The sequence below is a fragment of the Salvia hispanica genome, chromosome 5 (genome assembly GCF_029641045.1).
Source record: "Salvia hispanica isolate PSC_SH4W2 chromosome 5, Shi_PSC_v1, whole genome shotgun sequence".
NCBI classification, from domain to species: domain Eukaryota; kingdom Viridiplantae; phylum Streptophyta; class Magnoliopsida; order Lamiales; family Lamiaceae; genus Salvia; species Salvia hispanica.
In genome coordinates, this window is record NC_142696.1 from 36694225 (window position 1) to 36835904 (window position 141680).

At 35.9% G+C, this 141680-nt stretch overlaps 18 protein-coding genes, 1 long non-coding RNA gene and 2 pseudogenes across 21 annotated transcripts; 7 read left to right on the plus strand and 14 right to left on the minus strand.

Annotated features, from left to right (window-relative positions):
- Positions 1–12446: 12446 nt before the first annotated feature.
- Positions 12447–14786, plus strand: LOC125189430 (cytokinin dehydrogenase 6-like). Its single transcript, XM_048086710.2, has 5 exons — positions 12447–13129; positions 13204–13331; positions 13406–13669; positions 13744–14006; positions 14086–14786. Exons 1-5 carry the CDS (start codon positions 12490–12492, stop codon positions 14411–14413), a joined length of 1623 nt encoding a protein of 540 aa, XP_047942667.2. The 5' UTR covers positions 12447–12489; the 3' UTR covers positions 14414–14786.
- Positions 14787–16873: 2087 nt separating this feature from the next.
- LOC148926743 (alpha carbonic anhydrase 4-like) lies at positions 16874–19249 on the plus strand. Its single transcript, XM_089059236.1, has 7 exons — positions 16874–16976; positions 17259–17476; positions 17566–17672; positions 17750–17852; positions 18048–18212; positions 18763–18816; positions 19172–19249. The coding sequence occupies exons 1-7, from the start codon at positions 16874–16876 to the stop codon at positions 19247–19249; spliced, it is 828 nt and encodes a 275-aa protein (XP_088915362.1).
- A 1408-nt stretch (positions 19250–20657) lies between these two features.
- Positions 20658–22070, minus strand: LOC125186013 (uncharacterized). The gene is made up of 3 exons (XR_007170347.2): positions 21832–22070; positions 21616–21738; positions 20658–20823 (listed from the first exon to the last, which is right to left on the minus strand). It is a non-coding gene; the product is annotated as an uncharacterized LOC125186013 (long non-coding RNA).
- A 4542-nt stretch (positions 22071–26612) lies between these two features.
- Positions 26613–28252, plus strand: LOC148926744 (alpha carbonic anhydrase 7-like). Its single transcript, XM_089058015.1, has 7 exons — positions 26613–26811; positions 26921–27138; positions 27227–27324; positions 27398–27500; positions 27672–27836; positions 27993–28046; positions 28175–28252. Exons 1-7 carry the CDS (start codon positions 26613–26615, stop codon positions 28250–28252), a joined length of 915 nt encoding a protein of 304 aa, XP_088914141.1.
- A 3252-nt stretch (positions 28253–31504) lies between these two features.
- On the minus strand, positions 31505–32293 carry LOC148926745 (secreted RxLR effector protein 161 pseudogene; annotated as a pseudogene).
- A 2287-nt stretch (positions 32294–34580) lies between these two features.
- LOC148926746 (uncharacterized) lies at positions 34581–35176 on the minus strand. Its single transcript, XM_089058135.1, has 2 exons — positions 34717–35176; positions 34581–34609 (listed from the first exon to the last, which is right to left on the minus strand). Exons 1-2 carry the CDS (start codon positions 35159–35161, stop codon positions 34581–34583), a joined length of 474 nt encoding a protein of 157 aa, XP_088914261.1. The 5' UTR covers positions 35162–35176.
- A 501-nt stretch (positions 35177–35677) lies between these two features.
- On the minus strand, positions 35678–36273 carry LOC148926747 (uncharacterized). The gene is made up of 2 exons (XM_089058134.1): positions 35814–36273; positions 35678–35706 (listed from the first exon to the last, which is right to left on the minus strand). Exons 1-2 carry the CDS (start codon positions 36256–36258, stop codon positions 35678–35680), a joined length of 474 nt encoding a protein of 157 aa, XP_088914260.1. The 5' UTR covers positions 36259–36273.
- A 501-nt stretch (positions 36274–36774) lies between these two features.
- Positions 36775–37370, minus strand: LOC148926748 (uncharacterized). The gene is made up of 2 exons (XM_089058133.1): positions 36911–37370; positions 36775–36803 (listed from the first exon to the last, which is right to left on the minus strand). The coding sequence occupies exons 1-2, from the start codon at positions 37353–37355 to the stop codon at positions 36775–36777; spliced, it is 474 nt and encodes a 157-aa protein (XP_088914259.1). The 5' UTR covers positions 37356–37370.
- Positions 37371–37871: 501 nt separating this feature from the next.
- LOC148926749 (uncharacterized) lies at positions 37872–38467 on the minus strand. The gene is made up of 2 exons (XM_089058132.1): positions 38008–38467; positions 37872–37900 (listed from the first exon to the last, which is right to left on the minus strand). The coding sequence occupies exons 1-2, from the start codon at positions 38450–38452 to the stop codon at positions 37872–37874; spliced, it is 474 nt and encodes a 157-aa protein (XP_088914258.1). The 5' UTR covers positions 38453–38467.
- A 501-nt stretch (positions 38468–38968) lies between these two features.
- Positions 38969–39564, minus strand: LOC148926750 (uncharacterized). The gene is made up of 2 exons (XM_089058131.1): positions 39105–39564; positions 38969–38997 (listed from the first exon to the last, which is right to left on the minus strand). The coding sequence occupies exons 1-2, from the start codon at positions 39547–39549 to the stop codon at positions 38969–38971; spliced, it is 474 nt and encodes a 157-aa protein (XP_088914257.1). The 5' UTR covers positions 39550–39564.
- Positions 39565–40065: 501 nt separating this feature from the next.
- LOC148926751 (uncharacterized) lies at positions 40066–40661 on the minus strand. The gene is made up of 2 exons (XM_089058130.1): positions 40202–40661; positions 40066–40094 (listed from the first exon to the last, which is right to left on the minus strand). Exons 1-2 carry the CDS (start codon positions 40644–40646, stop codon positions 40066–40068), a joined length of 474 nt encoding a protein of 157 aa, XP_088914256.1. The 5' UTR covers positions 40647–40661.
- A 501-nt stretch (positions 40662–41162) lies between these two features.
- Positions 41163–41939, minus strand: LOC148926752 (uncharacterized). Its single transcript, XM_089058378.1, has 2 exons — positions 41299–41939; positions 41163–41191 (listed from the first exon to the last, which is right to left on the minus strand). Exons 1-2 carry the CDS (start codon positions 41741–41743, stop codon positions 41163–41165), a joined length of 474 nt encoding a protein of 157 aa, XP_088914504.1. The 5' UTR covers positions 41744–41939.
- Positions 41774–45376, minus strand: LOC148926753 (uncharacterized). The gene is made up of 3 exons (XM_089059237.1): positions 45332–45376; positions 45114–45219; positions 41774–42093 (listed from the first exon to the last, which is right to left on the minus strand). Exons 1-3 carry the CDS (start codon positions 45374–45376, stop codon positions 41774–41776), a joined length of 471 nt encoding a protein of 156 aa, XP_088915363.1.
- Positions 45377–46148: 772 nt separating this feature from the next.
- Positions 46149–57473, plus strand: LOC125187981 (chromatin-remodeling ATPase INO80). 3 transcript variants are annotated; one of them, XM_048084686.2, is made up of 23 exons: positions 46149–46508; positions 46784–46871; positions 47107–47488; positions 48280–48715; positions 48813–49013; positions 49119–49229; positions 49472–49890; positions 50013–50121; positions 50190–50270; positions 50336–50508; positions 51321–51446; positions 51791–51952; positions 52037–52094; positions 52429–52659; positions 52856–53002; positions 53531–54082; positions 54197–54454; positions 54543–54650; positions 55047–55141; positions 55213–55369; positions 55813–56010; positions 56098–56250; positions 56903–57473. In XM_048084686.2, exons 1-23 carry the CDS (start codon positions 46461–46463, stop codon positions 57137–57139), a joined length of 4530 nt encoding a protein of 1509 aa, XP_047940643.1. In that variant the 5' UTR covers positions 46149–46460; the 3' UTR covers positions 57140–57473. The 3 variants fall into 3 exon arrangements, with proteins under 3 accessions (XP_047940643.1, XP_047940644.1, XP_088914740.1); XM_048084687.2 differs by lacking the exon at positions 46784–46871; XM_089058614.1 differs by lacking the exons at positions 46149–46508; positions 46784–46871 and having other exon boundaries at positions 47360–47488; positions 48312–48715.
- Positions 57474–57538: 65 nt separating this feature from the next.
- LOC125187982 (putative calcium-transporting ATPase 11, plasma membrane-type) lies at positions 57539–64283 on the minus strand. The gene is made up of 7 exons (XM_048084688.2): positions 63993–64283; positions 61078–61132; positions 58991–60987; positions 58758–58916; positions 58505–58676; positions 58096–58394; positions 57539–58016 (listed from the first exon to the last, which is right to left on the minus strand). Exons 1-7 carry the CDS (start codon positions 64170–64172, stop codon positions 57711–57713), a joined length of 3168 nt encoding a protein of 1055 aa, XP_047940645.1. The 5' UTR covers positions 64173–64283; the 3' UTR covers positions 57539–57710.
- Positions 64284–69357: 5074 nt separating this feature from the next.
- LOC148926754 (uncharacterized) lies at positions 69358–71694 on the plus strand. The gene is made up of 3 exons (XM_089059238.1): positions 69358–69406; positions 70535–71313; positions 71530–71694. Exons 1-3 carry the CDS (start codon positions 69358–69360, stop codon positions 71692–71694), a joined length of 993 nt encoding a protein of 330 aa, XP_088915364.1.
- A 3377-nt stretch (positions 71695–75071) lies between these two features.
- On the minus strand, positions 75072–76737 carry LOC125189429 (protein FAR1-RELATED SEQUENCE 5-like). The gene is made up of 3 exons (XM_089059239.1): positions 76562–76737; positions 75722–76450; positions 75072–75618 (listed from the first exon to the last, which is right to left on the minus strand). The coding sequence occupies exons 1-3, from the start codon at positions 76735–76737 to the stop codon at positions 75072–75074; spliced, it is 1452 nt and encodes a 483-aa protein (XP_088915365.1).
- A 50-nt stretch (positions 76738–76787) lies between these two features.
- On the minus strand, positions 76788–77904 carry LOC148926755 (protein FAR1-RELATED SEQUENCE 5-like). Its single transcript, XM_089059240.1, has 3 exons — positions 77847–77904; positions 77098–77323; positions 76788–77040 (listed from the first exon to the last, which is right to left on the minus strand). Exons 1-3 carry the CDS (start codon positions 77902–77904, stop codon positions 76788–76790), a joined length of 537 nt encoding a protein of 178 aa, XP_088915366.1.
- An 11755-nt stretch (positions 77905–89659) lies between these two features.
- On the plus strand, positions 89660–91390 carry LOC125189428 (zeatin O-xylosyltransferase-like). The gene has a single exon (XM_048086708.2). The coding sequence runs from the start codon at positions 89830–89832 to the stop codon at positions 91207–91209; it is 1380 nt and encodes a 459-aa protein (XP_047942665.2). The 5' UTR covers positions 89660–89829; the 3' UTR covers positions 91210–91390.
- A 2812-nt stretch (positions 91391–94202) lies between these two features.
- Positions 94203–97257, minus strand: LOC125189051 (transcription initiation factor IIB-2-like). The gene is made up of 7 exons (XM_048086221.2): positions 96764–97257; positions 96234–96258; positions 95953–96082; positions 95738–95868; positions 95521–95609; positions 94743–94819; positions 94203–94593 (listed from the first exon to the last, which is right to left on the minus strand). The coding sequence occupies exons 1-7, from the start codon at positions 97111–97113 to the stop codon at positions 94454–94456; spliced, it is 942 nt and encodes a 313-aa protein (XP_047942178.1). The 5' UTR covers positions 97114–97257; the 3' UTR covers positions 94203–94453.
- A 4306-nt stretch (positions 97258–101563) lies between these two features.
- LOC125190636 (protein MIZU-KUSSEI 1 pseudogene) lies at positions 101564–102805 on the plus strand (annotated as a pseudogene).
- The last annotated feature ends 38875 nt before the right edge of the window (positions 102806–141680 follow it).

Sequence of the window (141680 nt, forward strand, 5' to 3'; positions counted from 1 at the left end):
CATAACTGAACAAACCTGATCAACAATTTTTCTAATCTGAGGCTCAAAACCCATGTCTAACATCCGATCTACCTCATCCAACACAAGATAAGTCACCCTTCGCAAATTTGTACGGTGAGATTCCAACATATTCCAACATATCAATTAGCCTTCCAGTTCCAGTTCCAATTCCAGATATAGCAACGACAACTTCAACACCTATAAGTACATTAAGCCAGTAATAGAGACACTGATTATGGAATTTCATACTATAGTTTGAATAAAAAGGAAGAAGCAGAAGGGAATACCCGATCCATGAACATCACGATACAGTAGTAAAGTCACCTTGCCCCACTAATTTGTAACTGCCCCACTAATTTTAGTTTATAGTTTTTGTTTTAAATATGACAAATGATCTCAATAACTTAATTTTGATTCCCACGTTTACACTTCGTTGTAAAACCTCCACTCACTCCACTCTTATAAATTTCCCAAAAACACTCCAAAACTTCCCTTATATTGTATAAATATCTTTATTTAAATTATTAAATACAGCTTTCTTAAATATGTTCGCGTGTGTGGGAGAGGAATAGATATTAGAGAATTGAAGTAGTATGATTGATTAAAAGCCAAATTTATTGGTAGGCGGCTTTATTAAGCATGTGTCGAATGTGTAGAGAGCGAGGGGCCTCCCGCGTGGTATTCACGTGAAGCGCACAAGTGAAACAGAGTATAATTCATTTTACTTGAAAATGACCATAACAAACCTCTGCTCATTTTATTCACATGCTAATACATTACCATTTCTTACACACTTTGGAATTTTCTGCACCATCAAAACTCACACCCTCTTATAGATTTTCCATTAATTAGGAAATCAATCAAATCTTCAACAACCCGATTTCCTTGCAACTTGACATCATAGTTGTCATAAAATTTTCATAAATTAGCATTTAAGATATATTGCAATGTTTCATGAAGAAGCTTTTTACAAAAATAAAATTAGAAACATCAAATTATTAATACTGTGTGTGGGCCAAAAGCCACATGGGATGTAAATTTGATGGCTCAAAGCAAAAAATAAGTGATCCTCAACACCCAAAGCGTCTTCACAAGTTGTTAAATTATACTACTATGAGTAATTAATTAATTAATGTTATTAGGTATATTACATTTTCAGTTTTTAAAAATTGTTAGTATATTGCATTGTAGATTTATGATTGAATTGGAAATCCAGATCTGGCATCCTTGATTGAGTTTATCATAACCACAATAAAGGAAAATATATATAATTGGACAAAAATTTGAATCATAATTAGAAACATGTGATCATGAATCATTATTAATTTGTGAGGACGTACTATGTAGACATAGAAGATCCCTGTTAATTCCTTAATCATGTTACATCTTTTTTCATTTTTTCTTGAAACTTTTGTCGCGGACTAAAATCAGGAAACATAATCATACTATATTTTACCACTATATTTAGTAATAATGACTATCACAATCACCATCAAAATAACGGTGGCAACAAAATTTCTTTGGCCTCATCATAGTTATAGACAAACAATGACACATTTACTTTAAGTTTAACCGTTGAAGGATTACAAATTTATTCTAATTTTACTGAAATTATCATGTATAAGCCCCCACCAATGAATCAAATCTCTTGAATATGTATATAGTTTCAAACTTGAGATGATGATTTACTAGGTCATCCCCAAAGTCCAAAGATACATTAATTATTTAATTCCATATAGTATGAATAGTAGATTTAATCTTATTTAGTACTAGTACTGTTCTGTAACAAGAAAAATGAAAGCTTTCAAAACACTCCTTTCGTCCTATAAAATATGTATATTTTTCCGATTTTGTATGTCCCATAAAAATACGGACATTTCCATTTATCCATATACTATATCAAATGATTTTTTGATTCAATGACAGGTAAGGGTTTTGCATGGTTTTTTGTTGTCTTTTTTTTGCTTTGTTCGTTTGTTAATTATCGACTACTTTGCTCCCTGCGCCTTCAGCTTGAGCATTTCTCTTGTATCAAAAAAAGAAAATGACCATCATTACAACTTATTAAACACCAATAATAATGCGGGAGTCACCATCCACTAACTCTATTTTAATCACCCTTCTCTTGCTTTTTTTTTTACTTTACCAATTATGTATTAATTCTTGTATCATTTCAAATACATATAGTAGTATTTTTTAGGACGGAGAGAGTACGTGATATCAATAAACAAGAGTGAGTGAAAAGTAGCAGTCCACAACCAGACTCATTGGCTAAGAGTCAAGAAAATGACATGAGGGGCATGATAAGAACTTAAGAATAGACTCTTATTGGTATTTCGGGAACATTGTTAATTAATTGAAATATTATTCAATTTAAAATAAAGTATGGTTGGCAAAGTCTTGCAACAGGTAGTTAGAAAAATTATCCAATTTAAAATAAAAATGAAAATCGAATCGGTTTTCAGATCGGTTTTGTCAAACCGAATCGAATATAAAAATTGAAATTTTGAATTATCCAAAAGAGTGAACCAGAAAAACTGAAATCCAAACTATAAACATCGATCTTTATAGAAAAGCCGAAATTTCATAAATATATCCCAAATAATCCTAAAAACTGAAATTCAAACTACGAAACTAAAATCCAAACTAAAAAAACCAAACCCAAAAAATCGAAATTGCACAGTATATCCATAAAAAAAAATTCTAAATTAAATCTAACATAAAAACTATATTATATAGGCCAATTAACATATTCAAATAGAATTAGTTTTTAGGTATTACTAATACTAATCATCACAAATATAAATTTTTAGGTATAACATATATTATTTTAATCATATAGAAATAAACTGAATTTCTTTTTTCACGAGTCCCATAGAAATAGTTCTACCGAAGTATGAAAATATTTTTCATTCTCTTTTACTATACTTTACTTTATGGGCCCACCTCTAAATAATGTTAATTTAATTGGTAGTATTATAACCATATTTAAGGTGTACACATTACAGATTTAAATGATATTATTAGCAAATAAATAAGACGAGTAAATATTTAAAGAACATGCAGCAAATGAAAATAAAATGAATGAACCGTATTATCTGTCATCAAAATCTATGCTAGATTCCACACCATTATGAATATTCCGACTTCAATGGACTACATATGATTCATAAATATCAATTAGCTCAATCACATCTTAATTTATATTGTGCAAAGAGTAGTTTCATATAATTCGTCTCCAATTTCAATTTTTTCCCTTTGTTGTATTATGAGATTTTGTGGTGTCATAGATCTGTATTTTCTGATCACGGATAGATCATGTTCGTCTTTTATGTGTGGCTACAACAAATTAAAGATAGATTCGAATAACGAGCTTGGTAATTGTGGTTTGTGGAGAATGTTCCACAATTGAGCGATAACTTAATTAGTAGGAGATTATGTACGTTATTTTTTATTTTATTTAGAATATCGCCCACACTGGCGCGGGTGAGGGGAGTTGCGAGTATCGCCCACACTGGCACGGACGCTCTGTGATGGCAGAGACGCGATGGGGTGGGGATAGGGGGGCGAATTCTTGACTTCGAAAAAAAAAATTCAAAATCTTTAAATCTCAATTTTCATTTGTTTCGTCAACAATCTCTTACAAAAATTATCTTCCTAAAATAATTAAATTCGAGTCCGGATGAGAAAACCCTCCGCAAACAATTTTAAAAAATGTTCACATATGTCACCTCATCTAAGAAGTTTGGTCGGACTATCGTATTCTAGCATTGACTCACCTATTCTATAAAATCACATTTAGGATTTTTAAATTTTAATTTTTAGAATTTTTAATGATTTGGTATTTTAATTTTTTTAGTAATTAATGAATGGATTTGATGTTACATATTTATGTATATAGATCAATTTTAGTAATAAAATTAGTGAATAGCGTAAATTAATGTGAGAGGCGTGTGGAGGGGCATGGCAGGAGGGGCCCTACTGTGGGAGTTGTGATGTGGCGCAGAAAATGAGGGGAATAATCATGTGGTGAGAGGCATGAGTTGTGAATGCTCATTTATATAGTTATGCCTGATTTTTTATAGAGTGAACTTCAAAAATGGTCTCTGGATTATGAGTTTATCTCGAAAATGGTCCCTGGACTTTAAAAATATCACCAGTAGTCCCTGGACTAAGGGTTAATATCAAAAATGATATTTTGAGACGAAAATGCCCTTTTGAGGGGTTTTGGGGTTTTGGGCAATTTGGTCTTTTTACACTTTTAACATTTTAAATCTGATATTATTTTAGTTATGTACTAAATCTGATATTATTTCAAAATTATCATTCTTCTTCCCTTTTGTCATCCTTCACTTAGTTTCTTTATTTCAATATTAGATTTAATTTTATAAAATTAAATTTTAAATTTCAGTTTTTAAATATCAATAAATTTTTTTAATTATAAAAAATATTAAATAACAAAAATTATTAGTCATAATCAATATTTGATAGTGTCTAATATTTAATCAATAAGATATAACAACGTCTTAGTTTTAATCAATATTTAATAGCTTTAATCATAAATAGACAATATAACACGATTTATTCTGAAATAAATATGCATCTAATGTAAGACTAATATAATTTTCGTTTATTAATTTGAAAACAATCAATCAAAATGACTAGAAATTTTCAACAAAAATACTCCTATACAAAATTTTTAGTCGACTTCATAATATTCAATCACAAGCAATTATAACAACCGAACGAAGGCTAAATAGAATAGCTCTTATTTTTCCATCACGATTAATATTATTTTTCTGTACTTCTTCAATTCAGCTTAATATTATATTAAATAATAAAAATTAATAGTTTTAATCAATATTTATAGTTTCCATGAATTAATAGTTTTAATTAAAAAAATTTATTGATATTTAAAAATTGAAATTTAAAATTTAATTTTGTAAAATTAAATCTAATATTGAAATAAAGAAACAAAGTGAAGGATGACAAAAGGGAAGAAAAATGATAATTTTGAAATAATATCAGATTCAGTACATAACTAAAATAATATCAGATTTAAAATGTTAAAAGTGTAAAAAGACCAAATTGCCCAAACCCCTCAAAACCCCTCAAAAGGGCATTTTCGTCTCAAAATACCGTTTTTGATATTAACCCTTAGTCCAGGGACTACTGGTGATATTTTTAAAGTCCAGGAACCATTTTCGAGATAAACCCATAGTCCAGGGACCATTTTTGAAGTTCACTCTTTTTTATATGTACAGTACGAGTAGTGATTTAAGGAAACCACTACATAAATGCATAATTAGAGAACACGAAATTAGTTCACTGTAAGAGCGATTTAATTTACTATAAGAGTTATTTACTACACGAATGAGGGAACCAAAACGCCATTACAGTGAACTAAACCCTTGACGGAGTACTTCACTATAAAGGTATTTTGGTTCACTCCTTGTTTTTAAATTCATATTGTGAACTAAAACGCCCATATAATGAAATATTCCCTCCGTTCCATAGTAATATAATCATTTTGTCATTTTGGTACGTTCCATAGTAATATAGTTATTTCATTTTTTAGTAAAAGTCAACACATATTTTCACACCTACTTTACTCTCTCATACTTTTTTTCTCTCTTTATCTCTCTACCTTTTTCATTTTTCACTTTATTTTCTCTTTACTTAACTCACCTAACACACTTTTTCTTAATCTTTATGCCGAAAAAAAACACATTCATTACTATGGCACAGAGAAAGTAGATCGTTTTGATATAATGACTGAGATTTGTTATCTAATTATTTACTTAACACTAGTTATACTTTGATCTATCTATTTGTACAATACATCACCAATTAAATCTATGTACAAGAATTAGTGGACGTTACTATATTTCCAACAACGGGAAGTGGCACAAGAAATTGTGATGTGCAATCAAATCATTCCCCTAAACTAGAAACATATTGAGATTAAGGAATGACAAAACTACCTCAAATTTGACATAACTCCCATTTATTGCAACCAATAAAGGAACTTTGTTTGTTATTCTACAATTTTAAGATAAATTTAGCATTTCACAATTGGCTTCTCTTTTCCTAAAATGGGTCTTTGCATAAGATTGAGATTGATTAGATGGTTTCCAAAATTTGAAAAGGATTTGATGCAGTGACAACCACATATACATGCTTTTGCCTCTTAACAGCTAGATATTGCTAACCAATATTTCTTCCATTTAAATTTTTATGTATTTCGTTATTAATGTGGTCATGTAATGTTCAATCCACATAAAACTAATATAAAATTATTATCATTATAAATGGTTCTTTAAAAATTTTATCAAATTATTATTATAAATATATAAACCTAGCTAGCTAGTTCAAATTTATTCTAGCTAATACTATAAATAAATACTACAAAACTCTAGCACTCTTGGCCTCTTGGGAAAGAAATTAAGTAAATCAAAAGCAACAAACTATAAGATCTATTTATTTATATCTTTTTCATGAGAGAGAACCACGCTATTTCGGCTGCACTTGGTTCATTCATTTCTACCGATTCCCACAAAAGAAGTTGTCAGCTTACGTGACAAAAAATTGCTCGTCAAGACACATACTTGAAGGGAAATGAATTAACCAAAGTTACATTTATCTTTTTTTTTATGAAAAAGACATAATTAACCCTTATAGTATGGAGGTATTTTGGCCCCAAATATGCAAAAGACATGTCTAGGTGATTTTTTAAATAATAATGATCACAAATAATATTAATTTAATGTCTAGGGACTAAAAATGTAATTGTCTCTAATAAACATACTGCACCACCAAGGATGCCCCTCATTTAGGATAGGTTTAGTAATCTTTAGTTTGATTTCATATAAACAATGATAAATATTAAAAAAACAATTCCAATTTCATGGTATATGAAATTTCTCAGTATTTAAAACATCTTACTTTTTTCAATGTAAACAAATTTCAATTTTACTATGGTTGATTACTTTTTTCATTGTAAAAGGTTTGTGAACTAAAAATATAATACTACCAACCACGAAAGCGTTAGAGGCTTGGAGCAATAACATTTCCAGAATTACAATTCACACGCATGTACACATTTTATTAATTAAGTTGCTTTTCGTAGTGATTCAAGCTTACTCAATCTCCAATCATTTACACCAAACTCAAACTCATTTTTGAGTATATGTCATATCAAAAAATAATTTTACTCCAATCATTTACACCAAATTTAAAATTCACACCATTTTTAGGATTTTGTCTCACAAAACTTTTGCAATAACACAAATATGGTGTTGTTTAAAAAAAAACACCAAAAATGAGTTTGAGTTTGGTCTATTGTTGGATAAGATTTCTACACCAAAACTCATTTTTGGTGCATAATTGGAGATGGTGTAAGAGGAGTACTTAATCTATTAAACTACTCCTAATAATAGTAATAATAATAATAATGTCGATCAATAGAATTACTACAATAATGAAACATCGTAGTACCACTACCCTTGTATTATTATTGCCAGACAAACTCACTTTACGGAGTCTTATTTTAATTAATCATCATCGTTATCATTATACATGAAACATGGCCTAATTTTACTAGTATATTTTCAAATTAATTTATCTCGGAATCAAATTGTCAATTAATAATTTAAATAACTTGTCGACCACTTACTTGGTATCTTTGGTCAATTATTGTACTCCGATCCTCTCATCAATTTGACCTCATAGAATAATCTAAAATTCAAGTGCACTTCACTACACAAATCTTAGTTATAACTTTTAATCAACTACTATATTTTAATTATACGTATTTTCTCACAACACTGGGGTAGATTATAAACATTTAATGATTAAAATTTCTCAAAGACAAATGACAATTAATTCTTATGTTTTCTTAAAAGTTTGGATTCATGGTGCCACTTTCCAGCTTTTTCTTCGTTTTAATCAATAGAAACTATCCTTGTTCACTTCCAAAAAGGAAAAACAGAGTGTATTATATAGATTAACGGCTTTATGCAGAACTCAATGTGGATGAAAATCTAATATCTCTAATATCAGGATTAAAATTAATACTATATGATAAAGAATTTTATTCATTTTTTAAATATTAACTCCTATTTTAATAATTTCTTATTTGAAATACAAATATATATGACGACAAATTCACCCTTTGATTCCAACTACATATATGAGCACATGATGTTCGGATAATGTCTAACTGCAGGAAACAATATGTATCTACAGACTTATCTTCAACTTTTTTACCTAGTTATATATATGTAATTTAAAAAAGAAAAAAAAAAGTAGCTAGGGCACATCATATCATATCACAAAGAGTTATGCTATCAAATATCAATTCCAACTTAGGAAGATTTTACTTCACCTTTTTCTTATCTCTGTAGCTAGCACTCTTGTATGAATCATTTTGATGTGTAAAGTAGAGGCGATTATGCTTTTCTCCAACTAACTTGTCGATCACCCAGGGAGCCACGATTTCTATTGTCTTATATTTTATTTTTATATTTTTTCTTCTACAAGAATCGTGTCGACACATAGGGGGTCATGTGATAAGTGGGGAGTAATATATAATATATATATATATATATATATATATATATATATATATAGGGTTTTGATCTATGAAGACCAGATTTAAATACAGAAACGCAGAACACGGTCATTAGTAGGACATTTTTAGGTCATAGTTAGTTTATTTTTAGGTAATGCTAACAAAGCATGACCTAAAATGATTTTAACATGACATAAACCCAAATCTTATAATATGACCTAAAACTACTTAATTATGACATTCCGTGTTTTGGGTTAATTATTGACCATTAGATCATCTAATCCTAGGGCCAAGATTTGGGCTGCATTTTTGGATTTCAATGCATTCTTATTTTGATCATCTCCCTATATATATATATATATTTTGAGAAAAAGAAAATGGATTAAATATATAAGTATTATGTGGTTCTACATATATGCAATGATATTGGTTTAATTTCATATTTTTAACTTGGTTTGCATAATATTTTCTATTCTTTGTTTTTTATTCTATTATTTATACTTTATAGATTAAAGTCTGTATCGTTTCGATTTCTCATTAGGATAATGAGTTGTTTTGTTTGGAGATTTTTGGTGACGTCATGCGACGTATTCCAATAATTTGAGAATAGGAGATACCGTGTATTTTAAGGGGTGCACTTTCATGAATAAAAGTAGTAAAATTAAAACATAAAGATTCTTAGAATTAGATAAATTTAAGGAAGATGCTAGGTGTTTAGCACAACATTAAAGGGCTGAACCTCAAAAATACAAAAGTTCAATAAACCAAGTGCATTAAATAAATGTGGAAACATGCTATGTTTCGTCACATTTAATTTTGATCAAATCAAAATCAAAAGTGATTGTCAAACATAAAAATTGTAGTTTTATAGCAAGTTGTTGTCCGTGTCAATTGAAGTGGCCTTAGGAGTACTAATTTTTTCATTTATCCCTCTTTCAAAAATAACAACTTTTAAAATAATATAATTTTAATGTATAATTGATAAAAAGAGAACTATATAAAAAAGTAATTGAATAATTATTAGTGTAAATAAGTCCCGCCTCATTAGAGAGTGAAAAAAAATTATAAAATAGAAACTACACAATTTTAAGGGACATCTCAAATTAAAAGTAAAAGTAATTGCTATTTTTAAAGAAAAATGTAGTAACTTTTCATTGCAGATTCAATCGTGTACCTTCGATTAGGCAAGTGCAATTCTAAATGTAACATATAAATTTTTCAGTGTGAATTTTAGGGTATAAAATATAAGCTTACATAACTACAATCAAATGGAGTAGTAATTAAAAATATTCCACTTTCTTCGTTCCTTGTTAAATGAGTTATTTTTTTCGTTTCAGGATGCTTAAAGATAATTGAATCGTTTTAGTTTTCAGTAAAAAAATTAAAAAATCATGTTAGGGATGTTGGGTCCAGTCAACAGACTGCTGGGTTGGTTGGACCAACTAAGCGGCCCACTGGGAGCATTATGACTTCACTGGTACTTGCTAGCAAAAGTGAATGCGGTGGCTCGCTCACTTTGCATCGGTGAAATTTTCTTAAAATGCCATAACTTTTTTTACCGTATTCCAATTAAGGCGATTAGATACCTATGCAGAGCTATTTCAAATATGAAGATAGTGATGGTCTTAGAAGAGTATTTGGAAATATTTCATTTTAGCTTTGGTCGATTACTGTAAACACTTAGAAGTACATATATAATATTTAGGGGGAAAAATCGTGCAAATGTGATTTAAATCACACCCTCAAAACTAAGACTTGTTCGCTCTAGAGCAAGGTAATCAATCAAACACAAAGGCTGAGACTCAGAAACCATTATCAGGCCACAACTCACAAACACAATCCCCACAAGTACGTGAAATAATTAAATTTTGAAAAATGAGTTGAAATTTTCATATGGGGTTGATTTTACATAATTTAAGTAGAACTTAGATAATATTTTGTTAATAGTGATGTATAAAGATGATCTAGCTAGGCATTAGGACTAAATTAAAGTTTCATAGCCAATTTGTTACATGTCCGACCATGCATAAACCCCTGAACCTTAAAGTCTAATTTATTAGTTGAGAACTTTAAAGTTAGCCTGTATGGAGTATATCCTTTTGATAACCGTTCTTTGCACAAAGATTGAGGTGGTGCTATTCTATATACACATGTGATATAAATTTTGAAAGAGTGAAATATATATGCTTGAAATTATCAGGCCACATAAGAAAATAAATATAACTATCTTTCACAGTCTCAAACTCAAAATTAGAAGAAAAAATTAGCCCGCTGAGATTTGTTTTGTATCTCCGACTCTATTGTTTAGACCGAGAAATTTTATTCATGACAGCAAGATACTTCAGTCGAAGATCCGAGTGAATAAAATCAATATCTTTTTATCCCTACAAAAGTTACGTCATTTAGTTTGTTGGTAAATAAAAATTGTTAATGAGAAAGATATGACCGGAGCGGCCGTTTTGACAGAGTCATCGAATTTTATATCAATCCAATTAATGCAGATAAGATTCTTTTTTTGGCCATATGATCCGATTAATTATTCGACGACTGCTCAGCTACGTTGATATAGGCCTAGCCTCAAATAATTCAGAAAACCCAAATCTTGACAATGTTGATGTCATTATCCAAATTCCAAATCAATTAACAACACCAAAATGGGACTAACAGTTTTTGAGAGACAGAAATTAGGGCTCGCCACAAATATATAAATTGACAACTAATTATAAGACACTATTTAATCATATAGTATGTGTGAATTGTATCGTTACTCAACCCTTACAAAAGAAAGGAGATTCAATATATGCCTTACAATGTGTGGATTGGAATTATCATGACTCAGACCCACTCTCATACTATATTAAGTCTAATTAAATCAGTAAATCACCAATTTATGGATTGCGGGACAAAAAGACTATCAAGTATAAGAGAGTTAAAAAACTTCATGGTGTGCTCATAAATTGTAATCTTATGTTTCATCTCCACATCAGCTCGAAAAAGTAAATTTTTTTAATAGGAAAAGAACAAATATGGGTAGCCAAACTTAAATTGACAACCAAGAAAAAACTGAGCTTGTGCACCACAGATAGTCACAAATCATATTGAGGTAGGGGTAGGGGCCTCCCCAAATTATGCACACTCCAAACACAAACTACCAAATACTGAAATAACTTTGATCATACTATTGGCAAAAAATAAAGCCAGCAACAAGAAATCCACAGACTTGGACGCCGCAAACAATCCTTTGCTACAGAATACCACTCACAATTAACACTAAAAACAACACTAAAATTGATGGATCATAATCATCAATTAGCCCCGGCCCCCATACCAAACCCTAATATCCAACTGACACCAATATATAATCTACCCTCGTAGAGATATTTGCCAAAAAAAAGGGGTTGATCATGAATATATAATACTCCCCCGTCCACGAAAAATAGGGCAAATTTGTCATTTTTTGTTGTCCACAAAAAATAGGGCACATTTAAAAAAAGAAAATTTTCAACAACTTCTCTCCTACTTTTTTTCCCTTATTTTTTACTAATAATATAGACTCACATTCCACTAATACTACTTCTCTCTCTTACTTTATCAATTCTATATTAAAACTCGTGACATTCATAGAGTGTCCTAATTTTCGTGGACAGAGAGAGTACGATTTTTGTTGGTTGGTGTATGTGTACTACCATGATAGCTGAGAGTACTACTGTAAAAGCTGTTAGTATGAAAAGACTGTGACTGAAGTGGGATGTGATGCATAGGAATATTAATATTTTCTCGCGTGCTACATTACACACCTCCCCTTTATATTTTCATGTGAACCCTTCACTCTTCTCTTCACCACTCTCTATTAACAACAACACATGGGAGAGAGAGAGCCTTCATCTCTCCTTGAAATATTGCTTATACTGAGAGATATGTGCATCTCACAATCTAACAAACTCTTTAGGCTAAAACCTATAGTTTTCAAAATAGCACTAGTTTTCTTACTTAGCATCACAATCAATAGAGACCACACCGCCACCCCAACCCCACAATCGCCACCCTCGTCGCGGCTATCGCTCGAAACGATGCGTTTTGATGGGAACCTAAGCTTCGAAAACATCCAGCATGCATCCAAAGACTTCGGCAATAGATTCCATCTCATGCCCACAGCAGTCCTATACCCAAAATCCATCTCCAACATTGCCCAAATCATCAACCATGTATTCAACCTCGGCCTCACTTCCCACCTCACCGTGGCCGCCCGCGGCCACGGCCACTCCCTTGAGGGCCAGGCGCTGGCCCCCGATGGTGTGGTCATCGACATGGAGTCGTACAAATCCCCGGCCATGACGTTCCACGCCAGGGAAAAACACCCGTACGTGGATGTCTCGGCCGGGGAGCTATGGATAAACATCCTGCATGAGAGCCTCAAAAGAGGCCTCACTCCCAAATCTTGGACGGACTACCTTCACCTCACCGTCGGCGGCACTCTCTCCAACGCCGGCATCAGCGGCCAGGCCTTCCGCCACGGCCCTCAGATCAACAATGTCTACCGACTACAAGTCGTGACAGGTTGATCTATCTTAAATTAAAAATTAAAATAAAGTGTTGTTTATTTATCTTTCCTGCCAAACTGCCCCACACAGGCAGGGGAGATGTGGTGACCTGCTCGGACGAGCAGAACGCCGATCTCTTCAATGCAGCTCTGGGCGGACTAGGGCAGTTTGGGATCATCACTGAGGCCAGAATTGCTCTGGAGCCAGCTCCGACAAAGGTGATAAACAAAATCTAAGTTACTATAAAAGGAAACTGTACGAACCACTTAATTAATTATAGCACTCCTCGCAGGTTAAATGGATCAGAGCATTATACTCTGATTTCACCGCATTCACCAACGATCAAGAGCGTCTCATATCTCATTCACGAGACGCCTTCGACTATTTAGAAGGATTCGTCGTTATAAACAGAACCGGGCTGCTAAACAACTGGAGGTCATCCTTCAACCCGAGGGATCCGGTCCAAGCAGAACAGTTTACTTCTGATGGAAGGATCCTGTTCTGCTTGGAACTGGCCAAATATTTCAACGTAGAAGACGTTGGAGAGATTGAACGGGTGAGATTCATCGATCATTCGATCCCCTAATTAGTCCTTTTCGGGCGAGCTCATTTTTGTTGCTTATGATGTAGGAAGTGGACAGCCTCCTGATGGAGTTAAGCTACATTCGTTCCACGCTGTTCCTGTCTGAGGTGTCCTACGTGGATTTCCTCGACAGAGTCCACGTGTCGGAGATGAAACTCCGAGAGAACGACCTGTGGGACGTGCCCCATCCGTGGCTTAATCTTCTTGTGCCGAGAAGCAGCATTCATGGCTTTGCTGAGGAAGTTTTCCACAACATTGTCAAGGATACAAGCAATGGCCCGGTTTTGATCTACCCTGTCAACAAGTCAAGGTACTAATCCAATCCCAAACCATTTTTTTCTATTTATGGAAATGTTTCCAAAATTGATGCATATCTTGTTTTGGAATAGGTGGAGAAATGGGACATCCTTGGTGACTCCGGACGAGGATGTCTTCTACTTGGTCGCGTTCCTGAGCTCAGCCATGCCGTCTTCTGTAGGGAGAGACGGGGTGGATGCCCTTTTAGCACGAAACAGACGGATTGTAAAGTTTGTTAGTGAGTCGAAACTCGGGATCAAACAGTATTTGCCTCATTACACCACTACACAAGAGTGGAGGGCTCATTTTGGGGATAAATGGGAGGTTTTCTTGAGAAGGAAATTGGCGTATGACCCCCTCGCCATCCTGGCCCCCGGGCAGAGGATTTTTCCGAGGGCCAACGCCTTGGTACAACAGTGAAAAAAGAGCGGGAAAAACGGTTGAAAACGTTAATAAGAGAGATAAATGAAGCTTTATAATAAGTGTACATAAGGGAATGGGATTTGTGGAATTCTTACCTGGCTCGGAGAATATTATGTTTCACTATTACTCTAACACGTGGTTTTAGTTGGTATCTTTCCACACAGTGGTATGACCAGAATTTTCGATTTCTGAGTATGATAAATACAATGACTTGAACATCTGAAGTCCAAGTGATTGTTACCATGAAGGAGCTAGCAGTTGAAGTTTATGAGTTTATTGGTATCTTTTTTTTTTCTTCTTGTGTTGTTTTCTCAGTTAAAATCTCTCCTTTTCAATGGGCTATTATTGAATTTAACCAACATATTGGAAAATCAAGAAACATAACTGAGATATGTTATCTTCTACTCCCTTCTTACCCGATTAATTGTCACTCTTTGAACGAGTTTTAAGAAATGTAAAGAAAGGTTAATTGAAAAAGTTAGTGGAATGTGGAATCCACTTTTTTTATATTGGTTTTATAATAAAACGTGAGTGAAGTGAGTTAGTGGAATGTGGGACCTACTTACCATTTATGGCAAAAATGAAGTGTGACAATTTTTGAGGGATGGACCGAAATGGAAAGAGTGACAATTAATCAAGGACGGAGGGGGTATCATTTTATTCTAACGTGATAATGAAATAGTACTCCCTCTGTCCCCGATTAATTGTCACTCTATGACCGAACACGAGTTTTAAGAAATGTAAAGAAAAATTGGTTAAAAAAATTAGTGGAATGTGGGACCCACTATTTTATATTGATTTTATAACAAAATGTGAGTGGAGTAAGTTAGTAGAATATGAGACCTACTTACCATTTATGATAAAATGAAGTGTGACAATTATTGAGAGGGAGGAACCAAAATGGAAAAGAGTAACAATTAATTAGGGACATAGGGAGTAATACATTTCCTACATAGATGCTTTAACCAAACTAGCTAGCAAGCATCACAACTCTCAAACACATCTCATTTCATTTATCCATATATGTGTGATTCAATGAATCTAGATAGAGAAAATATCATAGTATTTCCTCCGTCCCAAAAAAGTTTAATCGTATTCCTTTTTAGTCCGTCCCAACAAAGTTGAGTCATTTTCTTTTTTAACAAAAGACAAAACATCTAATCACTCTTTTTTATTCCATCATTTACTTTACTCTCTTTTATCTTTCATATATTTTTCATCTCTCCTATTTATTTAATACAAATTCTTAATCTTCTTGTCCAAAAGTTTTGTCTCAACTTTTATGGGACGGGGGGAGTAGTATATTTCTAATTTTTGCGGTAGCTCGTACATTTATATTTATATTCGGATTAATTTAAAATGGGGAGGAATTAAGACGTTTACCCTCTAATGTGGCATTGCGTGACACTGAGTTCGAGACCTGATACTTTTATGCGATATGTAGAGTAGATAATTAGAGTTAACAAAAATAAATAAATCGAAACTACTACGCTACAGAGTGTTTTTTTTTTCCTTCTCTGAATTGGAAAAGTAGATATATGAATGAAAGTCTCAAATGGTATTCTCGCATTAACTGCGATAAAAATATTATATGCCACTATAAAGACATGCGAATACAAGATCAAGATTCTGTAGCAAATCCATTTTAATGAAAATGAGTTTTTTTTACATGATGTTTCTTTATCATAATATCTTCATTTTTCTATTTCCATAATTATATTTTATATATGTTTCGATTAATGTTTGATAGTAGTACTATTTTCAATTCTAAAAAAAATAGGAGTAGATATATAATCCTCACATGCTTTTATAAGTATATTAATTGTGTTATTTATTTTTGCCATTATCGTCTGTTCATGATAAGATAATACGGACACTCACATGGCACAAAAAAGTAAGGTCAAATTTTCTTTCTTAAATTTACGTTTCTATTTGTGTTCAAGATCAACACAATACTTATTTATCTAGTAGAGTGGAATTTTAATAAAAATAATACATTATTTCCGAAAATAGTCTTGAGGATAATATTAATTTTAATGGTGGAAATTGGAACTCATGTCACATACAGAACAAAAACTTAAGAAAAATAGATTGATTGTTACAGTATGTAATACGCTTTCCTTTTAATCCGTTTACTGAAATTACAGTGAAATCTTTTTACCATGCGTACAGTTACAGAGGGAAGAATTGAATAAGAAATTCACTTGTAAATTATTTTATTTTATTTTATTTTTTGATAGTAAATTTTCTTCTAATTATGACACATGTTAATACTCATAATCTTTACATGACCCATATATAAATATTAGGATTTGAGAATCATTTTCCACAAGAGTTCAAATATCACATTGTTTTTCCAATTGTCGATTTATGCTTAATTAGTTTCAGTTATATTTGGGATCACTTATTGAGTGAAGAACACCAATTCACTGACATAGTTCGTAATCGGAAACCACCATGAGCGGCCGCAGGAGCAGCACCGTTTATCGTGTCACTGTGTGTCTCATTAGTTTTTCCCTTCTTATGGCAATCAATGCTGATGATCGAAATGATGAAGTTGGTAAGTTATCATATTCTGATCATGATTTTCAATCATTATTTTGTTGTCGTGATAAAATATAATTACCACGCATATGATATTGGTCCTCATTAAACTAAATTGAATGGATTATCAAGACCAAATTTAAACTACAAGATGTTGTAATCTAATAAAGTCAATAAATTGCCGTGATAAGCAATATATTCGAAAATTTATTGATGAAAAATGAAATAATTGTGAGTACCATATCATTTATATCTTTATTTTAAAACTCACTAATAAATCAATATATTGTAATTACAGATAATGAACATGAATTTACATATTTGAAGAATTCTCCCAAGGGACCAGAAAACTGGGGAAGTCTGAAAGCAGAATGGAAGTTATGTTCAAATGGAAAGTCCCAATCCCCAATCAATATAATCGGGGAAAAAGTTTCGGTTTCGTCTGAAATAGGGACATTGAAAAGAAACTATAAACCGGCTCGTGCTGTATTGAGGAATAGGGGACATGACGTCATGGTACGGCGATGTTCAGTTCACATTGTGTGTTTAAGGTTGTGAGTTGACAAAAATCTTAAATGTGGTTTATTTGATATTTCTATGTTAAGGTTGAATGGAATGGAGACGTTATGGGCATGAACCTCACAGGCATTACGTACAATCTACTACAATGTCACTGGCACATGCCCTCCGAACATACAATTAGTGGCCGAGGGTTCGTATTGCTATTACATCGATTCGTATTTATGTCAGATCTATCGCATTGCAATATTAATTATACCTTCATTGTAGGTCCAACTTGGAAATTCATATGGTCCATAAGAGCTCCCAAGGAAAATTTGCCGTAATTGCCATTTTATATAATTTAGGACGTTCAGATCCTTTTCTTGACAAGGTTAGTGGTGAGGGTTGAATCATCATTTTCCAATGACTTTAGCTTTTTTCTTTTAAGTTACGACTCGCATGCAATCGAACCGCAACTTGTCTATGCTTTGGATTTTGGATTTGTGTTGTTCCACCAATATGTTCATATTATGAAAAATGTACAAGAAGTTGACATACTAACAAAAGAAAGTATTATCATATGTAGATTTTGGCAAATATTAGTCATTTTACCAAAGGTGGAGAAAAAATTGATTTGGGTGTTGTTAATCCATGGGACATCAAGTTTGAAAGCAAAAACTATTATACATATTTGGGTTCTCTTTCAGCTCCTCCATGCACAGAAGGGGCTCAATGGATACTGCTCGATAAGGTCAGTTTTATAATTATTGGTTGATCCCCAATTTCCTAGACTCTACTATGAATTAAACAAATAGAAAATGAAATAAACGTTGGACTTGGATGATCTTGAATCTTGAGAGAAGTCCTAAAGGCTCCATCTTAAACCAATTGACAATAGACGGAGTGATTCATAATTAAAACGTATAAGTAGTTTCATTTCTCTCCGTGGAATATTCTTATAGTTATTTTTGTTTCATACTTTGAATGGGTTGGGCTTCTATCTAATTGAGCTGGGACTAACTCTCCACTGAACAAATCCAAATTTAAAACTCATATATATACTAGTACTAGCTAGGTTAGTTACTTATCCGTTTCATTCAAAATATACTCCTGAGTTAGTTAAGGATCCCACCAAATAATCAATTGGTGATAGAAGGAGTGAATCATAAGACTTATAAAGTGATTTCAATTTTATTTTTACATTAATATAGGATTGTTATAATTAATTTTGTTTCATTTGCCCACACATCTTACACACATCATGTGTATAATCTATTAAAACAGAGTCATTTGTTTTGCAGGTGAGAACAGCATCGAAGGAGCAAATTGCAAAAATAAGGGATGCCGTACATGATGTAAGTAATACTTATAAATTAATTCAGATATTGTGGCACAATCATAAATTGTTATTTTGTTGGTAATGGTTATACTCCCTCCGTCCCAAGATAAGTGAGCAAAAACTTTTCGGCACGAGATTTAAGGAAATGGGGTTTTGTTAATAATTAAAGTGGAAGGTAAATAAAGTAAGAGAGTTAATAAAGTAGAGAAAAAAATAAGAGAGAGAATACCAAAAAAGGAAATGACTCACTTATCTTGGAACGTCCCAATAAAGGAATGTGAGTCGCTTATCTTGAGACGGAGGGAGTATATTTTTTCTTGAAAGTAATTAATTTTGTTAATCTCTTTAACACAATTTTTTTTCTAATGCAGGGTTTCGAAAATAATGCAAGACCATCTCAATTGCTCAATAATAGAGTCGTAAAGAAATATCGCCAAGACATTCAATGAGGAATTTAGGGTTACTAAAACTTTGTTTTGGTTCAAAATAAGTACATATATAGTACTTTATATTATTTGAGGTGTAACTATTTTATGTTCGATTTTTTTTCATGTAGAATTTCTATATTACGCATATACAAATACAACGGTCAAATTTCCAATCCATTCGGATTTCCAACTATGTCTTTTTCATCTTATTCTACAATCATTATCCATGCTACTGAGCTTGCTTTTTAGTTTGTGTGATATCTCATTTGTTTCGTCAATATATTATGAATTCATCGCTACAATTTGGAATTTTTTTTGGTATTGTCACTGTTCGATTTTTTTTTAAACATTCAAAAGACTCTTGTCTTTTTGCGTTGGTAAGCCTTAATTTGGATATGATTTCCTTTGATCATTTTCTTGGATTTACAAACCAAAAATAAACTCTATGTCTCATGTTGACATGTTTTGATTATTTAGCTCAGATTGTTTGTATTTAAGAATTCTCATAGCATTCTCTAAAAACTGAACAATTAATTTGTGTAATTTAATTAAAGGTAGTAGTTATTTAATCACTATTTGATGTTTCTTTAGCATTTAATACCCAGAGTTTTGGTTTTGAATTAACTAGAAAAAAATTGTCTGTCTGATATTTGTAATCACTAATTTGCTTTCGATTTAGATTTCTAACTACTAGTTAAGACTTTAGAGGGAATGAACTCTAAGTAGTTTGTGTCCATTTCTCTAGGAAAAATAGGAGTAGGATTTTTCTTTCCTTTTATAATTTTATTTGCTTAAATGGGGCTTTAGATTTGTAGAAATCAGTTCATAGTAGAAGCAATCGAGAACAGGTGGTTTTTTCACGTATGCAAAGAAATAAGATAAATGTTTTTTATTTACACATCAACATACTGCAAAAGGTTCGGCATGTATGTTGATCAATTCTTCAAATGGAAAATGTTTGACATGTCGACAAATAGAAAAATTAGATGGATTCCTCAAGTTATAATTTCATAAGAGAATAAATTGCGAATAAGAGAGAAAAAGGTAAAAATGAATCAAAAAAGACAATTTCTAGATTTAAAAATAAGAGAAATACTAGTAGTAGGGTGACAGGAATTAGTTATCGGAGGAATTATTTGAGTGAATTTGTAGAGAGAAAAAGAGAACAACCCTAGTTGAGGTTCTAGGGGGAAGAGAGAACGAGATTAATAATTTAATTCTTCATTCTGCTTGATAAGAGAGAAAATGTTTGACATGTCGACAAATAGAAAAATTAGATGGATTCCTCATGTAACACCCCGACTTTTGCCCTAAGGCTTAGAACATCGATCTATATATATATATGAGTTTCGCGTCTAAATTTTCTTATTATTACTTCTTGTTATGATTAATCGTTGTGAAGTATATTTTGAGTAGTGAACAAAAATAGTAATAGGCAAAATAAATGTTGCTCAAATAAAAGTCCGTTTGTGAAGACCGAGTTTCAAATAAAAGTCCGTACACGAGTTCAACGTTTAAGTAAATATTAATTAAAAATAAAATACTCTCCATGCCCTCCGGATCTTGCGCAATAGCCACATCTTGAACCCCGATACCTACACGAATGGATAAGAAGCGTGTCAAATCAAGACGAGACAATCGACGAAATCAAATCACATCAAACACGCAAACCAAACGGCGGCTCACGTTTTCCAATTGACGGCTCACGCCTTTTTAAGTGACGAGACATAATATTCTTGCCATTTTTGGCATGACAAATGATTGAAGAGACAACTTGCCTCATTTGGCAAAAAGTCCCTACCCATTGGACATTTCACCTCCACATGAGAATCAAGCTTTAAACCATTTAAACTCATGCATCTTTCTTCCTTATAAATACCCCACCATATCATCCTCTACCTCTTGGCTCCTCCACAAATCTTTCCCTAAGCAAATTCTATCAAAATGTCAATGCACATAAGTGTTTGAAGAAGAGGAGTCAAATTCCTACACACTACCATTCTTCTTCTTCTCCTTTTCTCAAGGTAAATTCTCCTAACAATTGTTCTTCTTACTACATTGTCAATTTCATATTACAATTAGTAAAGCATGAATTTTTGAAGCCTCCCATGTCAAATACCAATCCTATATCACTTCTTACACCCTCTTTAACATTCTAGAACTTAAAACCACAACTAGAGCTTGATCATTGAGGAATAAAGTGCTTAACACTCAAACCATATTATTATGCCTCTTCCCTAATTGATTTCTTATCAAATATGCATATGACTTTCTAGAATGGATTTTTGCCTTAACCATAGAAAGCTTAGACAAAGAAAACAATTAAGCAATGCCTAAACTACTAGAAATCTTCATCGTACAATAATGACGATCTTGGAAAAGCTTACCTCGTGAGCGAAGGGACTGCCAGACCGGCGGCGGCGGCAGTCCAGCGGCGGCAGCGGCAGTTTTCCGGCGATTCGTGACGAAATTAACCTCTTTCGACCCCATTTTTCACGATCTATCCGAATCTTCACTTTTCAAGACTTAATTGTTAGTCCTAGGCCTTCAAGTTGAGAAAATAAAGAAGAAGAGAAAGAAGGGGAAGTGGGGGAAGACCCTACCTCTCGGTCAACGGCGGTGAAACCGCCGTGTAACCACCGGCGACGGCAGCAGCGGCCCGGCAGCAGCGGCAGAGGCGGTGGTTCATCGTGGCGGAGAGAGAGGCCGAGAGAGAGAGAGGGGCCGAGAGAGAGGGGGAGAGGAGAGAGATGACCGTCGGCCGGCGTCGCTCGCCGGCGACGCCAAGACCGCCGGCGGAGGGAGTGGCGAGAGAGTGAGAAGTTGGGAGAGGGGAGAAATGTTTTTTTTGAAATGGAGGAGAACATGGGAGGCTAATTTCTTTTAGTGAAATTAGGGCAACACTCTTGGGCCTCCCCTTTGGGCCAAGTAATTTATTTATTTAGTAAGATGGTCTCTTATTATTTCTTTTGGGCCGAGAATTTAAAGGAAATGAGAAGTTCGGGCTTTGAAGCATAAGTAATAAAATGATCCTTATCTCTTAATTTTGGTTTAATAGTTCTTAAATTGTTTGAAGCTTTTAAATAATTAATCTTATGATAAATTAATGTCTTGCCCTCCTTAATTAATTAATTAAATTTCTTGAAGATAAGAATGTATGGGTTTAATGAACCCTCTCCCAAATAATTATTTAATTACTTTAAGGTTTCTTATAAAATAGAGATCCACTTTTCTTGAGTGGAATGAAGTGATCTTGATCGCACCACGAGCATATGACGCATACTCCATGTAGGAGCATTTTATGTCATGCACCTTATGTATGTTCATAACACTAATTTAAATCATTATACTATTTCAAGAAGGGCGTGTTCGCGGAGTTTGATTTCCAAGGCCAAGCTTCGTAGCATTTCTTTCGGAAGCTTTGAGGTGGGCTTTATATCCAACACATTAAGTGTGGATAAAATTTATCAAATATATGAAATGATTTTCGTTTGATAAAATTGCACTTACTTTTTTTTCAAATATTATCGTGCCATAAATTATTTGTTTTTATGATGCCTATCTGTTTGGCGATGCCAAATGAATGAATGAATGAAACGAATTCGGCTCCAATAGGACCAAGATCCTATTCAAGTTAGTGTACACAAAGGAATGGACCGTGAGTCATCGTAAGGGTTGGCCGGTCAATGTGATCGTGGAAGGTGGCCACCTTCCCGACACACAATGAACCATCAGATATGGCGGATTGAAGGAATGAACTTAGCCTGATCAGGCGAACTTTATGAAAATGAACTTAGTAAGCTCGGGCCTTTAAGAAAAAAACCCCGTGTGTTACTGTGATGGCATGATAATAACTTTTCTTATATATGTATCTTTCGGCAATGTGTTCACTGAGTACCCCGTACTCAGCCCTGCATGTATTTCTAAATGTGCAGGTTGAGCAAGTGATAAACTGGTGGCTGAGTGGAGTTGGTGGTCGACTTATCTCTTTTGTAGGATTTTCGTGGCATGTGTCTTCATACACATGACCACATGGTTACAACTCCTTCCGCTGTGCTTTTGTCGTAGTGTTTTGTAGTAGATGGGTCATAGGAAAAACGATCAGTAACGAGTGATATGTGATAAACACTCTTTCAAATTCTCATGATCTTTGTTGTCTCGTGAACATCTCTCCTCTTATGAAGAAATATTTGTGTCTTATCATAAATTCTTTCACCCCTTTTCTACCCCCTCTTCTTAGTTCCCTCCCCTAGTCATGATTTACCGAGCAATGCTATCCTTAGCAAAGCGCGGTCGTGACACCTCAAGTTATAATTTCATAAGAGAATAAATTGCGAATAAGAGAGAAAAAGGTAAAAATGAATCAAAAAAGACAATTTCTAGATTTAAAAATAAGAGAAATACTAGTAGTAGGGTGACAGGAATTAGCCTATCGGAGGAATTATTTGAGTGAATTTGTAGAGAGAAAAAGAGAACAACCCTAGTTGAGGTTCTAGGGGGAAGAGAGAACGAGATTAATAATTTAATTCTTCATTCTGCTTGATAATAATAAAAGACTCCACACATATTTATAATATATGTGGTACAAAAAAGATCTCCTATAAACTAGGGAAGTAAATCAAAAGTAAATCAAATCCTAACCACTGGGGAAAGTAAATAAAATCATAGCAACTAAATAATACTAAAACATAAATAAACTAAATAAATATACGGAGAGAATATCAGCTCCCTTCCGGAATAAAATAAAATATCAGGTCCCTATCAACTCCCCCACCGTTGAAAACCACCTTGCCCTCAAGGTGGAAGTCGGAAAAATAATCTTCCATCTCGTTGTCTTTGTTTAGATCTTCAAATAAAATTGCATCGCTTGTGACCTCAACGAATGATGGAGAAACCGTCTTCGGGCATGAGATCTCTTCAGCGATTTCAGTGACATAACCAATGATGACAACATTGATTTTTTGGGCAATGAGATTGTGGAGGACATTTGGTTTCCACCAAAGCCATTGCCTCATCCAACGCTTGAGGCGATTCGTCGTCATCTTTTTCCGTCTCGTCGATGACGGGATCAGACTTGACATTTGTTGTTGACACATCGTCATTTTTTGCAATAGTCTCGACGACAGAATCAGATGTGGCCTCCTTTTTAGCCATGACCTCCTTTTTTGCTAAATATGCAACTGCCTCCGAAATTTTGTTGAGAAGTTTATTCGTCTCGGCGAAGTAAATGGCATCCTCATCAAAGTTATGATAAACAGCATCCAGAGATTCTTGCCCTGAGCAATTAGGATTCGAGCGTCGATACTCGTGGAGCCATACAGATGCTGGATGGTCAAAAAATAACCTCACAAAAAACAAACGATCAGTATCAGAAAACAAATAATAGTCAAAATACTCCTGAATATCCAAAATCCATCTCACGGGGTTAACACCAGAAAACCGAGGAGGAGAGTCTGGAGGAGAGTTTGACAACAAGATGGACATGGTGGTAGAAATCAATAGGAGGATGAGAACCTAATGAAAGCACCAATTTGATAGGAATTAATATGAGATTAATTCCTATCTGGTGAAATTATATGAACAACCGTGACTTTGAGAGAATTATAGAGAGATTGGCGGTTTCTCCAAGAGGGAGAACCGATGGAGAGAACGAGATTAATAATTTAATTCTTCATTCTGCTTGATAATAATAAAAGACTCCACACATATTTATAATATGTGTGGTACAAAAAAGATCTCCTATAAACTAGGGAAGTAAATCAAAAGCAAATCAAATCCTAACCACTAGGGAAAGTAAATAAAATCATAGCAACTAAATAATACTAAAACATAAATAAACTAAATAAATATACGGAGAGAATATCAGCTCCCTTCCGGAATAAAATAAAATATCAGGTCCCTATTATAGGGTTGGTAAATCGTGTGGATTGGGTCAATATTGGACTGGCCCGCTATATGTATTATGTTATATGTTATATTTTATGTAATATGTTATATTGTACTTAAATTATATGAATATCGAAGAATTTAATAAATTTAACACATAAAATAGTTTATGAAATACAAAAATATGAAATGACTCCTTTAAAATATCTCAAAAATTAAAAGGAACATGAGTCGTTTATGGTGAGATGGAGATAGTATAGTATTATATTTTCCATTCTAAAAAAAATAGATATATAACTAATAACAATCACAAATTAAGATCAAATCTTAGGCATTAGATTAGGAGATCTAGTGGTTGAAATAATGTCATATTGATTATATTTTAAAATAAAAAAAGTTATTAAATAAATTTAAGGGTATTAATGTCATTCCTCTCTCATCAAAATCATCTCAAAATTTTAAATTTACGTAACTCATCGATTTAAATTATTTTTTCGCAAAAAATATATCAAATTAAAGATAATTTTATAAGGATTCCAACGAGATCTCAATTGCATATGTTCCGACGATGTTCGGGTGATGAAATTTGATAAATTATATTTCAATTTTCGTACATGTTGATAAGCAGATTTTATCAATAAATATAAAAAAAATCTCAATATAGTGCTTGCAAAATTTCAATATAGTGTAGGTAAAATATCAATAAAACCGTGTTGATATTTTCTTGTACTTGTGTTGATATTCTCATGTCATATTGTTGATATTTGTATTACACTACGTTGATATAAAAAAACACCCACGAAAATTATCATATGATAACATAATGACGATATTACCATTTTGTTGATATTTTGTCTACTATTTATTGAAATTTGTGAGTTTTAATCTCAGAGACTCATTTTAAAATCCAAGAGTGTAAATTTAATCTTAGTTTTGGATTATGGTGTTATAAGCATTAGAAGAGGACCCCAAATATATTAATTGTGGTATTTATTTCTACCATTATATCTGTGTAAAAATTATATATGAATTTATATTACAAACATCAAATTAAAAGCAGGTGTCTATTTATGCTAATAGAGACACGTTCAAAAATCAAAATGTTATTTATGCAAAAAAAATTCAAATCTGATTGTCATCATGATTCATGAAGATAGAAGGTGGACTAGGTTTCTAAATATGAAATATATAAATTTCATAATCAATCAAAAAAATTATAAATTAATTGTAATTACCTTCTCCCTTACTCTTTCCATATTTGTCCAAGATCAACACAATATGATTTATTTGGTATAACATTTAAATAGTACGTTTTACTTTGAATACCGGATATGGAAATTACAATATACTAAATCGTGAAGACTGAAAAATTGTATAAGAAATTCTCTTGTAATTGTGACGCTTACTGGTATTCATAAATATTGGATTCGATCGGGAGTGATCCTTCACAATCTAATTAGGAGTTCATATCTCTCATCTTTTTTCCATTAATCGATTTATGTTTAGTTTCAATTATTTGGGATCACTTATTGAGCCAAAGGCGGAGGTGGTGAAGAACACCAATTCACGGCGGAGCTCGTCATCGGAAACCACCATGGGCAGCCGCAGGAGCAGCTCCGTTTATCGTGACATTGTGTGTCTCATTATTTTTTCCCTTCTCATGGCTATCAATGCTGAAGATCATAGTGGTGAAGTTGGTAAGTTATCAAATTCTTATTATGAAACGTGAATTGTAGAGTATCATATCAATCACTCATCTGTTTATTATTAAACTCATTAGTAAATCCATATATATTATAAATACAGACGATGAACATGAATTTACGTATATGAAGAATTCTTCAAAGGGACCAGAACACTGGGGAAGTCTCAAAGAAGAATGGAAATTGTGTTCAGTTGGAAAGTCCCAATCCCCAATCAATATTATCGAGGAAAAAGTTTTGGTTTCGTCTAAAAACGGGACATTGAGAAGAAGATATAAACCGGCCCACGCTGTATTAAGGAATAGGGGACATGACATTATGGTATGATGACGTTCAATTCGTGTCGTATGTAGGTTGTAAGTTGACAAACATCTTAAATATGATTTTCTTTTATATTTCTATGGTAAAGGTTGAATGGAATGGAGACACTAAGGGCACGAACCTCACTTACAATTTGCTACAATGTCACTGGCACATGCCCTCCGAACATACAATTAATGGAAGGAGGTTCGTATTTCTATTGTATCAATTCGTATTTGTATTAGTACTATTGCATCACAATATTATACCTTCATTGTAGGTATGACTTGGAACTACATATGGTCCATAGGAACTCCCAAGAAAAAATGGCTGTGGTTGCAATTTTATACAATTTAGGATGTTCCGATCCTTTTCTTGACAAGGTTAGTGGTAAAGGGATTGAATTGTCATGTTGCAACATACTTGCTTTTTTCTTTTGAGTTACGACGGCTCATACACATTCGAACCACAACTTGTTTGTGGTACGAATTTTGAATTTAGGTTCAACTTATGAAAAATGTAGAACTAACAAAAGAAAATTTCATCATATGTAGATTTTGGCAAATATTAGTCATTTTCTAAAAGGTGGAGAAAAAATTGATTTGGGTGTTGTTAATCCATGGGACATCGATTTTGGAAGCAAAAAATATTACAGGTATATGGGTTCTCTCACAATCCCTCCATGCACAGAAGGGGTTCTTTGGACACTGCTCGACAAGGTCAGTTTTGTAGTATTTTTTTAAGATATCAGTTAATACTTGATTTCCTAAACTCTAATATGAATCAAAGAAAGAGAAAACGAAAAAAAACATAAGATTACGATCTTACACACATCGTGCGTATTATATATTAAAATTGAGCCATTTGTTTTGCAGGTGGGAACAATATCGAAGGAGCAAATTGCAACACTCAAGACAATTGTACATGATGTGAGTAGTGTAAACTAATTCAAATATTGAGACACAATCATAGAGTTTTTATTTTGTGGACGAACATTATAATTTTTTTTAAGTAATTAATTTTGTCAATCTTTTATAATATGATTTTTTTAATGCAGGATTTCGAAAATAATGCAAGACCAACTCAACCTCTCAATGATAGAATAGTATCAAAGTATTTCCAAGACATTCAATAAGATTCCATGAGAAATGTAGTATACCATTTCATTCTATTTTGAAAACCATATGATAGAAGTATCAAAGTATTGCCAACACATTCAATGAGATTAAATGAGAAAGTTTTCGCATACAATGTTTCATTCTATTTTGAAAACCATTTACTCGAAATGTAGTATACTATTTCATTCTATTTTGAAAACCATATGATAGAAGTATCAAAGCATTGCCAACACATTCAATGAGATTAAATGAGAAAATTTTCACATACAATGTTTCATTCTGTTTTGAAAACCATTTACTCCGTACTAATTTTATTTATTTGAATATTAATTATTGATTTCAGCGTAACAGAGGTATTTAATTCAGCATAAATAATTTTTTATTTCACTCTAATGTTAATGTGGAGAAATCGAGAAACCTTCCGTGGCGCTAGTGTCATTTTAAATTTAGTTTTTTAATAAAAATATATGAATCACATGTGTTGTGAATTGTGATGCACTTTCGCACTAATACAAATCCAATCTAATAATCTGTACCCTACTCATTGAGTCAAAGTACAATGCTAGATATTAAGATGGAGTACTAGCACTTGTATTCGATGTATAACGGAACTACATACAGATAATCAAATTTTTATTGAATAATTATCAACACAATAAATATGTACCTTATTTCAACTTTTACACCGTCTAGCTATATTTCAAGTTTATTAATCAAAATTGGTTTATCAAGATTTAGCTGGGTACCATTTTCTTTTTTCGGAAATGCATTGCTACAAATTGAATTTATTGAATTATTCTATAAAACTACAAGAGAATTGTAAATTTAGTCTCTATACTTTGCCATTTATATTTATGCAATCTCTATATTTTCAAAATATCTACTCACGTCTCTAAATTTTGATGTATATATATATATATATGTAATATTATTCAAAGAAATTTTTTTATCTTTTGAATATTTTTTTGATAAAAAATTGTCCCTCAGCCCATAAGGGCTTTTAATCCTTTTGTTAAAAGCCCTAGATCACAACAGGTTGATAGTGTTAAACTTTTTATTCATATTTGACATTTTTGCAAATAAAGACTTAGAGATAATCCTTCCGTCACATTCAAGATGGTCACTTTTCCTTTTTTTTTTTTTTTTATCTCAATTAAGATGGTCACTTTCCAATTTTAAAAACAACATCCTCTCTCCTCCCTAGAAAATGTCTTTTTCTTTTTCCCTTATTTTATCTTTTTCCTCCATTCCTCATTTCTCCTCTGTGACAACAAATCATTGGGTGATAAGAAATTTTTTCTCAACACATGTTGCTTAAAAAAGATCGTTTCTAGTTTTAATAAAGTGTGAATACGTATATTTTTTTAGATGTATTTATAAAAACTCAGGAAAAAAAATTGCAAGCAAAAGTCCAATGTACAAATAAGAAGTTCAAAACACCAACAAAAGACAAAAACAATAACTAAAAAAAAAACATAAAGCAAAAAACAAAACTAAGCTAACATCCAACATAGACAAGCTTAAGCAGGCTGTACATAACCTATCAAAAAGATGGCCTAAAGAACCACCAAATCGGCACCAAAAGCACTGAAACAATAAAATATCCCAAGAAAACACACATTTGGATTTCACCAAGCGACATATGAGTTACATTTTTTTTTCTGCATTCCAACTCTGATAACCCTCAGATATTCAGTTTATGAGGTGACTGAGAGTGGTTTTTCTGCATTCCAACTCTAATCTACGAACGAAGGCGCAAAGTTAACATTTTATTCTCTGAGTCCCAATTTCATTCAAATCGTTAGAAGACCATTTTATTATGAATATACCAAATCGACCATGATATAACATAGAACAAAGAGATCTTCAGCTCCTCGTTGCAAAAATGCAATAATCATCTCCACTACTAGAAACGCGAAATCTGTGTAGCTGTCTGTTCGTTGTCTTGAACCTCCTCTGCATAACGAACCAAACATGCAACTGCGCCCTGGAGCCAGTCCAAACAACGAGTTTAGACTTTAGATGGGTTGAACGTATTTAGTTCATTCATATAGAGAAAAATGAAATTGTTGTTCATTTTTATTTTATTTACTAAAATGGGGCTTTAGATTTGTAGAAAATTTTCTAACTTGCATTTTGACTCGAAACTCTTTGGCTTCCAGTATGGGGACCAAGATGTCAAAACCCTTTAGTCGAGTGAAAGACTTCATTCAGTCCATTCATTTTTCTCATTCTCTTTATTCTTCTTTCCTCTCTCATTTTCTCCCTCTATTTTTCTTCTTTTTCTTATTCTTAGTCTTCTTCCTCAGAAAAAGACTGTATGTGTTGTGAGTAAAGGTCCTTGTGGTGATAACCAAATGGTTAAGGGAACAACTTTGTGTTGGAATCAAATCAATGATTCACATAATTCATCACATAAATCACACATGTCGAATACGATTGATAAACATAAAGCGGAAGCGTACATGGATTCGGATTCATGATGTTGTTGATGATTCTGAAGTATGGAAATTAATCTTCCAAGTGACAACGCTCTCTCACAGATTTTCTGTAATCTGTAGAGTCTTGATATTACGTCTGGTCAATAGGAATGAGAATCTATTGACCTATTTATAGAGTTGCACTTGGGGACCATAACCATGTATTTAGGAATAAGTCCCTAACTTTATTATAACTATAATTTCACCCATAACAAAATTAAAGTTATCCAAAGTAGTATCTGCACAATAGTCCTCATACTTTTATAGATAATCGTTTGACCCTATAAATTATATAACCTTAGTAGATCACGTAATCGGGTCAATCAATAAATAGCCATAAATATTATACAATCTTTAGACTATTATGTTGGACCATATTAAAATGTTCCAACAATCTCCCACTTGGGCCAACATAAAAGTCACCAAATGATTGTACATTACTAAAGTTGCGCGCTAACTATTTATATTAATCATCTTTACCGATCCGGTCTACTAAACATGTTAATATAGAACCAAAGAAGTTTAAGTCACAACACGTATACATGACTAAACTCATCAGTGATCACAAATATCAACACATCTAGCAACACAAATCAAAATATGAGTATGCAGCATGAAAATTACATGCTATGTGATCTTTTGCATGTCTATTTTCAACTGGTCCTCTGAAACTGTAGTGAGATCAGAAAATACCAAATCATAATTCAAAGTAACTAAAACCAAAGTAACTAAAGTGCACTTAATATAACTGAAATTCAATGTTATTACATAGATGAACATAAACTCCCACTAAACCAAAGTATCACATGGTCGAATACCCATGTGAAATACATGCTCATGAAAGACCGAAGGCGGTAAACCTTTAGTGAAAGGATCCGCAAGCATGGAAGTCGAACCTAAGTGTTCAATTTGCAATTGTCTACTCTGAATTCTATCCTTAACAGCAAGGAACTTGATGTCAATGTGTTTAGACTTCGACGAGCTCCTGTTGTTGTTGGAGTACATGACTGCGGACTTATTGTCACAATATAACTTGAGTGGTCTTTCAATACTATCCACAATTTGCAGTCCTTGAATAAAGTTTCGCAACCATACTCCATGTTGTGATGCCTCAAAACAAGCTATGAATTCTGCTTCCATTGTAGAGGTGGCTATCAATGTTTGTTTAACACTTTTCCAAGATATAGCCCCTCCGGCGAGCATAAAGACATAACCTGATGTGGATCTACGACTGTCTTGGCATCCCGCGAAATCCGAATCAGAATACCCAATGATCTCAAGCTGATCCGATTTCCTATAAGTGAGCATATAATCCTTTGTTCTTTGCAGATACCGCAAAACACGTTTGACTGCTTTCCAATGATCCATACCGGGATTACTCAAGTATCTACCTAGCATGCCTACTATGAACGCAATATCCGGACGTGTGCATACTTGTGCATACATAAGACTTCCCACAGCCGATGCATAGGGAAGTAATTCCATTTCCTTTCTTGCAAGCTCGTTTTTGGGACATTGATTCAAACTGAATTTATCACCTTTAGCCACAGGGGTATCTCCTGGTCTACAATCTTTCATGTTGAATCTTGCCAAAACTTTATCGATGTAGCTCTTTTATGATAATCCAAGTACACCTAGGGAACGATCCCGATGTATTCGGATTCCTAATACAAAAGAAGCATCACCAAGATCTTTCATTTCAAATTTTCTTGAAAGAAATTTCTTGGTGTCACGTAATAAATCTACATCGTTGCAAGCAAGTAAAATGTCGTCGACATATAGAACCAGGAAAATGAATTTGCTCCCACTGAACTTATAGTATATGCATTCATCAACAGGATTCGTCTCAAAACCAAATGAGACAACAACTTGATGAAATTTAACATACCATTGACGAGACGCTTGTTTAAGACCATAGATGGATTTCTTAAGTTTGCATACCATCTTCTTTGGGTCACCAGACACAAAGTTTTCAGGTTGCACCATATAAATCGTTTCTGTAATGTCGCCATTAAGAAACACTGTCTTTACATCCATCTGATGTAGCTCCAAATTAAAATGAGCTACTAGTGCCATGATTATTCTGAATGAGTCTTTCGTCGAAACTGGAGAGAAAGTCTCGGTAAAATCGATGCCTTCCTTTTGAGTAAAGCCTTTTGCTACAAGACGAGCCTTATATCTCTCCACATTGCCTTTTGAATCCCGTTTGGTCTTAAAAATCCACTTGCAACCAATGGGTTTACCTTCAGGCAATGTGACAAGATCCCAAACGTCATTGCTTTGCATAGACTTAATCTCTTCAATCATAGCATCGATCCACTTTAGAGCATTAGGGCTTTCAATGGCTTGACGGAAAGTGACTGGGTCATCTTCCATCACTCCAATATCTACCTCATGCTCTTGGAGATATACAATATATTCATCCATAGATATTGCAGGTCTCCTCATTCTAGTGGATCTCCTTAGTGGCACTACTTCATCATGTTCTTGAGGAGGTTGAGGTTGTTCTTCATGTTGTTGTTCGGGAAGTGGAACAGGAATTACAAGAGTGTCGTCTTGTTCTGGAATGAAGGGAAGTGAAATCGCTTCCTCTTCAAAGACAACATTCTTTATACCATCTTCCCCCCCAAAATCAACTTCCTCAAAGAACCATGCATTATTCGTCTCAAAAAATGATCTAGTTGTGGGATCATAGAACTTGAAACCCATAGACCGCTCCGGATAACCTACAAAATAACAACTTACCGTTTTAGAGTCCAATTTATGCTCGTGTGGCCTATAAGGCCGAGCTTCAGCTGGACAACCCCAAACATGTAAATGAACTAAGCTGGGCTTTTTGCCCGTCCATAATTCATAAGGGGTTACGGCAGTTGCTTTAGTAGGTACTCGGTTTAGGATGTATGTTGCGGTCTTAAGTGCCTCTCCCCAAAGGGATTCTGGCAAAGTAGAATGACTGATCATGCTTCTAACCATATCCTTGAGGGTTCTATTTCGTCTTTCAGCAACACCATTCATGGTAGGACTACCAGGCATAGTGTACTGTGGGACGATTCCACATTCCTCAAGAAATCTAGCGAAGGGTCCTGGACGTTGTTCACCCGAGCCATCATATCTACCATAGTATTCTCCACCACGGTCAGCTCTGACGTTCTTAATTCTTTTTCCAAGTTGATTTTCAACTTCGGCCTTATAACTCTTGAACGTATCCAGTGCTTGAGATTTTTCACTTATGAGATATAAATAACCATATCGGGAATAATCGTCTATGAACGTAATAAAATATCGTTGAACGTTCCAAGATGCAGTAGGAAACGGTCCACAGATATCTGTATGGATAAGTTCTAAGACGTCTGTAGTCCGATTGGCTTCAAATCTCCTAATATTTGTTTGTTTCCCCTTAATGCACTCAACACAGACTTGAAAGTCTGCCATATTGGGAATGGTAAGAATTCCATCTGACACAAGTCTTTCTATTCTCCGTTTGGAGATATGACCTAAACGTTTATGCCAAATTGTAGCAGAATTCTCCCTTATTAATTTACGCTTTGTACCTCGTGAGTTCACATGCAGGGCTTCATTAAATGAAGTAATAGTATTAAGCAAATAAAGATTATCGCCATAAGAAAGAGAACCGGTGCCAACCAAAGTTGAATTTAGATAAACACTAAATCTACTATTTCTAAATGAACAAGTATAACCGAATTTGTCCAATACAGAAATAGAAATTAAATTCCGTCTAAATGACGGTACAACAAATGTCTGTTCTAAATCCAAATAACAACCAGTTTTTAGTAATAATCTAAATGTGCCTATTGCCTCCACTTCAACTTGTTTGCCATCGCCCACATAGATGAATCTTTCAGCATCAATCGGCTTTCGGCACTGGAGGCAACCCTGCATGGACACACTTATGTGAGTAGTAGCACCAGAGTCTATCCACCAAGTATGTCCAGGTACAGAAGCTAAATTAACTTCTGAACAAACATAAGTGAAAAATGTACCTTTCTTCACGCGCCAAGCGTGATATTCTTCACAATCATTCTTCTTGTGTCCATCTTTCTTGCAAAAGAAGCAAACTGAAGCTGATTTTTCCTTCTTAAACTGTTTTGCAGATGGACCCACAACATTTCTGGAGGAATCAGGAAGAATCCTCTTCCCCTTAGCGAACTCGGAAAGAACCCTCTTTCCCTTGTCTCTTCCTCGTTTACCCCTATAGCTTGTTGCTAAGTGAGCACTTTCTGTCTTACTTTGCTTCAATCTCTCTTCCTCTTGAACACAATGAGAAATCAACTCATTCAATGTCCATTTATCCTTCACAGTATTGTAACTAACTTTGAAGTGATCAAATTGATGAGGAAGAGATATCATAACCAAATGCACTAGTTGATCATCACTGATCGTCAAATTAAGTGCCGTAAGCTTTGAAGCAGTGTTTGACATTTCCATAATGTGCTCCCTAATTTCCCCTCGGCCATTATACCTCATAGTCACAAGTTTATGCACTCAACACAGACTTGAAAGTCTGCCATATTGGGAATGGTAAGAATTCCATCTGACACAAGTCTTTCTATTCTCCGTTTGGAAATATAACCTAAACGTTTATGCCAAATTGTAGCAGAATTCTCCCTTATTAATTTACGCTTTGTACCTCGTGAGTTCACATGCAGGGCTTCATTAAATGAAGTAATAGTATTAAGCAAATAAAGATTATCGCCATAAGAAAGAGAACCGGTGCCAACCAAAGTTGAATTTAGATAAACACTAAATCTACTATTTCTAAATGAACAAGTATAACCGAATTTGTCCAATACAGAAATAGAAATTAAATTCCGTCTAAATGACGGTACAACAAATGTCTGTTCTAAATCCAAATAACAACCAGTTTTTAGTAATAATCTAAATGTGCCTATTGCCTCCACTTCAACTTGTTTGCCATCGCCCACATAGATGAATCTTTCAGCATCAATCGGCTTTCGGCACTGGAGGCAACCCTGCATGGACACACTTATGTGAGTAGTAGCACCAGAGTCTATCCACCAAGTATGTCCAGGTACAGAAGCTAAATTAACTTCTGAACAAACATAAGTGAAAAATGTACCTTTCTTCACGCGCCAAGCGTGATATTCTTCACAATCATTCTTCTTGTGTCCATCTTTCTTGCAAAAGAAGCAAACTGAAGCTGATTTTTCCTTCTTAAACTGTTTTGCAGATGGACCCACAACATTTCTGGAGGAATCAGGAAGAATCCTCTTCCCCTTAGCGAACTCGGAAAGAACCCTCTTTCCCTTGTCTCTTCCTCGTTTACCCCTATAGCTTGTTGCTAAGTGAGCACTTTCTGTCTTACTTTGCTTCAATCTCTCTTCCTCTTGAACACAATGAGAAATCAACTCATTCAATGTCCATTTATCCTTCACAGTATTGTAACTAACTTTGAAGTGATCAAATTGATGAGGAAGAGATATCATAACCAAATGCACTAGTTGATCATCACTGATCGTCAAATTAAGTGCCGTAAGCTTTGAAGCAGTGTTTGACATTTCCATAATGTGCTCCCTAATTTCCCCTCGGCCATTATACCTCATAGTCACAAGTTTATGCACTCAACACAGACTTGAAAGTCTGCCATATTGGGAATGGTAAGAATTCCATCTGACACAAGTCTTTCTATTCTCCGTTTGGAAATATAACCTAAACGTTTATGCCAAATTGTAGCAGAATTCTCCCTTATTAATTTACGCTTTGTACCTCGTGAGTTCACATGCAGGGCTTCATTAAATGAAGTAATAGTATTAAGCAAATAAAGATTATCGCCATAAGAAAGAGAACCGGTGCCAACCAAAGTTGAATTTAGATAAACACTAAATCTACTATTTCTAAATGAACAAGTATAACCGAATTTGTCCAATACAGAAATAGAAATTAAATTCCGTCTAAATGACGGTACAACAAATGTCTGTTCTAAATCCAAATAACAACCAGTTTTTAGTAATAATCTAAATGTGCCTATTGCCTCCACTTCAACTTGTTTGCCATCGCCCACATAGATGAATCTTTCAGCATCAATCGGCTTTCGGCACTGGAGGCAACCCTGCATGGACACACTTATGTGAGTAGTAGCACCAGAGTCTATCCACCAAGTATGTCCAGGTACAGAAGCTAAATTAACTTCTGAACAAACATAAGTGAAAAATGTACCTTTCTTCACGCGCCAAGCGTGATATTCTTCACAATCATTCTTCTTGTGTCCATCTTTCTTGCAAAAGAAGCAAACTGAAGCTGATTTTTCCTTCTTAAACTGTTTTGCAGATGGACCCACAACATTTCTGGAGGAATCAGGAAGAATCCTCTTCCCCTTAGCGAACTCGGAAAGAACCCTCTTTCCCTTGTCTCTTCCTCGTTTACCCCTATAGCTTGTTGCTAAGTGAGCACTTTCTGTCTTACTTTGCTTCAATCTCTCTTCCTCTTGAACACAATGAGAAATCAACTCATTCAATGTCCATTTATCCTTCACAGTATTGTAACTAACTTTGAAGTGATCAAATTGATGAGGAAGAGATATCATAACCAAATGCACTAGTTGATCATCACTGATCGTCAAATTAAGTGCCGTAAGCTTTGAAGCAGTGTTTGACATTTCCATAATGTGCTCCCTAATTTCCCCTCGGCCATTATACCTCATAGTCACAAGTTTATGCACTCAACACAGACTTGAAAGTCTGCCATATTGGGAATGGTAAGAATTCCATCTGACACAAGTCTTTCTATTCTCCGTTTGGAAATATAACCTAAACGTTTATGCCAAATTGTAGCAGAATTCTCCCTTATTAATTTACGCTTTGTACCTCGTGAGTTCACATGCAGGGCTTCATTAAATGAAGTAATAGTATTAAGCAAATAAAGATTATCGCCATAAGAAAGAGAACCGGTGCCAACCAAAGTTGAATTTAGATAAACACTAAATCTACTATTTCTAAATGAACAAGTATAACCGAATTTGTCCAATACAGAAATAGAAATTAAATTCCGTCTAAATGACGGTACAACAAATGTCTGTTCTAAATCCAAATAACAACCAGTTTTTAGTAATAATCTAAATGTGCCTATTGCCTCCACTTCAACTTGTTTGCCATCGCCCACATAGATGAATCTTTCAGCATCAATCGGCTTTCGGCACTGGAGGCAACCCTGCATGGACACACTTATGTGAGTAGTAGCACCAGAGTCTATCCACCAAGTATGTCCAGGTACAGAAGCTAAATTAACTTCTGAACAAACATAAGTGAAAAATGTACCTTTCTTCACGCGCCAAGCGTGATATTCTTCACAATCATTCTTCTTGTGTCCATCTTTCTTGCAAAAGAAGCAAACTGAAGCTGATTTTTCCTTCTTAAACTGTTTTGCAGATGGACCCACAACATTTCTGGAGGAATCAGGAAGAATCCTCTTCCCCTTAGCGAACTCGGAAAGAACCCTCTTTCCCTTGTCTCTTCCTCGTTTACCCCTATAGCTTGTTGCTAAGTGAGCACTTTCTGTCTTACTTTGCTTCAATCTCTCTTCCTCTTGAACACAATGAGAAATCAACTCATTCAATGTCCATTTATCCTTCACAGTATTGTAACTAACTTTGAAGTGATCAAATTGATGAGGAAGAGATATCATAACCAAATGCACTAGTTGATCATCACTGATCGTCAAATTAAGTGCCGTAAGCTTTGAAGCAGTGTTTGACATTTCCATAATGTGCTCCCTAATTTCCCCTCGGCCATTATACCTCATAGTCACAAGTTTATGCACTCAACACAGACTTGAAAGTCTGCCATATTGGGAATGGTAAGAATTCCATCTGACACAAGTCTTTCTATTCTCCGTTTGGAAATATAACCTAAACGTTTATGCCAAATTGTAGCAGAATTCTCCCTTATTAATTTACGCTTTGTACCTCGTGAGTTCACATGCAGGGCTTCATTAAATGAAGTAATAGTATTAAGCAAATAAAGATTATCGCCATAAGAAAGAGAACCGGTGCCAACCAAAGTTGAATTTAGATAAACACTAAATCTACTATTTCTAAATGAACAAGTATAACCGAATTTGTCCAATACAGAAATAGAAATTAAATTCCGTCTAAATGACGGTACAACAAATGTCTGTTCTAAATCCAAATAACAACCAGTTTTTAGTAATAATCTAAATGTGCCTATTGCCTCCACTTCAACTTGTTTGCCATCGCCCACATAGATGAATCTTTCAGCATCAATCGGCTTTCGGCACTGGAGGCAACCCTGCATGGACACACTTATGTGAGTAGTAGCACCAGAGTCTATCCACCAAGTATGTCCAGGTACAGAAGCTAAATTAACTTCTGAACAAACATAAGTGAAAAATGTACCTTTCTTCACGCGCCAAGCGTGATATTCTTCACAATCATTCTTCTTGTGTCCATCTTTCTTGCAAAAGAAGCAAACTGAAGCTGATTTTTCCTTCTTAAACTGTTTTGCAGATGGACCCACAACATTTCTGGAGGAATCAGGAAGAATCCTCTTCCCCTTAGCGAACTCGGAAAGAACCCTCTTTCCCTTGTCTCTTCCTCGTTTACCCCTATAGCTTGTTGCTAAGTGAGCACTTTCTGTCTTACTTTGCTTCAATCTCTCTTCCTCTTGAACACAATGAGAAATCAACTCATTCAATGTCCATTTATCCTTCACAGTATTGTAACTAACTTTGAAGTGATCAAATTGATGAGGAAGAGATATCATAACCAAATGCACTAGTTGATCATCACTGATCGTCAAATTAAGTGCCGTAAGCTTTGAAGCAGTGTTTGACATTTCCATAATGTGCTCCCTAATTTCCCCTCGGCCATTATACCTCATAGTCACAAGTTTATGCACTCAACACAGACTTGAAAGTCTGCCATATTGGGAATGGTAAGAATTCCATCTGACACAAGTCTTTCTATTCTCCGTTTGGAAATATAACCTAAACGTTTATGCCAAATTGTAGCAGAATTCTCCCTTATTAATTTACGCTTTGTACCTCGTGAGTTCACATGCAGGGCTTCATTAAATGAAGTAATAGTATTAAGCAAATAAAGATTATCGCCATAAGAAAGAGAACCGGTGCCAACCAAAGTTGAATTTAGATAAACACTAAATCTACTATTTCTAAATGAACAAGTATAACCGAATTTGTCCAATACAGAAATAGAAATTAAATTCCGTCTAAATGACGGTACAACAAATGTCTGTTCTAAATCCAAATAACAACCAGTTTTTAGTAATAATCTAAATGTGCCTATTGCCTCCACTTCAACTTGTTTGCCATCGCCCACATAGATGAATCTTTCAGCATCAATCGGCTTTCGGCACTGGAGGCAACCCTGCATGGACACACTTATGTGAGTAGTAGCACCAGAGTCTATCCACCAAGTATGTCCAGGTACAGAAGCTAAATTAACTTCTGAACAAACATAAGTGAAAAATGTACCTTTCTTCACGCGCCAAGCGTGATATTCTTCACAATCATTCTTCTTGTGTCCATCTTTCTTGCAAAAGAAGCAAACTGAAGCTGATTTTTCCTTCTTAAACTGTTTTGCAGATGGACCCACAACATTTCTGGAGGAATCAGGAAGAATCCTCTTCCCCTTAGCGAACTCGGAAAGAACCCTCTTTCCCTTGTCTCTTCCTCGTTTACCCCTATAGCTTGTTGCTAAGTGAGCACTTTCTGTCTTACTTTGCTTCAATCTCTCTTCCTCTTGAACACAATGAGAAATCAACTCATTCAATGTCCATTTATCCTTCACAGTATTGTAACTAACTTTGAAGTGATCAAATTGATGAGGAAGAGATATCATAACCAAATGCACTAGTTGATCATCACTGATCGTCAAATTAAGTGCCGTAAGCTTTGAAGCAGTGTTTGACATTTCCATAATGTGCTCCCTAATTTCCCCTCGGCCATTATACCTCATAGTCACAAGTTTATGCACTCAACACAGACTTGAAAGTCTGCCATATTGGGAATGGTAAGAATTCCATCTGACACAAGTCTTTCTATTCTCCGTTTGGAAATATAACCTAAACGTTTATGCCAAATTGTAGCAGAATTCTCCCTTATTAATTTACGCTTTGTACCTCGTGAGTTCACATGCAGGGCTTCATTAAATGAAGTAATAGTATTAAGCAAATAAAGATTATCGCCATAAGAAAGAGAACCGGTGCCAACCAAAGTTGAATTTAGATAAACACTAAATCTACTATTTCTAAATGAACAAGTATAACCGAATTTGTCCAATACAGAAATAGAAATTAAATTCCGTCTAAATGACGGTACAACAAATGTCTGTTCTAAATCCAAATAACAACCAGTTTTTAGTAATAATCTAAATGTGCCTATTGCCTCCACTTCAACTTGTTTGCCATCGCCCACATAGATGAATCTTTCAGCATCAATCGGCTTTCGGCACTGGAGGCAACCCTGCATGGACACACTTATGTGAGTAGTAGCACCAGAGTCTATCCACCAAGTATGTCCAGGTACAGAAGCTAAATTAACTTCTGAACAAACATAAGTGAAAAATGTACCTTTCTTCACGCGCCAAGCGTGATATTCTTCACAATCATTCTTCTTGTGTCCATCTTTCTTGCAAAAGAAGCAAACTGAAGCTGATTTTTCCTTCTTAAACTGTTTTGCAGATGGACCCACAACATATCTGGAGGAATCAGGAAGAATCCTCTTCCCCTTAGCGAACTCGGAAAGAACCCTCTTTCCCTTGTCTCTTCCTCGTTTACCCCTATAGCTTGTTGCTAAGTGAGCACTTTCTGTCTTACTTTGCTTCAATCTCTCTTCCTCTTGAACACAATGAGAAATCAACTCATCCAATGTCCATTTATCCTTCACAGTATTGTAACTAACTTTGAAGTGATCAAATTGATGAGGAAGAGATATCATAACCAAATGCACTAGTTGATCATCACTGATCGTCAAATTAAGTGCCGTAAGCTTTGAAGCAGTGTTTGACATTTCCATAATGTGCTCCCTAATTTCCCCTCGGCCATTTTACCTCATAGTCACAAGTTTATGCATCAATGAAGCCGTTTCGGCCTTTTCATTGCTTGCGAAATTCATATCAATGGCCTCGAGAAATTCCTTAGCAGTTGCTTCTTTCGGGACAGTACCGCGAAAGTTTTCAGGGATGGCATGTTGCATAATCATAAGACTCATGCGATTGGAGTGTTCCCACCTCTCAAAAGTCCGTTTATCCTCATCGGAACTTTCATCAGTAAGAGGGGCAGGTTGCTCCGTCCGAAGTGCATAGTCTAAATTTGCAATCCCCAAACCAATCAATACCTTGCTTCTCCATGATGCATAGGTATTGCCTTTTAGCACAGGAATGAATTTAGAAAACCAATAGCAGATTCTTGAGCTAGCAAAGAACAAATATAACAAGTTGGACAATAATTAGCTCACGTAAATAATAAGTAAATAAATTAAATAATGACAATTCCCATTTCAAGATGTCGGCACAACATTAAAATTTCATCTTTGGACAAAATAATTAACTTGCAAGTGACATCTTAATACGTAGTAATCAAATATAGATAATCATTTCCTGTCAAACAATAAGTCTTCCTTTGGGCCGACTTAGAGTCCACAATGACTTAAGGATAATCTCATATTATTACCACAAAGTACACAAGAAACACGGCCAAATAACAATCTTCCTTTGGGCCGATTAACTATTCGCATGTATTTCAAGTATACAAATATCCTATATATTCTAAATAAATTAATCTACACATTAGAGCTCACTTTGGCAAGGTAATGCTTCAATTAATTTAATTAAAATAATAGACAATATAAACTAAATCATTATTCAATTAATTACTTAACAACCAAAACAATTAAATTACTTTAATTGTTTTAAACTTAAAATTTTGGGCTATTTTGTAAAATGTAAATGAATAAGCCCAAAAGGAAAACATAAGTTGCTGTTCTCGATTGAAAAGAAACCAACGATTTAAGTCAATTATTAAGTAATTGAGTTATAAAACTTAATAGCAACTGTCGGCTTTTGAAATGAATTTTTTTTTTTAAAAAAAATAAACTTTTATTGGCCAATTTAATTTTAGAAAACGACTAGTCACTTTCGACGCGAAACATCACAACTATTCAGCCCCAAGAAACTGAATCACTAAACACACAGACGCGTCGTTTCACGAAACAAGGCCAACGATTCACCGCCTCAACCGCTCCAACATCGCCGGAACTTGCCGACTCTCCGTTCGTCGGAAAAACGGACGGCGGCCAGAATTAATTGAAAAATGAATTTTAAAAATGGATGAATGAAAATTTGAACACAGAAGTTCATTAAATTTTCGACGAATCGATGAATTAATCAAAACCAAAACTGCTCTGTTAAATTTCGAACACATGAGTGCAGAAAATTTGAAGAAATCAGCATAAATTTTTTGATATGTAATTCTCCCAAATAATTCGACAAAAGGGTTGTAAAGGTTTTGAAAACCAGAAAATTAATGAAGAGGAATAATTAATCGCACACATATACCCATTAGTTAAATTCTACTCCACATCACCATGCATGCATTAACAATCACCAAAATTCAAAACTTGTGAATCAACAATAAAGTCGAACAAATTTGGGCAGATTAAGGACTCAAAATCCGAAAACAATAGCAATCGAACAATCAATTCGATCCAACATGCATTGGCTCTGATACCAATTGTTGGAATCAAATCAATGATTCACATAATTCATCACATAAATCACACATGTCGAATACGATTGATAAACATAAAGCGGAAGCGTACATGGATTCGGATTCATGATGTTGTTGATGATTCTGAAGTATGGAAATTAATCTTCCAAGTGACAACGCTCTCTCACAGATTCTCTGTAATCTGTAGAGTCTTGATATTACGTCTGGTCAATAGGAATGAGAATCTATTGACCTATTTATAGAGTTGCACTTGGGGACCATAACCATGTATTTAGGAATAAGTCCCTAACTTTATTATAACTATAATTTCACCCATAACAAAATTAAAGTTATCCAAAGTAGTATCTGCACAATAGTCCTCATACTTTTATAGATAATCGTTTGACCCTATAAATTATATAACCTTAGTAGATCACGTAATCGGGTCAATCAATAAATAGCCATAAATATTATACAATCTTTAGACTATTATGTTGGACCATATTAAAATGTTCCAACACTTTGAATATGAATTCACCATTGTTCTTATTCAAAATTATTCAAAGAGCTTGAGATTTCGAATGAGTTTATGAGGTCTGGGAAGTTCGACGATCATTTTTTTGTGAACTTGTTTGGGTTGTTGTAGTGGTAGTGTTAGTGTTCATGCCAAGACTTTAGTCTTTTATGTTCTAAATTTCATTTTGAGATTCTCTATAACACTAGTGCTCTTGATAGGTACGTGGTTATGTTTTGTTGAACTTTCAATCTTATTATGTTTATAATTTTTTTTTAACTATTTGTATATTTGTAGATCTAACAATTCTTACTAATATTTTTTTTAAAATTATTATATTTGTTTATTGTTGTGATCGATTGGTTGATCGTGGGGCTGATTACCTTACACAGATTAAAAGAGGTCTCAGTTAGACAGTGAACCCCAACAAATTTGATCTTTATAATGATATCAAAGCTATGAGGGTACTCATCCAGGCACACCGAGTTACAAACGATGGTATGGAGATGTTCCTTGTTGTTCTTATGTTCGTGCGTTTTAAACGTGCCGGGAAGTCAGTAGTACTCTTACGTAGGACTCTGACTTATCAATTTTTTTAAAAATAACTATTGTTACATATTTTTACTGAAATTTTACATATGTTGTTAGAGCATTCTTAACCTAGCCCGGATCCCAAGTCCTCTCCACGTCATCATTTTCCTAATTTTTTTGGGCAAGACTACAACTCCTATAACCCTGCAGGCCCATTCAGGTACCAACTATTAAATTGCACTATTCACAACGAAAAGCTTTTTATTCGTAAAATAGAAACCGTTGAACAATTAAAACACGAAAAATTAATTGTTCAATCGAAAATAAAAGATTACAAACCCTAGAAATAAAAAATTACAAATCATAAAAAATAAAAATTACAGACTCTATAAATTAAATAATCCTAGAAAATAAAAATTACAAGTCATAAAAATTAAAAAAAAACCAAAATAATGTAAATAAAATAGAAAGGCTAGATGTAGAAGAAAGTTAGAAATTGGTGGAAGAATGTTGAACAAATAGTATATAAATAGGCAAAAATTCATCGGGGCCAGCCTGAACACCCCATAACCCTAGGCCGGGCCACAACCAGGAGGAGCGTGCCAAAGCCTCCAACACCGGGCCGAGACTCAACCAGGTATGGCCCCAGAACTCGTCCCCATCCTCAGACGCGGCGTGAGCCGCAGCTCACTCCAGTCCAATGCTACAGGCCGTGGGCCGGGACCCAGGTGCGGTCCGGCCTGCAGCATTAAAGATGCTCTTAGAGTATGTTCATTTGATAGCCTACATATTTGTTATGACCTTGCATTCTAAAAATTATACTCCATCCTGTCTCATAGAAATAAGACATACAGAGTATTTTTTTTCGTTCGTCTCATAGTAATAGTCTATATCCATTTATGGTAACCTTTTTTGTCCTTCTTTTTTACTTTATCATTTATGGGCTCCACCATCCACTACACAATTTTAACAACCTTTTCTTATTCTCTCTTACTTTACCATTTACTCCCTCCGTCCCACATTTGGAGTCACTTATTGTTATGGCTTGAATTTTAAGAAAGACTTGAAGTGTGTAATAAATGAAGTGAGATAGTGGAGTGTGTAATAAATGAAGTGAGATGGTAGAGTGTGTAATAAATGAAGTGAGATGGTGGAGTTGGTTGAATGTGGGTCCCTTTTGACTTTTGATTTTTGTTTTGATTTATTTTAATGTAGATAATGCCATTTTTATGTAATTTTGATAAAGAATGGGGTAAAATTGTATGACTAAATATGGAAAATTCTAAAAGTGACTCTTAAACTGAGACGGACTTTTATGGCAAAAAGTGACTCTTAATCTGGGACGGAGGGAGTATATACTATTAAAACTCGTCCCAATCCTAAATGACTTATTTCTATGGGACGGAGGGAGTAAGAAAATATACTCCCTCCATCCAAGGAAGATGACGCCTTCCTTGGGCGGCACAAGGAATGTATTTAAATTTTTAGTAATAAATTATCTTGGTTGGGACTTGGGATAAACCAAAAATAAAGTGAGTAATTTTCAACGAGATGAATGGAGTACAAAATTAGTAACAGTTTTTTACAAAATTCCGATTATGCCCTTATTAAAAGTGTCGAATAATTACATTTTTATTAGTGATAAAAAATTTCCTGATACAGAGTGGAGATTAAGAAGAAGATAGAAAAAGGCTCACTGTAGCGAGGCGCGCACGTTAACGGACTCCCATCCCACCGGCTCATTTTAGCAAGGACCTATGCACAACTCCACCAATGTCCCCGCTTCCTCTCTTCTTCTCCTTATCTTTCTCCTCCGTTACTCTCCCCCCTCTCTCTCTAGGGTTAGGGTTTGTCTCGCGCCTTCTCCATCTCCTCTTCCACTCCCGCCCCCAGCCACGAAGCTTCTTCTTTTCGTAATTTTCCCCGCCAATGCTCGTCGCCGGATTCTGGTTTCTTCGCCATAAATTCAGTAGCAGAGCTCATGGACTCCAAGAGGAACTATACATACGGAAATCTCTTCAATCTTGAGGTAATTTTGGATGAGTCACTGCTCTATAAAATTAGGTTTTCTAACTCCTTGCAATCTTTTGCTTGTGAATTTTGTTGTGGCGATTTGGTTTTGATAGAAAAAGGGGGAATTTGTGAATAATTATGTGAAAGTTTTTCTATTTTGGGTTTTCTATTGCTATGATGCGTGGTTAGTGTAATTTGACTTGGGTTCATAGGCACGTTAGTGTGGCTTTTTGGTTTTTGAATAAATTGAATCGTTATGTTCGATATTAATTTTTTTCCCAATTTTTTTAGCCTTTGATGAACTTTCAACTGCCGAAACAAGATGAAGATTTTGATTATTATGGGAATAGTAGTCAGGATGAGAGCAGAGGTAGCCAAGGTAGGCAATTCGGTTTTGTCAGAAAATCTGTATATGTATATTTCTTGTTTTTGTTGTGTTTGTTTCTTTCTGGGTTGAATTTGAACATGGAAATCAGATTAATAGCAAGTTCTCTCTCGGTTATTATTATTTTTACCATTGCATGTATGGCGTGCAGTTGAATAAGTTGATGCGTTCTGGAGTTGTTTTAGGCCCTATTCGTAAATTTGAGAGCTAGTTGTTTTTTGTTGACTAGGGGGAGCTTTAGGCGACATGAATGGAACAATGTCGGAGAGGGGATCAAAAATGAAGAGGCGGAGTGCTTATAGTAGTGACGAGGAAGGAACAGGCAGTTACAGTTCATATATTTCAGAGGAGCGATATCGTGCAATGCTTGGAGATCATATTCAGAAGTACAAAAGGAGGCTCAACTATGCCCCCCCAAATCCAGGACAGACAAGAACTGGGACTATGGCAATCAAAAGTAATGTGGCCCTTAAAGATCAGAAACCAATGAATGATAACAGGGGGGGATTTCCCAAGTTTGAATCGACTTCGGATTTTCTAAACACTAGTAGTTCTCAAAAACTAGGAAATTATCCTGAATCAGATTTTGGGCAGCAACACGGTGCTTCCAGGTTTGCCTCCTGCCTCATGTATTACATGTGATGGATTGTTCTTGTTATTAGTGTAAACTAATTGTTTTAGGGAAATTTTTAGTTTTGACTTAAATAGTAGCAGTTCTCTGGATACTAGAATATCTCGTTTTCGAAGATTGTAACTTGTAAGGTTATTTCATACGTCCTTGAAAAATATGAACTTTTGAAGGGACACGGGTTTTAATGGATAATTGGTAAAGTAAGAGAGAGATAGAAAGAAAAAGTGATTGGGGTTGAGATTACGAAAACTTTTAGAAAGAATATAAGCCTGAAATGACTCTCCATCTATGTTATAGTGAAATGCGAGTGAAATAAAGTTCGTGGAATGTGGGGTCCATTACCAAAAGTAGTAAAAAAGCAAATGAGACATTTATTGGACGGAGGGAGTATATTTTTCTGGATACTTTGCTATTATTCACAGACCAGATAAGGTTAGCTTGTTGGGCACTAGCACGGCAGTCACTAAAATCAGATGAAATATATCATTTGTAATTGTACCAAGCAAATACATCCAGTAGACCACTACAATGGTTATGTGAGCCAATTACCACAGATATCAGGAGGACTTTTGCCAAGCTTTTTATTATCAAGATTCTGGAAGGAGAGACCAAGGAGTTAACCTTTCTAGTTAGTTGGCTTCTGTTAAATTTTGAAGTATCATACAAGTAATTTATGAGAGGTGTCACTACGTGTTTGCTCTGTTGTAACCGATATAACTGAATCTTTGATTAATTTTGGCTCATCCTTGGTGCATTGTTTCAAAATTTCAGACCAAATCTTGAACCAGCTTTTCTGGATATAGGGGATGGCATTACATATAGGATTCCTCCTCCCTATGAAAAGCTGTCGTCTTCACTAAGTTTGCCAAGTATGTCAGATATCCAAGTGGAGGAATTTTACCTAAAGGGTACCCTTGACTTGGGGTCATTAGCTGCAATGATGGCTTCTGATAACAAGTTCCAGCATGGAAGCAGGGCAGGGATGGGTGACCAACGGCCTCAGTACGAATCACTTCAGGCTAGATTGAGAGCCCAGCAGACCAATAATTATGCTGAGAATTTCTGTCTAAGCATCAGTGAAACAGCATTGGGAAGTGATGGCATTCCCGAAGGGGCAGCTGGAAGGATTAGGCGATCTATATTGTCAGAAGGTGGTATATTGCAGGTGTATTATGTAAAAGTTTTGGAGAAGGGGGATACTTATGAGGTTAGGAAAATTTCTTGCTCGACCTTTATTTTGTTTTTGTAATTTTAATGTTTTATATATCTGATTATTAGTCATGTTATTAATTGAGATGGTGCAGATCATTGAACGTGGTTTACCCAAGAAGGCAAAGGTGAAGAAAGACCCTTCTGCAATTGAGAGGGAAGAAATGGAAAAGTTCAGTAAATATTGGGTTAATATAGCAAGAAAAGAAATTCCAAAACATCACAGGATTTTCACCAATTTCCACAGAAAGCAAATTATTGATGCTAAGAGAGTTTCTGAAACCTGTCAAAGAGAGGTTTGTGCTACTGTGACATGTTGTTTTCCCATAATAATCCATCATGATCAACTTAACACTCTTATCCAGTATTCTGTCTTTAAACCGATCTTGATTCTTTTCCAGGTGAAAATGAAAGTCAGCAGGTCCCTCAAATTGATGAGGGGTGCTGGCATCAGGACAAGGAAACTGGCTAGAGACATGCTAGTGTTTTGGAAGAGAGTTGACAAGGAGATGGTACTTTCTTATTATTAATTCTATTTTCAGCAAGAAGAAACCTTCTTAAACACATCACATAGTTACATAATTGAAAGACTGCCAAATAAAATACTATAGCACTATTATAAAAGTTGCTCAATAGCTTAAGAATTATGATGTTTTTGATAGAGCTTGATTCGTTCATACTTTGGTGACAAATTTACATAAAGCCAGTGATACGGAGTTTCTACTTTCTAATCTATGAAATCTTTCACTTGAAGGCGGAAGTGAGGAAAAGAGAAGAAAAAGAAGCTGCTGAAGCTCTGAAGCGTGAACAAGAACTTCGTGAAGCTAAGAGGCAGCAGCAGAGGCTCAATTTTCTGTTGTCACAGACAGAACTTTACAGTCACTTCATGCAGAATAAGGCCTCAGAACCCTCGGGAGCATTAGCAGTGGGCGATGAAAAATCTGATGACCAAGAAATTCTTTCAGAAGATCAGCTGCAGGAGGAAGAGGATCCTGAAGCTGCTGTATTAAGAAGGGAAGCTCTCAGAGCTGCTCATGATGCAGTTTCAAAGCAGAAGAAAATGACAAGTGCATTTGATAACGAATGCTTAAAGCTACGTCTAGCTGGAGAAGCTGAGGTCCCTCTCCAAGATGGCTTGGTCACTGAGTCTAGCAATATTGATTTGCTGCACCCGTGGGTTTCTTTTTTTACTTCTGACATTACTTCCTAATCCCCACTCCCGATTTTCAGTTGATAAAAGTATTCTATCCTTGATCATTAATGTACTAGTAAGTAATTGTTTATGGTTCTCTCAGGTCAACCATGCCTGTAGGATCAACAGTTCAGACGCCTGAGATGTTCAAGGGTTCCCTTAAAGAATATCAGCTGAAAGGCCTTCAGTGGCTTGTAAATTGTTACGAGCAGGTAACTAGTGTCTGCTCCCACTTTAGAATGCTGCCCCGATAGATCTGACTCGCATCTTTTCTTACCAGGGATTAAATGGTATTCTCGCTGATGAAATGGGTCTGGGAAAGACAATTCAAGCTATGGCATTCCTGGCTCATTTGGCTGAGGTAATTAATTATTCTATCAAGTTTCTGGCTGGAAGTCATTCTGTCTAACTGATTCTGGTGCATAGGAAAAAAATATATGGGGGCCTTTTCTGGTGGTTGCACCTGCTTCTGTCTTGAACAATTGGGCTGATGAAATCAGCCGTTTCTGTCCTGACTTGAAGACTCTTCCATATTGGGGTGGTCTTCAGGAGCGTACAGTGCTTAGGAAGAACATCAACCCAAAGCGTCTTTATCGAAGGTGAGTCACCAGTTCTAACCTCCATGTGCTTCTTTTAGCTGCTTGTTCCATGAAGAATACACTGATACTTCTGTTATATCTCATTTATATGTTACCATAACTATTGGTCTGATTCTTTGCAGATATATTGTTAGGTGTAACTGATAAAAAACTCTGCTTATGGTAATATGTCATCTGAATGAAAATTAGATGATATGCAAATTCTGGGAAATTACACAACTCTAGGACTAGGCTAGGTTGTTAAGACATTGTTTTCTTGGAATAGAAATAAGCCTAGTAATGATAAATAAAATTTTCAACAAAGCAGCTTTAACATTTTATGTGCGGTAAAGTATCATGAATGGTTGAGCAATGAGGACACTAATAGCCTATGCTTTGAGGAAAATAATATGCATTTTTTATTAGTTAACTGCTTGAGAAGAGGCACTACATTATGCATAATTTACTACTGCCCATATGTATACAGTATACAGCGCAACCATTTCCATGCATATATTATCGAAATAGTGAAGGTTGCTTAAATTCAAGAGTGAATGTGAGAGGCTGAAATTAGGAATATAGATGCCATTGACTGTGTTGTTACTTGCTTCACATGGAAATTGGGAAATGGGTATTGTAAGTGTCACACTTCCGTTGCTGGAGCTTTTGTGGAAGCACAAATAGATACCATGCTTTGGCTTTTTTTTCTCTTTTCATTGTGCATTGGACTAGTTAGCTCTTGATTTGTTTGGCCCTCATTGACTTTTTAAATTTTCTGAAAATTTCAAGTTTATTCTTTTGTTTCACTAAGTCAAGCCTGCCCAATTTGTCAGGGAGGCTGGATTTCACATTCTCATCACCAGTTACCAGCTGCTGGTTTCTGACGAGAAGTACTTTCGCCGTGTGAAATGGCAATACATGGTGTTGGATGAAGCCCAGGCAATCAAAAGTTCCAACAGGTCCGAGTCTTCGACAGTCATCTTACTTCAATTATGTATGCCACATAATTGCAATTTTTTGTATATACATATCTGCATTTATGTGTTCTAGACCCAGAGTAGACACAAATATTCCAAAAAAAGCTCTTCAAAACTAGCTTCTTACCCAACTTTTGTTTCCCCTTTAATGTGTACACAATCCCTCCGCGTTCACTTCTAGGATTCACATTTTTACTTTGTAGTTAAACTACTTGCAGTTCGCGGTTTTATCTATTTCTCAAATTATTTAGTCACACACACATGTGATATATAGGTAAATATCTTATATATGCTAATATTGACAATGTTGAATGTTGGAATGGCAGTATAAGATGGAAAACACTGCTCAGCTTCAATTGCCGAAACCGCTTGCTTCTGACTGGAACTCCTATTCAAAATAATATGGCTGAACTGTGGGCACTCTTACATTTTATTATGCCAACTTTATTTGATAGCCATGAACAATTCAATGAATGGTTTTCAAAAGGGTATGTTTCTTCTCTACACTGTTGGTTACCGTCATCTATATGAGCTAAAGGTTTTCTTCTCCTTATTCTCCTTAACTTTATCAGAATTGAGAGTCATGCAGAACATGGTGGGACATTAAACGAGCACCAGCTTAATCGATTGGTAAGCATCACATTCATTACTTTAGAGCAAAGCATGGTTTTAATGTGTTGGTGTTAGTTTGAGTTGGTAGCAAATCATATGTTCTAGGTCAAAGAGTATGATCTTGTTTAAATGTACATCAGATGATCAGACTTTATAGTTGCTTGTGTGGCTGGAATTCCGTCCGGGTATGCCCCGGCTGATCAATGTTGTTGATGCCAAATAATTGCTTTAAAGCTTTAGTTTATGATAAAAAAGTTGTCCTATGATATACTGGATTCTGTTGCTTATGTTTTGGATCTATGATTCAGTATATTTTGCTTCTCACTCTCTTTCTCAAACTCACTGATAACAGCATGCCATTCTGAAACCTTTCATGCTGAGGAGAGTTAAGAAGGATGTGGTCTCTGAGTTGACAGGAAAAACCGAAGTTACCGTACACTGTAAATTAAGTTCTCGGCAGCAAGCTTTTTACCAAGCTATAAAGAACAAGATATCCCTTGCAGAGTTGTTTGATGGAAACCGTGGACATCTTAGTGAGAAAAAGATTCTGAACCTGATGAACATTGTCATCCAGCTCAGAAAGGTAGCATTTCGCTCGATTAGTGGGATTCTATAGATTTATCCAGTTGTGATGAACTACAACTACATTTTATGTTTCAAATTTACCATGAACAATTTCTGAGAAGATATTATCAAGTCACATGATGTAATTGAACAAAGCATACCTAAAATTTTGAATCCAAGATTGATTTAATCGTGGGTTCCCCTCTGCAATCCAGGTGTGCAATCATCCAGAATTGTTTGAGAGAAACGAAGGAAGCACGTATTTTCATTTTGGAGATGTTCCGAATTCTCTTCCCCCTCCCCCCTTCGGCGAGCTGGAAGACGTCTTTTACTCTGGTGGCAGAAGCCCTATTACTTACGAGGTAATTGGAATAGCTAATCCCCCTACCCGCCACCCCTAACAGCACATACTTTTTTCCTTATGGTAACTTCCCTATTTATTCAGCATATGTAGCTGCTTTATGTTAATTGTCAAATGTCAATATATTAGCCAAACACTTGGTGATGCAATCTCCACAGTTTGGAAACTGAATAGCTTCTGTTAGCTCACTTGACTTTGTCATCGCTGAGCTGTGTGCTTTGCTAGGATTACTTTTACAGGTTTTATGTCCTTGAAGAATTTCTGTAAAGCTATCAAGCAAGAAATTTTTGGACTAAATACATCCCTAAACATATATTTATTTATTTTGCCTCACCCACCATTTTCTCTACCTGTGCTTCAATCGTAGGGAAATTATGTAATGTTGTTACACTAAATAATCTAACTGTCCAAGGTAAGGTAATGTCTCTCTGGATTATTATTCTGATGATTTTGTTTAATACCTGATTAATGATATTTCTTATGCAGTCCACTTCACTTTATAATTTTTCTTTGAATTTTACTCTGATAGATACCCAAACTAGTCTACCAAGAGACTGTTGGTGGTTTCAAGGCTCACAACTCAGAAGCTGGCCAGTGTTTAAGCAGGGAGTCAATTCAGAAGTTATTTAACATATTCTCACCAGAAAATATCTCCAGTTCTTCACTCCAAAAGGATTGTGGACGAAGGGGAACATTTGAATTCTCCCGCTTTATTGATCTATCACCAGCAGAATTGTCATTCTTGGCAACTGGTTCTTTTATGGAGAGGTTATTATTCTCCATTATAAGATCAGATCGCCAATATTTAGATGAAATTTTGGACCTGTTGATGGAAAGTGATAATGGTGATGTCCATGATATCCAGAATGCTCATATTGGCAAGGAAAAAGTGAGAGCTGTCATGCGAATGTTGCTACTGCCTAGTAGGTCACAAAAAAGTGTTCTTAGAAGAAAGCTTGCAACAGGTCCTTTGGATGCTCCATTCGAGGCTCTAATCATTCCTTACCAGGACAGACTTCTATCTGATATCAAGCTTGTGCATTCAGTATACTCGTTCATCCCTAGAACTAGAGCACCTCCAGTAAGTAGTGGAGAAAATTTTTCCTATACATAGATGCACACACACACACAAATATATGTGGTTTTGATGACTTGTTCCTCAACTGAGATCTTATGGCCATGCTTTTGGCTCCAGATAAATGTCCGCTGTTCTGATAGAAACTTTGCATACAAGATGGTTCAAGAGTGGCATGACCCCTGGTTAAAGAGGTTGTTAACTGGATTTGCACGAACATCTGATTATAATGGCCCAAGGAAACCAATTGGCACTCACCCTTTAATACAAGAGATTGATGCTGAATTACCAATCACTCAACCTGCCCTTCAGCTTACTTACAGGATCTTCGGGTCTTGTCCACCCATGCAACCATTCGACCCTGCAAAAATGTTGACGGTACGCCCTTTCTCCCTTCTCCCATGTACTTCTTACTGGCCCCATGTATCAAGTGGATTTTCATTATGATACCTTGTACTTATTCCAGGATTCTGGCAAGCTTCAAACGCTTGATATACTTTTAAAGCGTCTACGGGCTCAAAATCATCGTGTTCTTCTTTTTGCGCAAATGACAAAAATGCTGAATATCCTTGAGGTAATCTAACTCATTTTTGGTGATCATGGTATTTCCTCTAGACCATAGATCATTGTCACATCTTCTTTTTGCTTTTTTAAACTGATCATTATAGATGGCTTACAGCACCATATGTCCTACTGTAAGTAGCTCCACAGATATATGGGTATTTTGTGCTCAGTTGTTGAAGGGACTAGGTGTTCATTCCATGTGAGAACCATTAAATCATTAATTAAGGTCCTGTGTGTTTGACTTAACATTTCTGTTTATTTGAGGAGATATTATTATGTTGGAGATGGTAGATGCTCCGTGTACAGCTATAATTTCCCCATGATATTATTTATACTGTGTGCAATATTGATTTTAAATTATTGCTGTTGGAGAGTGGTTTCTCAGGTTGACACAATGGCTTTGCAGGATTATATGAACTATAGAAAATATCGGTATTTGAGGCTTGATGGTTCATCCACAATAATGGATCGCCGTGACATGGTGAAAGATTTCCAGCACCGGTATATGCTTTTCTGTCTCTCTCGCTCTCGCTCTCATGAATATATCTGAGCTTCATGCCAATTATTTTTAGGAGTGATATCTTTGTGTTCTTGCTGAGCACAAGAGCTGGTGGGCTTGGAATCAACTTGACAGCTGCTGACACCGTCATATTTTATGAAAGTGACTGGAATCCAACATTGGATCTGCAGGCAATGGATCGGGCTCATCGTCTGGGTCAAACTAAGGATGTTAGTATCTTTATCTCCATCTATATTATCTGAAATAGTTGCTTAATAGTTCTGATGCCAGTCTCTTTATGTCCTTTTTCTTTGCTATAAATCTTAAAAATCGCAAAATTGGAAGCTCCTAGTGCTTTCGACTTACATTTTTGCAAGTTAAGTCTTGTGTTCTCTCCTAAGCAGTGTAGAACATTTTAGTTTAATGATCAGCAGCTTATGCACTTGAACTTGGAAATGTTTCCCTGCATTACTAATGCAACATAGCCCTAAATTGGAAGTTTGTTATTGTTATTAGATTAATTTTTCTACTCGACATTAGATATTCTTACCTTCTTCACTGTAAGGACGTCTGCATGTGGTTTTTCTGTCAATGATTTATCTATGATCTTTGGTGGCTTCGTGTTCTGATATTCATAATCGTCTCACTGAAACATGTCCTTTTCATTGCCTAGGTAACTGTTTACCGCTTAATCTGTAAAGAGACGGTAGAAGAAAAAATTCTTCAGAGAGCGAGTCAGAAAAACACCGTCCAACAGCTTGTGATGACTGGTGGTCATGTCCAAGGAGACCTTTTGGCTCCTGAGGACGTCGTATCATTATTGATCGATGATGCTCAACTGGAGCATAAACTAAAAGAAGTTTCACAACAGGTGTGCTTTTTATTTCATATACTGAACTCATCACTATAATACCCTTTTCAAGATATTGAAACAAATTGAGTTCTGCTCCGGAAATAGGCAAAAGATAGGCAGAAGAAGAAAAGTGGTGCTAAGGGCATCAGGATCGATGCAGAAGGAGCTGTGTCTTTGGAGGATTTTGCTAATGCAGAGTTACAGGACAATGACTTTGAACCTCCAGATCCCGAAAAACCAAAATCCAGCAGCAAAAAGGTGATAATCTCCCTGGCTCCTTTGATAATTGATTTTAGGAACCATTGATAATTGATTTTCCAGTATAACCTAATATAACATATACTACCTCCATCCACTACCAATAGTCTTAGGCCGTATGGGTTTTAATGCGAAATTGGTAAAGTAGAGGAGAGAGAGAGAAGAGAGAGAGAGAGAGAGAGAGAGAGAGAGAGAGAGAGAGAGAGAGAGAGAGTGGTTGAAGTATGGTTAGTGGAGAATGTGGTCCACTCTATTAGAGAGAGAAACTTGCCGAAACTAGAAGGTGGCTAATTTTTGTGGACAACCCAAAGTAGAAAAACATACTGTTGGCTGTGGAAGAACTCAGTATTATATACTCCCTCCGTCCCAAGGAAGATGACCCCTTCCTTGGGCGGCACGGGATTTTATGCGGTTTTATTTTGTGTGTTGGGTGGAGAGAATAAAGTAAGAGAGAGTGAATAAAATAGAGATAAAGGGGATTCTATTTCTAGTAATGAGTCATCTTAGGTGGGACAAACTAAAAAGGAAAGCGAGTCATAGTGGGACAGAGGGAGTATTTATATATATATGGATTGATAACTGGATTTTATAATCGCCTTTAGGGAGTTCATCGTTTTGTAGTAGGTTAGTAATGTATTTGCTTCCTTTGCAGAGGAAACCTGCTGGTGACAAGCAAACACAGCCGAAAGCAAGGGCTCAGAAGAGCTCAAAACAGGTGGATTCATCATCACCAAATCAAACACCAGCAGACTACGAACATGAGGATCCCTCGCAGCTCGTTGACTCCAGACAGCAAAGACCAAAGAGATTGAAAAGGCCAACAAAGAGTGTGAATGAGAACATTGAACCTGCATTCACAGCTATTCAACACCAGAGCTCAGAACTGTAGCTGCTGAAGAAACGGTGAGGCATGACAAAACCGTGGAATGGGATGATGCCGTCGTTTTTGATAGGTGTTTGGGCATTGTTGGATCTGCTGATCTTCCCTAGGGTGCAAGCAGTGGCTGTGCTGCTGCTGAGAAGTCGTCATTTCCAGCATTGGAGGACGGGACAAACTCGTGGGAATGAGTGAGGTAGGAAAACTCGTATAGTAGTATTGTACAGATTAATTTTTTTTAGGGTGAAGCTTGCCAGCTTCTATTGTTTACTGTACGAGAAATATAGTGGGTAATGTATAGTCAGGATTATAGTTCCAATTTACCAAAGAACTTTATGTTTTTGAATTCGTATTATGTTAAAATATCTGCAGCCGAAATATGTGAAAGTCTCTTGAAAAACACAGGCTCAATTTGTAAAGTGGAATAGAGATTTATTAATAGAAAGGAACTACAGGTCGAATACTTATATAGAACAAAGCAGACAGGAGAGAGAGAGAGATTCTTCTAGATCTAAACATATATGGCAGCCAGCAAGTGAAGTGGAATCCTCCAAAACAGCAAACAATTCACAATTATGCATATTCAGGCAGACTCAGGGCCGCTGGGGAGCCTCTCATAACCGTTGTTTCGTGCACCATCATGCTTCCCTTTAACTGGAATGCACTTCAATACAACAGCAATGGGCATGCTCAAGGCCCCCAGCAATGCACTGAGCAACCATAGTTGCCAATTTAACGGCACAGTGCTTGCGAATGTACCCAAGAACTCCACTATTATTACTTGGAATACAACCGTGGAGACTATGATTCCTGAGAATATCCTATTCCCAAATATGCCTCTAAAGATGTTTTTCTTCTCGATGTCACGGCTGTTTATCTCATTGAAGACCTGGATCAAGACAGGGAAATAAGAAGTTTTCAAGAAAATGTTGTGTAGTTCAAGATTTGATGAAAACATAGTCAGTTACCTGGCAAAACACAAATACGTTGAATATCAAAGTGTTGAGCACAGCAGTTGCATCAGGGCCATTGAGTCCCAGGATTTGCTTCCCAGCAAAATTGAGGACTAGCAAAAGAGTCAGTTGGTATATGCTCTGACCAATGATGTTCCTCCACATGGCCATGGTGATGAGGCTCTCCGACCTCCCCACAGGTGGCCGCTTCATCAGGCCTTCATGCGGTGGTTCGGTGGCAAGAGCAAGTGCTCCAAGAGTGTCCATGATTAGGTTCACCCACAGAAGCTGCACAGCGGTGAGGGGCGTAGATCCTAGAGTTTCAGAAACAAACGAAACGAGTTACATCTGCAACTCATTGATTTCAAGAGTTTTCTGAATCTCCCATTATAATAATGATGAGAAAAGAAACACTCAAGTTTACCTGAGGCACAAGCAGATATGAAGTTGATCATGAGAGCAACAATGTTAACAGTCAACTGAAATTGCACAAATTTCTGTATGTTGATGTACACTGCACGCCCCCATTTTGCAACAGTGACAATTGTTGAGAAATTGTCATCCATCACAATCACATCAGCACTTTCTTTTGCAACCTGAATTTATTTCAAACTGTTTTTGAGAACATAATACAAATGAACTACTTAAGTTTGCATAAAAGAAGACTGCAAACCAACCTCTGTCCCAGCGATGCCCATAGCTAGTCCAATATCTGCCTCATGCAAAGCCGGTGCATCATTAGTCCCGTCACCAGTAACTGCAGCAACCTCTCTAAGCAAACCTCTGCAGGTCTTCACCAAGACATGTTTGTCAGTGGGCGACGCCCGAGCCATTACCTGCACATTCAAGAACTCACCACTGTAAACAGTCAATAAGAGCATTAGTGTGCGCCTGTATATTTATCAATCACCTTAATTCTTGGTATGTCTAGGCTCATCTCGTGGGGTGTCTTGTGACGAAATGCTGGACCTTCAACTGCAAGATCGTCATCTTTGAGAATCCCACATTCTCTAGCTATTGCCTTCGCTGTATTGATGTTATCACCCGTGACCATGCGTACAGTGATACTTGCTTCTAGACAAATCTGAACTGCTTCCTTCACCCCTGGTCGAACGGGGTCTTTGATTCCGACTACAGCAATAAGCGTATATCCATGACCAGGGATGCTGTTTCCATCATTAATGTCCTTGAAAGCTAAGCAGAGAGTTCGTAGAGCTTCATTGGCAAAACCATTGATCACATCCAACACATTTCTCTCCTGTGTTTCCCCCAATGGAACAACTTCCCCTTCGGCATTGATGCTCTTGTCACACATCTTGAGTATAATCTCAGACGCGCCTTTGCAGAAAGCTCGGAGCTTGCCATCTGGCAGAGCCACTAGAGCGGACATCTTCTTCTTCTCCGAGTTGAAAGGCTCCAGTTTCAGCAGCCTGCACATGCGGCGCTGCTCATCAAAATCACCACCAAGGTTCAGTCCCAACTCTAGTATTGCAGCCTCCGTAGGTGTGCCTAAAATGGAAACTTTCCCATCTTTGTTCTTCACCACCTCAGATCCTGTATTATTGAATATTGCCTGCAACAGAATTTTCAACACAGCTCCTGATATAATAGAATCCAATGCACCGATGCTGCTACTGCCATCTACTTCTTTGATTTCTCCACAAATCCATGTCTTACTCACTACCATGTGGTTCGTTGTCAACGTTCCTGTTTTATCAGTGCAAATGCACGTAGCAGAACCCATCGTCTCACAGGCAGCGAGATGCCTAACCAGTGCGCTCTCACTCATCAGCTTCTTCATTGCAAAAGCAAGACTCAGTGTCACTGCAAGAGGAAGCCCCTCTGGCACTGCAACCACAATTATAGTCACTGCAGTTGCAAAGTAGTTCAAAAGTGTCACAGCATCAGTCGAGCCCCATATACTAAGCTTGTGGTTTAGCCATTTCTCGACAAGAAACCTTGCTGTCAAGACGAGGAAGGTCAAAGAAGCAAAAGCCAGCCCGATTTTCCCAATGATGGTTGCTACACCATTCAGCTTCACCTGCAGCGGGGTCTCATCATCTCCTCCCTCGCTGAGAGTTTCCATCAGCTTCCCCCATTCAGTTCTCATGCCAACAGTAGTCACCAACATCTTGGCTGTTCCATCTTGTACCTTGGTTCCTGCCAAAAGAAAAGGCCGTTTCTCAAATATATTTACTGGAACACTTTCTCCTGTGAGACTTGACTGATCAATGAGCAAATTGTATCCTTCTACAAAAATCCCATCTGCTGGAACTTGATCTCCAATTGATAGATGAACAATGTCTCCAACCACCAATTCATATATAGAGATCTTCTGTCTAGTTCCATCTCTAGTGACTTGGATAAATATCTTCTTCTTCTCCTTGTCCAACTCCTTGAACTGCAATGACTGCCTGTAGTCACTAACTGCAGTGACCATAACGACCAAGAGTATGCTCAGTATGATCCCAAGCCCATCATACATCCCCTTCGGCCAACCTTCAGTGGCAAGGCCGACTCCAACAGAGACAAGGGCACAGACTATAAGTATCACGAGTGTCACGTCGTGAAAAGCCTCCCATAGAAACATCCAGAAGCTCTTGGATGGTTTCTCAGTATACATATTGGGACCAAAAACACTTTTTCTCGTGGGCACATCCTCGGAGTTAACTCCTTCATGTAGAGATACATTCAATCTCTCAGCAAGCCCTTCAGTTCCTTTGAGTTTAGTTAATGTCCTGATATCATAGGAAGATACTATAGTTGCAAGTTTATCTGGATCAATCCGAAATCCTGCAAATCTAGCCTCTTCTTGTAGCCCATTCACCAACTCCAATTCAATATCTTGCTCACTGGATTTGCTGGAGCTACTGTCTACTTCGTAGGGAGGTTTGATTCCTTGTCCAGCTATTAGACAAAGGCAAAATGCACATATGGATCAAACAGGCTCTTACATTATAACCGAGTATATAAGCATTAAGCATGACCAGAATATACCTTCTATAAACCTGAGTGCTGCAGTGTAAGCAACAAAAGATACACGAATGTTTTCCTGGTAAAAACGGAAGGAATATGATCAGATTACGAAAAAATAAAATGGAGACAGCCATATAATTCTGAATGAAAAGCTTTGAGATAAAGTAAGCACATTTCTCATATTAAGAACTGGAAATTGCAGCATCAGTACTAAAAACAGAACCAAAATCAAGAGGGGCAGATGTTTCTCTCTTGATGAACCACTGCTTATATATAAATAGAAGTGCATTATGTCATACTTCACCATTGCAAGAGTGTTTCTGTGGGGAAAAACTAGCAGCATGTGTCAATGAAATCGGAAGTAAGGCCACGAAGCAAGTTGGGATCGCAAAATATATGTTCCCTAGCAAGGTTGCATTGCAAAATAAAAGTCCACCACAATTCCAAGATTCACCAAGAGAGATACTTGTGGCATGAAGTTGCTTTTACCAATCAAATTAATTACTATGTGTCGGATGTTTCATAGGTAATTACTTTTGGAAATGTTACTTGTGGCCTCCCCAGTTTGGCTGTTAAGTAAAGACTCCATTCCATAACTTCAGCAGGTAGATTGCTAATTGCTTTCATGATTGAAATGAAAGAGTTTTACAGGTAGATTGTTTAAAATGAAGTGATAATTCACATTCCATGCTGAGGCAAAACAACATCAGCAAAGAAACAACTTTACCAAGATTATTGTTACGGTCTCAAATTATAGATAAGAGAAGAAGCTAAGCTCAATCGGCTCAATTGATATGCCAGCTGGAGGGCCACGTCAGCTCGACAGAAATGAGAGAGAAGGAAAGTTGAGGGTTCTAAATGCAAATAAAAGAGAAGGAAAACGGATTGAGAATAAATGCAGAGACTCTCTTCGTTGATAGACATTCATGAAAAATGTGTGTTGTGTGCGCTGAGCGCTTGGGCTGAGGATCGTGGATCCGAAGCATTTACCTTGGTTACTTCTATCTTGTTTATCGTCATCAATTCCTATTGTCCGTTGATTATCAATTCCATACCATTCGATTTCTACATTTTGTCTTATAAATTGTTGTTTTGGTGTGCTCTCTGGTTGTGGTGTGTGAGTGTGGGAGAAGTATTGTATTTCCAGCTGAGATTGAGCTGAAACCGCAACATTTTTCATGGACTTAATGTTCATGGACTTGTATTGGCCAGTCACAATCATCACAAATTTCATTTTTCATTATTGATTGGGAAAAACAACTTTACCAACTCCCCCTTCCCCTCCCCAACCGAATTTAGCATATTTATTGGCACTTCGCTAAACATTGGAATCTCATATACCAATTTGTCGAAACCAAGATTATCCTTCAGACGCGCAACACTCAAGATGGCCGTAAGTTTCTGGGAAATTTCCTCTTATTAATTGGCCTCTGAGCAAAAAATTAATTGCCCACTAAAAATAGCCAAAATGTCCTTCTCACACTATCTTTAATATGTTTGTAGTATTTGTACTTGCATGTCCTTTTAGTAAGGCTATTTACATATCAAGATGGTCGTAAGTTTCTGGGAAATTTCCTCGATTGCCTTTTCTAAGAAGCTACAACTACAAGTCAAGAAAGTAGCAATCTTTAATTATAGTAGTATCTCGTCTGCTGATTATCAACCGCATGATTAGATAGACTCTAGCAATTCTGATCAAGCCCCAAAGAGACAATATTCCTTTTCCTTTGTTTCAACTTTTTTTTATTAAAAATGAAAAACAAACCAACTTTTTATCAAGATAATGAGAAAAGAAGAGACAGAGAATAGGATTCGAAAGTCCTTTTTAGATTTGACTTTGCAAATGCCTAATAACGGTGGTTTAGATTAACTTACAATTAAAATTTGGATCCTAGACTGAGAAAAACTTCTAAGAATTCAATATAATTAATTACAAAACTAATCTAGAATAATTTCATTATGGAGGCAGCAAAGGTTGATCCCATAAATTTTGTTTTTGTTCCCAACTTTAAACGAAACATGTACTCAAAACTTACGTTCTCTTTAAAAATTTTGGAAGAAAAAACTTAAAATTAGGGCATAGCACATTTGGGAAATTTTATGGTAACCATAATTATCATATGTGGTAGTGCCCTACAACTACCTATAACCTATATCACATTTAGCCTTAATTGAGAGCTCAAATGTATGAACAAGCTTTTTTTAACTGTTCCAATCAACATAGATTAATTTCCTGTATCATTATCGAACCACATTGTAAATGGTCCTACTTACGAAGAAAAGGCTCATGATTTCACTAAAATTCATTTAAGAAAGCTATTGTAAATTAGAAGGTTAATAATTATATTTGAAGAAAGTTGTGGCTGATATGGCTTTCATAGTCAACATTAACCGTCCAATAGAAAATGTCAACTGCAGATATTTGTAGGTATATATTGTTGTAGAATCATACTTTACCACCTTAATCATACTTTCAGAAGAAATAACCATGTAACAGCATACTAAAATCAGATTAGATCAAAAGTCGTGCTTCTCTTTAAATTCTAAAGTTTTTAGATGAATTTTTTTTTTTACCTTTAATTTATTGCTATTTTTGGTCTCAAAATGAGAATGGAATGAAATGAAAAAGGAAGAAATCACAAATGATTTGAATTTTCAAGTAAGATTCACGATTACTGCTAAACAGAAGGATAATCTACGTAATTACAATCGTAATTAGGATTCAGTGTGAAAATGAAGGAGCGATTTAATTGGGAGGAAAAGTAAAAAATGTCAATAATTTTGAATTTTTAAGTATGAGAATTACTGCAAAATAAAAGTGAAAATGGAAGCTCACGAACATCGCGTGTGTTATACTACTACTATACGATCAGCAAAAACACAAAAGAGCGAGAGAGAGAGAGAAAGTTAATCGGAGACGAAAGTAGTATGCTTACCCTTAGTCTTCTCAGCTGCTCCTTGGCTTCGGAGCGTTTCTCGAGATCGGCGGCATACCGGAAGCGGCGGCGGCGATTCTTCACTAGTTTCCCCACGGCGTTGCGCCACCTCTTCTGCGCGTGCTCTGAGTTGCAGCCTTTGTGGTTTAAGTCGAACTCCGGCGGAATGAACCTTTCCATTTCTGGATACCGTATAGTTTGCTACCGTACGGTCACTCCGCGTCCATTTTAGAGTGCAAAATGGAAAGTGATATGCGGTAACGAGAGAGAAGTGAATACCTTTTATACAAGCTGTTCTGTTGTACGGTTATACACAGTACACGCCACACCAGTGGAACGCGGCTCCACGCGCTTCTGATTTATGCCGCGAATTTTCTTTCTTACTTCTGCGTCACATCATTCTATTCTGACTTATTTTTACACTATAAAGTCCTAATGTATTTATGGGATTTTCACGTCTAATATTACGAAACTTTCAAAAAGTTGAACTTTTTCCACGAATTTTAAAATTGACAAATAATATCACGAACTTTACTCCGAGTTTGTTTTTTCCCACCAATGAAAAAATTCCCACAAATAATATTATGATTCAGATTTATTTTCGTAATTTCTCGGCAACAATTTTGAGAGCTTCAAGTTTTTCAATATCTGAAGATAGTTTTTCTTGAAGCACACCCTCCAAAATTGTTCTTCAATCTATTAAAATAACATGAATTTTTTCATTCGTGGGAAAAAACAAACTCGGAGTAAAGTTCGTGATATTATTTGCCAATTTTAAAGTTCGTGGGAAAAACCCAACTTTTTTAAAGTTTCATGATATTAGATGTCAATATCCCTATATTTATTTAATTTGGTGCATATTACTCCCTCCGTCCCCGATTACGAGTCACACTTTGACCGGACACGGGTTTTAAGACATGTAAAGAAAAATTGGTTGAAAAAGTTAGTGGAATGTGAGACCTACTTTTTTATATTGATTTTTATAATAAAATGTGAGTAAAGTGAGTTAATGGAATGTGAGACCTACTTACCATTTATGGTAAAAATGAAGTGTGACTCTTAATTGAGGATGGACCGAAATGGAAAAGTGTGACTCTTAATCGGGGACGGAGGGAGTACTTTTTTTTATTTTAAATAATATGTTATGGTTAATGTTAAACAAATTTGTAAAAAATTACATATTATAATGGTTTAAAGTTCAAAATTAATCTAATATATTTTAAAAATTTTGAAAAATATTTCCTCCATCCTAATAAATATAAAACATTTAGTTTCTGGTACGATATTTTATGTACTGTTATTTTGTGAGTTAATAAAGAGAAAATATAGTAAGAGAAATGAAAAAGTAGAAATGATGTTGTTTCTATTAAAACCGTTCATTTTTAATGGTACAACAAAAACGGAAAACCTTTCATTTTTAATGAAATAGATGGAATAGAAACTATTGAAACAACATGGGTTTTAATACACAATTGGTAAAGTAAGAGAAAATACTTCTTCCGTTCCATAGAATATGCACTCTTTCCTCTTTAGTCCGTTCCACAGAATATGCACTCTTTCCTTTTTAGTCCGTCCCACAAGAATATGCACTTTCTAATTTTGGAAAGTCTATTCTCTTCAATAAGATGTGACTCATTCTCCGTTAACAATACTTTAATTACTTTTTCTCTCTATCTCTCCTTGCTTTATCAATTTTACATTAAAATCCGTGCCGAACTCAAAATGCATATTCTTTGAAGAGGAGGGAGTAATTGGTAAAATAAGAGAATGTGAGAGAAAATTGAATAAAGTAATAGAGAGGGAAGGAAAAGGTAGTGTTAGTAGATTGTGGAGTTCACTTTCTAAAATAGAAAGTTCAGAAAATTTCTATTTTTAATCGACGAAAATAGTATATTAATTTAACTCTTTGATCAAATCAAAATACGGTTGTCCCTTGTTTTCTACGAACTATTGAATAGAGTACCATTATATTGCTTTGAATCCTGGTGTGTTTGAATCGATAATTAGGCAATATCTAGAGTATATTAATGGTCCAATCTATTATTTGATTTGTTGGTTAAACTTTATGTGTGACCAACTCAATGGCAAGGACCCGCTGAATTAAAGATGAAAATGATTATTTTATTATTATAAAAATTGAGTGATAGTAATATGTGCAACACTATTTTAATCATAGATTTCCTAAAATTACTAGTAAATCCCTCAGTCTCGAAAATATAGAAAATGTCAAAGAATAGTTTTGGAATTTTCTACTATAATGTGGCTTTAAATAACAAACCAAACGTATGTTAGTAAGGACTAAAGATAATATGCCATCAATTCAAACACCACAAATAAAAATAGAAAATCAAGAAAATCAATATTATAAACTGGTTGTGTTTTTATCTAAATGAAAGATAAAGTCCAATTCAAATGCAGCCTTATTTTATAATTATGCCCATAATATAATGTTCTAATCATCAAAATTTGTTAAAAGTAACCTAAAGGTTGTTAAGGTGAATGGAGTACGTTTTTTTAAGGTGTTAGTGCTGAAATGAAAAAAGTTGTTGCGACGGTTTAAAAATGAGGTTGGAACCTGGCTAAGGTGAGAGGGGTCAATTGTAGAAATTTAGTTTTTTGTATTTGCTGTGTGAAATTTCGGATAACATGTGTATCCATGTTTTCTTCCATGTGTCCTACATAAAGTGTTCACTTTTTTTTACGAGTTTTAAGAAATGTAAAACTGTTAGTTAAAAAAGCAAGTGGAATATTAATTTCATTTTTATATAGTACTCCATCCGTCTCATTAAAAATGAAACGGTTTTTTATGGACTGTCCTATTAAAAATGAAACGTATTCTAAAATAGTAACAATACTATTTCTACTTTTTCATTTCTATTACTTTATCCTGTCTTGATTATAGTTTTATACTTCCTTCATCCCAATGAAGATGATCCCATCCTTAATTGACACGATATTTTATGCAACTTTATTTTGCGTGTTAAATGGAGAGAATAAAGTAAGAGAGAAGAAATAAAGTAAAGATACATGTGTTTCTATTTTTAGTATGTGGACACACAAAAAATGGAAACGAGCCATCTTTGATGGGATGGAGAGAGTATTTAATAAAATATGAGTGGATTAATGTAGAGCTCACTTATCATTTATGGTAAAAAAAAAAGAAAATGAACACACTTAATGGGGGATGGACTAAAGCAGGAAAAGTGAGCACTTAATAGGACGAATGAAGTAATAATTTTAATGCTACATCCATCCTTAAAAAGTAGATCTAGTATACTATTTTGGGTAGTCCATCAAAATTAGACTAATTTTAAATATAGAAAGTTTTAAACAATTAAATACTAATACAGACTCTACAATCCACAAGCAATACTTTCATGTACAGTTTCTCCCTCTCTTCTACTTTCATGATTTTATTTTAAAACACGTGTCATTTACAACTTATTCTATTATTTTTTATAGACGGATATAGTATGTAAGTAATTAATAATTAATGTGCTATGTTTACTATCGATAAATAATCAAAATGACATTTTTATAGGCTTCGAGGTTGCACGAACACTAGCAAGTAGAGTACTCTATATGAAACCAAATAACAACGTGTAGTCCTACTAGGTTTCATTAATGGGCCTTCCATGCTCAAGGATTGGTGTGTAACTTCAAATAAAAGCGATGACTCTTTCAAAGCTAGATTTTTTGGACGTCCACTTTAATTTTCTATGAGCGGATCTTCTACAATACTTTCCTGACATTTTCGTTAAGCAAACACTCTTCTACGATTTAATATGACTTTTTGTAGCTAAACCCTAAAGTCCAAAACCCTCATTATGTTTTTTCATTTTCAACTAACATCATTCTGTTAAGGATAAGTAACTATTCAACTTGATTATATATATATCCTCTGAAAATATTATGCAGAATAGCAAATGTACGTAGTGCCGAATAATTAATTACAGTTTATTATGAAGTTTATTTCATTTTGAAAATAATTACATCATGTTCTTCATGTATCACTTCCAGCTTTCTTTCTCCTCAGTATTTTTTTGAATTTATTATGTTCATCCGTTTGCATTTTTTAACTTCTCCCTGGTACAGACCACATTTGAAGATGTATTTCCTGCAGAGGCAACACCAGTTGAAGAGTATCTCCAACAGGTAATTTTTATACTCATTTTTAAACTCATAAGAACAATTAATGCCTCCAAATTAGCAGAGACGGACATACGTTGGTACATGGGGGATCCTTGGAACCCCAGCTATTTTTGATATAGCTATATATTATATATTCATACTATAATTTACAAATCATTACTTAGCGAAAATGGTTTGGAACGGTATTCGCATGATGAAGATTTGGGTTCGACTCCCACCGCCAGCGCTTTGTTTATTTTTTGGCGAATTAAATCCTCATTTGTTTTGATTCTTAATTCAATGCTTCAAAGTAATTGATTTATGATTTATTCGTCTAGTATTTAAATCATTCTTCTGATTCTTATAATTGATTAACTACTTAGTAAGTAATTTGTTTATGTATTTTGGTGTAAATTTTGTTTATATTTTTATTTATGTAAATGTTGTTATTTAAACTTTAAGAATTAAAAAAAGTTTGCCCCATAAAAATACAGGGGAACATTAAGCTCCTTTTACCCCTTAAGATACCATTTCCTTCTTAATCACATCCATTAGATTATAGTATTGGACGGTCAAGATTAGATTTATGAAATTAATCCTGTGTTGCATTATGAGTAACATTCTGTGCATTATAAGGTTATAATAGTAAAAACATATTGTCTGGAACACGTTTCAAAACGGAAGTCCCGATAAAGAAGCGGGATTCTGATACACCTTTCCAACTTTTTACTCTCTCTCTCCCATTCTATCAAATCAAACACCGAACAGAAACAATTCTCTCAATTTTCCAAACCAGTTGAACCCTAGCCGCCGCCGTTGAAATTGCTTTGAACCGGCCGTGACTTCGATTGTTACAGTGAAAAGCGACGTGGGTCGACGATTCCCAGTCTCACAGTTCAGTTTTAAGAGCGCGGTCGCCGTCGGTCAAGTATACATCTCCGATCTTCATATACGGTACGAGTATGAAGTCTCGATTTTTAGTAAATTTTCTATGATAAATGTGAAATTGTGAGCATTAGATGATGAGTTTTCAGTATTTGGATGTTTATTGTTGGTTTGTGAGTTGAATTTGGTTTAATGTTAGGGTTTTGGGTTGTATTCGTCCTCAATTTGACGATTATTGTCACTTTTGCTTTAAATGTTCCTTTTTTGTGGTTCTTGTGTGTTTTCTAACGCGGTTTCTGTTGTTGTTGTTGTTGTTGTTGTTGTTGTTGTTCTGTGTGTTAGTTTTGCGATGTCGAAAAGAGGACGCCCCTACAAGAGCCAGCCCACGCAGACCGAAGGTGAGAATGCTGCGCCTTTATACGAAATCGAAAGTGTGATTTTTCATTGTGTAGTTCATTATTTAACGTTCGCTGTGCATTTTATGGTTATTTGTTTGCATTACAACTCTTTTACATTACTGTGTAGTTGTTCTTACAAGTGGTTTCTGAATTATTTATTTCGGTTTCATCATTTTTTGGTCTACAGTGCGGCTGCACAGAAGTTTGATAACTTTGTGGACATTTTTTGTGGATTTTGTTCCTGTTTTTTTGCATTACAAATGTATTCCATCTCTTTGTTAATGTTGGTAGAAGTGGTTTACCTTTTTGTTACATTATTAAGTCCTTTTTATGCATTATTCAATGGGATATCAACATTATTGTTGTTGATTGCAAATTTATAAACATTATTCATGCATTCTGTTCTTGTCTGTTTGCATTACAACTGTATTGCATCTCTGCTTTAATGTTGGTAGAGGTGGTTTACCCTTTTTTTACATAATACAGTTCTTATTCTGCATTATTTGTGTTTGTGTCAGTTTTGTTGATGAAGGTGTGCAGTTCTAGTGGTTAATGTGGTTGGAATACTACATTGCTGCTTAGTGAGCTTTAACAATTAGTAGGTGGCTTGCAGTTTAGATTTCTACATTATTTAACTTTTTTGGTGCATTTTGTTCCTATTCTTATGCATTACAACTATAGGGTGGACTAGAGATAAGTTTCATACATTATGAACGCATGTTGGTGCATTTTGTTCCTGTCTTTTTGCATTACAACTGTGTTTCATCTCTGCTTTAATGTTGCTAGAGGTGGTTTACCTTTTTTTCACATTATTTAGGTTCATTATCTGCATTATTTGTGTTTGTGTTAGTTATGTTCATGAAGGTGTGTAGTTGTAGTGCTTATGTGGTTGGAAGACTACATTGCTGCTAACAGAACTTTAACAGTTAGTAGATGGCTTGTAGTCAAGATTTCTCCATTATTTTACATTTTTGCTGCATTTTTGGTCATGTTTTTTTGCATTACAAATATATTCCATATCTGATTAAATGTTGCCAGAAATTGTACACGTTTTTGTTACATTATTAAGTACATTATCCAGTTATTATTATGCATTAATGGTAATTGTGTACTTATTCCTTTTTGCAGCTTCCAAACATCCAAGGTTGGATATAGATCAGGCTGTGGATGATGTAGTGCCTTTACCAATAGCACAAAAGTTTAGGGAGAGACTTAAGGAACAACAGAGGGAAGAGGCTAGTACCTCAACTGAAGAAGGGGATAAGAGGAAGGCACGAGGGAAAAAGGTTGACCATTTATACACCAGGAGCACCACAGAATTTGTAAATTGTTTGAAAGGTCTTACCCCACGGCAAAAGGAAGCAGTGGAAGAACTTGGATTCGGGGCCATGCTACACTACAACATCAGCGAGATCCCCGGGTACATCGCCTACTGGGTTCTCAACTCATTGAATCTTGCACGCTGCCAGATACCTTTGTGTGGGGGTGGAGGCTTGACGATCGATGAGGACGATGTCCATCTGACGCTAGGTTTTCCAAAAGGGCCAACACCAATCTCAAGGCCAGTTGATAAGCAAACCGAATTCCAGTTCAACGACTACGTTGCAGAACGTTGTGGAAAGAGTCGTTACAAAATGATAGCGGGTGAAGTTGCGAAACTGATTAAGCAGGAGGTGAACGGTGGTCCTGATTTCAGACGGATGTTCATGTTCATGCTAGAAAATGCAGTAATTGAGACGCCGACATACGGTAATTTGAAGCCAAAGATTCTACATTTCATCGACGACGTTGATGAGATTAGGAATCTCAACTGGTGTGGCTACGTCTTATCAGTATTGGAGTTCACCTATCCTACATGGAAGAGAGGTGAAACTGTATATTTCACCGGGCCTATGCACTTTTTATTGGTAAGTGAAACCCTTTCTGCATTAAAAGTGAAGTTACATGCATTAATAGCAAATAAGAGCGTGCATTATTGAATGTGTTCATACATAATCATATTTCATATTCTGTTTAAATTATGCATTATTGTCCCTCATTTCTTGCATTTTAAAATAATTTATGCATGCATTAAGCATACAAAATATTTGATTATTGACCTTTTGCAACTCTGTGTTTATCAGATGGCGTATGTGCACCGCGTGGTTCACATCCGGAGGCAAGTCAGCCGGGCCTGGCCAACAATAAAAGGCTGGACGATGGAAAACTTAAAACAAAGAGAGGAGGCTGAGCGCGACCAGTTCGGTACTGGGAGATTGGAGGACCGGATAGATAAAGAGAAGTATTAGGTGGAAGAGGAAGCAAGGAGATTGGAAGATGTGAACAGAGGAGTCGGTGCAGGACCCAGCAGGAATAGAGCTAAGCGTGTAAGAGATAAGTTTATCAAGTCAAACACTCTCTTGGGGTACCCGATTTCGACGTGGGTAGATGATTTCAAGATGATTCCCATTGAAATGATGGAGGATGACTGCGTAAGATTAGGCAGTCAAATTGGGAAGAAGTTGTTGGGGTTGGAGGATGAACATGTGGTTGAGCAAGAAGAGATTGTTACACGTTTGACTCAAGCGAGGGAGGATGAGGAGGAGTACAGTCAAGAGTGGATTGATGAGATGGAAAAGATGATGGCGGCATACGACAAGAAGAAGAAGATTGCAAGAGGCTTCGATAGGCCATCTTTTGTGCTGGACGGATTTGAATGTCCTGACCTGTTTGCTACACAGCAAACCCAGACAACAGACGGGGCTGGTGGTTCAGGGACAAGAACCAATGATGATACAACACAAGATGGGCCGGTGGGCGCTGCTGACCAGCCTGAGGACATGCCCGTGCAAGAGGAAATTGTCAGTGATATCCCTGATAACAGAGCAGTCAATGACGGTGGTGGCCGGCCTGAGAAACCTTCTAGCTTAGCAGCGACTGAGGTATGTACTAAGAAACTAAATGCTTACGTGTTATTAATTAGTAACAATATTACGCATTTTTGATTTGTGTTCCATTGTTTGCAGGTTCCTAGAAGCAGTGTTGAAGATGATGGAAAGGATAGGGAGGATGCAGCGGCCAAGAGTAAAGCCGAGAAAAATAAAGACAAATCAAAGAGTGCAGCCGTAGAGGACACCGTCAAGGTAAATATATGCCCCAAGCATTGCTTGCATTGGGTAATAAAATTCTTACATTATTGAAAGTAAAGCTGTACATTATATGTATATATTACTGCATTAATCAGTTCATTTTGTTTAATTATTTTTTAAAATAACCCAGACAACCAAAGGGAGACGCGCTGAGGTTCCGACAGCCAAGAGAAAACAGCCAGCTAGGGAAGGAGCTTCAAAGGCAGCGAAGGGCAAACAGATGGACATTCGGCAGGAGGTTGAATATCTAAATTGAGCCATAATTTTATGCATTATTACGTTGATGTCATGCATTGTTGAATTGTAATACTTTTTTCTTGTTTACAGGTACAGACTGCTGCACCCCGTAAGGGCGTAGAGATTTGTGTTGCGCGAACAAATGAGCCACTACAACTTGTAGTTCCAAAACATGGAGGTCGAAAGGTTGGTGATCAAGAAAAAGCGAGAGGGAAACACATCACACATGAGTCGGATGAGGATGAGGTATCGAATAGCGTAGTTAATTCAAAGACTAAAGTAATAGATCCACTAATTGCTTTATATGTGTCTTTATTTTTTTTCAGAAGGGAACAGGACGAATGAAGAAGCCTAGTCTGGCTGCCCGGTCTCCATTCAACGAGAGAGCGGTTAGACTGACCGCAAAGCCACACACAGTGGACAAGCAAATCTACTATTGGGTTCTTAGCACAGCGGAGAAGAACAGGTAAAAATTATACTTTAGATATTCTCATTTTTGGGACATGTGAATTTGTTTGAACTGGGTAAACATGTATAGGGATTCAGTTGTCTACCACAACAACTTTAAGAGTATTGTGCAGATCGAGATGCAGTCATTAGCGCCATTCAAGCCAGTGAGCCCCGATGTTATCGACACATGGAGCTCTTACCTGAATACAATGGAAAGGAACAAGGCGCTGGAGACAGTTTCCAGGCTTTTCTTCTCAACAAGACCATGCGTGAGTGTACACCGTTCTCTCCATGTTTCTGTCAAGTTACTATAATAACTTAAATTTTGTAACGGCTAACACAAACAAAATACAGATTCAGCCAATGGTGGACGCACAACCCGAATGGATGGAAGAATTCCAGTTTGATACGTTCTGGACCAGGGTGTTGGAGGAAACAATTGGAACGGACAGCTATCAGTGGGACAAGTATGAAATGGTGAGTTATAGTGAAATAATGTAGTCGTTTCTTAGATGTACTGGAGATAATAATGTGTTGTAATGGTCCTTCCTAGTTTGGGGAGCGTCCCATCAGTATGTGGTCTGTTTTGATCTTTGAGATTCCAAGATGAACATCATTGATCACACCTTGGCTGAGACACACGGGACATTTGGAGAAAAATATGGGGACACACCCTCTGTTCTGGTAATATACATTACAGTACATAATTTCTGCATTATAGTACATAATTTCTGCATTACACATCACAAATTGCACATTATATTCCAGTGTTCATTTTTTTTTGCCGTGTAGAAAAAGTTCTTTGCAGCAGCCCTTACGAAGTCCAAGGTTTCAAAAATGGCGGCACGGGTCAAAAAATGTAGTGCGCATGTCGTCACAATGCCGTGGAGGAACAACAGTGGCACCGTGGACAGGGGGGTATGTGATGAGGCATATTGAGACGTACTTCGGAGAGAGGGAGAAGGATTGGGACTGTGGTCTAACTGGCAAAGGAACGAAGAGCCTGGAATTGTTGCGAATGAAGTTTGCAACTGCTCTGCTAACTTCTCCACACAACTCGAAGACTGGGACCAACCAAACACAAGCCACGAAGCATTGGATGAATAGGCCGCTTAAATTCAGCTTTGAAAAGTGGGTCGAGAATTATGGGATCGAGTGAACTAGATGGTTTTTGATTTAGATATGAACTAGATGTTTTTTTTTATGATGGAAGGGTGAACATTGAATTTGTGGGTTCGAATGCTTTGGATATGTTGGAATGTTGGTACTAAATGTTTTGGATACCCCTGAACTAGGTGATTTAGAATGTTTTGGATATCTTGGTACTAAATGCTTGCTGCACAAAACTGGTAATGGCTTCAAATAACTTAAAAATTACAAATTATTGCCTAATAATGTACAATATTCAGGGAATAATGTATTACAAAACTACGACCATATTATTGTTATACATTGTGTAAAATACAATGCATATAAGTAAACAAATAATGTAAATAACTTAATTTATAATGCACTTTTCCGTGATATTAATGAAGTGACATACCAATGCATATAATACAATAATGTAACACTTATGCATGCATAATGTATTTAAATATGCATATAATGCACGGTTATTCACATTATGGAAAATACTGTTTCTCCAAAACACCCGGCTCCTGTAATAATTCAGAATTCGTTGCAAGTAGTAAATTCAAATAATGTAAAAAATAGATAACAATAATGCACAAAAAAACTTTTATAATGAACAATCATTTAAAAAACCTTGTTCAAGGTGGGAAGAAATAGACTTAAACACTGAGCATAAAACGCAAAACAAAGAAAAATAATGCTGTTATAATGAAAATAAATCAACATTTCCTCTTTCCCTTACGCAGCTCATTCTCCGTTTCAAGCTCTTTAAGCATTAGACAATTTCTAGAGTCGTGATGGCACAACTCATCGCACGCTTTACACCGTCTAAGGGGCCTAGTAGCATCCTTGATAGCCTTTTCTCTCTTGGAAATCAGACGACTAGCGGAGCTGCTCGCGTGCCCCTTCGTCTTTACCACATCCGGAGGGTGGACCTCGACGACTTCCGGCCTTTCCATTCCATAAAACTGTTCAATCATTCGCCTCTTCTCAGAAGCGGATGTTAAAGGAGTTCCAGCTTGAAGTGAATTACCAAGTTCCTCTAGTCCACCTACGAATGCACGAAGCACATCAATGTCCGTCTCAAATCGACGAAGAAAATCATAAAACAGTGAGGTCCCTTGCTTTGAAACGTTTTGCCTTTCATCAACAACGGACTGTGTAGGTAAAGTCTCATCAACATGTCCATGGACAGCCTTAGCTAGCGGAGTCTTCATCCATCTACTTGCACAGTAGTTATCCGGAATCTTTTTCACTTCATTGTTCCTAAACAAAAAGAATATATGACTGCACAGATATCCCTGCCTACCGAAAAAGTTTGCAATCGCATGAGTATGACTCGTCACTCTTATCATGTCTCACAAAGTACGAATTGCGAAGGCTGTCTCCGAGTTTGTAGGTGTCGACCATGTCTGCAGACGAGAACCCCAAAACGCGGCATCTGTCATTTCCCTCAACAATCTCCTCTTGTATTTTCTTGAACATACTATCTGTGTACAGAGTAGAAGCATGTTTCTCGAAAGGCAGAGTAGTGGCCAATATAGGCAGGGCAGTCGCGTCTTGGTAGTCCAGCTTTGTTCTACTATTCCGCTGAAAATCCACAGGTTGGTTGAAATTCAAGTAGAATTCGGCAATGTTGTTGCGTGGCTTCAGAATTTTTTTATAGAAGCTGTTCTCTGACTCAGAAATAGAGGTGGTCCTAATCATCGAGCCCATCGGGAAATCTCTGAAGTATGCAGGTATCCATAATTGCCTATAGTCGTACAATGTCTTCAACCAACCATGGTCTTCCAGGTCGGAACGTTCAAGTACTCCATTCCACTCTTCTTCGAACTCGTCGGGTTCAAGCAGATCCGACCAGACGCAGGCATTGAACTCTTTCTTGAAATCTTCATCCCGCAACAACCGACCAGGAACTTTATTGGCCAACTTATGCATGATATGCCACATACACCATCTGTGGCGAGTCCTAACAAGAATCTCTTCAATAGCCGATCTCATCCCCAAATCTTGATCTGTAACAATTATCTTCGGAGCAACACCCATACATTGGACAAAATGTCTAAACAGCCATGCAAAAGCGCCTGTCTTCTCGTTGCTTACCAAACCAACATAATTCAAGCAAAGAACATGTATAATGCATAAATAGTATATATTAATGCATATAATAATGTACATATTAAACTGTTATAATGCACGACAGGTATACCTATTGGTGTTGTAGGTGGTGTCAAAAGCAACAATATCACCGAACATGTGGTAATTCCTCTTCATCAAACCATCACACCAGAACAGAGCAACCAGCTGGTTGCTAGCATTAACCTCGTACTCATATGTGAATGCCTCAGACATCTCCTTTTTCCTAGACATATTATCCAAAACCATTTGTACGTCAATACCATGAGCGTATGCTTTGATGTCTCGTGAAGCATTCCTTATATCCCAACATTGCAGCCAACGAGTTGAAAACCACCGAGAATTTCCTTCAGCACATTAAACGTGAGCGTGAGGCCTATGTTAGCCTTTGAACAATCAAGGATAAATTGATGATGTACGTCGTCCAACTTTCGATTGATTGACATAAACTGCTGATGCTCTGTCCCAACCATGTAATGGTTATGAACTTCGTTAAACTCCTCGACAGTATAACCTGAAACTCCTCCCTCGGAGAAGAACTTGAATGAGATACTGGCTTTACAACCACAACGCTTTGATAAACGTCAACGTTTTATCAAAAAACCAGACCGTGCATTTGCTTGGTCATCCCCGCTCGACTTCTTGTTGCCTTCCCTGTTGCAAACCACGTTATACCAAGTAATTATACCATCAGTTTTCCTCATTTGTGATTTGCGAGTATCAAAACCAACAACACGGGCATACACATCGTAGAATGCGAAACAAAAATCCAGTGATTTGAACTTCTGCCCAACCACAGGCTTCAAATCTTTCGAGCACTCAGGTACAACAACCACTGCACACAATCACAAAAATAAAATCTCAGCTAACATAAACATTATGAACAATAAAACGTGCATTATCTATCTAATAATTTACATACTAAATCTACATTATATGTATCTAATAACACAATACCCTAGTGTAATTAACGTGTCTACACCATAACCAATACAAAATAAAATGTGCATTATCTATCTAATAATTTACATTATACAGTACTAAATCTACATTATTTGTATCTAATAACACAACACCCTATATTAATTAACGTGTGTAAGCCATAAGCAAGACCAAATAAAACTTGGAACATTTATTCACAACTGTACATTATCTATTAATGAATGAACATTAAGATTAACAAATAATAAAACATCCCAGCCGTTGTTTCTAAACCCTAGCCCATGCAAACTCAATTCGAAACCCTAGTCGACCCCCTAAGCAAACTCATGCTCCTTGTGAACGTCAGTTATGGAACGTCAGTTTTGGAAGTAATGAAACGTGGATACAATAAACTATGACTTTTCGAAAAAATTTACCTTCGTCCATGTTTGAATCATAAGCTTCGTCCATTGTTGAAGAACCACTTTCTTCCATTGTTTCGCACGAACACAGGCTTTGTTAAAGCCAGAATTTAAAACCGGAATTTTAACGAATGGATAACGAAGAAAGATGAAAAAGAAGAAAGATGAAAGAACGACGAAAGATAAGAAACAATTCTGGGAGACTATGAAAAAACCGCTGCAAGATTTTGTGAGGGAGAAAATCATGGACTTTCCATAACCAACGATTTTGTCATTCCCTTAAAAGCCCTTTTCCATTTTTTTAATTAATAAAAATTACTTGATCAGGCCCTAATTTCGGCCATTAGATATTAAGAATGAATGGTGGAGATTAAAAAGGAAAAAGCATCAAATATAGGAAAAGTATATGAATACACCTCTAAAAATACATATATATTGTATAATATTGATAAATATAATTTTGAAGTTTTATTTTCATTTTTAAAGTATAGACTCTTCAATTATTTTTACACAGACACTATCACTATACGTATCTTTAATTTTGTATTGTTCATTTTCAAATTATTTATTTATTGTTCACGCTAGAATTATTTTTGTCGTAGCTGACATTAATAAAATGCAACAATTGTTAGTAATAATTTGGACCCCCAGTCCTAAAATCCTGCGTCCACTACGGCAAATTAGTGATGTGATCCTCAAACAATTTATGCCTCTTTTACCATCCCTTGTTAAACCAAACATGCATATTGCGTGAGCTTGTTTTCTAGGTTACGCTACCATTCGTCTTCGGGTCTTTATCATTTTTGTAAATAAGAAAATATTTTCATAGAAACGGATAAAAACTCATACTACAATACAATAAATTTTGAAACTAATAATTGCACGCAAAGTATGTGTCAATTATAACACTTTTGGATCTCTACTAAAAAAATCAACTACAAATACAAGTACGTGTCAATTATAACACTTTTTGATCTCTATTAAAAAAATCAACTACAAGTACATATTGATTAAAATAATGTATGAATATATATTACTTCTAAAAGATATCAAAAATATCAAAATCACCGTCAACAGCAAATACAGTAACGTAATAATGAAAAATAAAGAGTGCATAAACTGATGTACATTGGTACATTTAGGATAGCCCCCTCCATCCCAATAAACTGATGTACATTGGTACATTTAGGATAGCCTCCTCAGTCCCAAGATAAGCGAGTTATATTCTTTTTGAGATTTCTCTCTATAAGTGAGTCATTTCCCTTTTAACAAAAAAACTTTTCTCTTATTTTAATCTTTCTTTACTTATCTATTTTTTCTCTCTCATAATTTAACTATTTCAATTCTTTAAATTTTGTGTTCAAAAGAATTGCTTCGCTTACCTTATGACGAAGGGAGTATTAATATATCAAAAAAAGAAGAAGAGAACAATTCACATTCAGACAACAGTTAAGAGGGTAAATTGAGGGTGCGGAACAAACATTATTAATACATAAACACGATGAAAAAAGAATCATAAAATAGAAAACTGAGTTTATGTTCCAGCAATATTGATGGAGAGTTAGGAGAATTTAAAGTGAGCCAAATTCAATAGAAAGTTCAGTGATGCAGAAACGTATAGAAAATGAATGAATTGGTAAATACAGAAACGTATGGACAATGACTGAACTGGTAAATAAAGAACTCATTTGGAGAATGACTGAACTGGTAAATAAAGAACTCAACGAAATGAGAACTTAAGAGTATAAAATTCAATGTAAAAATTAATATTCAAAAGTCTGTCTTTTAGTTCAACAATGAAGCCTTTATATACGCAAAGGAAAATCCTAAACTTACGGAAAATAAAACATAAAGGAAAACTACTAAAAGGAAAATAAGTAAAAAGGAAAATCTAATTTGATAGAAGGACTCCTAATATTTTTCCATCCACTAATTCTATCAAATGTCATTTATACTCCGAAATTAGAATTATGAGACTCTTCCAAAATCTTTCACCTTCTCCACTTAATAAGCAAAAATGGAGAACTTTTTAAAATTTTCCACACTGAAATCTATAAAAAGATTATTACCCTCCGTCCCCAAAGAATATACACTTTGGGTTTAGCACGGGTTTAATGTAAAATTGGTAAAGTAAGAAAGAGGTAGAGAGAAAAAATAAATAAAGTATTGTTTGTGGAGAATGGATCCCACCTCATTAGAGAGAAAAGACTTTACAAATTTAGAAAGTGCATATTCTTATGGAACGGACTAAAAAGGAAAGAGTGTATATTCTTGTGGGACAGAGGGAGTAATATTCAGCCGGAAAAGAGATATAATTGTGAAAATGCAAGAACATTTTTTTTTGGTTTATGGTGTCTTTAGTGCAAAAAAATAGTACGAATGTAGTTTTGGCATCGTGTGAATTGGAATGTGAATTTGTAGCGATTGAAACTTAGAGCATTTCCAATAGTGGACGAGCGACCGGCTTGCCGCACGTCCGTCGCGCTCGTCCACTATAGCGATCGGCGAGTGGTAGACGGGCGAACCAGATGGACGAGCCCTCGTCCGTCAGATAACGCGGTCGTCCGTCGCGTCGTCCGTCCGGTCGTCCGCTATTGTGGGCTCCCGACGGACCAACGCACGGACGTCCGTTTTTTTAAATTTTTAATTTTTTTAAAAAAAAAAACTCTATATATACGGCTCGTTTCGGTTCATTTTCATTTGCACCACTTGTATTAACGAGTTTTTCTCTTTCTACTATCATTTCTATTCAAGATAAATGGAGCACCACGACAGCGACTCTCCTCCAGTTCCCGATTCGCAGGCTCCCACGATCCCGGTTGGGAGTGGAATGGGCGGGATGATGCCCCAAATGTCGGGGATGGTGCCCCCAGTATTACAACATGTACTTATGGCCCCAGATGGCAGAGATGATGCCGCAGATGGCGTGTATGATGCCCCAAATGGCGGGTATGAGTTCCGGCACAACGGGGACCTTGCCCCAGATGCCCCAGATGATGCCGGGGATGATGATCCCAAACGAGCGGGATTATGCAGGGGCAGCCCGGGGACAATGTCTATCGCCCCACCTTTGATTTTTTTACAGGGAGTTCTGAAGCTCCTAACTTTTGTTTAGACTGTGTGCACAGTAAGGAATAACAAGTCTCCTAGGTCCAGTGAATCCACTAGATCACAAGGTCTAGGAACTCACGGATCGTTGGAAGATCTCGGTCGTCGGACACACAAAATACCTCTTCAAAAACCCTCAACCACGTATACTAAAATTTAGCACAGGGAAGTAGGGATCGATCCCACAGAGATGGATGCGAAATGAACATGCTCAAGGATTTGGGAACTATTTTTGGGTTGGCTGCTGCCACGCATTTTTGGGTTGGGGAAATTAGACTAAACTTGGAATTGAAATCTGCTACGCTAACAACTAGATCTAGGAAAAACGGAAATCATGCATGTAAACTGGAAACCGAGACAATCACTAGATCTAAGAAACTATTCTAAATTACCTAGACCTAGGAAATAAACTGACGGTGGGGACCATGGCTGAAAAAAGCAGAGTACGGATGAAAAGCTGGAAAACAACTAACTAAAGTACTAACTAACAGCGACATCATCTTCTTCAAATCAAATTGCATAAAAACTCAGTAGAAACAGAGATGAAACGTGACCGGAAAACAAAGCAGACTGGATTTAAGCAATTTGACGAAGAACAATTAAAAAAACTAAACAGATCTACGGCTACTAGACGAAGTAAAACAGAAAGGAAATAGAAAACTCAAAATCTATGCACAACTTGAATCCCTTGTTCAGATCCAACCTCGGATGCTAAATCCACTCCGGATCCAAGCATCCGACACGAACTGCGGTCAAAAACATACCCATAGCTAGAATTGACCAAAACAGAGATTAACATGCTACTGCCGAAATAAAACTTCAAACGAAACAAAATCAACGTAGATCAACACAAGATAAACACCATCATGACAGAAACTAAATGCATAGATAAATCGGTAAGTAGCAACAACCAAATCGACTTCCAAACGTGAAGTTCGAACGAAATACAGTGCAAAAAACAGAATGTAAGTAGATTGTTTCTTCGCTCTTCGCAAGGACGGTGTTACGACTGACTTTCTCGGAAGATGAGACCCTTAGAACCTTAAACTACCCCAGAACTCTCATTTCCCAAGTATGTGTTTTTGTGTGTTAGCTAAGAGCAAAAATTTTCGTACTATGGCGTGTGATGCATGCTGCTTTATTTATAGGCATTGAAGTGGGCCCAGCGAGGTATAGATAGTCTTTGTTGCCCTCAGCTATTGACTCCCTTCTTCTAGCCATTCTTTTCCCTTCAGTTCTGCTCACTTTCCTTCATTTCCTTCGCTAGTCCGTTTCCTCCGGCTTTTCCTGGATCTAGCGATTCCATCACACACCTGGCTTAAAAACTGTGTTAGACCCAGTAAAATATAGTGCTTTTCACCACATAACCGATGCATGAAATTAGCCTTATCAAGTTCGCAGACCTTGTTAGAGTTTGTATACTAGAAATCACGTTTCGAGCGATTGAATACTGTAAAACTCTTATTTTATTTTCCAAGAAATAAAATAGATTATTTTTGTCATAATGTTGTTATTTTTTACATTTAATGGATGTTATTGCATGTTTAAATGTATAAGTAAACCTAACAAAGTCTAAGTCTTTGTTTTAGTAGACCGGTTGTGGGCGTCGTCCACTTTAAGGTAACACGGTCAGTCCTAAACAAAGAAAAAGAAGAATTTCACGATCTATATGGAATTAGACTATCCATCGTGAAAGGTTGCAATGTCAGTCCGCATGTTTCCAAGCCTTACTGAAATAAGATGACATTGGTGTGGTAAAGCACTGAACGGATCTAACAGCAAGACGAGTCTTTATGCTATTTACTGAAAGGCGAGGTCTTGATAAATATTTGTTTCTTAATCAATGTGGGTTAGCATTGAGCATACGGTATTGATTATGCACTACTTTGACTTGTCAAATAGTGTGGGTTTTTCGCAACCCAATAATCCTGATATATTGTGTAGTGGTGATTAATATCCAGCGGTGCTAGGATTGCTATTATGTTGAATCGTGCGCGAGGTGAGTCTCGTTTGATAATGTCCTCAAGAGGAGCGCGAAACAAGGTTTTATTATTCGGAACCTAGCTAGTTGGAGTTTGATTACTCTAAGATTAATAAATAAGCGTTTCATGCTAAGTCCACTCTTGGAATTTATAAGAAGTTAATTAATTAAGCGCATAGCAGGCATTAATTAATTAGTGGACATTTTTATCTTAAGCGCGGGAAATGAAAGTTAAAACGGAAACCCGGATTACTTATAATTTTGGATTTGGATGGGGAGAGTTCAATATTACTTCTGTATTGACTGCTCGTAATATTCCAATTAAAGCTTGTATTAAATTGTGGGTTCAATTTAATTAGTAAAAAGTAAATTGGGTGAGCCCATATCCAAAACCTTCCATATATCCCTGTCTAAGCCCAAAAAGAACTTAATATAAATAGGAGAATAAAGGAGACAGAAATCATAATTATTATTGCATAAAATTTCGTCCCCCTCTATCTTGAGGAGTTTGAATTTCTCTCCTAATTGGAGAAGGATTTCTTCTGTCTTCTTTATTTAAGTCCTAGTATTCCGGTGAGATCAGCCCACACTGATATTGGAGTACAGTTCGGGAACTAGAGAGAAGATCCGTGGTCTAGTATTCAAAGCGTCACGTGGAGAAGTCGCTAGCCATCGTCGATTCTTTGGAGAATTAACAAGGTATAATTTATGCTCCGTAGAAAAGCATGTTTTAAGTTTCGATTATACTTAAAGCATGATTAATTCAAGTTATGAACATGTTACATGTGAAAATTACGCGAATAGAATTTGTCTAAATAATCTGCTAAATAGATTTGATTATTATGTGATTTATTTTCTTGAATTTATTGAACGCTTCCGCTGCCAGTTCCTTCAGACCTGTACTCCACTGGAGTCTCAGTTCATTCCTACTGAGACTTTCTCGCTGGAGGAGTTGGGTCTATCTCCGGTGAGGGTGCCGGAGACTCAGAGTCCACCGGTAGTAGGACCGGGGGGGTGGTGCGAAGAAGAAGGACAGGGGCAGGGGCCGCGGCAAAGGCGGGGGGCGATGAGGCAGATGAGGTACGGCAGACCGTTTGGAGTGAGGAGGAGTGTGTGGCCTTGTCGAAGGCTTGGATCAACGTTTGCGATGATCTCATTCGCTCGAGCAATCAGAGAACCGACAACATGTGGAAACGCATCGCCGAGGCCTACATTCAATTTAAACCGGCGGATGGAAGGTTTCACACGCCCGAGGAGTGCCGGAAGACATGGGACCGATTAAGGACCGCTGTTTCCCAATTCACCGGCTTGTACGAGAACAACTCCCGCATGCTTACCAGCGGCCAAACCATGGAGGATGCGAAGAGGATGGCGCTGCAGCAGTTCCCTGAGCCTGGCAAACACGGCCAGTTCAAACACTAGGACTCGTATGTGGTGTTGATGGAGTTGGAAAAGTTTCGAGCGGGTGTTGTTGTTGGCTGGCCGAAGCGGCAGGAGATCAACCTGTCCGGCGACTACAGCAGCAGTGCCGGTTCCGCCGACCTTCCCGACGATGCCGAAGATATCCCGACCCCTCGCTCGTTTAACCGCCGTCGTCGCTCAGTTGGGCAAAAGACGGCAATGCGGATGTCTAGGGGACGCACCAGCAGCAGGTCCCAAGAGGTCCAGTCAGCATTCCCTACAGCAGCCCAACCATCTACCGAGATGTCTCGTATAGCGATGATACAGTATCATACGAACATGATAGTAACTATCAAGGAGTGGCGAGCGACGGATGACCCCATACACAAGGAGATGCTGAAGGGAGTCATCGACTTGATTAGGCGTGATTTGGGGATGCCACCCATCGGCAGTGCGGGAGCATCTGGGGACTCCGATGCCACTGCGACTGGATCTAGGGACAACGAGGAATGAGAGGAGGCTGCGTGTGTCGAAGCCATGGTATGATTTTTTTTTCTTCGTAAACTATGTAATTTTTTAAAAAAATTTAGCTATGTACTTTTTAAAATTATGTATGTTTTTTATTTATATAAAATGTTCGCATTTTTTCCGTATTCGTGTCATTACGTATTTAAATTGTGAATTTGTGGTGCTGGGAAGTCCTAGTACTTGTCCTAGTGCTAGTCCACTATTGTGCAGTGGGTAGTCCTAGTGATGTGGCAGTGAGGTGGAAAGTTCTAGTGATATGGCAGAAGGTGTTTTTGGGAAGTCCTTGTGCTATCTATGTGGAAGTCCTTCCTATTGAAGATGGCTATTTATAAAAGTGAAATCTATATAAAGATGATTAATATTCATCAGAAAAAGAGATATAATTGTGGAAATGCAAGGACATTTTTTTTCTTTATTGTGGTGTTTTTAGTGCAAGAAATAGTACGAATGTAGTTTTGGCATCGTGTGAATTGGAGTGTGAATTAATTTTGCGATTGAAAGGACATTTTTTATGCTTTATTATGGTGTCTTTCGTGCAACAAATAGTACGAATGTAGTTTTTGCATCGTGTGAATTGGAATGCGACGTGATTTTGCGATTGAAACTTAGTGGATGGCTAATTATAAAAGTGGTAATGAATGTCATCAAAATTACAGTATCACTACCAAAAAAAAAGCTTATTAAAGACTATTTTTATAATATAATTAAGAACAGTAATTTATATTTTTAATATACCACCAATGCTTTAAAAAGTATTTTTGTTATTGGTGTCACAATTAAAATTAAAAGAAACAAATGAAAGCGCCCTAAAAAGCAAAAAATTAAGTTAATTTGTCCTTAGATTAGGAACATTTTCTTTTGCATCTTAAATGATACTCCATCTGTTTCATAGTAATGAAGTCATTTTACTATTTTGGTACGTTTTATTTAGTTTTTTAGTAAAAGTCAACACATTTTTCCACACCTGCTTTACTCTCTTTTATTTTTTCTCTCTTCATCTCTCTACTTTTTTCATTTTCTACTTTATTCTCCCTTTACTTAACTCACTTAACACAATTTTTCTTAATTTTCGTACCGAAAAGATACGCCTCCATTTACTATGGAACGGAGAGAGTAGTTATTTGTTAAAAAATTTCATCACAATTAATTGCGTCTCGATTTTATGTACTTAAAAATTAAGGTTTTAGAAGTGTACCATATGTTATTTTCGTTAGTAGACGACCAATTATGCAAGAAATAAATAGCCATATTAAAATTTCCTTTATGTTACTGTGCATTACTTTTTTTTTACATTTATACTCCCACCGACTGTTAAAAAAAATAGGGGCGGTGAAACGAGTTACCTGTGGATACCCCCATCCGATAAGTAGGGTACTCGTACCCGATTTTAGCCAAATTTGTTATCTCAATATCCGCCCTGTAACATATCGGGATTAGAAGATACCCATGTCAGGTATCTCGTACCCGACATTGCGGGTACCCATACCACCCCCAAAATCCAAATAGAAAATTTGAAAACCATAATATCCGAATATGTTCCCTAATTTATTGTATTAATATCGATGGTAACCGGTAAGCTTTGAATAGATTAAGAATAAAAGTGAGGGGACACTCTATAGCAAGTTCTGGTAAGTTTTCAATTGTATGTTCATTGGAATATAAAAATGTTTCAAAAGAACTCTTAGAACTCTTAGATTTTATAAAGTATTATAAGATGGTATATGACTAATTGAAGGGTCTATATAGATGTGCAGTGCGGTGTGATATCACTCTATCTAGCAGGTCCAGAGGATTCGACTAGACTTTAGAGGCTAGAAGATCTTGAAACTATCAGACAGGGGTCGTTGGATGCACTCTATTTCTTCAAAACCTCAACCCACTATACTACAACTAGCACAGGGAAGTAAAAGATCGATCCCACGAGGACGAATGTGTTACGAAACTGCATTTGAGGATGTTTTGGGAAAAAGGGGGGTTGGCTGCTGCCACGCAATTTTGTGGGTCGAGAACTTAAAACTACTGGGTCTGAGAGATAGGAAAAACTTTACTCTACCTACTGGGTCTAAGAAATGAGAACGTACGGAACATGCATGACTTAGAGAAATGAGATATTTTAAAGTTCTAAGACAACTGGAGTTAACTTAACTAGACGGACTTTCCTAATTTGGACAGACAAGTATAAAACGAAAAGTGGGGACAAGTTTCCTTAAATTACCAGGGTCTGGGAAAGCATGCAGAAAAGTAAAAAAAATAAAATAATGCAGAGTACTGACAGAGTCTGGAGAACATGCAGAAAAAACAAAGTACATGTGCAGAAAGTACTGACAAAAGCAGATCTGGTTCTAACTACCAACAACTTCATCTTCTTCTGGAATCAAACGAGAATAGCAGATAAAACAGAGTATTAAACGACATGAAAACAGAGCAAACTTCAGATTTAAACTTAAAATGAGAAATTAAAGCCTAAACTAACAGATCTACGCTACTGGACCTAGAGGATGCAGAAACAGAAAGTAAATAGCCATAATCATGCACAACGTAAACATCAAACATCAGATCTACGAAACTCCAACTCAAATCCACCACGATTCAACAAATCCAAACATCTCCATATGCAAATCCACAACCTCCAACAACAAACCAACAGTCTCAGTTCCAAACATCCAACAATCAACAATAACGAAAGCTATTTGCAAGAAATAAACATCAACTCAGCGATATCCAACAAAAACCAACATAAACTTCCATAATAACGAGAGCTAAGTTCGAATCCAGCAAATCAAAATTAGAAACTAGAGTTACGAAACTTAAAAACCAACAAGTACTTGAAACCGAAAGCAAACTAAACAAAGCAAAGTAAATATTGTTTCTTCGCCTTCACAAGGCGGTGTTACACAGCAGCAAAACAACGATGAGAACCACGGTAGCCAGGATCATTCCATCTCCAAGTGCGCAACAAGTGAAATGAGAAATTTGAAGTGTGGAACTAAGGAATGGAACAAGAGCTTTAGCTAAGAGAGTGTGTAGTAGTCGTTGTCCTGTTCTTCAAGGTTGAGCTCTTTATATATGTGAGGCTTTGATCCCTAGAGTATCCCTCTGGTAATTAGACGCTTTTGCCCTTGAATGAGACTCTTTAAAATAATCTGCTCTTGCTCCATTCTGCTCCTGTCGCCAACTTTTAATTCTCCCAGGTCCGAACGACGACTTCTGATTTTTACTTCAATTTCATCTCTTTTGCATCTACCAGGTCAGGTAACAGCAACTCCTAGGTCCAGCAGATTTACTACGCACCTGAACTCATAAACACAGATTAGCGCCCCAAATGCACATAATTTTAACCCAAAACCAATGCCTGAAACGAGCCTTATCACTAATACTAATAATATCGGATATTATAGAGATTAACGGACTATATGCGCGGGTAGCAGGTATAGTATGGCTAATATTAATAATATCGGGTCTTATCGGGATTAACGGGTATACCCGCTACCCGCAAACCTCTAAAACACACTATCCGATCATGTCTCGTTTCTCGTTATTGTCGAGTAATGGTACCCGATACCCGACGTGTAGCGGGTCGAAATGAGAATTACCCATTACCTGCTACCCATTTTGCCACCCCTACAAAAAAAAATACTCCACATTTTACTATTTTGAAATGTTTGAGATTTAATGTTTCATTTACATTTTTTGATTTTAAGTAATTGGACCTTACCAGTCAACTAAATTATTACATTGACATTATAAAAATGAGGTCTATATTCCATTAATTTATTTTTTCATTGTTTATCACAAAGTTAATCAATTTCTTATGTACCGAGTCAAAATAGGTCTATAAATGGAAGACGATGGAGTAATTTATAGTATTAGGGATATTTCCTAAAATCATGAATTTTGGCAAAATTTTGATATTTCCCACGAACTTTAAAATTGGTCTAAAAAATAAAATAAAAAATTCATTCTATTTGTTAATTCCCAACTCAAAACTTATTCTAAGTGGGCAAGCGTGAAATATTTATGATATTGTAGACCACTTTTTATGTTCGTGTAAGTAGGATAAAACGTCATGTAGAAACCACATTAATATAGTAGTACCAAATAGAATAAAAAATGCACATAAATTAGTAAGATATGGTGATTGACCTGCCGTAAAATATAACAAACAAAATATAAAAATTGATACTACTATTATAAATAGATGACTTTTAAATTTTGTGAGAAATATCAAAATTATATTTGGCCAAATTTATGATTTCAGAGATTAATATTATATTGTAGAAAATCTTTTTGACTTCTCGGTGGTATTTATGTTATTATTACTTCAATTAATTTACTGTAATGTTTTAAAAATTGAACATATCGATATTTCTACGTGCACATGGATTCTTTTACATTTCCACATGTCATCATCTGTGCATGACCCAGTTCACAGTTGAAACTTCTTCAAATGAGAAAAATCAACTATTCCATCTGCACTAGAAAATTTCTCACATAATTCTATTTTGATTTATCCTATAATTTTTCACATTTCATTTTTTATTATTTTGGGCATTGAATCATATATTTCATTAATTCATTTTTACTTATATTTTATTATAAAATTAATATTTAAAAAGAGAACTCACGTTTCAATAATTTTTTCAATTAACTTTAATTTAGGAGTACTATATTTTTTAAAACTCATATTCCATTAAAATATGACAAAATTTAAGAAACAGACCATACTACTGTTAAACATTTTTTGTTGAAAGAATTTGGGTCCTCTTCGCCGCCTTAATAAAACAATCACCCATCACTATTCATCTTACTTTCTTAGTTGTTTCAAGTTTCCACGCTAACCTTCTAATAATAATCCCACTTTCACATTTACACACTAATCCAGTAATCCTATATATGTAGTCATCCCATGCATGCTGACCACTATCACTCAAACATTTCTAAACACATTAATTCTTCAAAAAAAAGAAACACGATCAATCCATGGGCCATCACCACCACCCCACCGCCAACCAAGCTCCAGTAGCCGTGGTGGCCGTGCCGTTGCCGGCTCAAGGCCACCTCAACCAGATGCTGCACCTCTCCTCACTCATCTCCTCCTACGGCCTCCCAGTCTACTACGCCTGCTCCGCCCTCCACAACCGCCAAGCCCGAGCCCGCATCCACGCCTCAAACGACGCCGTCTCCCAAATCCACTTCCACGACTTCCCCACCCCACCCTTCCTCTCCCCTCTCCCCAACCCCAACTCCACAACCAAATTCCCCACGCAGCTTCTCCCAGCGATGGAGGCCACCCTCACCCTCCGCCCCCTCTTCGCCGCCTTCCTCCAGGAATTGGCGGGAAAATTCAAAAGAGTCGCCGTCGTCCACGACTCGTGGATGTCGTACGTGGTTCAAGACGTTGCGGCTATCCACAACGCCGAATCTTACGAGCTCGTCTGCATCTCTGCCTTCTCCACCATCTCCTTCATCTCCGGATTTCTAGGGCTTCCTTTCCCTCTCCCCCATCCGAATGAATTGCCCCCTTTCCAAGATTGGATGTCGGATGAGGCAAACAGCTTCGCTGCTCTCCAATCAGAGCTCTCCGATTTCAGATCTGGATGCATCTACAACACCTCCGGATTGATCGAAGCACCTTATCTCCAAGTTTTAGAGAAAGACGAGAGGAACAAGAGCAGGCCTATTTGGGGAATAGGACCCATTTTTCCTAAATCAATACCAATTTTACAAAATCAGCACGAATGCTTAAATTGGCTCGATAAGCAGGATCCGAATTCCGTGATCTACGTCTCGTTTGGGACGACGGTCTCGTTGGCAGACGATCAGATCAAGGAGATTGCCGAGGGGCTAGCGCAGAGCGGGGTGAAGTTCCTTTGGGTGCTGAGAGATGCCGATAAAGGCGACGTGTTCGATGGAGACGTGAGGAGGGCCGAGCTGCCGGAAGGGTTTGGGGAGGGAGAGGAGGGGATGGTGGTGAGAGAATGGGCGCCGCAGCCGCAGATACTGGCGCATCCGGCGGTGGGGGGGTTCATGAGCCACTGCGGGTGGAATTCGTGCGTGGAGAGCATGACGGCGGGGGTGGCGATCGCGGCGTGGCCTATGCATTCCGACCAGCCGAGCAACGCCGCGCTGGTTGCGGATGTTTTGAAGACGGGGATTGTGGTGAGGGAGTGGAAGGATAGGGCGGGAGTGGTGAAGGCGTTGGTGGTTGAGAGTGTTGTGAGGAGATTGATGGCGTCGGAAGAAGGGGATCGGATTAAGGAGACGGCGGAAAAGCTGGGCGCCGCCGTGAGGGAGGCGATGGAGGCGGGCGGCGTTTCGAGGATTCAGTTGGATTCGTTCATTGCTCATGTCACTAGATAGATAGGATTCGTTCATTGTTCATTGAGTTGGATTCTTGACCACTGAATTTTTTCTCATAGATAGGATGCATGCCCCATTATATGTCTACGTAATTGCTATCGTATTCTACTACTAGTATTTATTTTATGAAATATAAATTGTTACTTGTACTACTATAATATTATGAGGTTTATCTTGATTCCATCTATGAGTCCCTTATATATAAATGTAAAAACTTTGGTTATTGAGTTGACGGTTTTGATGAAAGTGGTAACCAATATACTATTCCTAATAATTTACTATGTTTGAGAAAGACGACTCGATCTCTGAAAGTTCATTTTTTAAGAATAAAAGAGCCATATCCTTTTTGTGCAAGTAACATGGCTGCCGCAGATAAGTTGAAAAATAACAAATTAAAGCAGTCAGTCTAACTATATATTCCCTCCGTCTCATTAAATATGTAACATTTGTTTTTCGGCACATGATTTTATATAGTGTTGTTTTATGAGTTAATGAAAAAAGAGTAAAGTAAGAGAGAAGAAAAAGTAGAGAAAGTATGATTTCCATTTTTAAAAACGTTTTATTTTTAATGGGACAAACCAAAAATGAAAACGTTTCATTTCTAATGGGACAGATGGAGTATTTTTTTATGTTGTTAATTTGTCAAAGCGTTTGGATTCAAATACGACAAATCATTTGCATAAATAAATATAGTACTCCATCTGTTCTACAGTAATGGAATCGTTTCTTTTCAGCACACGATTTAAAAAAAATTGTGTTAAGTGAATTAAGTAAAAGAAGAATAAAATATGAAATAAAAAGGGTTGAGAGATTTAGAGTGAGTAAAGTAGGAGAGCGTAAAGTAACTGAGAATAAATGTGTTGATTTTTATTAAAAATGGTATGACTCTACTATCATCAAACATATTAAAATGGCAAAATGACTATATGCAAAGGGCTTATATGTGGTGCGGCTTTTTTTGACAAATAGGTACAAGTAATCTCTAGTCGCGACAAAGAAAATACAATTTAATTGATATTATAATGGCCAAAATATGGTTCTAATAACTCATCTGCTAATCATATCAGATCCAAACAATGAATGAAAAGAAAATACTAATTAAGTTGAATCATAGAAAGGATGTCCCTTGACTACATCTACATGTATTTCAATAGCCAAATTGAATTTGAACTAGTCTTGATTGTAGTAGTAATTTCTAATGTGCACTTCAAATAAATATATGAATATTTGATTCGACATATATTTTAATATATAATTAGTAAAGTAAGAAAGAGATAGAAAGAAAAAAGTTTTTAAAATATTGTTAGTGGAGAATGAATCTTATCTCATAAAAAGTAAAAGAATTGTTAGAATTAAAAAGCTCATATTTTTCAGATACAAACTAAGAAGAAAAGAATTCATATTTTTCAGGAACCAAAGATAAAAAAAAAACTACTTCCTCCGTCCCAACTAAATTGATACATAACTTTTGGGCACTAAGATTAAGAAATTGTGTTGAAAATAGGAGAGAGGAGTAAAGTAAAAGTGATTGGATATTTTGTTTTTTTGTTAAAAAAAGAAATAACTCAACTTAGTTGAGACATTTCAAAGAGAAATATGACTCAACCTAGTTGAGACGGAGAAAGTATTTAGTAATTTATCTGTTGCATGACTCTACACTAATATAATAATATTATTACTTTAATTGCTTCTTAATAAATTCAAAGAAAGTCACTAATAGCAACTTAATTTTGTTAAATTTTATATGTATGAATCACGATATAGCATTGCAATTAATTATTTATCTATTTCCTATTTTTTATAGGGTTAAACCCTTTTGTAATTACATTGATAATATTAATTTTAATTGTTTTTAATTTGAACATAATTGCTACTTTTGTTGGAGTAATTTATTGTATTTTTTTAGAATTTTTTCTATATAAATAGAGACTGAATATAATCAAAATAATTTTTTGTATCATCTTAATATAATTAGCTAGGTTTGTGTTAAAATAACAACCCTTCTTAAAATGACACCGTGACACCGCTTATACAACAATAATATAAACGCTACACAGCAATATTACAAACACTACACAGCAATCTATAGATTGTTGTATAGTGTGTCGGATATTGCTGGACAAGAAATATTGATGGATAAAGACCAGCAAATTGCTGACCGTCTTTTTCCAGATTTTTTTTATTTTTTTTGCCACATGGCAGCATATTATTCGCCCACGTGTACAAATGATTGACTAGGAATGGTAATATGATGTTATTTTAAGGGGTGGTGGCACCCTAACATGCCCCTAATTAGCTATCTTCATATTTTAAAATAACATATATAATTAACTACCAAATTATTTAATATATAAAGTATCACTCTATTTTATAAATAAAAAACAATTACTATTAGTTCAAACTTAATTAAACACTATGTGGAGTGTGAAAGCTTATATTGCGTGTGTATTAAATATAGGAACTTAAAAAATATTATTCCCTTGAGTCATATTTTTTTTTTAGAATATCTCACTAAATTGAGTTATTTTCTTTATTTACAAAAAAAAAATTTAACATTTAATCACTTTTACTCTATCCCATCATCTACATTATTCTCTTACTATATCCAAAAGAAAAGGATCGAAATCCGTCAAGCTAAGTAGCTAGCAGTAGTAAAGAATAGAAAGATACTCTAATATACTACTCCCTTCGTCCCGGCTAAGATGACACATTGCTTAGCCGGCACGGGATTTTAGGAGTTATTTGTTAAAGTGTTTAATTGGAGAGAGAAGGAGAATGTAAGTATTAAAGTAGAGAGATAAAAGAAGATGAATATTTTAATAGGAGTGAGAAAAAATAGTTGAGTGTATTAATTAGAAAGACAAAGTTACCAAAAAAGGAAATGTGTCATCTTAGTTAGGACAAACTAAAAAGAAAAATGGATCATCTTAAAGAGGGAGTAATACTTGTACGAGTTTTCCATTTCTTTTAATCTACCATCATATAGATCATAATTATGATAATAAGGGATACGTTAATCAAATTTTGTAAAACAAGACTGTATATGTGTGCATTGATAATAGGGGGAGGGGGAAACAACAAGAGTCAACACCGCATCAACGCTGCATCAACTATCAACACAGCCAAGCAACCTCATAAATGGGAAGTTTGCGACTGTCACAGCAGGAAAAGAAAGAAAAATCCGTATAACCTGTTTCCCCTTTTACGCTTTTTCCCTGTTTTCGCGGATCAAAGCGTCTGTCATTTACGACTTAGGGCTCGAAAGATTCTTCAGGTCCCTTTCCTTTGAATACCATTCAGGTATGATCTTGGTGGCATGGGGATAGAGATCCTTGTACGCATTCTTGATCGTACCTTCTGCCACGGTAGTCGCAAGAGAGATATCTGCAAGCACACCATTTTGAAGTCTCAGTGCAAGAAATTGGTTATACACTCTTGAATAGTGTGAAAACCAAATGATAAGATCACCATAAGGGTTATGCAATCGTTGCCATTGCAATGCGAAAAATCACAATACCACAGAACCTCTTTACCTCTTAGGGGTTTCTTGGATTCAGATAGCTGAGTTATCATAAAAATTATGGCTGCAGCAATAGATATTGGACTCCTCCTGCAATACAACAACGATAATATAGGTCAGGCATGGGGTTAGCCATAGTCGCAAGTTGCAAATAGATTTCTGTGGAACTACTGGCAGCTAGGCAGCACGTCAAGAGCAACATACTGCTGGCAGTACAGAACTTCTCAACCAGGTAGAATAACCAAGCACTTAATGTATATGAACTAAAATGTACTAGGCCTATCATATATGTTGTACATAACCTATTGCTCAACAACATGAATATCGACACAGCTAATGAAGTTCCTACTTTTCTCTCTTCCTCCTTCAAGTTCCATAGGTTTTCACTTTCAAGAACAAAGCTCCACGTGGTTCCAAGAAAACCTTCCACACCATTTAATTTCTCTTTACATTGGAAGATTCAACCTTGGGAACAAAATGCCAGACCAACATCTTTAAACATATAAACTTCTTTATGCGAATCAGATGTCACAAAGACAGCCAAGGGTAGTTCTTATCTATGTTCCAAGTTTTCTAAATCAGTGAGCATTAATACAGAAAACGTCCACACTTAGTATATGATCTATAGTCATGTAGTCATGTATTACTTTCTTATGCACACCAATTATTGCATGCAACAGGGCAGGGTGGGTTACAAATTCAAAATAGAACAGCCATAAGATGACAAGGCCAGGCGATAGTAATGAAATAATATGAAAAATGACTTGGAATAAACAAGAATATCGTAGTACCTAATATCAAAGTTCCCTGCCTTCTGCACAGTTTCCTGTACTGCTTTTACCTCCTCATTACTCATGCCTAGATTAGAACAAAAACGCCTCTGTATGGCAGAAAAGACGACCATCATATATTAAACTAATACAAGACTTGTAGGTGAAAGTTAACAGGCTTAAAAAATGACAGTATCCACATTAGCAGCTTCTCGTAGCCTTCTTAATTCCCACTCACCAGATAATCCCCTGCATGAATCGTGCCCATCTCCATTGATGTGCCCATCTCAACCTTCAACTGTTTCACAATAAATTCTTTTGCCCGGCCAATTTCTTTCTTTGTCGCTCCAGCAACAATTGAGCATATTTCTAGTTGATACTCAGATGGTTTAGAAGACTTCATACATGGGGTAAACTTAAGTGATAGTTACCAACATGGTTTAAGTAGGGCACCTTTTACAGTGCGTGGCTTGCTTTCCTGCCTACAAGCAATATAAATGCAGCCAGCCACTAGGGCCTCCAAGTTTCTACCCCTTGTACACTTCTGATCTTCCAACCTTTTATATATTTCACTTGCACGATCCTTAAATAGAGTATGAACAATGGAAAAAGTTAACCTTTTTGGCCTCGGGCTGGTTACCAAAAATGCACAACCAAATTTGAAAATAATAAAATCATATGCCGAACTTTTCTTGCATATTAAGATATAAAAATCGATCAAGCAGTTAACATACCTTAATGGTTGTTACAAGACTTAACCTGAAAACAAGAAGAGTGCATAATGTCAGCCAAGCTCCTGCCTAACAGGTAGAGAAACTGAACTCAAGATCAAACGCACAGAAACCAAAAATCCAAAATGTACAAAACTCATGGACTTTGTTGAATGATGCTCAATTCAGAAAACAAGAACCAGCACATCGATAACACTTAATTTCCATCAATCAACTACTTAATCTTTTCATCCTTTCCAACTGCAAGACTCAGACTTTCCAGCTTTCAGATCAATCAACACAACCTCTCCTACCAATAATTCAAAATCGACCTAAGATTCACAGTCACTACAGCTGTGATTGTCAACCCCCATCGATTAATCATACTAAGACATTAGAATCAAAACAGCCTAATCAATAATTGGTCTCAATTTCACCCTAACATCTCATCAAAACCCTAAACTACTCAACCAGCAGCCACCTCAAAAACCCCCAATATCAAAACCACCCTAGAAAAATTAAATCAAACCAAAAGCAAAACACCAATCACGGACCTATCGGCCATGCTAGAAATCGTCTTAAACGCCAAGACCAGAGCCCGGTCCGGATCCCCGCCCCGATTCTGCAGGCGGGTGAGAGACATATCCACATTCGCCCCATTAGTCGCCCGCGAGATGACCGTGGAGAGCGCCGCATCTCCTAGAAGCGGGTTCACGGGTCCTCCGACACGATTCGGATCGTGGTCGCCGGAATCATCGGCGAAAGTCCGCCACTCAGACGTCTCGTCGATGGAGCGGGCTTCCAGCACGAGGCCGCACTCCGAGCAGACGGTGTCTCCCGCAGCGTGATCGCAGACCACCTCCGTGTTCTTCTTGCAGTCCGGACAATATGTGTCAGACATCATAGTGTATGAATCGAATTTTCCCCCAATTCCGATTAGGTCAACAATTGAAAATTGATGTGGGCTGGGCTGGGTGGATTGATTTACGAAGGTTCCGATCACACTCTTTCTCTCTCTGAAACGCTCTGCTCGGAGACAATGTGAGATAGAGAGAGATAGGGATATATATAGACACAGAAAGGGGGAGTCGGTAATGGAGCGGTCGCTCTTGTCGGGTCGGGTTTACAACTTTACAACTTGCAAATTGGAGGATTCATGATTCAGACACGTGGCTTCTGCCAGATATTTGGCACCTCCATATGGAGTACTGATTTTTTATATGCCTCAAAATTTTAGATTAAATAAAATACTACTCCTAATTAACATATTTTCTTCTTACAACCAAAAAATTCGAGATTTGAGCTACTTAATTTTATTGTGTGATTATAATTAAAAAATAGTATCGAATTTTATGTTCTATGATTATGAGTGGTAACATCCATCAGAGACAGAGATCAGTTTCACATCTTCAATAGTAACTTATTGATTAATTTATGGCCAAATAGGCATTAAATACACTAATTATATGCTCATTTAAGTCTTTATCATCAAATTTAAATATATTGAAACGCATATCAATTTCCCTAAATCGAGTTTTGCCTAAATTGAATTCTATTATATAAAAGAACCAAATATTTGTATGACCTACAACATCGTCGTTTGGATAAGTTAGAATGTAGTTAAAATTAGGAGTATATAGTTTTGGCCAAAAAAAACACGTGCATTAAATTCAAATTAAACTCTTTCTCCTCCCGTCTCAATTGACAACCGCAACATTTTCGCCACCCTCGAAGAAGTAGCCCCACTATTATCACCGCGTTGCTTGTGACCATCTGAGAGACATTTTACTACTTTGTTATTTAATTTTAATTTTTTCCTTTGATTTTCCGAACAAAGTGTTGGACAAAATATGTGTTGTGCTCCCTTTGCCCTATTTAAGATATAAATCTTTAGTTTGTCTCAACTAAAATATCATATTTCCATGTTTGGAATAAAGTGTATCTATTCGAATACTCCTGATCAATTAGTACCATTTCCTCTCTATTTTATTTTAATAAATAATAGGAGTACCACCTAAAATCTTGAGTTATCAAGAAAATAGTTGAACCTGCCACATCACCTCCATGTCAATTGAAATTGTTACTGGACACACCATTTGAGATTAATTTGGGAATTAATTGGGGCAGAATAGTACTCCATATTGTGTTAAACTGTGTGTACATCTATTACTTATTCTAATGAAGCCCAATTTATCAGTATTTGGGCTTTGTTTGGTCTTTAATTATAAAATTTAATTAAGACACTATGTAAGACCTCATGACTAGAATTTCGGCCCAGTTCTGAAAAAATTGCTTTTCCTTTGTACACTAATTTAATCTCCGGATATTAATTTTTGCCAGCTCGAGATCTCTTAGTACTTATGTCACTTATTGAAAAATATTTGTTTACGATACTTTATATTCAGAACTAAATTTAATAAAATTTGTCATAAAGTAATACTTCTTCCGTTCCATAGTAATAGATTCATTTTGTCATTTTGGTACGTTCCATAGTAATAGACACATTTTTTCACACCTATTTTACTCCCTCTTATTTTATTCTCTCTTCATCTCTCTACTTTTTTCATTTTCCACTTTACTCTCTCTTTACTTAACTAACTTAACACATTTTTTCTCAATAATTGGAAAAAAAAACGATACTATTACTATGGAATGAAGGGAGTAGCAATTACGTTGAAAATCATGAAAGTCTAGATCTTCCCTTTTCTATTTTTTAATATTTTAATTTTTTTTATTCTAGATCTTCTTAATTAACATCAATTACGTTGTTTGTTCTGACTTTTACTCCGTATAACTTAAGAATGCATAGATCGTCTCAAAGAATATACACATTGTTTACCGAATCAAATTAAAACTAAAACATGTCTTTTAATCATGGTCATCTATAAATTAAGACTGTAAAGTAAGAAAATAAAGTTTAATTTAATCTCACTGTGGATGCAAATGAATGACAGTAAACACTTATGTGGAAATTATTATATACAGTAATTAAAGTATGTTGGCCTTTTTATCTAATTTAACTTTTACCTTATTATTTTGGCTGCATCTTAATTGGTTTTCATTAAAATATTGCATATCAAGTTAAGATTTTCAAGCCCCAATCAGCATTGACATGCTCCCTTCTCAATTATATTATATATTATAGTTATTGTACTAAGATATGACTGAACAATCTGTCACTTTTATGTACCATACATTAAACAACTAAATTTTTTCAAGATATTTACTAAAGATTAATGTTGTTTTTGCGGTAATTTAAGAAGGCACGTGGATACAATTACGTCTTATACATAATGGTCATCAAAACTGGCTACCAATAGCCCTAATTGGGATAATGTTTGGAACCGGCCCAAATATATTTCATATAGTAATACTACATGTCAATGAACCTAATCAATTGGAAGAAAATTAATTATTAATGCAGAAGATTGATTATTGAATTTTAATTGACTTTTTTAAGCATGCTCGTAATCGGGTGTATTTTTTACGTATTTAACTACGTACATCTTACTCATATTTCCAAAAAAAGATTAACATTTTGTGATGCTAACCCACACAAAATCTATAGCAATTTTGAAAATAATATAATATTCATATTCGACGAAATTTAGAAAATAATATAATTACAAAAGCTTCTTTTTATTTTTAAAATTAACATCATATAATCTTTACAAAAACTACGTTTTATTGCTGGAAAAATAGAAATAGCGTGGTTGCAAAATTAAAAATATACAAATAGATGATATACTTATTGATCTATATATTTTTAATCAATCGCGTTAGTCTCGCATTGTTATTAAATTACATTTTCTTCTTGATGTAAGAGAGTCCAGTACTTGTTTTAATTTATGAGAGCGACATAAAATTTAATTTTCTAGAGTTAAATAATGATAAAAAAAAAAAAAAAAAAAAAAAACTCTTTGTATTTCTATATACAAACATATAATGGTGAAAGTGTTATTTTTGGATTTTGCGTAAACGAAATACTCATCCATCCTTAAAAATAAGAATTCTTTCCTTTTTGGTCCGTCCCCTAAAAATAGAAATTTTCATTTTAAGATTTTTTTTTTCTTTTTAATAAAATGGGATCCATTTTCCACTAACACATTTTTTTGTATCCCTCTCTTTATTTGACAATTTTACATTAAAACTAGTGTAATTTCAAATGTCTCTAATTTTTAGGGTACGGAGTAGGGGTTGCAAATCGTGCGTGTTGTGTCGTGACACGATAACGACACGACACGATAACAACAAACACGAACACGACCCGTTAAGAAAACTCCAAATACCAACACGAAAACGACCTGCTACCCTCAGACACGAACACGACACGAATCCATTAACGACACGAACCACTTCGGGTCAACACGACACGATAACAACAAATATATGACACGACACAATAACGACACTATAATAATAATATTATAATATATAAATATTACTTCCTCCGTCCCATTGAAGATGACTCATTTTCCTTTTTTGTTTGTCCCAATCAAGATGACTCATTACTTAAAATGGAAATCACTTTATCTCTACTTTATTCCATCTCTCTTACTTTACTCTCTCCACTTAATACACAAAATAAAGTTGCATAAAATCCCGTGCCGCCCAAGAAAGGGTCATCTTCCTTGGGACGGAGGGAGTATTTCTTATATTAAATTTTAAAATAAAAAATAATATTATAATTATTAATATTATTTCTTAACGTGTAACATGAACACGACACGAAGTTTTCGTGTCCTTATCGTGTCGACACGATAAAAATAACAAAAATAAATTAAGCATTTTTAAGGATGAAGAGAATATATTGGTAGGCATGTGATATGTTACTTATTTGAAATATGGGAATATATGAAATTGCCATATGGCTTTAGGGTCATTTAGTCCAAAAAAAAAAATGCGAATATGTGCAAAATGCAAAATGCAAAATTTGAGGATTTTTCATAATTTATTTTCGTAAACAAAAACTTTTTGGGACTAAGTGGACTCTTATTTCTATAGTATATCGATGAACAACTAAACCAACGAAGGTAGCCTCCTTTGTTCTTTGGAGTGCCCCATTCGGCAAAATGATTTGACTGATCATTTCACTCATAATGTATTATGTTGATTGATCTATCTATTATATTTTCACCTCTTATTTTCAGTTGACTCTATTTGCGAGGCCGCATGGTTTTCTGCTCGTGTAGCCTTGATAGCGCCTTGTTTGGCCTTATCTAATCATATGTCACAAATAAGACCTCCTATTTAAATATTATGACATGATAACTCACATCCAAATGATCCACCACATTTTCCCTCTATATATATCCCCAAAACAAACACAATTATCACCCCTTAATTAGCTTGTCTCCCACTCCTCTTTATCTCGATTTCCCACAAACATATATACTTTGATAGTTTGATCAATTCAAAAATCCATACTTACATTATACTACATATATGATAGCTTAACAATTCAATTAATTTCAGAAACATCAAACATTGCCGCCATGAGATATTTGGAAATTCCGGCGAATATTTCCCGAGCAAGCAGCTGCGAGAGCACTCAAAGCACCACCAACATCATCCCCTCCTCCTTCGCCCGCTCCACCTCCTACGTCGACATCTCCGACCTCGACTACGCGGAGGAGCTCTACCACCGCACCGTCGTCCACGGCGGCGATACTCCGTCCGCCGCCGCCGCCACCGCTGCCTTCCGCCGCCTCGACAAAATCCGCGGCGGCCGCAGCGCCGTGGCCTCCTTCCTCCGATCCCTCCTCTCCGTCCTCACATTCCCCTCCTGCCGCCGCCCGATCGCCTCCCCCGGCCGCCTCTCCATCACCCCCCCCCTCGGCCGGAAGGTCACCGGAACCCTATTCGGGCGGCGGCGCGGCAACGTCAGCTTCGCGGTCCAGTACGATCCGAGATCCGTCCCGGTTTTCCTGGTCGAATTCGCGGTCTCCACCGCGGCGCTGGTGAAGGAGATGTCGGCGGGGATGCTGAGGATCGCGCTGGAGTGCGAGAAGCCGCCGCGGAGATCGGGGTCGCGGCTGTTCGGGGAGCCGGTGTGGAAGATGTACTGCAACGGGAGGCAGTGCGGGCACGCGCAGGTGCGCGAGTGCAATGAGTCGGATTGGCACGTGCTGAGCACGGTGCAGAGGGTGTCGGTGGGGGCAGGGGTGATCCCGGTGGTGGAAGACAAAGCGGCGGAGAAGGGCGAGCTGGTTTATATGAGGGGGCGGTTCGAGCGGGTGGTGGGGAACCGGGACTCGGAGGCGTTTTATATGTTGAACCCGGATGGGAATAGCGGACCGGAGCTCGGGATTTTCTTGCTTAGGATTTGATGTAATTAATTAAGCTAAATCAGATTTTAATTACGATATTAATATTTAGTGTTTTTGTTGGATGACGGAGTAGGAAATGCAGTTGGGTTGTGTGTGGTTTAGGTAAGTTTTTTCGCCCGTTCTGCCGACTTAGCCATCCAGACAGACAGAGTTTGGCAGTTTTATTCTTCAATGTGTTATGGCCTTTCTACTTTGTTACTTCTTCAATAAATGTTCACTTTGTGAAATTATTTGGTAGTATTGGTTTTAAAAATTAATATTAACTATAGGGTGAATTCTGTTATTTTCCAGACTTTGAATATCAACTTATGCGTTACTTATATACCACATTTATGTGTATAGGACTATGACATGTATGGGGAACTATATCAACACAGATGTAGTATTTTCCACTACATGTTTACTTGTTCAGTGACCATATAGTACTTAACATATAGGAAAGTAAATATATCAAATTTTTACTTTTTTACTTATTCTTTGTTACAACTTGATCCAAAATTTTCTCTAAGTAATAAATTAAATCTGGAAACATAAATCACGTGACATGAAATTTCACAAGGAGATCGTAAAGATGACTATGCGCTATTGAGAATTAAAATTCAAATATTTGAAAAGAGACTAAGATATATTTTTGGTTTTTGATTTGAGACTGAATTTAAGAAACAAGAAGGAAAGTGGATGAAAAAACTAATGGAATGTGAACCCTTCTTTGATAATAATATGTGAGTGAAAATCATTAATCAAATTGGAAATAAAATAAGTATTTCTACCGTCTCAACTAAGTTGAGTGTATTTCTTTTTAGGACATTTAAACTAACTTAAGTTATTTCTTTAAAAAAAAAAACAACTAATCATTTTATTTTATTCAAATCACCTAATTTACTATCTCTCACCTCTCTTATTTTATACTTTTCTCCTTTAATCCTTTTATATAATTTCTTAATCTTCCTCTTCAAATCACCTAATTTACTATCTCTTACCTCTCTTATTTTATACTTTTCTCCTTTAATCCTTTTATATAATTTCTTAATCTTCCTCCACTACACAAATAGGAATCGGCCAATAATAGTATACCATGAGTGAAAATTTTATTAACAATCAAACAGTAAGAAGTGATATCTCTGTTTTCTTCCTATACTAAATTAATCAGCACTTTTAATTGTTGCAGAAACTAAAGTTAAAATTGTACAGTTATGTACGTTATCCTCGATTCCTGGACCACTGACTGATTGAGTATCTAACTAATTTAACCTGTTTTTGCAAAATTTAATGTCACCATTTCATATGTTTTTAGCAATATTATATTCGAGTGATTTTTGAAAATAATATTCATGATATGTGGTCGAAGTGCCACAAAACTATTTAATGTTATCTAATTCTTGTTTGATGCTTACTTACTATTTCATATGTTTTTAGCAATATTATATTCGATTGATTTTTTAAAATAATAATTTATGATATGTGGTCGAAGTGCCACAAAACTGCTGCGTGTACAGTTTTCACTCTGAAATTAATAAATTATTTAGTATAATCTATGTGGTAAAATATTACGTGTCAACCAAAGAGTGAATAATCACTTTTAAAATCTGTTGAAACAAAGGTACTTAACTTTGTTGTTATATACGTTGCCCATATGAATATGCGAAGAAATGTTTTATACGTACCCCACTAAAGAAATGTAAATAGTTAGGGATACGAAAATGCAAAATCAGAGTTTGGATCTTTATTTTTGTTAAATATATATTCCAAATTAAGTACACGTTACAAGGTGTGTTTTTCAAGTTTGATCTATTTTAAAAACTGAAATTGAAATTTTTGTTAACAACGCTCTAGCTACGACAACAAAACGTGTAAGTAAACCTATTGTTTTTGCTTTGGATCTAACCTCACCCCTCTTTTATGATTTGAGATTCTTTGTAACTGAAAAGGGCTTCCAAAACAAATGTTTATATTGCTACGTACTACTCCCTCAGTCTCGTAGTAATTGTCACATTTTGTCATTTCAGCCCGTCGCATAATAAGAATTAGAGGGAACCTCTTTTTAAGTTCACGAACTTTGTCAAAGTATCATTTTAGGTCCGTAAACTTTAAAAATATTATTTTAGGTCCATCAACTATGGGTTAATATCATTTGAGGTATTTTGAATTTTTTTTTGGACGAAAATGCCCTTAAGACCTTCAAAGATCAATTTGGACAATTCTTTCGCCAATCATCTTGCGTCAGAGACATAGAATCCAACTATTTTTAACGGCACATTTTTATATTTAAATTCAATTTAGATGTTAATTGATCTCCATTTTGAAAATCATCTCCAAATGACAATCCAAATTAATAGCTATCTAATTTCAAAATAAATAAACTAAATAGAATTCACTAATCACCTATTGCAAGTTATTAAAATGCAGTTTAGATTGAAAAAATAAAATAAAGTATCAAGTCCCAATTCACTATCATTAAATAATTAGTCATCTAATAATTGGAAAACTAACACATATTTTTTACGGCAAATTTTAGTTATATTTAAATTCAATTTGGATGGTAACTGAATTAAATAGTAGTAAAAAAATTGTTGGACTCTAGGTCTTTGACGCAAGATGAGTAGCGAAAGAATTGTCCAAATTGTCATTTGAAGGCCTTAAGGGCATTTTCGTCCAGAAAAAGTTCAAAATACCTCAAATGATATTAACTTGTAGTTCATGGACCTAAAATGATATTTTCAAAGTTCACGGACCTAAAATGATACTTTGGCAAAGTTCGTGGACCTAAAAAGATGTTCCCTCTAAGAATTATATCTCATTTTTACCATAAATGATAATTAGATCTAACATTCCATTAATCCACTTCACCCATATTCTATTATAAGACCAATTTTTAAAAATGGACTTTATATTCCACTAATTTTTTAACTCACTGATTTTCATATTTCTTAAAATCTATATCCAAATTAAATGTGACTCTTGTTATGGGAAGAATGAAATATATATTATTCAAATCAATCTAATGTACCCGGTGTATACTAAATATTGAGACACTGACTTTTTATAAACATTAAAAAGAAAACAGTTTGGCATTGACATAGAATCATTTCTCGAAAAGAGAGCCGTCTTTTATTTTTAGTCGGGGTTCTTTGAAAGAGTTAATATCGGACTTTTCTTATGATAAGAAGTGCCCTTCCGTCCCTTGCTAAGAGAATAGTTTCTTTTTCGGCGCGAGATTTAAGAAAATGAGATTTTACTAGTAAGATGGAAAGTAAATTAATTAAGAAAGAGAGAGAAAAGAATAAAGAAAGAATGTCGAGAAAGAAACGGACTCACTTTGAAAATGACAAAAAAGAATATAGATTACTTAGAAAGGGACGGTGGGAGTAGTAAAACGTTTAAAAGAAGAGTGAACTACAAAAATGGTTCCTGGACTATGGGTTTATCTCGCCCATAGTCCCTGGACTTTAAAAATATCGCCAGTAGTCCCTGGACTAAGGGTTTATCTCGAAATTGGTCCTTTTGGCTTTTTTTGGTACGAAAATACCCTTTGATATTATTTTGGAGGGTTTGGGCAATTTGGTCTTTTTATACTTTTAACATTTTAAATCTGATATTATTTTAGTTATGTACTAACTTTGATATTATTTCAAAATTATCATTCTTCTTCCATTTTGTTATCCTTCACTGAATTTGTTTTTTTCATTTATTTCAATATTAGATTTAATTTTATAAAATTAAATTTAATATTTGGATTTTTAAATATCAATAAATTTTTTTAATGAAAACTATTAATTCATGGACACTATAAATATTGATTAAAACTATTAATTTTTGTTATTTAATATAATATTCAATTGAATTGAAGAAGTACAGAAAAATAATATTAATCATGATGGAAAAATAAGAGTTATTCTATTTAGCCTCCGTTCGGTTGTTATAATTGCTTGTGATTAAATATTATGAAGTTGACTAAAAATTTGATCCTACTTAAAATTTTATATAGGAGTATTTTTGTTGAAATTTTCTAGTAAATTTTGATTGTTTTCAAATTAATAAACGAAAATTATATTAGTCTTACATTAGATGCATATTTATTTCAGAATAAATTGTGTTATATAATCTATTTATGATTAAAGCTACTATTAAATATTGATTAAAACTAAGGCGTTGTCATACCTTATTGATTACATAGTACTATACACTATCAAATATTGATTATAATTATTAATTTTTACTATTTAATAATTTTTATAATTAAAAAAATTTATTGATATTTAAAAATTAAAATTTAAAATTTTGTAAAATTAAATCTAATATTGAAATAAAGAAACAAAGTGAAGGATGACAAAAGGGAAAAAGGATGATAAATTTGAAATAATATCAAAGTTAGTACATAACTAAAATAATATCAGATTTAAAATGTTAAAAGTATAAAAAGACCAAATTGCCCAAACCCACCAAAATAATATCAAAGGGTATTTTCGTACCGAAAAAAGCCAAAAGGACCAATTTCGAGATAAACCCTTAGTCCAGGGACTACTGGCGATATTTTTAAAGTCCAGGGACTATGGGCGAGATAAACCCATAGTCCAGGGACCATTTTTGTAGTTCACTCTTAAAAGAATAAGCCCACATATATAACTTATTATGGAAATAAAAATAAATAAATTATTACTCCCTCCATCCACGGAAAATAGGACACATTGTGATTGATACGAGTTTTAATGTGAAATTGGTAAAGTAAAAGATAGGGCTGGCAAATCGTGCGGATTGGGTTGTTATCGGGTTGACCCGATAATGACCCAACCCAATAAGGCCAAACCCAAATCCAACCTGTTAAGGAAATCCCAAACCCGAACACGAACCCAACCCGCCACCTTCAAACCCGGACACGACCCGAACACGATAACGACACGAACCACTTTGAGTTGACCCGACACGATAACAACACGAATAATATAAAAAATCAAGATTAAAGCATTAATTTTACATTATAGCCTCTAATGTTGATTAAAGATTGAACATGCTTTAGGCTAGAATTCAAAAATAAAAATGCTTATATAATTTTAACGAAAATATTTTGTTATATTTAGAAATATATTTTACATTATGTTTTTCCTAGTTTTAACAAAAAAAATGTGAAACAAGTTAAAAGAACTAAAGAAGTAAAAAGAACAAAACAAAAAGAGTGAAAATACTAATAATTAAATTAAATTTGTTGAATAAAAAAAAATAATATAATAGTAATAAATTGTATTATAAAATTATTTGTAGATTAGTTTTGCTAGTACATAATATCTGAATTAAAATTTTGTATCTATAAGTATAAATTTATTTTTCATAAATTAATTCAAATTATCCTTTTATTCTAAATACTAATTGATTTAGTACTATTTTTCATTTGGATCTCTCACGTGCATTGTATTTTATTTCATTTCTTTCAACTACTTTAATTTTTGTAATTTGAAATATAATTTGAAGTTTGTAATTTCAAATATTTTCTATATATTATAAAACATGGAGAAATATGCAAAGTAGGGTCATTACATGGTCATTTAATATTATTATCCAAAATTAATGATGCTATCTAATCAAAATAAATTAATATTATCCTTTTTAAAATTTGAAGGGCATTTTGTGTATACAATTTTTGTATTTTTAACGGGTTATCCGCATCCGACCCGAATTTTTCGTGTTCTTAGTGGGTCGACCCAATAATGACCCGCATCCAATAAGACTTGATCCAAACACAATAATTTCGTGCAGATTTGTGTCGGATTATCGTGTCGTGTCAAAAATTGTCAGCCCTAGTAAAAGAGAAGGGAAAAAAAGTAAGAGAGAAGTAGTGTTAGTGGAATGTGAGGTCCATATTATTAGCAAGAGAGAAGGAGAAAAGTAGGAGAGAAGTTATTGAAAACTTTCCTTTTTTTGATCTCATGTGGATAATATGCTCTATTTTTCGTGGACAACTAAAAATAGCAAATATGATCTATTTTTCGTGGGAGGAGAGAGTATAAAGTAACAATAAGATTTGTGCATTTGAGCAAAAGGCAACTAAAGCCCAACAAACTTGTGAATCACTTCAATCCATTTTCCTTTTTTTCTCTTAAGTCTTACCACAAAATTAGATGCAGTTTTATACACAAATATGCATATACAAGTAAACTTAGTAATAGTACTTAAAACGTATTCATTTTCATCAATATTTAATTGCATGATCGACCAAGCTAGCTACGAATCAACTCTGACATAATACTCTCCTTATTTGAAGTTTAAGCATTCAAGTCTTGCAAAAAGTACCCATCTCACCCTACTAATTCACCCCATGTTAATTATATAATTTAGAAATAGTCATAATTTAAGCACAATTAACATGATTATTCTCATTTTTCCGACCAAAATATTCTGCTATTCTCAGCGCTTATGTATGCAAAGGCGACAGATATTATCTCCAAACGATTCAATTCGCCCACTCCAAGATATTTACAAATATCTGCATATCTGTTGGAAGATATTTCTCAAAATATCTTGGGACATACTACATATCTCTCTGATCAAGTCATAGTGATATTTATAGTTTAATAATCTAACCTGCAACTTAATTATTTTTTAATCTCATTGTTATTTATTTTAGCAATGCGCAAGGCTGTAAAGCACCAATTAAACTGTTTCCGGTGTCTCCGCTGTGTTAATTGACTTAGTCTACATAAATATTGATTTTGGAGGAAGATTAAATAAAAGCCATCCTAATTAGAAACCAATCAAGTTTGTTATTCTTGATTGAGGTCAAAATTGATTTTTAAGCCACATTATTTGCCTTGATTGATAGATATAGTCAAGATTAATTGTTAGTATGAGTCATTATTTTTTGTGCCCAAATTAATACTCCATTAGTTTCTCGATGATTATGTAACTATGTATATAGCTAGAGTTAGTTTTGTTCACGGAATAGAGTTTGTTTTTGCTGGAACCGGAGCTTTTAAAACGTGCAATTTATAAAATGCAAAAAAAAAATAAAAATGCGTTGGGTCATTGGATGACCATGATAATATATATGGCTTGGTTATGGCTAGATCAATAAATTTTCACTATAGTATTTGATAGCAAAATGAAAGAAAATATAGTAGTATATAACAATATTTCAAATTGGTATAAGGTAAGAATTGAAATACTAACTGCCTATATAAGTTTAAAAAGGGAACTGGACCTATTATATTATATAAGCTTAATGTCTCACTTCATCGACCTATCACCGATTAATTTTAGTATAGAATCTTATGGTATTAGAGCAAGTCGCCGACTGTAAAATATCAACCCAATAATATATACGGACTTTAAATTTAGGCGAGTTTGATAGGGAATTGGTCCAACTCGATCATAAAAAAAGTTCAATTCCTCCAAGGTTCACCTTGAAGAGTTTGAGGGAGGTTGTTTACAAAAAGAATAAATAAATATAACAATATATCGTGTTAGCTCAGCAAGCCTCACGCACTTTGATTATCTCACACACTCTCAGTATGAACAATCTCTCACACACACACAGAGAACACACACTAGAATCTTGATGAAATGTAGAGAGGGTTTCTTGGAGAAAAGAGATTCTCTTATTGACTGAATTCTAACTTCTACAAGATACAATAACCGAGCTATTTAAAGCTGGCATGAGAGTGGTAACTGCCACTAACTAACTGACACAAGAAAACAAGAAACTAAGCCTCCAACGGCTATTTCCTAACAAACTAACTAACTCCAACGGCTAGTCTCTGGAAGCTGTTTCTTCTTTGTTTTGCATTTCCTTTTCTAAGTCTGAGACTAAGTGTGCACTCATTCTTACAATTCTCCACCTGAGTACACACTTCAGTCTTTACAGCAGATCTTGATCAAAGCCTTGCAATGATCAAACTTGTCTCTCCCTAGAGACTTTGTTAGCATATCAGCTGGATTGTGTAAAGTGTCAATCTTGACCACCTTCACTCTTCCCTTCTCTGTTTCATCTCTAATAAAACGTAGTCTCACATCTATGTGTTTGCTCCTCTCATGGAAATACTGATGTTTAGCCAAACACATAGCTGAGCTACTGTCACAATGAACAACCATGGTTCTCTGATTAAAACCAAAATCTGAGATTACACCCTGAATCCAGAAGCTTTCTTGTACTGCTGCAGTTAATGCCATATACTCTACCTCTGTTGTTGATAGAGCAACAACACTTTGTAACCCAGACTTCCAACTGACCACAGTTCCAAACATAGTGAACAAATAGCCAGCTTGAGACTTCCTATTATCCAGATTAGTAGCATAATCTGCATCACAGTAACCCACCACTACTTCCTCAACCACCTTATCACAGCCATTAAACACAATACCACAGCTACTAGTGCTTTTCAAGTACCTCAGAATCCACTTGAGGGCATTCCAGTGCTCCTTTCCTGGATCAGCCATGTATATGCTAGTAACTGAGATAGCATGAGCCAAGTCTGGCCTAGTACAGATCATGGTGTACATAATACTTCCAACCACGCTAGCATAAGGGATAGACTCCATCTCCTCTGCCTCTTGCATAGATTTAGGGGCCTGCTCCTTAGATAGCTTGAAACTCTGTGACAAAGGTGTTGAAGCAGCTTTGGCATTCTCCATGTTGAATCTCTTCAGTACCTTCTCAATACAATCTGACTGAAAGAGCCATAACTTCTTACTGCTTCTGTCTCTCTGGATGTTAATACCAAGGATCTTCTTAGCCTCTCCTAGATCCTTCATCTCAAAACTAGACTTCAAATCATCTTTGACCTTTTGTATCTCAGCCAAAAATGGTCCAGCAAGAAGCATATCATCTACATATAACAACAAATAGGCTACTAGAGTGTTGCCTTTCTTCTTAATGTAGATACAGTCATCAAACTTGGATCTTAGAAACCCAATCTTCACCATCTGCTCATCAAACTTTCTATTCCACTGCCTTGGACTTTGCTTTAGCCCATACAAGCTCCTTTTAAGCAAGCAGGTCTTACTCTCATTTCCAGGCTTCACATAGCCCTCAGGCTGATCCATGAAGATTGTTTCCTCAAGATCACCATTGAGAAAAGCAGTCTTAACATCAAGCTGCTGCAATTCCCAATCTAATTGGTTCACCACAGCCAGCAAAATTCTAATAGAGACGTGCTTCACAACAGGAGCAAACACCTCATTGAAGTCCACACCTTCTTGCTGTGTAAATCCTCTAGCCACCAAACGAGCTTTGAACTTAACTCTATCTTTATCAGTAGTTTCAATCTTTTTCTTGAACACCCATTTGCAGCTGACTAACCTCCTTTCCTTCACATCAGATTTCAGCTGAGACTTATCCACCAAAATCCAGGTTTTGTTTTGGAGTAAGGACTCAATTTCTTCATTCATGGCTTCTATCCATTTATCTCCGTCCTTACTTCTCATAGCCTCCTTATAAGTGAGAGGATCTGTGAGCTCAATGTTTTCAGCAGCACACAAAGCATAGTAAACTTCATCAGAAAACTTCTGAGGAGGTCTCACATTTCTCTTGCAATCTGGTACTCTCTAGTAGTCTCTGAGGTACCTCCACCTTGACTAGAAACACCTATATCTTCAGCCTCTGTCTCACTCTCAGAATCACTAACTCCACCTACATCTTGGCCACCTGACTCCACCTTAAAAAAGTCACTATCAGACTCATCAGGAATTGAATCCTTCTTCAAGTAGGGCATGTGAGTTTCAGTGAACACCACATCTCTACTGATGATCACCTTTTGCTTACCAGGCTCAATACACCAGAGCCTATAGCCTTTAACCAAGCATAATACACTTTAGAGCCAAGCATAATACACTTTAGAGCCCTAGCTTCAAGCTTACTTTGTTTAGTATGTGCAAAAGCTGCACATCCAAACACCTTGTACTTTAAGTAATCACTATTAACTCCATACCACATGTAATCTGGAGTTTTTGATTTTAGAGCTGAAGTGGGGCACTTGTTGATTAGATAGGTAGCAGTATATACTGTCTCTCCCCGGAATTTGCTGCTCAAACCAGAGCTTAGAAGTAGGCACCTCACTCTTTCCAAAATGGTCCTATTCATCCTCTCTGCAACCCCATTTTGTTGTGGGTTGCAGGGGACTGTCCTATGCCTTTTCATACCCTTCTCTTTACACCACATGTCAAACTCAGTAGAAAGGTATTCTAAATCATTATCTGTCCTAAGGCACTTCACACTCCTACCTTTCTCTAACTCCACCTCTTTGCACCATATTTTAAATTTCTCAAAAGTTTCCGATTTTTCTCTCAGAATATAAACCCACAGTTTCCTAGTGTAGTCATCAATGATAGACAGGTAGTATCTTCCTCCACCAACAGAATTAACAGGAGAAGGACCCCATAGGTCACTGTGTATGTAGTCTAGAGGAGCTTTAGATGAGTGTATACCTGTAGGATAAGGGGCTTTCTTTGCTTTCCCCAAAATGCAATGCTCACAGGGATCCAGCTTGCTGTAGCTTTCTCCAGGGATTAGACCCTTTTTCACCAACTCTTTCATGCTTCCCTCAGCTGGATGGCCTAATCTCATGTGCCATAGCTTCATATTCTCAGTAGATATTGAATGGCTTTCTCCATCAACAGCCTCAGCAGTTAGATAGTAAAGTGTATACTCTCTTTCAGCCACCATAACATCTTGCTTCCCTGATTGCACTAGAATCTTTCCCTGACTCATTAAGATACTGAAACCTTTCTTCTCAAGAACTCCCAAAGAGATTAGATTCCTTTTGACTTCAGGAATGAACCTTACATCTGTCAAGATCTTGATGGAGCCATCTTGATGTTGGAACCGGCAGCGGAAGCGGGCGCATAAATTAATCACATAAAAGTTAGATCTATTTAGCAGATTATTTAGACAAAAGCTATTCGCGTAATTATCACATGTATCATGCTCATAACTTGAATTAATCATGCTTTAAGAATATTTGAAACCTAAAACATGCTTTTCTACGGAGCAGAAAATACCTAATTAATTCTCCAAAGAATTGAAGATGGCTAGCTTCTTCTCCACGTGATGCTTTGAGTACTAAACCACAAATCTTCTCTCTGGTTCCCGAACTGTATCTCAATATCAGTGTGGGCTGATCTTACTAGAATACTAGGACTTAAATAAAGAAGACAGAAGGAAATCCTTTTTGGAATAGGAGAGGAATTCGAAAATCTCCTCAGCTGGGGAGGGGAATTTTCGAAAATTACAATGATGAAAATTTGTGTTTTCTGTCTCCTTTATTCTCCTATTTATATTAAGTTCCTATTGGGCCCAGACAGGGATCTATGGAAGGTTTTGGATATGGGCTCATCCAATTTACTTTTTACTAATTAAATTGAACCCACAATTTAATATAAGTTATAATTGGAATATTACGAGCAGCCACTACAGAAGTAATATTGAACTCTCCCCATCCAAATCCGAAATTACAAGTAATCCGGGTTTCCGTTTATCTTTCATTTCCCGTGCTTAAGATTAAAATGTCCATTAATTAATTAATGTCTGCTATTGACTTAATTAATTAACTTCTTATTAATTCCAAGAGTGGACTTAGCATGAAACGCTTATTTATTATTCATAGAGTAATCACACTCCAACTAGCTAGGTTTTTGTTTCGCGCTCCTCTTGAGGACATTATCAAACGAGACTCAGCTCGCGCACGATTCAATATAATAGCAATCCTAGCACCGCTAGATATTGATCACCACTACCCAATATATCAGGAACATTGGGTTACGAAAAACCCGCACCATTTGATAAGTCAAAGTAGTGCATAGTCAATACCGTATGCTCAATGCTAACCTACATTGATTAAGAAATAAATATTTATCAAGACCTCGCCTTTCAGTAGATAGCCTAAGGCAAGTCTTGCTGTTAGATCCGTTCAGTGCTATACCACACCAATGTCATCTTATTTCAGTAAGGCTTAGAAATATGCGGACTGACATTGCAACCTTTCTCGATGGATAGTCAAATTCCATCTAGCTTGTGAAATTCATCTTTTTCTTTGTTTAGAACTGACCGTATTACCTTAAAGTGGACGACGCCCACAACCGGTCTACTAAAACAAAGACTTAGACTTTGTTAAGTTAACTTATACATTTAAACATGCATTAACATCCATTAAATGTAAAACATAACAACATTATGACAAAAAATAATCTGTTTTATTTATTGGAAAATAAAATAAGAGTTTTACAGTATTCAATCACTCGAAACGTGATTTCTAGTATACAAACTCTAACACTTGAAGCCTCAGCTTCACATTCCCAACCCCTCTGATCTTACAAATGTGATTATTTCCAAGCAAAACTGTTCCATCTGCCTCCTTGAGATCATGAAACCAGCTCTTGTTGGGGCACATGTGAAAGCTGCACCCAGAATCCATAATCCACCTCTGATTCACCCCTTTATTTACTACATTCAGGAGTTGGGCAGGAGGATCTACACCCTCTACACAGTCAGAGGTGTTCTGACCCTTGCCCTCAGATGCCTGCTTCCTCTTCCAAGCAAAGCAATCTTTCTTTAAATGCCCAGGTTTCTTGCACCAGTGGCATGACCTGGTTTCTTTCTGAGTATCAGAGGTGGATCCCTTGGAATTTTCCTCATACTTCTTCTTGAACTTTGGCTTCTTGAATTTCTTGACATTGAGAGCCTCTGGAGCTTGCACATCAGTGACTTTGCTGCTAGTTTTCTGGAGTTCCTTGGCCATGAGAGCTGAATAGACCTCTGTGTAAGTGATAGGCTTATCTCTGCCATTAGGGATGTCAATGTCGCCCGCAACCCGTGGGCTGGCCCGAATAGCCCTCTAAATTTATAGGGTTAGGGTCAGAAATTTCTAGCCCGATAAAAATAAAACCCGATAAGCCCGCACCCGATTAACCCGCAACCCGTTAGGGCCAGGCCCGATAACCCGCTAAAATTTATATTTTTCAATTTTTTACTCCTAATTCAACACTTCGTTGACTAATTTTATGACATAGATAACTAAAAAAAGATAACTTTCAATTTTATGGTAAATATATAAATTATATATTGATTTTTTATTAATATAATAATTGTTAAATAAATTAATCTCACTAAAAGAATATTTAAATTTTTAACATGCATTAAAATTTCACGAAATATCACAAATATTAGTATTTTATGATTGAGTGTAAGCATATATATCAAATTTATCATAATTAAATATTTTATATTTTATAAATATAACTAATTTTCATCATGATTTATTGGATTGTTCGAGCCTTAACCTTATCGGTAGCAACCCGATTAACCCGTCGGGCTAGCCCGAAACCCGAGCTTTTAGGGTTAGGGCCGAACTTTTACAACCCGAAAGAAATCACAACCCGGCAATCCCGCACCCGATTGACCCGCAACCCGAGTAGGGTTGGCCCGAAACCCGATGGGTCGGCCCGATTGACATCCCTATCTGCCATAGATAATGGCATCACTCAGTTGATCATAGGAGCTAGGAAGAGCATTGAGTGTCAAGATAGCCTTATCTTCATCTGAAATCTTCACATCCACATAGCCAAGATCATCAATAATCTTGTTGAACTCCTCTAACTGCTCTATGATGAATGTACCTGCAGCAAAACTGTAGGAGTATAGCCTCTTCTTTAGGTAAAGTCTATTTGCTAGGGACTTAGCCAAATAGACTTCATCTAATTTTTCCAGAATCCCCACTGCAGTCTTGCATTCTTGAACATCTCTGAGCACTTTGTCTCCCAGACACAACATTACTGCACTGTGGGCCTTGAGTTGCACCTCCTCCATCTTGGCCTGGGATTTGTCATCAAGAACTGGAGTCTTCCCTTTCTCTGCAGGTGCAAGAACCGCAACCAACCCTTGCTGAATCAGCACAACCTTCATTTTCATCTTCCATAGGCCATAATCATTTTTGCCCGTGAATTTCTCTTCATCTAGCCTCGCTGCCATCTTGAAAATCGCCTGGATCTTAGCTTCAAGAATTTCCCACAGACGGCGCCACTTGTTAGCTCAGCAAGACTCACACACTTTGATTATCTCACACACTCTCAGTATGAACAATCTCTCTCACACACACAGAGAACACACACTAGAATCTTGATGAAATGTAGAGAGGGTTTCTTGGAGAAAAGGGATTCTCTTATTGACTGAATTCTAACTTCTACAAGATACAATAACCGAGCTATTTAAAGCTGGCATGAGAGTGGTAACTACCACTAACTAACTGACACAAGAAAACAAGAAGCTAAGGGCATGTTTGAATTGACACCGAGCTATTTAAAGCTGGCATGTTTGAAGCTAAGAAGCTAACTGACACAGAACTTTTGATGGAAATTCCCCACCTCGAACACCGAAAAAGTCCCGAAGAAATTGAAAGTGTTTCAACAATGTAGAAAATCATGAATTCCAGACGCAATAGGGCGAAATAGAATACGAGAAATCAAGTATTCTAATGCTGTAGTTGGAACCAACTACATAGCAATTAATAATTCAAGACTAATTTCAAATTGGCTTGAATGTTGTGTAACAATTGTCTGTTACAAAAGCCCCAAATCCCTACAAAGCCTTCATAATTGAACACAGAATGATGCGCCGGGCTTTAATATGCGGTTATGCTACAATACTTAGAGCTCACCTGGGCGTGGATGAGCGATGGCAGAGGCCAAATTGGGACGGCGCCTTCCTTGAGAACGAGAACGATTCTGGATCTTGGAGCAGAATGTGTTGTGCAGTCGTTGAATTCAAATTTGGGGAAGAAATTTTTTGGTTAGAAAACCAAGGAGAAATTGGTAATTGTGTATTACAAAAAAGGATTTACGATAGCGGAAAGATTCTTATCGCAGCCTTTTTGAAAGTTTGTGTAACTTAGCATTACAGCCCTAAACCGACGGGCTGAAGCCCAATGCTCGGGCCTATCAGCAAAACTAAAGTACAATCCAAACACCTGTAGCGCTCATGTAGTGCACTCTAACTGGCCCTAAAAGCCAAACCAAACGCAGCCTAAGCCTCCAACGGCTATTTTCTAACAAACTAACTAACTCCAACGGCTAGTCTCTGGAAGCTGTTTCTTCTCTGTATTGCATTTCCTTTTCTAAGTCTGAGACTAAGTGTGCATTCATTCTTACATATCGGTATAAAGAAAACACTATATAAGTGCTATATAAGTGTAAGGGAGAGTAAAAACCACTATATAAGTCTAAACCACTCCTTCTATCACTTGAATTCGGTCAATACACTATCAAAAGTCACAAAAAAAATTATCTACTTATGATTTAATTGGATCAATAATTTTTTTTAAGTATTGCAAAAGATCAAGCTTAATCCGAAAAGATAGGAGACCATTAGCAAGTTCCCATGTGGTGGGTAACGAGTAGTGAACCATGACGAATTTTGGTTTCACGAAGCTTGCACATGGAAATTAGTCCCTAATTTGGCTTAAGAACAAAATAAACTTAGATCTACCACTCCCAAGTAAGATTCTTTCAAATTAAAATGAAGTAAAATTAAATAATGCATAAACGTGTCGAATGTATGTGGTCGGTTAGTATAATTTTTAATGTGGATAATAAGTAATATGTGTGGAGGATAATTGATCAAGTGATCTTTATTATTTATTTATTATCTGAGTCAGCTAATAATTTATTACTATTAACCACTATTATTGCATACTAATGTTTAGCAAGTTGGTTGAGTTTTGATACCTACTTTTAGGTGTAGGTAATCTTCTTGTTAGTATTATAAATTGGTAGACATTGTGATTTCAAGATTTTATTCTCAAAATTAGTGGCAATACTATATGCACCTGATAAAGATTTTGTGCCATTTTGTGTTTGTTGGCAGTCAATGTATGATTGCACCATTGCATGAATCAAGTTAAATTAAATTACTTATCTTGATCGATCCGAATTTTATCAATTAAAAACCAATTCGTTGAAAGCATGCAACTTGCAACTTTGCAAGCATTGGACTTTTAATTATCACTCTGCTGGTTGAATTCATGAACCTAAGTCAGGAACTGAGGATCCCATAGGAAAGTGAAATTTTTATTTTTATTTTTTTAATTCATTATAATTTAAATTAATCATATTTCATGAAAAAATCATCAAATACTCACAATTCGTTATTCCTAGTTTAAGATGTACTACCACTATAAGCTTAACCCTCGTCCACTGCACAATAAGATCACTCTGAATGAGTTTTGATTCACCTATAATAATAATGTGAATTTAAACATCTGCACCATTTGGTTATCTTTCAACAGAATTAAGGCAAAGGAAAAGATCAAGTAACATGTATCTTAATTGTAATGAGACTATAATTTTTTGCACCAAAAGAACGTTGAAAATCATTAGACAAAATAGATGGTATACAACGACGCTCTGGCACGTTTTATTGTACTGAGTTCTACCAAACTAGGAGTATATCACAATAACAAATAGCATTATGATTTTGAACATGATCGATACAAAGCCATTAAATATACACAATTTCAAATTACCAATACTCATATAATAAATAAATTTATTTAATCTGTATATATCTACACACTTCATATTGAACCATGAATTACGCTGCCAGACATGATTGTACATTATTATTTTTATTTGTTCAGGCACTCCAATGTATGGTTGTCCGATGACCCATGCATATTTCTCTTACATCATATCTCACTTTCATTATTCAATAAAAATATACTACTAATTACAAATATTAATTTATGTACAGTAAAAATTAAAAAATGATAAGATTACTATTAATATTAAAAAAATTTAAATCGTAATAATATAATGAATAAATTATTTAACTTATTTTTAATATTTATATTTTCATTTCAAAAAATTACACTAATCACATGAATCATTTTTAAAATAAAAACATGAAAATAAATATTGATTTGAATTTTAAGCTAAATAAAAATAAGATTATACTAGTAATATTATAAAAATAAAATCGTTATAATAAACTCCTACAACATTAATTTTAAATATAAAATGAAAATAAAATTGAAATAAAGAAATAATTAAAAAATAAAGCGGGAAAAAAAGAAAACAAAAATCGTACTCAGAAAAAGATACTCCATCCGTCCCTCCATGGGCGGACACACATGTAACTAAGGAGGGGCTTAAGCCCTTCCCCAACTAGTTATTTTTATTATTTTAGTTATATAACATTATAATTTTATTGGTATCTTGGGTAAAATAGAATGTAAAAGCCCCTACCGAAACAAAAAATTATAGAAAAATTATTATCTTATACAAAATTTAAATATATAGCCCCTACTATAACAATTTTCTACGTCCGCCCTTGCGTCTCTCTGTAGCTGAGTCGTATTCCTTTTTGGGTTGCCCACTGTAGCTGTAGCTGAGTCATTTTCTTTTTTGGCAAAAAGTACTTTACTCTCTCTTACTTTACTCTCTCCTCATCTCTCTACCTTTTTCCTTTCTACTTTATTCTTCTTTTACTTAACTCATTTAAAACAATTTTTCTTAAATCTCGTGTCGAAAATAAATGTCTCTACTACATAGGGACGAAGGGAGTATAAAATAAGCAAACAAAACTAAAAATAGTAAAGAAAAATATAACACTCAAGAAGGAAAAAATAAAGGAAATACAATTGATAAGTCGTATTCTAAGCCTTGGTTACTGATCAGTATGTCATGAAATGCATGTATTATCTGCAAAACAGTTGCTAAAGTGTGCAGGATTAAAGGATCCAAGTCAGTAGGAGACGATTCAGGTGACGCAAGTGAAAAGAGCGCCAGAAGGGTGCAGTACTGACCAGGATGCATGCCAGAGAAAAGGCTCGAGATGGAGAAGAAGGATAGCTGGGATGATCATTAACAAGGGCAGAAAAGTCAAATTGTGAAGGAAGTCTACCCCAAAAGCAAGGGCAAGCCTCCCTATAAAAGAAGCCACTTGGAGAGAGAAAAGCGGTTCGGTTCGAAGTTCGGCTCTCATACACACTTAGTAGAATTCTCTCTAGAAGATCAGTCCTTCAGCATCATCCACTTTCTCGTTCCTCGCCAGAGCTATGGTCACTTGATGTCCAAAAGTCTACCGGAGTAGTCATCATCCCACCGTTCCAGCCAGTTCGTCGCAGTTAGGGTTGTCATTGGGCTAACCCGTTCGGGTTCAGGCCAACCCACTTGGGTTGTCGGGCTATTTAGGTGCGGACTATTCGGGTTATGGTTTTTTCGGGTTATAAATTTTCAACCCTAACCCTAAACCGCCGGGTTTTGGGCTAACCCATCGGGCTTTTCGGGCCTAAAAGCTTTCAAAAATAATTTCTTGTATAGAAATTTTCTTCTATAAAATGATTTTAAATTTTAGATACTTTTTATCTTTTAAGTTAGAATCATATAAAATCTTCATATTTTAATAGTATTCTACAATAATACTTGGAAAGAAGCATTTCATCTCGATCAACTACAACATAAATTAAAGTTTGTGTTCATGTCATTATTTTGGGTTTTCGGCATTGTTCGCAACTAATTATTTGTGAAAATTAAAAATCATATCTTACATGAATCATTATTAAAATGATAAATATATTAAGATTTTGATGAGTTATTTCTTAATTTTGTCTTGATTGGTTTTGGTGGTGGTAAGACACTAATGACAGATGATGGGACGGTGGAATAATGAGTCGAGGAGGAACTTGTAAGCTGATATTGTGGGATCGAGTGGAAAAGTATAGAATGAAGATTGAATAAAACTAATGATTATGTAGAAAGACTGAGGATTCAAAAATATTTATAAAAAAAACCTAAAACATAATAATTTTAATTAAAAGTTGCAACCCATCGGGCCAACCCATTTAACCAGCCAACCCATTCGGGCCAACCCATTCGGGCCAACCCATTTTGTATTCGGGTAATAAAGTTACAACCCTAACCCGCTCATTTTACCGGGTTGTTCGGGCCGGCCCACGGGTTTCGAGTTGAATTGACATCCCTAGTCGTAGTAGTATAGCAGTTTCACCGCCCGGAGTGGCAAAAACAATCGTTACTCGCTTTCTAGTTTAATCTTTACTTGCTTTCTCCGTTGGATCTGTGCAAACATTTATCTTTGTTGCCTTTTGAAGTACTTGGTGAAGATCCAAACGTTTTAGTTATGAAATTTCTATTCCGAATGTCTCTTTGGTTTGAGTTTGCTTCATTTTTCCTAGGAAAGTTAGATTTAGTTATCGCCTTTAACTTTTAAGTGCGTGCATGTATTTTTCTTTCGAGTAAGCTAGATTTGTGATTGTCGATCGAATTTTATAGTTATGTTTCAGTCTGAGTTTTCGTGCATGAGTCTTTTCGATCCACACTGTGATCACCACCTTGCATGTCAGTCAGTAGAGGTAAAACTGCAGTCCGCCGTCCAATTTTAAGTTTGAGTATTTTAATTTTATAGATCTTGAGTTTGAAGTCATGTATCTGAGTTTAGTTATGGTGTTTGTGTTCATATGATTTCTGTTAATGCTTGGTGAAGAAGAAAACGTCAAAATCAACTTTAGTTTGGACCACTTTACTTTTAAGTTACTTTTGCTTTTGTTCCCTACTTTTCAGTTGTACCTTCCAGACCTGTCAGAAAGCCAACCAGCCACCAGATATACCTTGTTGTCTAAATTTCCTCTTTTAGTAACTGTCTACTTTTCATATACCTCTGAGACACATTGTCCCCTATTTTCACGAACACAACCACATGCCTGTTATTTTCACGCCTACTAGTCAGTAGAGTACCACCTTTATTTCTTGCCTAGGTAAAATCTCAACCCAAGCGTGGTAGCTAACCAAAAAACACCCAGGAATGTCACCACAGTATCCGAATGTGTCCATCCTTGTGGGATTCGACCCTTACCTCCATTATACTAATCAGTAAAAGTGGGTTGAGGAATATTTGTTTGATACCAGGTCCCGGTTATCGTGCCAACGACTCAGCTGGGTCGAGAACCTCATCCTGATCAGTTGGATACACTTGCAATTACATACGTTGACCGAGAAAAAACATGCGCTTTCAACAATAATACAAGCAAAAGAAACGAAAAGGGGGAAATAATATTAAGCGGCAGTGAGATTGGAATTGTTACAAGTTACAATAGATAATTTTGCTATCCTAACAAAAAAAAAGTTACCTTGTGTCTCTAGGTGCTACTGCAAAAATATGGTAGTAGTATATATTTGCTAACTTATATAGGAGAGGCCCTCTACAAAATCTCACGATTTACTAACGAAAATTAATACTAGCACATATAGTTTGTCGTTAGTAGTGGATTGGCGGTAGAATGTCCAACGGTAATTTTACCAACGGAATTTGTAGCGAATTTATAATGAATCTTGGTACCTTGATATAAGCAATGTATATAGCAGCAGTTTGAGATTCTCCGGCAAGTAGCAATGGACAAATGTTGCTGGTAAAAAATTACCAACAAAGTTGCAATAGAATGATACTGGTAAGCAGGGGCGGAGGGAGGGTGGGGCCGGGGGGGGCCATGGTCCCCCCCCCCACTAATTTTTTAAAAAACCTATGGGTATTTTAGTAATTTCAGATTAATTTTAATTTATAATATATATAATATTAAAGATAGATTTCAGCAAAATTATACTCCCTCCGTCCACAAATAGGAGTCCCGTTTTTCTATTTTAGTCCGTCCGCGAATAGGAGTCCCGATTCACTTTTACCTAGTAATAGGGTCTCACCTTCCACTAACTCATTCCTCTCACATTTCATTTAAAACTAATATATACAATTTGGACTTTTATTCCACTGACTTTTTTCCATCCACTTTTATTAACATTTCTTAAAACTCATGCCGTCCATAAATGAGACTCCTAATGGTGGACGGAGTACTCCATAAATCGTTTCCTCTTAATTAGTTTTCTCCTTCTGCCGCCGTTCTACTCCTTCTGCAGTTGACAAACACGGATTTTGCATGTTTTTAAGGGCTAGATTTGACTCGTTTTAAATGTAAATCATGCAAATTATGTTCTTAAATTGTGTATTCTATACATTTGGTATTTTTTATGTGTTTGTTGATAAATGATAGAAAAAGATAGAAAAAGGTGAAAAAAAGGCCAAAGTGCAGCAGTCTCTGTTCGAGCCCATTCTGCCAGCGATTTTGAAGTCCAATCAGTACTTAATTCATGTCATTCTCTTCGTATTCGAAAGAGCTTCGCGTGGATATCTCGCACGTCTCAATCGGAGTTCTGTGGAGAAAGTTATGACTATTCTACGAACATTGCGCAGTGCAGTCAAAGCTGGCGGAAATTTAGGCGGAAATTCACGGAAGAAAATAAATTATTATATTGTGAAGCCAAATCTCTCCCATATCTTGTAGGGCACGAAAATTATCAAAAATAAACCTTTTTTTCCACCCTACAAATACCTCTTAATCTAATTCATATTCTTTCATCTCAGAGCCTTCAATCCTCTCCCTTTACACATTCTTCCATTCCATCTTCCACACATAATTCATCCATTTTCCATTGGAGCGGAGCTCTGCAGATCCAGGCGAGAGAAGAATGAAGATTGAAGATTCAACCTTGAGTTTTATCAATTTCTTTCATTCTCATACTTTTATTGTATTTACTACTTGTCTATGAGTAGTTAAATATCTTTTGTAGAAGTTTTGGTGAAGACTATTATGAACATGTTTTGATTTATTGAATTGAACCTTTTTCCTAGCTCTTGTGATTGTTTTGCTTGTTCTTGTGCTTTTATTGTTCTTTTGTCTGGCCAACTTTAGAACTATGTTCGTTTAACTAGATTAATCGAGAGATAGCTAGTTTTACGTTGTAAAAGGAACGAGTACACCACATAGGTTTATCTACACTCGAGAGAGGGGACCCTTTGTGAGGACTTGAGTCTTAGGAATTTAAGGAGTTAGAATCTAATCTATTGGAAGGAGACTTTGATAGTTAGAGTCTAATCTACTAGATAGGTGCACTCGAGAGAGGACTTATCTTAAAATCACGACTTTCCTAATAATCCTAGAGACACATAAAGGTAAAGGTTCTATGAGATTAATCATCACTAGGTCGTAGTGGTTGGATCCTAAAAGTCTACATTCTTTAACCTGTTTTGTATTATTTTCTTCTTTTTTTTGTTTATTTATTTTTGCCTAGTTTATAAATCCAAAACCCAAAAACTCCGTGTCTCTAGATAGTAATGACGCTTAGTATATGATAGCCAGTTTCAATCTTATTCCCTGTGTTCGATATCCCGGTACTGACCTTTAGCTATACTAGATCTACCCTGTAAACTTGCAGGTATTTTTAGTGCTAATAATTAGTGCATCAGCAGTGTAATCTGAAATCTAGTTATATAAAACTAGTACTCCCTCCGTCCCAAGGTATTAGACCAACTTTCCTTTTTGGGATGTCCCAACATATTAGACTCATTTCCTTTTTTAGCAAAAAGCATCTATCTTATTTTATTCTCCACCTACTTTTTTCTCTCTTCTCTTCCCTACTTTTTCCCTCTCTCATACTTTACTCTCTCCACTTTAACTATTTAAATATCAATTCCTTAAATCATGTGTCCAAAAGAAGTGAGTCTAATACTCCGGGACGGAGGGAGTATATTTTAAAACTCAAATATGATTCAATTTATTTTTCTACATATGTTGTTTTTTTGTTTGGCTGCAATAGTTATGTAAATTGAAACCTAAATAATCATATTCAAGATTTTAAATTGGCACACATAAAATTCAAATGGGAAGAATAAAGATAGCTTATGTAATTCAATGGCTACGGCTGTTCTGTGTTGGAATTCTTTAACCCTTATTCTTAATTTGATGTGTATGTATTACTTTACACTATTTGATTTGTGACACAACATTTTAGATTTGAGCGTATTGTATATTTTGTTTACTCTTTATTCTTTTAGTTGTGAAGCATAAGATGAACTTTATCTTTTTTTGTATATGATTTATATTTTGCACACTTAATCAGTGTTGACTATTTTCATAGGTATATGGATCGTTATTTCAAGAAACTTTCTTCCGTTGATTCTTAATCAGTTGAATGATTGCTTAGTTCCTTATATGGAAAAGGATGTGTTTGTTAAAGTTACCAATGAAACTATTATGCAGCAATTTCAGAAGATGAAGAATAGAAGACAAATATTGTGATGTGATTGCATTTAACTTTACATTTTGAATCTTATAATTTAATTTATGTAATTTTTTTATGTTTAATTTTAGATCCCCCATGATGAAATTTCTGGCTCCGTCACTGCTGGTAAGTAGCAACAGACAAATGTCATTGATAATAAATTACCAGCAGATTAATAGTCACTGACAAGTAGTAACGGACAAATGCCGCCAATAATTAATTATCAAATAGTCCGCAGATAATTGTCAACGGACAAATGAATAAAAATAATAGTGTAGTTTTGCACATATAGTATTATCTTAATTCACAGTGACCAATATATCTTGTAATCAATGGCGGATCCAGAACATGAAATCCGTGGGATCGAATAAAAGAAAAAATAATAATAAATATAATACTATATAAATAATTATTTTAATTTATATATTACTCCCTCCGTCCAATAAAAATATACACTATTTTCTTTTTAGTCTGTTTCACAAGAATATGCACTTTCTAATTATGGAGAGTATCTTCTCTCTAATTAGGTGAGACACATTCTCCACTAACAATACTTTACTTATTTTTTCTCTCTGCACCATCCCCAAAATGCATATTTTTTGGGGACGTATGGAGTATTATATTTCTAGCACTCATTGAATATTTGTATATATAATAGCAATTTAAAATTCTTTAACACCAAATATTTAATACGTAATAGTTTTAAAATATGATTAAGTAAAAATGCTTGTAGTTTATTAAACGAAAAGTATAAAAATAATTAGGCTTAGTTAATTGATAAAATGAGCCAACCTATTTAATTAATTGCTACTAACATTTTAGGTGGCCCAACAAATAAGTAAAATAGGCCCAAAAAATTCAATCATTTTAACCTAACTAATATGTGAACCATCATCGTCTTTTTCAATTGCCGACTGCCAACATCAGATTCCCTTCTGCAACCCCTCCTCTATATCTCTCCTCTATGTTTATCTAGTATTGTTCCTATGTACTCTTATTATTTGGAAAGTAGAAGACTCATGGAGTTGAAGCTGCCGTGGGGTCGGAGGCGGAACTTTGCTGTGTCAAAGTTCGAAAATGATGTTTTCCGGCAGCACTCAGGTGGACCTCCGGTGGGGTCGGCCGACCCCGCGCGACCCCACCTGGATCCGCCACTGCTTGTAATAGAATGACTAATGAGAAAAGAAGTTCGTTGGTATAAAGAAAGTTTAGGCAAGAATATATCTCGTTAATATAAATTTATAATGATCTTATACTAATATTTGTTTAAATGGTAAAACTTGAGATTTTTATGTATATAGTACTACTGTATAACTTTTTTTCCAAGTTGTATAGCTCCTACTCTAACGTATCGAACATAAATGTAAACTAAAACAACTTTTAACATACAAAATTTTCTCTTACTATTTTTTTTTACCAAACTAAATTATAGTTCTAATTTAATTTCAGGACTATCCTTAAAATTACCTTATCATAATATGGATCACTTGCAAAGGGCAATCTTGTCTTTAGGGAAATTTATTAAAACCTACGAAACAAGCCCAATTGTAATTAGGTTTGGTTGTTTGGACCCTTTGTATACTATTAAAGCTTAATTATAATTTAGTTAGGTCATTATCTCACTATATATAGGTCTGAAACAGCACACTATTCTTCATTACGGATTTTTAATCAATCCCGCTGCCACCCCTTCCCCTCCGCCGCCGTCGCCGTGGTCTTTCCTCACACGGTTTTCTCTCTCTTTACTTTTGCTTCTGACTTTGCTAAAGTATTACATATATAAATATGGTTGTGAACTTTGATTGCTTTATATTTTTTGCTTGTAGTTTTTTAAAATTATTTGAAAATCGTCTTCTTCTGTTCTAAACAAAAAATGATAGTATTAGTAAAAATGTCATGCCCAACTATGAATATTTGAACAACACCCCACAGAAATGCACAGTTCTTAGTATAAGCAAGATAAATATTAGAGTACATAAACAAATTTGAACATAAGTGTTCAGTTTTGTTTTTAGTTAATTCTAACTTCATTTCACAGAATAAGGCCATGTGGTACATGAGTGAATATGGTCATAGCAATTATTGTGAGGTTGGGAAATATAGTGTGAATAAATTTTGGACAGCCAAATTGTGAGTCTTGTGACAGTGAGAACAAATTTATCAGTAATAAATTGGAGACCGTAAAGTATCCCAAAAAAAAACATAACGTAAGGCAGATGAAAAAGTGCATTTTTTACTATATTTGCTATAATCATATTTGTGTATGAATCTTTTAACATTGAACTAATGTTTGTACAAGCTTAAGATTGTGCATAGTTGTAGCGGTGGTCATACTTATACTATTAAATCCTCTTGTGTGGAATCAGTTGAACAAGATATGCATATTGTATCTGATGGAAGGAAGCATTTTCAAAGGGATACAAATACTGGATTTTTTATATTGATTATTGATTAAGCTTGATTTTATAATAAATTAGCTGATATTTAAATGCTATAGGAAATTAATGACCCATTGTTCAATGTTGTTAAAAGAGATTACCACAACATTCAAGCGCATTTTCAATGTAACGGGTTTTAGCTGGGTTTCTACCCCAAACGAGACTAAGGTTTTTCTTATAATAATATTATAATATTTCATTTATTTTAAAGAAATCATATTTTTTGCTTGATTCTTGGTAGCATGATGTGTGGACACTTTGGGAGAAGAGAGTAAGAATTAGATTCCCTTCCTTCATTATCTACCTAAAGAAAATGAATGATAAAAAACGGGGGAGGTTGGTTACATGCTAGAAGAGATTTGGAATGGATTACTTGACTGCGCGGAGAAATCCGAAGTTATAGTAAAGTCGAATATCGCAACGAAGGCCAGATATTCCGATCCAGGTGGACTTGGAACTGTACCAATGAGCCTCTATAATTCCTGCTATATCCAGTGTCAAGTCCATCTGACTCAGAATATCTGGCCTTCCTTGACTTTGCTATATAACCATAGGTTACTTCAAGTAATCAAGTAATCCATTTCACATTTCTTCCGGCACGAAACCCGACCTTCCTCACTTCTTGTAATTCATCTTCTTTAAGTAGGTAATGAAGGAAGAGAATACAATTCCACACTCTGTTCTCCCAAAGTGTTTGCACATCATGTTTCTAGGAATCAGACCAAAAATATGCTTTCTATAGAAAAAGGAAATGTAAGGATAGTATTATTTTTAGAAAACCCTATGTAATGAAAATAATGTTTACTCAGAATTTCTCAAAATAAGCCTCCTTAATCTCGTTTGGGGGAAGAGCATAGTTAAAACCTTTTTCATTGGGAATGCACTTGAAATTTGTAGTAATCTTTCATGACATCGACAATGGATCATTAATGTGACATCCCTAATCCGAAACATGCATTATTTTGCATATTATCATATTATATTGATCGCATATTAAATTGTTATTTTTACTACAGAGATATTAAGTGTGTCGTAGAGAATATATTTATTTTTATGACGACTCAATATAGTTAAATATATGGATAGTTTTGATTCACGGGAATTGTTAAAATGGATGGATGTATATTATTTTATTCTATAAATTAGTATATATATATTAGTTATGTAAATGTATGTGCATGTGTATCATGTAATACTGGTATTTATGTAGGTGTGTGTGTATATATAAATATATTAAATAGGAAAGGATAGTGATCCTAAACTAATATAATATAAATAAATAATAATAGTAGCATAGTTTGAAAAATATAAATGTGTTAGTATGTACGTGGCAGTAGTTAGTAGTGCCACTAATCTTGTTGGACAAGTGTAACAAAAGTATAATATATAGCATGCATGTTGCTTTAATATTTATAATTAATATAAGTAGCTTTAAGTTATTGAAAAAAGTTATTGTTTTTCAATAACCGCCTTGCATGCTTATATATATGCGTAGAGTCAGTAAGCTTGAGGAAGGAAAAAGAAAAAGAAAAAGAAAACAGAAGAAAAATAGAGAGGGAGACGTAGATTGAAAAACAAAATTTTATATAGTTATGCACTAAAATCAAATAGAATTGCACTATTTAGATTCAAGGATCGAGAAACTGATTAGGAGACAGATTCAGAGCTTGGTTAGATTTTCTGCTGTAATTAGGTGTGTATAAATCACACTTTTAATTTTACATATTTTATATGATTGATTGCTATGTGTTAAATTGGAGTGAATATTTAAATTATATGATATGAGACTAAATGGTTATGTGTTATTTGATATTGATGGTGAAATGTGATGTGGATATGTGATTTGTGCAATAGATATGTTTATCTATAATATTGGAGTTAATTGATGGAATATATGGGTATGTAATTGGTGCAATGGATATGATTGATGCATGGTATTGGAATTATTCGAGTCATGAGATTAAAGAGGATATGTGACAGTCTTGCTATGGATCTGATATACAATGGAAAAAGACCTACGGGTCATATTCAATGATAATGGACCTACGGGTCGAAGAATATATGCAAAGAGGGGCCTTTGTGGAAAGGTCAAATCAAAGAGGGGCCTTCGTGGAAAGGTCAATATGCAAAGAGAGGCCTTCGTGGAAAGGTCAAAAAAGCAAAGAGGGGCCTTCGTGGAAAGGTCAAATAATGAAAAGGGACCTACGGGTCGTATACAATGGAAATCCCGGGCAGATACCAGGCTTGATGTGTCACAGAATAATAAAAAGAATGGAGAGGCATATGCATATGAATGTTAAATTGTTTATGATATTTATTACTTCCGGTGATATATTTTGATGAAAGAATGAGTTTGATATTTGTGTGTGAAATTAAAGGTAAGGTTTATATGCACTGAGTTGTGGCTCATATAAACCACTAATATTTTTCAGGAATAAGATATCAATGATTCGTGGGTTGACGTGAGTTACAATTATTATAAGGGTCGGCGGCTGACGCATTTTGGCAACTTCTCTCCCTCATCATTTTTGCATGTAGATAAATGTATTGTATATAGAGTGGTGAGAGGGTCCCACTGCAGTTTAGAATGGTTTGATATATTCAATTGATAAGTGTTGGGTTTTGAAATTATAAAATATGTGGATTTTATGTAGTTGACACGTGGATTATTTATTTTAAAAATTTAAATTTATTTATAGTAAGTGCATATGTCATAAGGGTTGAGGTGTGACAATTAAATTCTTAGTTTAACATTTAAATACTACTCTCTTCATCCCAGTTTAAGAGTCCTGGTTGAAATATTACATAAATGGTACTAATAAACCTCATATTTCACTAACTTTTTTCCACTCCCATTTTATAAAACTAATATAAAAACTCAGTATCTGTATCTCTTTGTAAATTCTTTCTCCTATCAGACAATATTGGCTCCATCATCACCTCTTGTGAGATGACATCCTCAGATGCTGCATATATATCTTGTTCAATTGTTCCCACGTGGGATGATTCGGTGTAAGTGTGACCATCGCCACGATGTATATCTAAAAGCGTACAAACATTAGTGCAATCGTTAGAATAAAAATACCAAGTCTTCCAATAATTTGAGCAATGTCTGTGTTCAAATTTGTGTTTATGCTCGTAATATTATCTTGCATGCTCGTAATATTTATCTTGCTTATACCAAGAACTGTGCATTTCAGTAGGGTATTGTTATATCAAATTTTCATAGATGGGAATGGAATACCTGTTGAGATACTTTTTACAGTTTTAACATGTCAAAACACTTATACTTAAGGAGTAAGAAATTGCAAGCTTTATGAAATCATACTCACGCGTCCTTATAAGCTTCAAGATTTCAAACAAAATATAGGAAAGTGAATTTCATAAGCTCTACAAACAAAAATGATCATTTATTTCAATCATAGTGGTAAAAAAGAACAGGACAAGTCGCAACATGCTTCAACAATATTGCTAATCATTTATAACAATTTTCAAATATACTTGTAAATACACTACAAAACAAATAAATAAAATTTCCCCCACCTTTGTTACAAGAATGGAGACAAAGAAACGCCTCTTTACGTGAGAAATAATACTATATCCAATGTAAACAACTATTCAACAAATCTATATAATTATATAAAGCAATCAAAATTCACAACCACATATGAATACGTAACGCTTTAGAGCCTCTCTAACTGTGCTGCAAAACCCAAATTCGACCGAGAAAGACAAAATGACAAAAAAAAAAGTTCGCTTAAGTTTCGTATTTATCATTTCTTATACCACTGAACAGCGGCGGACCCAGGTGACCGAGCGCTGCCGGAAAACTTCATTTTCGACCTTTGACCCAGCGCAACTCCGCCTCCGACCCCACGGCAGCTTCAACTCCTCATCTCCACCAAATTTTTTTTGCCTTTTTTCAAAAAATAAGAGGAGAGAGGAGAGGTATAGGGGAGGAGTTGCAGAAAGCTGATGTTGATGAATGAGACGATCATATCTTCTTTTGCTTTAACTAGACTAGTGTTATCACCCGTGCTATGCACGGGTCAAAGAATTTTCAAATAATGAAAATATATTAACAATTAAATATATTAAAATAAAATATAAAGTAAATAATATAAATATATATTTATGTATAAGAATATAAACTAATTATAAAAACTATTCATAACATTAACATAGGAGTTTGTTCTATTCTTCTTGCTGAAATTTGGTGCATTTTTCATGGTTTAGAATTTGCAAAAACGCTGGGAATAAGAATGTTGGAGGTAGAGAGCGATAATCTTGTAGTGGTCGCTATGATTACAGGGAAATTTGAGGTGAATGTCAGCTGTCGTGCGATAGTGGGAAAGATTGGCAGCTTATTGCTAGAGTTTGATTCGGCATCAGTGAGACATGTGCATCGAGAAGGAAATTTTGCTGCAGATTTCTTGTCACACCATGCATACAACTTCGGGAGAGGAGTGCATGTTCTTGAACAGCCGCCCACAGGCCTTGCTATTTGGTTATTACATGATAGGTTAGGAATTTCTGATAATCGGTAGTATGTAGTTTCATTCAGGCGTTGCCCGCTTTCATTACCAAAAAATAAAATAAAATTATGTACTTATCTTGAGATACTATAAACAAACCATTTCATATTTAGCCTACAATTTATACAATTATAATATCTACAAATGTTTAGCATACAATTTATACAATTATTCATATCATTATAAACAATAACAAAAAAAGTATGTATTAATCTCAAAATATTATAAATAAACTATTTCATACTTAGCATACGTGTGATTATAATATTTAATATGAGAGATGTGTAGATGAAATAAAATAAATATATAAATAAAGGAAAATGTACTATTAAATTAAAAAGAAGCATGATCCTTTTGAACTAATCTAAAAAAAGGATTTCCACATCTTACACAATTTTAATTTGTGAAAAAAAATCATACAAATAACTCAATGGATAACAATTAAAGTTGCACTTTCTCTTGTCGCGGTAGTAAGTTCTGCAAAAGAACCAATCATGAATCATAAAATATACTACTCCCTTCGTCTCATGCTACTTGCACATTTCATTTTCGGACTGTCTGAAACTATTTGCATTATTTCTATTTTAGATAAATATTATGGTATTTAATTAAGGTATTAGAGTTGTCCGTGTTTCCTTTATCAAGTGTTGCCTTATTGCACTTAAAATTTTAATTTAATTACACTAACTACTCATATTCAAATTTACGATGTCAAAGTAAAAAGTGCGAGTAGCATGGGGATGGAGAGAGTAAATGTATACATCAAATTAGCGAATTGCATTTTATTGTCGAAGCTCTCTCACGTAACATGAAAAATACAACTAAAAAGTTATTTAATTTTTTTGTAAAAATTAAATATTGTTATTTGAAGCTCAAATTAGTCATTTTGTAAATATGAAATATGGACTTATTCTATATTGTGTTCTATATCGAGTTTATTGAGGAACAATTTTTTTTAAATCACGATCAATTGCTGGAAGAATTGATATTTACTTTTTTAGAGTGATTGGCAGTATTAATTCTCTAATTATTTTTTTATTATGATGATAAGTTGGACAAATTATAAACTAATTAAAGGTGTTTAAATAATTTAACGTTATGTATTAATTTAAAACACCGATGTATTTTTTTGTATGAAATATGTAAACTTAATATTTTTTGTAAGGTAAAATATTTTATATAAAACATGTAATTACCTACATTTATACCTGTCTTTCAATTGATGCAAGACGCTATGTAAATATTATGACAAATACGTTATATGTGTATGAAGCAAGAATATTTAATCTTTATAACCTAAAATCTAAAACTTCATATTCAATATTAACAAAAATATTATGTTCAGCCCAACTAAATTATTATGAACGGGACTAAATTCATTATTATAGTGGGCTAAATGAAATGAAATGGAAAGCTCAACAATTGAAAACAAAATAAAGAAAAACGGCCCATCCTTTTCACCCAAATAAATTACATTAACATTAAAATCAAATTTAAATTAACAAAAATTTAATAATTGTCTCTAGATAAAAGAAAAAAAAACGCCTAAAATAGATTAATGATCATTATTATATGTAAAAGAGTGAACTGCATAAAAGGTCCCTGACTTTTCGACTTGTTGCACCGTTGACCCCTAACAAAAAAAAATCCCACTTCAGGGGTCTAACAAAAACTAAATTCACAAACCTTGCATATTTTGCCATTTTTCGGACGAAATTGCCCAAATGGCTGGAAGGGCACTTTCGTCCGATTATCCATGAAATCTGCCACTCTGCACCCCTACGAAGTGACTACTAGGTGGCGTGTGTAAGAGATGACTCAGGCGACGCGACTGAATTCAAATTCGAAGTGATTTTGTGATGTATAAAATTATCTCTCTCCATCCCCTTTCTTCTTCCTTCCTTCTTCGTCTACCGTTTTTTTTTTCTCCGTCGTCGTGTTGTGAACCCCACGAATCGCCATCCCATACTCGAGTTAGTGTGGTTCTGTTTAATTTTTTGTAGAGTGAACTGCTTCCAAATCGATTAGCATGGCAAATTAGGGGTTTAGGGTTTTCAGATTTCTGGGTTATCTACATTGCAAATTTAGGGGATTTAATTTGACAGTCCAATACTTCCCGATTAGGCAAATCGATAGGAAAAAAGTGAACCGTGATTGTTTTTTTTAGCATATGATTCATTTTAATTTTGCAATTGTGGTAATAATTTTGGCAAGTTGGACGACTGGATTTAAGCTTATTATTTGGGAATTTCATGTGTTGTTGTTTTTTTGCTTTTGAATTAAGTTTACAGCTGGTTTGAATTATGTTATGTTGAATTGAATTCAGGCCCAATTGCAATGTCCTCTTCTTCTTCTCAATCTTACGGGTCAAGCTTCAATTGGAATTGGCCTCGTCCTGAAATTGTGAACTGTAATCACGATCTTGAGGCGGAGCTTGTGATATCTAGGACGGCTGCTAACCCGGGTAGACGTTACTATCGCTGCCGTATATGGAAGGTTAACATCTTGTATTGTATTCAATATTTCAAAGGAATTTTGTTGGCAGAAAGTTTAATCACAAAGTTTTCTGTTGTGCAGGAAGATGACTGCAAGTTTTTTCGATGGGTTGATGCGGGTTTGTCCCCAAGCCAAGACAGTTACTTTCAAAGAGTGAAACTTGAACGAGACCAATTCGAGTCTCATCTTAGAGCGAAATCGTTAATTGAAGGTGTTCTTGAAGAGAAATTGCACAAAAAAAGTGAGGAGTGCGAAGCGTTGAAGTTACAATTGGCAATGAAAACTGACGAGTGTGGAGCATTGACACTGAAAATCGCTAATACAATGAAAACATCCCGAAGGTTTAAATTCACAATCGTGTTGTTATGCATTGTAATATTTCTACTTTTGTAACAAATTTATGGTATGTAATTATCTTCTACTTTTATAACAAATGTATGGTATCTAATTATCCTTCTACTTTTGTTAACCTACTTTTGTAACAAAGCTACTGTCTTCTGTTATCTAATTATTTTATCCTGTTGATTTGTAAAATTTTGCATATGATGAACACCAAATATAATACACTGAACTGCACAAAAACATTTACTGTATAATTACACTGAACTGCACAAAAACATTTGTAATCACTGAACAGAGCAAGTAATAGGATAACAATCACATATGAGGACACACAGTATCAAAAATCACGGATGAAGTTTGCATGTTTTTCAGAAATCACGACTGAGGTTAACCATTCAAATTTGAAGCAACACTCCCAAACCCTCAATCAGTACCAACAAAGTTGAAAATTACTCATGAACATTAGCATCACATTCAAATTCGTTAATAACTGTCAGTTTTAAGCATCAGTTCATCACTGCTATGCTACCAAAATATATAAGTTCATCCTTGCCACCAAAATACACCATCATTGTTTAACAAAAATACCATATCAAAAACCACCAAACACCATCAAGGTTATAGGGTTATTTTGCCATTTGCAACTGATACAGTGTTGCTTCAATCTTGATCACCGCGGCGGCCACAACGCTGAGGCTGAGACCTGGCCCTTGTTCTGGCGGCCCTAGTGCTAGGTCCCGAATCGGCAACATTAGGCTGCAAGAAAAAAAAGAAATATGATATAAAGCACTTCGTATGTGTATAATTATGCGAGAGCCTGATATGTAATGAATACTACCTCTTGGCTTCGGCGATCCGCTTTGGGCAAGTTACTCCCCCTCGTATCCGTCGTACGCGACCCAGTTTGATGCGAACTCTCCCCAACTTCAGCACGAGCATCTGTCCGTGGATCATTGGTGCAAGTCCTCCTGTTATGCCCTTCTTGGCCGCAGCGGCGACATCTCATGATGAAGGTTCGTCGCAGTGACTCACCTCCGTCCGCATGAAGACGAATCTGGGGCTCCTCACGCCTCAATTTCTTCGGTCGTCCACGCTGTCGCTTTGTCCTAGGAGGAGCCAGTTCCAATGCACCATCACAACTCTTGGGCCAGTTGTCAACCCCATTAATTGGGTAAAGGACATTCTCGTATAGCATCGTCATTGTGGACTTCAGATAATAGCGGGAGACGTATCGCATGACATCCTCGCCGTTCTTGTTGATTGTTGCGATGGCATGAGTACATGGAATCCCTGTTAGCTGCCATAGTCTGCAAGAGCATGTAAAATCGCGCATGTTCACAACATATTGCCCAGACGGCCCTGATACTTGGTACGAAGTATCTCCATTCCATGTAGCTCGCCATGAAGGGACTGCGTACCACTTGTCAACAATCTCCTTGATAACAGGAGGGACTGCGTGATTGTAGCTTTTGATCCACTGGCCTCTGATCTGAAGCCTTTCCATTTGACTCGTTCGGATGTCCTCCAACATACTGATAATAGCTTTTTCTCGCGCCAATGCAATCTTCGAATTAAAAGTCTCACAAATGTTGTTGAGTAGCACATCACAACAAGTATGTGGGGAGAAAAAAGCCTTCACCCATTTTTCTTTGGGAGCAACCCCAGTAAGCCATTGATGTGCTGAAGGGTACTCAATCCGCAGAGCTTCCATCTTGTCCAAGTAATGTTCAAGGGTTGTACTCGCGGCTATCTCCCACAAACGTTCTTTGAAATTTTCTCCGACAAATCTCTTCTTGAAATTGTTGTATATGTGTTGAACACAGAAGCGGTGCTCGCTCTGTGGGAATTCCTCAAGAATCACTTTCGCAAGCCCCTGTCAATGCACAATACCATTACCACTGAACCACACATCCAGTACTAAATGTTTGAATAAAATCACAGATAGAGTACTAAACTTTAATCACATCCCCAGTGTAATATTAAATGCGAAATCACAAAAGAGGTAAATACCTTTTGTTGGTCAGACATAAAGACAAATCGTGGGCCATTTGCATGCAATTCGAGGTCGTCGGCCAAATAATCCAGAAACCACTTCCACTGGACATAGCTCTCCGCTTCGGTCACAGCCCATGCAATCGGCCACCATCCATTGTTGGGATCAATTCCCATTGCTGTCATTAGCTGCCCTCTGTACATTCCTCGCAAGAAACACGCGTCCAAGAAGATTATTGGCCGACATAACCGCGTCCACCCCTTCTTCAATGATCCAAGGCAACAGTAGAACCTCAGGAATCGCGGGCCCACGGCGCCAACATCCCTCGTGTTCTCATAATGGATGTGTACACTGGAATCAGGGTGTATCCGTTCCAATTCGGCTTTGTAGTAGAACAGGTTCTTGTACTGGGTTGCCGCAGAGCCGAATATGTCATCCAGTGCATGCTCTCTGGCCCGATATGCCTTCATCCTTCCGATCTTCAGGCCAAAATCTTCATCCACACACTGCCGTATAGCCGCAAGTGGAATGTGAGGGTTGGCTTTGATCTTCTCAATGTACCGCTCACCTAGCCACTTTGCAGTGAGCCACTTCTGATCCAACACTTGGGAGCATGTGTGCGCGTGATCCCGTTGCATATTTATCAGTACATAATCTGCTACGTTGTTTGTCTCGAGCTTCCTCAAGTATACATACCACTCACACCCTTGCCCTTTACAAACGGCACGTAGTTTGTCGCCGTCATTTCTTTTCACGTGCACCCGCCGTCTAGTCATGATTGCGTACTGTCTCAAGACATCAAACAAAAAATCTCTATGCTTAAAAACATGACCAGGCTTCCAATTCGGGATCTCATTAGGGTTGAGCTTTAACGGGGTATACTTGATGCCTTTCTTCTTCAAACCCTCCAAATCTTCAAGGTCTTCAAGGTCATCAAGATCTTGCAGCTCATCCACAATCTCATCCTCGCATAGTGGGTTCTCTGTCGCCTTCTTTTTTTCCACATAAGGCGAAAATTTCCTCCGCCGTTTCTCCCCTACCCCCGCCTGGTCTTCACCTTCCCCCGTCTGGTGTTCACCTTCTCCAGACTCGTCTTCAGCTTCCTCACACTGGTTGACATTCTGTTGCTCCTGTCCCGGATGTTGTTGTTGGAATATGGATTCATAGTACGACGTAAACAACTGCTCATCTCGGCACATGTGTGCCAACGAGATAAAATGGTCCACCTCCTCATCTTCATCATCACTCGGAGGTCCCTCGTTGTGCAGATGGCAGCCGTCTGGAACATAATCGAACGATGGCATGTAAACCTCCTCTGGTGCTTCTAGTTCCGGCTCATCATGTACTTCCGGTGCAGCATGTGGTACATCCGGCATTTCAGATACTCCTACAGTTGGTCCATCTTGCACATCACCATTGAAGCCTGACATCAGCATTTCATCCGGTATGTTCTCCACGGTGGGAACTTCCAGATGCGGTTGACAAACCGCTGGGGTTGCAACAAAGTCCATGCTGGGTTGGTATACATCGTCTTCAACTGTTCTTGGCTCTTCTTCAACTGGGGCCATTGGAACTACAACCTACAATGGACAAAAAAGATTATTCACAGATGCAAACCCAACAAAAGACAGAAATCACAAATATAGTTGAGTAGTAACCTCTGCTATGTATTCAGGGACAACTGGCCCAGCTTCATCCACTTCTTCAGGGACAACTGGCCCACCTTCATCCACTTCTTCAGGGACCACTGGCCCATCTTTGTCGGCTTCAGCCTCACATTGAGTATGTGATTCAGATGGCCGCAGTGGAGATAATGACTGCCCAGTTGACTTACTTGAAAATGTGACATCCTACAATAACAAAACATCATAAATCACAAAAGCATACCAAAAACAGTGACATCCTACAATATTTATTGCAATGCAACTCAGAAATCACAAACAACACATCAACCTACCTCTTGCAGGCATGCATTTACGTCTCCTACTACTGCATCAGGCTCATCAACAGCAACCACAACAGCTTCGGGTTGTGCTCCTTCTGCACTCCTACATGATGCAAAAGCTTCCTCCAAATTTTTACGGGCTGCCTCCTCTTCTCTCTTCCATTCCCGACGTTTGTCTTCTAAACTTTTGGTCAAAAACTCTTCAAACTCAACATCCCTAGGGTACCACTCAAGCATCAACAATGGTGACACTGTTTTCTTCAACTCAGCCGCCAGTTCTCTCTTCTTTGTTGGTTTAGGTTTGGGCACAATAATTGTTTCAGGCTCGTCAATCTCCTCAAGCACAACTTTGGATTTTTTCCTATCTTTGACAAACTTTAGAAACTCCTCCGCTTCTTCCCTCCGCTTCTTCAATAAGGCTGCCGCCGCCGTCATCTCGACGACGTAAATGGGAACTAGCCTTGTGCTAGTAGCCGCAACCTCGAGAAAAGCGGCCAAATGTGGGTCGTCAGTCATGGGCATCAGCTCACCGTGTATGTCAACGCCCATACAATCACCACTATACCTTGGATGAACGTAATAGAACTCGCAGACGGTTTTCCTATCATACTTCAACCTTAACACCATACTGGAGAGATCCAATAGCTCGAATTGGTTAATATTACAATAGTCAAACAATGTCAAGTGACCCCCAACATACTTCTTCTGTCCATTGATTTCGAAGAGTGAACCACCGTGATGAAATGCAACGGAAAACCTCCCAGGATGGTCCCCTTAGAAAAATAGAAAAAATTACCAAAATTAATCCAACAAATGTCACATTAGGCCCTAAACCCTAATCACCGAAGAACACAAGGTAATCAAAACAAATTCCCAAAACTAACAATTTTCGAAACCCTAAATTAAATCACAAAATTGGGTACGTGACCGATTTGTGAAATATAAAATTGAACTTACTGTATTCTTCTTCTGGGTAAAAGATATCCAACGCAGGATTGCGGATGTCCCAGGTTTCTGGGTCGACGTCGAATACATCCGGACGACCGCGTCTAGGAGACGGTGGCGGAGACGAAGACGGAGATGGAGTCGGAGACGGAGACGGAGACGAAGACGAAGACGCCGGCGGGCACGGATGCTTTTTCCGCCGCGACGACGAGGGCGGCGGTGCCGGAGGCTTTTTCCGCCGCGACGAGGACGAGGACGCTCCACCGGTAGCAGTTTGTTTTCGTTTAGGCGGCATTGATGAATGGCGTCTGTGAGAGAGAGAATGGAGGGAATGGAGGGACTAAAAGTGAAAGTGAATTGGAGGGAAGTGAAAATAAGTGATTTCAATCTATTTCCTCTCTAATATTTCCCTCAATCTATTCATCCCAAAAAAATTTCATTTCAGGTAAAACAAAAAATTTCACACTATTCTGCGTGTGAGAAGCCAAACGTCGCACAAGTATAAGTGAGAGAGATGAGAGATTTGACATTTCCATCACATCATTGGGGGCTGTCTGTCAGCATCACTGCATGTTGCAGTGAACATGCAGAGGCGGTGCAACAAATGGGCGAAAATGCCGTTCAAGGGCTTAGGGGTGTTATTGTCCGAAAATACCTGGTTTGTGAATTTAGTTTTTGTTAGACCCCTGCAGTGGGATTTTTTTTTGTTAGGGGTCAACGGTGCAACAAGTCGAAAAGTCAGGGACCTTTTATGCAGTTCACTCTATGTAAAAACATATTTTGAGTACGATATATACTTTAATAACCAATTTATATTAAAATGGTTGAAAATAAAAGAAACGGGAGACTCAAAAGCTCCATAAAACAAATTGAGTAAAAAAATAAATACTCCAACAAAATAGAGAAAACATCATCTATTTCGCGCACACACAAATCCTTCAACCCAACATGCTTACGTTAATCCCGATTGCCTACAGAAATCCAAATCGAAGAAATCCTCACATTGCACCACGAAATCAGCCTTACACACTCACCTCATACACACTCGTGCTTGAAGGAATCGATCGATATTCTTCAATCGCCTACACACGCCAACTCAAACGATCGACCAGAAAATCACAAATCAGTGATAAACGGGGCAGCATGCGAGAGGGATGGTGGTGCACTGTTTTATGATGGTAACTTGATTAAGTTATGTGTTTCTCTTTAATGATATATGAACCGGTGATTAAATGCATTTCATATTGTGGTGTTTAAGCATTAGGGTAAAAACCAAATTCAGTTATTTCTTTTGTACACATATATTGATCAATCTAGTGCAACTCTGGCATTATTTGGATTAATATGTTTT

Bases quoted from the DNA above. Each gene is read 5' to 3' on its own strand.
- LOC125189429 (XM_089059239.1), bottom strand. From the start codon at position 76,737: ATGGTTTTGGATAATATGTCTAGGAAAAAGGAGATGTCTGAGGCATTC. The intron at 76,451-76,561 runs GTATACCTGTCG...TGGTTTGGTAAG, and splicing joins ACCACCTACAACACCAATAG to CAACGAGAAGACAGGCGCTT. The intron at 75,619-75,721 runs GTACTTTGTGAG...CTTTTTGTTTAG, and splicing joins GGAGACAGCCTTCGCAATTC to GAACAATGAAGTGAAAAAGA.
- LOC148926747 (XM_089058134.1), bottom strand. From the start codon at position 36,258: ATGGAAATGTCAAACACTGCTTCAAAGCTTACGGCACTTAATTTGACG. The intron at 35,707-35,813 runs GTACATTTTTCA...GTGTCCATGCAG, and splicing joins CGCTTGGCGCGTGAAGAAAG to GGTTGCCTCCAGTGCCGAAA.
- LOC148926748 (XM_089058133.1), bottom strand. From the start codon at position 37,355: ATGGAAATGTCAAACACTGCTTCAAAGCTTACGGCACTTAATTTGACG. The intron at 36,804-36,910 runs GTACATTTTTCA...GTGTCCATGCAG, and splicing joins CGCTTGGCGCGTGAAGAAAG to GGTTGCCTCCAGTGCCGAAA.
- LOC148926751 (XM_089058130.1), bottom strand. From the start codon at position 40,646: ATGGAAATGTCAAACACTGCTTCAAAGCTTACGGCACTTAATTTGACG. The intron at 40,095-40,201 runs GTACATTTTTCA...GTGTCCATGCAG, and splicing joins CGCTTGGCGCGTGAAGAAAG to GGTTGCCTCCAGTGCCGAAA.
- LOC148926753 (XM_089059237.1), bottom strand. From the start codon at position 45,376: ATGGATATAGACTATTACTATGAGACGAACGAAAAAAAATACTCT. The intron at 45,220-45,331 runs GTATGTCTTATT...TTAATGCTGCAG, and splicing joins CGAACGAAAAAAAATACTCT to GCCGGACCGCACCTGGGTCC. The intron at 42,094-45,113 runs GTTGAGTCTCGG...CTGTGCTAAAAG, and splicing joins GAGTTCTGGGGCCATACCTG to GCAATACCTATGCATCATGG.
- LOC148926754 (XM_089059238.1), top strand. From the start codon at position 69,358: ATGTCGAAAAGAGGACGCCCCTACAAGAGCCAGCCCACGCAGACCGAA. The intron at 69,407-70,534 runs GTGAGAATGCTG...TCCTTTTTGCAG, and splicing joins CCAGCCCACGCAGACCGAAG to CTTCCAAACATCCAAGGTTG. The intron at 71,314-71,529 runs GTAAGTGAAACC...TGTGTTTATCAG, and splicing joins GGCCTATGCACTTTTTATTG to ATGGCGTATGTGCACCGCGT.
- LOC148926755 (XM_089059240.1), bottom strand. From the start codon at position 77,904: ATGGAAGAAAGTGGTTCTTCAACAATGGACGAAGCTTATGATTCAAAC. The intron at 77,324-77,846 runs GTAAATTTTTTC...GATTGTGTGCAG, and splicing joins TGATTCAAACATGGACGAAG to TGGTTGTTGTACCTGAGTGC. The intron at 77,041-77,097 runs GTCTGGTTTTTT...TTGTAAAGCCAG, and splicing joins GATGACCAAGCAAATGCACG to TATCTCATTCAAGTTCTTCT.
- LOC148926750 (XM_089058131.1), bottom strand. From the start codon at position 39,549: ATGGAAATGTCAAACACTGCTTCAAAGCTTACGGCACTTAATTTGACG. The intron at 38,998-39,104 runs GTACATTTTTCA...GTGTCCATGCAG, and splicing joins CGCTTGGCGCGTGAAGAAAG to GGTTGCCTCCAGTGCCGAAA.
- LOC125189051 (XM_048086221.2), bottom strand. From the start codon at position 97,113: ATGATGTCTGACACATATTGTCCGGACTGCAAGAAGAACACGGAGGTG. The intron at 94,820-95,520 runs GTACTACGATAT...GTTGTATTGCAG, and splicing joins GCAGGGAACTTTGATATTAG to GAGGAGTCCAATATCTATTG. The intron at 94,594-94,742 runs GTAAAGAGGTTC...GTGTGCTTGCAG, and splicing joins ATCCAAGAAACCCCTAAGAG to ATATCTCTCTTGCGACTACC.
- LOC148926743 (XM_089059236.1), top strand. From the start codon at position 16,874: ATGAGCGGCCGCAGGAGCAGCACCGTTTATCGTGTCACTGTGTGTCTC. The intron at 17,673-17,749 runs GTTCGTATTGCT...CCTTCATTGTAG, and splicing joins CATACAATTAGTGGCCGAGG to GTCCAACTTGGAAATTCATA. The intron at 18,817-19,171 runs GTAAGTAATACT...TTTCTAATGCAG, and splicing joins TAAGGGATGCCGTACATGAT to GGTTTCGAAAATAATGCAAG.
- LOC125187982 (XM_048084688.2), bottom strand. From the start codon at position 64,172: ATGGAAAGGTTCATTCCGCCGGAGTTCGACTTAAACCACAAAGGCTGC. The intron at 58,677-58,757 runs GTTGGTTTGCAG...AAATAAATTCAG, and splicing joins TGGGCATCGCTGGGACAGAG to GTTGCAAAAGAAAGTGCTGA. The intron at 58,017-58,095 runs GTAACTGACTAT...GTCTTGATCCAG, and splicing joins ACGTATTTGTGTTTTGCCAG to GTCTTCAATGAGATAAACAG.
- LOC148926749 (XM_089058132.1), bottom strand. From the start codon at position 38,452: ATGGAAATGTCAAACACTGCTTCAAAGCTTACGGCACTTAATTTGACG. The intron at 37,901-38,007 runs GTACATTTTTCA...GTGTCCATGCAG, and splicing joins CGCTTGGCGCGTGAAGAAAG to GGTTGCCTCCAGTGCCGAAA.
- LOC125187981 (XM_048084686.2), top strand. From the start codon at position 46,461: ATGGACTCCAAGAGGAACTATACATACGGAAATCTCTTCAATCTTGAG. The intron at 50,122-50,189 runs GTAACTAGTGTC...TTTTCTTACCAG, and splicing joins TTGTAAATTGTTACGAGCAG to GGATTAAATGGTATTCTCGC. The intron at 51,953-52,036 runs GTATGTTTCTTC...TAACTTTATCAG, and splicing joins AATGAATGGTTTTCAAAAGG to AATTGAGAGTCATGCAGAAC.
- LOC148926744 (XM_089058015.1), top strand. From the start codon at position 26,613: ATGTTTAGTTTCAATTATTTGGGATCACTTATTGAGCCAAAGGCGGAG. The intron at 26,812-26,920 runs GTAAGTTATCAA...TTATAAATACAG, and splicing joins AGATCATAGTGGTGAAGTTG to ACGATGAACATGAATTTACG. The intron at 27,501-27,671 runs GTTAGTGGTAAA...CATCATATGTAG, and splicing joins CCGATCCTTTTCTTGACAAG to ATTTTGGCAAATATTAGTCA.
- LOC125189430 (XM_048086710.2), top strand. From the start codon at position 12,490: ATGTGCATCTCACAATCTAACAAACTCTTTAGGCTAAAACCTATAGTT. The intron at 13,332-13,405 runs GTGATAAACAAA...CACTCCTCGCAG, and splicing joins TGGAGCCAGCTCCGACAAAG to GTTAAATGGATCAGAGCATT. The intron at 14,007-14,085 runs GTACTAATCCAA...GTTTTGGAATAG, and splicing joins TACCCTGTCAACAAGTCAAG to GTGGAGAAATGGGACATCCT.
- LOC148926746 (XM_089058135.1), bottom strand. From the start codon at position 35,161: ATGGAAATGTCAAACACTGCTTCAAAGCTTACGGCACTTAATTTGACG. The intron at 34,610-34,716 runs GTACATTTTTCA...GTGTCCATGCAG, and splicing joins CGCTTGGCGCGTGAAGAAAG to GGTTGCCTCCAGTGCCGAAA.
- LOC125189428 (XM_048086708.2), top strand. From the start codon at position 89,830: ATGGGCCATCACCACCACCCCACCGCCAACCAAGCTCCAGTAGCCGTG.
- LOC148926752 (XM_089058378.1), bottom strand. From the start codon at position 41,743: ATGGAAATGTCAAACACTGCTTCAAAGCTTACGGCACTTAATTTGACG. The intron at 41,192-41,298 runs GTACATTTTTCA...GTGTCCATGCAG, and splicing joins CGCTTGGCGCGTGAAGAAAG to GGTTGCCTCCAGTGCCGAAA.